Here is a 144179-nt window from a genome sequence, read left to right on the forward strand (position 1 = left end):
TGGACTTAATTGATATTTATAGGACATTCCATCCAAAAACAACAGAATACACATTTTTCTCAAGTGCTCATGGAACATTCTCCAGGATAGATCATATCTTGGGTCACAAATCTAGCCTTGGTAAATTTAAGAAAATTGAAATCGTATCAAGTATCTTTTCTGACCACAACGCTATGAGACTAGATATCAATTACAGGAAATGATCTGTAAAAAATACAAACACATGGAGGCTAAACAATACACTACTTAATAACCAAGAGACCACTGAAGAAATCAAAGAGAAAATCGAAAAATACCTAGAAACAAATGACAATGGAGACACGACGACCCAAAACCTATGGGATGCAGCAAAAGCAGTTCTAAAAGGGAAGTTTATAGCAATTCAATCCTACCTTAAGAAACAGGAAATACTTCAAATAAACAACCTAACCTTGCACCTAAAGCAATTAGAGAAAGAAGAACCAAAAAAAACTCCCAAAGTTAGCAGAAGGAAAGAAATCATAAAGATCAGATCAGAAATAAATGAAAAAGAAATGAAGGAAACAATAGCAAAGATCAATAAAACTAAAAGCTGGTTCTTTGAGAAGATAAACAAAATTGATAAACCATTAGCCAGACTCATCAAGAAAAAAAGGGAGAAGTCGCAAATCAACAGAATTCAAAATGAAAAAGGAGAAGTAACAACTGACACTGCAGAAATACAAAGGATCCTGAGAGATTACTACAAGCAACTCTATGCCAATAAACTGCACAACCTGGAAGAAATGGACAAATTCTTAGAAATGCACAACCTGTTGAGACTGAACAAGGAAGAAATAGAAAATATGAACAGGCCAATCACAAGCATTGAAATTGAAACTGTGATTAAAAATCTTCCAAAAAACAAAAGCCCAGGACCAGATGGCTTCACAGACAAATTCTATTAAACATTTAGAAAAGAGCTAACACCTATCCGTCTCAAACTTTTCCAAAATATAGCAGAGGGAGGAACACTCCAAACTCACTCTATGAGGCCATCATCACCCTGATACCAAAACCAGACAAAGATGTCACAAAGAAAGAAAACTACAGGCCAATATCACTGATGAACACAGATGCAAAAATCCTCAACAAAATACTAGCAAACAGAATCCAACAGCACGTTAAAAGGATCATACACCATGATCAAGTGGGGTTTATTCCAGGAATGCAAGGATTCTTCAATATACACAAATCAATCAATGTGATACACCATATTAACATATTGAAGGAGAAAAACCATATGATCATGTCAATAGATGCAGAGAATGCTTTCGACAAAATTCAACACCCATTTATGATAAAAGCCCTGCAGACAGTATGCATAGAGGGAACTTTCCTCAACATAATAAAGGCCATATATGACAAACCCACAGCCAACATCATCCTCAATGGTGAAAAACTGAAACCCTTTCCACTAAGATCAGGAACAAGACAAGGTTTCCCACTCTCAGCACTCTTATTCAACATAGTTTTGGAAGTTTTAGCCACAGCAATCAGAGAAGAAAAAGAAATAAAAGGAATCCAAATCGGAACAGAAGAAGTAAAGCTGTCACTGTTTGCAGATGACATGATACTATACATAGAGAATCCTAAAGATGCTACCAGAAAACTACTAGAGCTAATCAATGAATTTGGTAAAATTGCGGGATACAAAATTAATGCACAGATATCTCTGGCATTTTTATACACTAGTGATGAGAAATCTGAAAGTGAAATTAAGAAAATACTCCCATTTACCATTGCAACAAAAAGAATAAAATATCTAGGAATAAACCTACCTAAGGAGACAAAAGACCTGTATGCAGAAATTTATAAGACACTGATGAAAGAAATTAAAGATGACACAAATAGATGGAGAGATATACCATGTTCTTGGATTGGAAGAATCAACATTGTGAAAATGACTCTACTACCCAAATCAATCTACAGATTCAATGCAATCCCTATCAAACTACCACTGGCATTTTTCACAGAACTAGAACCAAAAAATTCACAATATGTATGGAAACACAAAAGACCCCGAATAGCCAAAGCAATCTTGAGAAAGAAAAACGGAGCTGGAGGAATCAGGCTGCCTGACTTCAGACTATACTACAAAGCTACAGTAATCAAGACAGTATGGTACTGGCACAAAAACAGAAATACAGATCAATGGAACAGGATAGAAAGCCCAGAGATAAACCCACACAAATATGGTCACCTTATCTTTGATAAAGGAGGCAAGAGTATACAGTGGAGAAAAGACAGCCTCTTCAATAAGTGGTGCTGGGAAAACTGGACAGCTACATGTAAAAGTATGAAATTAGAACACTCCCTAACACCATACAGAAAAATAAACTCAAAATGGATTAAAGACCTAAATGTAAGGCCAGAAACTATAAAACTCTTAGAGGAAAATATAGGCAGAACCCTCTATGACATAAATCACAGCAAGATCCTTTTTGACCCACCTCTTAGAGTAATGGAAATAAAACCAAAAATAAACAAATGGGACCTAATGAAACTTCAAAGCTTCTGCACAGCAAAGGAAACCATAAACAAGACCAAAAGACAACCCTCAGAATGGGAGAAAATATTTGCAAATGAAGCAACTGACAAAGGATTAATCTCCAAAATTTACAAGCAGCTCATGCAGCTCAATAACAAAAAAAACCAAAGAACTCAATCCAAAAATGGGCAGAAGACCTAAATAGACATTTCTCCAAAGAAGATATAGAGATTGCCAACAAACACATGAAAGAATGCTCAACATCATTAATCATTAGAGAAATGCAAATCAAAACTACAATGAGGTATCACCTCACATCAGTCAGAATGGCCATTATCAAAATATCTACAAACAATAAATGTTGGAGAGGGTGTGGAGAAAAGGGAACCCTCTTGCAGTGTTGGTGGGAATGTAAATTGATTCAGCCACTATGGAGAACAGTATGGAGGTTCCTTGAAAAACTAAAAATAGAACTACCATAAGACCCAGCAATCCCACTACTGGGCATATACCCTGAGAAAACCATAATTCAAAAAGAGTCATGTACCACAATGTTCATTGCAGCACTATTTACAATAGCCAGGACATGGAAGCAACCTAAGTGTCCATCAACAGATAAATGGATAAAGAAGATGTGGCACATATATACAATGGAATATTACTCAGCCAGAAAAAGAAACGAAATTGAGTTATTTGTAGTGAGGTGGATGGACCTAGAGACTGTCATACAGAGTGAAGTAAGTCAGAGAAACAAATACCGTATGCTAACAGATATATATGGAATCCAAGAAAAAAAAAAAAAAAGGTCATGAAGAACCTAGGGGTAAGAAGGGAATAAAGACACAGACCTACTAGAGCATGGACTTGAGGATATGGGGAGGGGGAAGGGTAAGCTGTGACAAAGTGAGAGAGTGGCATGGACATATATACAGTACCAAATGTAAAATAGATAGCTAGTGGGAAGCAGCCGCATAGCATAGGGAGATCAGCTCGGTGCTTTGTGACCACCTAGAGGGGTGGGATAGGGAGGGTGGGAGGGAGGCTGACGCAAGAGGGAAGAGATATGGGAACATATGTATATGTATAACTGATTCACTTTGTTATAAAGCAGAAACTAACACACCATTGTAAAGGAATTATACTTCAATAAAGATATTAAAAAAAAAAGAACACAGATTTAGGAAGGGTATGAAGAAATAGACACTCTCATACATTTCTGGTATGAATGTAAATTAGCATACTCTGTGTAACAGACAATTTGGAGATGTCTATTAAAATTACAAACATACTTGTCCTTTGACCCTACAATTCTGCTTATTGTAATTTATCCTCATATAAACCTTTATTCTACATCCTTGTAACAGATGTTGTCAGTGCTTTGCCCATATCCCTCAGATCTGCGCCCTCAGTCAATGACTCTCAGATGTTGGTGTGTATTTACCTCCTCTCTCTCACTCTCGAGACTGAGTACTTGGAAGGGACGTCTTTTGCTCCTTTCTTGGATTTCCCCATTTTTAACTTCCTGTGAGGTTAAGCTCCAGTTAGCCACTGAGGTACCTGGCTTAACCGTGCACCACTGGTTGCCTCCTTTTCCCTGGATCACTTTCCCTTCCTTTACTAGTCTTCCTAGCACCTCTAAACAAACTACTTATAATCAATGTTGCTTTCTGGAGGAACCCAAATAAGAGAATCCTCAACCTCTTCTCTGGTTAGATTCCCAGTGGAGGTGCTCCTGGCATGTGGGCAGGGTAAGTCTATGTTGTGCAGGCCTGCCCCTACCTTTGAGGACTTTTAGTACCCCTCTTCCCCGGACACTAAACTTCGATAGCACTCCAGCTACTTAATGAAAAACTTAATCCATGAATTTCTACATTTCCACATGTCCCTGTCTCTTCCCTGGAAACAAAGCTTCTCCACAGCCTTCACAAGCAGTACCAATGTCTTCCCTCATGTTCCTGTTACCACTGGGCCTGGTGGTGGGCTAGGCATCCTCCTTACTGTTTTTTACTGCTTCCAGATCATTTTCTCTTACTCTTCCCCTCCAACTCCGGCTTTGAATCCCATTCCTTCCCACCATAATATGTACTGTTATCCCTCATCACAGGGGTACCCCCTGAAGACTCCTCCTTACTCCTTGAAGATTTTAGCCCCTAGTTCATTGTCATTTTATCCGACACTACTCCTACAATAATTCTTGGTGACTGTAATATTTACCATGGCCTCTCAGTTCCTTGACCTTCTCTCTTGTCTTTTCCAGTGACTGTATCTGTCCTTCAAAAGAGAACCTCCAGAACTTCCCACTACGACATCTATCTACTTCTCTGCATCTATACCACATACAGCCTTCCTTTCTGTTACTACAAATGACCTGTCCCTTCCCCTATCTGGACCAACATGTTCTTTAGTATCCTAACCGCGTACTTTTTTGCCTACTCAAGGACATGACTCCAGGAAATCACATCTCTCCATCTGCATCACCAATTTTTCCCTTTCCACTGGGTTACTACTTTCAGCATTCAAGTACACTGTAATTCTGCCCATCTTAAAATATTAATACACTCACCTGGTTTTTGTCCTACTTTACTGGCTGCTTCTTCATAGCCTTCCTTGCTGGTTCTGCCTTATTCTCCTGACTTCTAACGATGGAAGGGCCCCAAGGTTAAGTTCATGGTCTCTTCTCTATCCATACTGCCTACATTAGAGATTTTATCCAGTTTCATGGCTTTAAATTCCATATACACATGAACAACTCCAGGATTTACTTCTCCAGCCCTCTCCTCTGAATTCCAAACTCATATACACAACTCTACTTGATATCTCTATCTAGATACCTGATAAATGGTTTTAAATGGAAATGTTCAAGTCAAACTTCTTATCTCTTCCTACCCAAACATGCTCCTTCAACAGTCTTCTCCAACTTGGGGAATGGCATACCCATCCTTCCAGTTGCTCAGGCCATACTCCTGGTATCACTCAATTTTTCTTTTTCTCTCATGATCTACATCTACTTTATTAGAATAGAATTCAACCACCACTTACATCTCCATTGCCAATGCACTAGTCCAAACTATCACTTTTTAAAAATTGTAATAGCTTTCTGAGTTTCCTATGCTCATTTTTGCCACCCTCCCCAGGCCAATTTCAGCACAAAAATCAGTGTGACCTTTAAAGACTTGTTAGATCATGTGAGTACTTTGCTCAAACTCCTGCATTTCATTTGGAGTAAAGGTGAAAGTCCTTACAATGGCCCACAACTGCAGAGTGGGGCAGATTCAGCATATATTTTGGGGTTAGAACTATTAAGACCTGCCAATGGGTTAGATGTGGTAAGATTAGGGAAAGAGAGCAATCAAACATGGCAAATGACTCCTTAGTTTGGGGCCTGAGCATCTGGGTAAATGATTGTGTGTTAACTCTCATAAGAAAGACAAGGGAAGAGTAGTAGAATGGGTCTGATATGTGCATATGGGATGGGGTTACAATGAATAGATAAGAATTGTCATGTACATTTTGGGTTTTAGCGACCTATTAGACATCTAAGTGAAGATTATGCATATGCAGCTGGTTATACAAATTTGATAAAAGAAAACTAGGTGTGATTTCATGGAACAATACAAAGTAAAATGCTATTTTGAAAAGGATGCAGTGGTAAACTATTTTTGATGTTGCTAAGAGTGAATATAACTAGGACAGATGTTGACAATGAATTAGACAAATGCAGGTCATTGATGACCTTGGGAAGATTGTGTCAGTGGAGTTGTGGGATGGATTAAGGAGAGAATGAGAGGAGTTAAATGGAGGAGAGTTTATATAACTAATTTGAGAGTGGGAAGGTAAGTTGGTTCCCTTCTGATTATAATCATTCTTGAAACATATTTATTGTGATATAATTAACCATAAACTTTAAATTGAATTATTCATCTTATTTTTGAGTTGTAAAACTTCTTTATATATTCTGTATACAAGTTCCTTATCTGATATATAATTTGCAAATGTTTTCTCCCATTATTTTGGTTGTCTTTTCACTTTCTTGATAGTGTCCTTTAATACATGAGTTTTTAACTTTGAAGTCAAATGTATCTAGATTTTCTTTGGTTGTTTTGTGCTTTTGGTGTCATATCTAAAAACTTGTTGCCTAATCCGAGGTAATGAAGATTTACAATCATGTTTTCTTTCAACTGTTTTATAGCTCTTACGTTTTGTCTTTGATCTATTTTGAGCTAATTTTTGTATATGTTATGTGACTATTATTTTGATACTATTATGCACACAATTCTTTTATTAATTTCATTCTTAATTTCCTTCTGCCTGAGGAATGGCTTGTAACTTGTCTTATAGGATCTGCTGCTAATGAATTCTTTCAGGTTTTGTATGTCTGAAAATATCTTTACCTCACCATTGTTTTTGAAAGATGTTTTAGAGGGACATACAATTCTAGGCTGACAAGTTTTTTCCTTTCTTTACTTTAAAGATGTTGCTCCACTGTTGTTTTCACTTGGATTGTTTCCAATAAAAAAAAATCTCATGTCACTCTTACTTTTATTGCTCTGTATGTAACATGTCTTTTATCCTGGATACTTTTAGGTTCTTCTTCCTTATTGCCATTTTTTTGACAATTTTGTGATAAGAGACCTAGGTGTAATTTTCTTCATGTTTCTTGTGATGGGGTTTCATTGAGCCTCTTGGATTTATGGGCTTATAGTTTTTATCATTTGGAAAATTTGGGGACATATTTTCCCAAATATTTTTTTTCCCTACCTTCTTTTCTTCTGTGGAGACTCTAACTACTCATACCTTAGGTTGCTTAAAGTTGCCCCACAACTCACTGATGCTCTTTAATTTTTTTGGATTCTTTCTCTCTGTGTTTCATTTTGTATGGTTTCCATTGCTATGCCTTCAAATTCACGAATCTTTATCTCCTGCTATATGTAATTTGCTGTTAATCCCATCCAGTGTATTTCTCATCTTGGACATTGTACTTTTCATCTCTAGATATATGATTGGGATCTGCTTTTAAAATCTCTGCTTAACTTTCTGAGTATGTATAGTATAGTTACACTAATTGTTTTAATGTTCTTTTCTGCTAATGATATCAACTGTGTCAATTTGTGTCAACTTTGACTTATTGGTTATTCTCCTCATTATGGTTGCATTTTCCTATCTCTTCGCATGCCTGGTAGTCTTTGGTTGCATGCATACTTTGTGGATTTTATTTTGTTGGGTGCTGGATGCTTTTGAATTCTCATACATTTTCTTGTGCTTTGCTCAGGAATGATGGTAAGTCACTTGGAAACAGTTTGATCCCTTCAGTTTTTGCTTTTATGGTTTGACAGCTTGGGAGCAGTTCTCAGTCTAAGGCTAATTATTCTCCACTAATGAAGCAGGACCTTCTTGAATAATCTACCCAGTACCTTATGAATTATGAGTTTTTCCAGCCTGGCTGGTGAGAACTGGCAATGGCATGGGTTCTCTCTATTGCTTCCAGATGATTCTTTCCTGGGCTTCATGTAGTTTCCTCATTGGTACATGTTGATCAGGACTCTGCTGAATATTTGACAGGGGTCCCTCTGCAGACTGCCGATGTTCTCTCTGTGCAGCTCTGTCCTCTTTATCACTCATCCTATCAACTCTGTCTTGATCTCCCTGGACTCTCACTTCTGTCTCTTCAATTCATGGTCCTAACTGGGCTTCACCTCGGTTCCTGTTCCATATGTCATGGCCTGAAAAGTCTCTTAAGTGAATACACCTGGGCAGTAGTTGGTCTCATCTCTCATGTTTCCTTTCTTTCAAGAATAACTGTCATTCACTGCCTAATAGCCAGTATCTTGAAAACCACTGTTTCATGTATTCTGTTTTTGTTTTGTTTTCTTTTTGTTTTGAGTTTTGTTTTGGTTGTTACAAGTGGGAAGGTAAATCTAATCCCTGTAATTTAATTCCACCTTGGCCATATAGCTTTTCTTAATCAGAGATAGCAGGGAGGAATCTGAAATGGCCCACCATTAACATCTTTCGTTCCTTGTTTATGATGAGAATGGGAAATTTGGCTCAGATCATTTCTATACATATTTACAGTTTTTCATTTCTCAGATCTCAAAAAACAGATGAGGCAAACACTGATACTTCAAATGGATTCCTTCTCCAGAAACAAGAGACTTCCACTGGGGAATACTGATTTATAGTGTGGGATGCTAGCCAAAGCTTTGTTCTGGCAGAGTTTGCAGATCCAAACATGTCCACAGGGGTCTGATAGATGAGAAGTTGCAGGCCAGAAGTAATATGTGATAAACTGGGAAAATGGCAGTGAATGTAGAGGTAGGCCTGGTCCAAAGTCATCTAAATTCAATAGTAGGATAGCAAATAAGAAGACCCTAACCTTCTGAACCAACTTAGTAGCACTGTCTACATCCTAAACTCCTACCACCTACCTCAATCATAAGATTGTTTTTTTAAAAGTACTTTATGAAAAAAACCTTTAAGAGCAATATATAATACTGATAGCAAACACAAGTCTGTGTGCCCGAGGCACAGTGAGGCCAAACAATACCAAAACGTAGCAGTATGGAGAGGAGAAAGGTTTATTGCAGGGTCATACAAGGAGACAGGTGGCTCATGCCTTAAAAACCCCAAACTCCCCAAAAGCTTTTAGCAAAGCCCTTTTATAGAAAAGGTGAGGGAGGGACGTAGGTAGTTGTTACAAACTTCTTGGTGTCAGATCCTTTGTTCTTGAGGTTAGGTCATGGTCAGGTCACAATGTTACTGTAAACCTCCACCAAAACAAATGTTAATCTTTGTTCTGACAAGAAAGGGCAAGGTCCCAAGGCTCAACTTTAGCCCAGGCCCGGCTGAAGAGTTAGATCTCAGCTGGCGGCGCCCTGAGGGCCAGGTCCGCAGACCCTGCTCAGCCGTCATGGCTGAGCAAGCGACGCGCCCAGGACCCAACCAGCCCTTAGGCTTTTCATTTAAACTGGAGAGAATCATTTATATAGGATCAAATACATGTTGTAGCAAACACCAATCAGGTGAATTCCCAGCTCACAACAACTGCCCTTCTCTGACAACAGCCCCAATCACACAGGTGGACCTGAAGCAATGCTGCGCAATGTCCTTGCAACTTAACCCTGGCCTCTGGCCACCTCCTAGCGGTAGACAACAGATCTAAGGGGGACCAATTTTTAAAACTTGGAGAGACTGAAGTTTGGTTGAAACTGTTACCTTAATGGCAGTGTCCTTATACTCCAGTTGCTTAGGTCTCCATGGACCGCGACCCACACAGACTGCCGCCGCCATTAGGTCGAGGAAGTAGGGACTGGGGAGAGGTTCACTGCTGCCTCAAGGCCTGGGCGCCGCCAGTGGGCCGCCGTGGCGAGGGCTCTGGAGCTCTGCGGAACACAGCTCTCAGCTTGTCCCCAGGCCCCCCGGCTCACCCGCCAGCACGAGGCCACAGGGCCTGGAGGGCCTCCAGGGAGAAAGCCACGATCCGCCTCTCACCGCACTCGCTGCCGAAAGCAACACCACGAGGCTCACTGTTCCTGAGCCGGACCACTAACCACCGAGCTCCAGGTCTCGCGATAACAATCAGGCGCTAACGGCCGCGTGCTAACAGCTGCGTGCCCGCTCCACTCCTATTACAGTATTAATCATTTTACTGATATTATTGTTGATGCTGATAAGTCCTTCAAAGAGGGTCCATAGTCCCCCAAAGAAGATTAACCAGGAGAATGCAAAAAAAAATCATAGATGAGGAAATGAATTTAATTCTCCTGATGCAGTATCCTTTTTTACCTATCTTGGAAATATTGTGTGTCCACAAAGCTTAGCAGTATATTCATGTTAAGGATAATATAGCTTTTCTGTCTTCCCAGCAAAAGTAGCCCTATTGCTACAACCTGTTTCTCCTGTTTTACAATCTACTTTGGTCAATATTTTCTTAAGCTAGTAAGAAAGCTAACTGACACAGCTGAGATGGGAAACTGGTTTTAGAAACCTGTTGACAATATAAGCTAGAAGAGACAGTTTTAGAGACCTGATACCAATATTTTTAAAATAATAAATTCTGGACTTTTTTTTTTTTTTTTGCCACACTGTACAGCTTGTGGGAGGCTCGTGGGATCTTAGTTTCCCAACCAGGGATTGAACCCGAGGCCACGGCAGTGAAAGTACCAGGTCCTAACCGCTGGACCACCAGGGAACTCCCAATAATTTCTGGATTTTAAATAGCTACAGTTGGGTTTCCAGTGTCCTAGAAATCCAATAACAAAGAGAGTTTCTCATTAGGAATCAAGAATATGAAAAGGGGCTTCCCTGGTGGCGCAGTGGTTGAGAGTCTGCCTGCCGATGCAGGGGACGCGGGTTCGTGCCCTGGTCTGGGAAGATCCCACATGCCGCGGAGCGGCTGGGCCCGTGAGCCATGGCCGCTGGGCCTGCGCGTCCAGAGCCTGTGCTCCGCAACGGGAGAAGCCACAACAGTGAGAGGCCCGTGTACAAAAAAAAAAAAAAAAAAAGAATATGAAAAGTTGTACTGATTATGACCTAGCAGTGATTCTCATAAAATTCTAACTCCTGCTGCTACTCAAGGTAGCCTGTATAAGTACAGATCCAGAATATCTGAGTCATATTATGACTGAAATATACGTTCCTACTAATATTCGAGTTCCCTTGCCTTAAAGGACATCAAAAGATATCAACATATGATAGTCAGATATAAAGTATTAGTGTGGTTTTTTAATACCTAGTAAAAATAACAAAAGGTATTAATTGTATGAAGAAACCCACTTAATTAGGCAGTCCAATCACATATTCAGCAGGAAGATGAGTCTCTCCAACATAAATACTTTAGTAAGACACATGACTGCTATGATAGTGATCACTGACCTTCACTGCAGGACTTATGCATCTCTAAAACAGGGTATGTTTCATGACCGAACTGCATTTTAACTTTTATTTTATTTATTTATTTTTGGCTGTGTTGGGTCTTCGTTGCTGGGCATGGGTTTTTCTCTAGCTGCGGGGAGCAGGCTTCTCATTGCAGTGGCTTCTCTTGTTGCAGAGCACGGGCTCCAGGCACGTGGGCTTCAGTAGTTGTGGCACACGGGCTCTAGAGGGCAGGCTCAGTAGTTGTGGTGCATGGGCTTAGTTGCTCCTCGGCATGTGGCATCTTCCCAGGGCTCGAACCTATGTCCCCTGCACTGGCAGGTGGATTCCTAACCACGGCACCTCCAAGGAAGTCCGTGAACTGCATTTTTAAAAGTTCTTTTCCAAAATCTTCTTTGAAAGTCAAACTCTTTTTTTTTTTTTAACAGCTTAAATTAAAAGGAGGTGACACGTTTCCCAAGTAGGTTTGGTTAGATCAGTGGTTCTCAACCTGGGTTTTTTGTTTGTTTGTTTGGTTTTTGGTTTTTGGTTTTTTTGCTCCACCCTTTCTCCTAGGGAAATCTGGCAATGTTTAGAAATGTTTTGATTGTCAAAAATGAGGAGGAAGGTGTTACTGGCATCTAGCAGCTAGAGGCAGGGATTCCACTAAACATTTTACAATGTACAGAGCAAGTTCCTACAACAAAGAATTATCCAGTCCCAAACGTCAATAGAACCATGACTGAGAAACCCCATGTTAGATGAAGGCTGTGTGATGCTATTAAACTTCACTATAAATTCGAATTGAGAAACACCTTTGTGCTAACTTTTAAAATTACGTTTGTTTCACAGACTTCCTTCATGGTCCAGTGGCTAAGACTCCGCGCTCCCAATGCAAGGGGCATGTGTTTGATCCCAGGCCAGGGAACTAGATCCCACACACCACAACTAAGAGTCCACATGATAAAACTAAAGATTCCGCATGGATCAACTAAAGGTCCCACATGCCACAGTGAAGATCTCGCACAGGGCAACGAAGATCCCTCGTGCCTCAAAGACCCAACACAGCCAAATAAATAAATATTGAAAAATAAAATAAAATTACACCTGTTTCAAGAAAAGATAGTCTTATTATTCACTGTTTTTAAATAATAACTTCTTACATTTTATCATTTACAAAATCCTTTCATTAATCTCATTTGCTCTTCATAGCTCTGATGAAGAAGTCATCTTTTCCCCTGTTTTACTACTGAGGGCACTGTTGTGCAGGAAGAGGCTGAGGGATTCAAGCAAGATCACAAGACTCAAATTCTGGGTGGGTAATCTAGTGCCTTTTTTGCTATCCTATAGCCGTGACACTCTTGTTAAGAACACTATATAAAAAAGGATTTAAAAAATTTAAAAGCAGGGCTTCCCTGGTGGCGCAGTGGTTGAGAGTCCGCCTGCCGATGCAGGGGACACAGGTTCGTGCCCCGGTCCGGGAAGATCCCACATGCCGCGGAGCGGCTGGGCCCGTGAGCCATGGCCGCTGAGCCTGCGCGTCCGGAGCCTGTGCTCCGCAACGGGAGGGGCCACAACAGTGAGAGGCCTGCGTACCGCAAAAATAATAATAATAATAATAATAATTTAAAGGCAAATTGTTGTGCATCTATGTGCACAGAAGACAGAAGACAGATGTCATATGCTTTAAGGATGGAGAATGGGAGAAGGACTGGGCCTCGGTTGGGTATTATCAGAGGTGGGAAGCAAGTATGGAAGGTAAGGAGCTAAAAGAACGATGACATTAGCCAAGCCACATGGAGGAGAACAGATAGATCCCTAAGTTTAAAAAGGCGACTTCTTGGGACTTCCCTGGAGGTAAGACTCTGTGCTTCCACTGCAGGGGGCACGGGTTTGATCCCTGGCCAGGGAACAAAGATCTCACAAGGCACACAGCATTGCAGAAAAGAAAAGAAAATGACTACTTCTCTGTAAAAATCATTCCTTCCCCTAGAAATAGGATAAGACCCTTATGAAAACATAAAATGGACAAATGTGCTGAGTCCAACCAGAAAAAAGGAAACCACACTCATTACTTCCAACAGAGGATTTGATACATCCATTGTACAGATGACGGAAAAACTGAGAAGAATTCAGGGATTAACAACCACAGGAAGCCATTACACTTTTAAACAGGCCTGAGGGAGGAGGCGGTATTGCCAGGGCTGATTTGGTGGTAGGCTTGTGCAGCAGGAGTTGGAGCCTGGGAGAAAACACAGTTGCTGCCGGGGAGGGTGCCTAAGGCAGAAAAAGAGGGGGAATACACTGGCTTCTCCATCCCTCCCTCCCTCCCTCCAGGATCCCAACAGTGCCTCCTATGGGCCGAAGCCGGCAGGAAGACAGCTGACACAGGAGCCTGGGAAACAGCCTGCAGGAGCTGGCTGAGATGTGGAGCAGAGAAGGGAAAGGGCAAGGGATGGCTGGGATGGCAAAGCGGTTCAGAACCATAGCATGTCCTGCAGGCTTTATGCCAAAATAAGGACACCGCGACTAATTAGCGCAAGGCATCAGGTGAATATTCCAGGAGCTAAATCATGTTTTCCTTCAAGTCAAGGAAAACATATCTTGAATCTATCCTGGACCAAACAAGTAAAATAAAAATCAAACTCAGAAAAGGAACGTGACAAATGAAGCACAATAGTCTGTATAAATATCCAGACTTTTTATGGTTAAGTGATTACAACTGAGAAAAATAAAAAACAGAACAAAAGAAAGAAAACAGCTCTAACAGGTGTTCAGAAAGGAAGCTGGGTTTTTGTCACACCTGTTTTGCACACAGTAGGCTCCACATTCAAAATAGAAGCAAATTCTTGCTGAGCTCTTGACATGAAAATAAAAACATTCATCACTTTTCCTCTCAAAACTGTAGACTATATTAGAACACAATTTTTAAAAGGCTAGCCTAATTTTCTTTCTGGGGAAAAAAACATTAAGAAAAGACGACTAAAGAGGCAATAATATATTGCTGCAGGCTCTCTCTCTTAACTGGTTCACTCTATGCACTGAATATGCATAATTCAATTTTAAGAAGTATATTGAAATTATAGAATCACTAGTATAAAATCCAGAAATCCTAGAAAGTAAAAGCCAAACTACTAATGGCTATTTCAGCTTATTAACAGTTAATACTTAGAAGAGATGTAATCTGGGGTAATTGCTGGGGACATTTTGGTTTCTTTTTCTTTTTTTTTTCTTTTTTTTAATATTTATTTATTTGCTTATTTGGTTGCACCGGGTCTTAGTCGTGGCAGGCGGGCTCCTTAGTTGTGGCATGCATGTGGGGTCTAGTTCCCCGACCAGGGATCGAACCCATGCCCCCTGCATTGGGAGCACAGAGTCCTATCCACTGCGCCACTAGGGAAGTCCCTTGGTTTCTTATATATAAGCTCAATCTGCAAGAATGAGTAACCAGGAAAACTTCCAGAAAAGTGTAGCAGTGATGCCATATGTAACAGAGGCGTGCATAGTGCTTCCTTCAGGGAAGGAGACACTCAAAACAGAGAGAAATGTGAGCAGGTACTTAAGTAGAAAGTGTGGTTTCTGATAGCTATTCTGCTTCTGACACAAGTGGGCTTTGTTGGTCAGTCCTAGCAGACAGGGTAAGACTGAAGCATCCAAAATGCAGTACGGGTGGGCGGGAACTGTCTCATACAGCAGGGGGTGGCGGGTGGAGCGCCAGAGAGCTGGATGGAGCTGTAGACTTACAGAGGTCCAGTCTGAGAACATCGTCGTATCTACAGGGTCAAGTGAACAAACGCCATATTTGAAAGCTGCAGCCTCAGAGGGCGAAGGGGCTTCAAGACAATACCCAGGGCCCTCAGTGGTGGAAGGAGCGCTGTGAAAGGGAATCTAGGGGCTGGTGATGCTGTGAAATCCAGACTGGCCAGCCAGCATTGGGAATAAGGGGAATGTCACATGTGAGCAGCATGGGTAAAAGGTGAGTGACCAAGGCAGGGATCAAACAGAGACGCCCAGTTATTAAAAACTGGAGAAGAGAAAGATTTCAGTGATGATGAGGTTGGGGGGAGAAGCCTTGAGACGGAGTCAAGTGTGGAAGGGCTTACCTCCCTCCCTCCCTCCCAGAGCCATTTTTTTAAATCCTTTTAAGGCTCAGGTTCTCACTACAGGCAAGTGCCCAGGGCCCATAAGCTTTTCCAGGTTTTATCAAATGGTTTGAGAGCTGGAAAAGAAACGGTTTTTGGCTCTAAAATACAAAGAAAACTGCAAAATGAAATTATTAAATATTTCAAAAGGAAAATTAGAATCTCTTTCATTTTGCATAACAAAACATTGTATTTTTCATGTGAGACATGGCTGCATTTTTTTCCGTGTTTGACAAGATGTGGGATGAGGCCTCTAAGAGGCCTATATAATCCAGGGGTTATATAGCCCTTGAGTTGGCCCTTCTCCAGCCTGGCATAGTTCAGGCAGAGAAGGTCAAGGGTGCTAAAACTTCAGGAAGGTCGGACAGGCAGGGAGGGGAAGGCAAAAAACCAAACCACCTAGGCTAGAAATGCAGGGGGGCGGGGAGGAAGGCTCTGGGGGAGGGTGTTTGGCACCCCTGCAGAGGTTGGGCTTGACCGGCTGCTGGGAGGTGAAGGCGCAGTGTCCCCGGAGATGGCGCGGTCTGGTTTCTAATTTTGGAAACGGCCATACCAGGATTTCCAATTTGGCAGCCAGGCTGGCAGCGAAGGGCTCTGAATAGCAGAGAGAACCATCTGGAGGCAGGTGGCCATTCAGTGTTGTGTAGGGGTATGATGCAGATTTGGCAACAGCTAGACAGCAGGGCTTAGTTTCTAAAGCAGGGAGACGGCAGAAGGGGAGGGAAGAGAGTGGAAGAACTCAGTCCTTCTGAGGCTGCAGAGCAGGGGAAAAGCAGCAAGTCAAGGAACACTGAGGCACTGAGGTTCCAAGGCTCTCGGGTTCACCTAGCGTCTGACTGGCCGCAGGACAGTCTCAGGAACACCGCTGCGGCTCACCCAATGGGCCCTATAGGGCTTCTAGATTGCTGGTCTGGGAGCAGGGCCCAATTCTACATGCTTCCCCTTGGAGGAGGAGTGCCTAGTCTGAGGGAAACAGAAGCCCTTCCGAGATTCCGCTGGAGGCAGGGCCCCTTAATATGTCCAGAGAAAACGCCATGCAGCTGCCATTTCTTGAGTCAGGGTCAGAAGCAGGTGGAGTGAAGTGACCCCAATTTTCGGGGAGAAGAAGGCCAGAGAGGCAGGGATGCATGGGCGTTACAGGGACAGATGTTTAAATAAACTCCTCTAGCCAGAAATTGCCCTGATAGGCATTAGGGTGTGTCTCTCTGGGAGGGGACTGAAGACCCTGACCCGGAGACATTGTGATGACTGAGCAGAGGTAAAAGAGGAGGAGACAGAGCTGCTGCACCTCTAGAGCCATTTGGGGCTGCTGCAGAGGCTGGTGACCCTGGCTGGAGAGCACAGTGGAGAGCTCCAGCCTTCCCCTGGGACTGTCTCCAGGGTCCGGAATCAACCGCAACTTCTTGGGTTACCTGAGAAGCAGAGAAGGGGCAAGGCCGGTGCACTAGCAGAGGAGAGAGAACTTAGCTGGCCAAGCTGAAGAAGGGAGAGGTCATCAGGGACTGCTAGATCATGGCAGCAGCGACCGCCTGGATCCTGGCACAGTAAAAATATTTCCAGCAACCGTAAGTGACCTTGGATGAGAGTTCTCGGGGCATATCTGGAGCGATGCTGTAAGGGATTTGGGTAATCTTGTAGAAGAGAACATTTTTGATGTTTTTCTCCTATTACACTGTGAACAGAGGACTTGCAAGTTGGGTGACCAAGATTTTTCCAAGACGATATATTGTGTAGGTAGAGGTATCATTATTTCTCATTAACTGGGCATTATTGATCCAGAATCTAGGATTGCTGATGGTTTAAGGGCCTCAAAGTGTTTCAGACTTGGTTAAATTTAGTATTTAATTAAATGTCTAGAAAATGTAACAGTATGCCAACTAGTGAACTGCTGCAACTCAACCCTTACTCTTCACGTGGTGATAGAAGAACAACAAAAGTCCTCCCTCCTATAGCAGAGCCGACGGATTATGCAAAGGACCAAAGCATTAAATATATGAATGTGTTTGAAACAAGGGAGCAACTTGAAATATTTGACATAATGTGGCCGAGGACATGAAAATAAGGGTTAAGACTTAAAAGACTTAAAAGACATAAGATCCTGTTCTCAGAGTTCTGGGAAGGTCCTATTCTCAGTTTTCTGAGAATGGTTTTTGAGTGATAAGTACATCAAGTTTACTGGCCCTTTTTTTTTGCTATAGGCATCACTACACAAGAGTTGTAGGTATAATGCTAGTGTTCTGAAGTTTTTAGATCCTTAAAAAGTGAATATTATATAATGCAAAAGTACTACAAAAGTAGGAAATTCATACGCAAGATGAAAAGCCAGAGATAGAAGAAATGGAGACAAGGGAACAGAAAATGAAATTACATGTAACTTACAGGTTATTCAACAAGGGTTTTAGTGTTTTCTTCCAAATAAAAGGCCTAATATTTATAACAATGAAAAATTAACAAATGAGTTGTTCTCTTCTTTCCACCTAAATTCCAAAAACTAAATGTTAAGTGTCTGATCACAAGTGTTAGCTTGTGGGAAGTAACACCTGAGTTTGGTTCCCTTGAAGAAAATTTAAGACAGGAAGGGATAATGGTTAGAAAAATATGGGGAAGCCAGCTCACTATGAGAGAAGAGCTTGGTGGGCCACATTAACAAGGGTAGGGGTATGAGCAAAATGTTCAGGGAAGCTCAGAGAGCACACCACTTAGGATTCATGAAGAGTACAATGTTTGCTAACAAGCACATTATTACCTTTTTTTGCTCTCTAAACAGAAGATAATAATGGATTTGTTCATTGTTTGCCACTGTATGTTTTAGGTTTTGACAGTTAGAATTGGAAAATGATCATACAAAACAGGGTAGTGGCATGCAAGGCAGTGGCAAGTCCGTTGTGCCATGAAATGGAAGGAACTGTGATGCTTAATTGAGAAAAGAGAAATAAGATGCTGCGGTCACTAAAATATCAAAGTGGAGTGCTTGGATAGCTCCTCAGACAGAGCCTCATAGGGCTGAGTCAAGAAGATTCAAAATCTGGTCCTCATCTGTATGCATTAAGGTCAGAGAATAAATGGCTCTTCTGATCTTTACTAGCTGCTGACCTATTATCTACAATAAGTAGAACTTCCAAGTCAGCCACATCCATTGAGGAATCTGAATGGTTTCCTATAGAAAACTGACAATGAGCACCAAAATGAATATCATGAAGTTTCTTGGCATCTAAGGAGTTGCATGGTCATAATGGCTAATGCCTTAGCAATGCAAATATGAGTGGAAGCACACTATGCTCTACATCATTGATAAAGCTGTTACTTATTTCTCTATTTATAAAAGTCACTTATGGCTGCAATAAACTAAAACCTATTTTTTCTTTTTCTTTCTTTTTTTTTTTTTGGCCACATGGCACGTGGGATCTTAGTTCCCTGACCAGGGATCAAACCCGCGCCCCCTGCAGTGTCCTAATCACTGGACTGCCAGGGAATTCCCAACTAAAACCTATTTTAATAATCTAGTTTTCCAACAGGTATCCAGCAAGTAGGAAATCAAATCAAGAAAGGGAGTTCTTTAGGGGATTGACAATATAGCACCAAGCTTTAATCCAGGTTTATTGACCATAGAGCCATCTTTTACTTTGCCAAACGATCACATTTTTGTTAGCATTATTTACAAGCCATATTTACTCTTACTATTTACTATTATTTTATCAGTGGATAAAGTCACCAAATACTTCAAGGAAAAGAATGATATATCCTAATACTGCAAAGAGATCAAGCCTAGGGGAAAGACTCTGATAATACCTTGACGAGCAGTCTGACATCCTTGTGGTGGAAGTTTATTGAACCACTCCCCAACTAGAACTCAGTCAAGTATCAAGAGTCACCAAGTACCACTCATTGCTTAACTCCCAATTGGAAATCTACTTGAAGGATTTATTGCAGTTTGATTCCTTGAGCCTATTACATTCATTAGTGCCTAATAATGGTTGATTAGCAAAAGAAAGGGCCTGAGTGCTAAGGGGTTGACATAGCTAAAAGGCCTGGGCAAAAATTACATGTAATTTTCACTCTCTGTCACATATCATAAAGTTAACACAGACCCACAATGAGTACAGCAACTAATATTAACTGGTTTTTGTTCATGTTTGGAGAACGAGAAATTCTGCACTAATAATTTCCTCTCCCCACAGGCCCCAACACATCAATGCTCACTTCCACTTCTGTTTTTTTAATTCTTGGCCTAAGGCAACTTTGATTATGCGGATCCTATCTCCTTCCTGAAAATCCGGCTGGAGCTGCTTATATTCCACCCACGTTTTTCTGTGTTAAAACACGTGAATAAGATTGCCAATGTAGTATCGTGGTCACCTTTCTCTGAACTCCGTGAGGCAGTCCCCTCATCTCTTAAGACATCTGCTTAGACATAGCCCTATTTACCACCAACGTCCAGTCTCGGGAGCCTGCTCTTCTGTGCTTCACAAGCATCCTCAGCAGCCCCTCGGCAGACCCCTCCCCTCCTAAGCCTGAGATTTCAGGTTCATCTCCAACCGAAAACCGCTCCACCGTGGCACTTCATTTTGTCTACCACACTGCTGTCTTTATCTTTATCCCTCTTTGGAGACTGTATACTGCTGTTTTGTTTGGGCAGTTCATATGGCTCTTGGCTCGCAACAGGAGCTCGGTACAAGTTGTACCTTGGCTTTCTAGCCTGGTACAGCCCTAAAGAAACCGTGCACAGAAACGGCAGTCGCCTCTCACCCGACGTAATCAGTCAGCCCAGTTAGGAGGAGCTATTCAGCGGGCTTTTTAGTTAAGGAAAGTTTGACGCTGGGCCGAGGAGGCGGGGGGGGCAGTCCCCCCCAAGACAAGGTTCGGCCCGGGATGCGGAGCCCGCCGGGCTGCTAGCTCAGGGCCCGGCGCAAACGGCCGCGGCTACATTCAACCCCCAGCCGCTGATCCGGCCCGGCCCGGAAGTGCCCGGCGCCGGAGGGAGGGAGGGAGGGAGGAAGGGCCTTGCGAGCAGACGCCGCCGCGCGCACGCGCCCTCGCGGGCTGGGGGCTGGAGTCGCAACTCGGAAGCCGGAGCCCAGACGGGCCCGGGGCGGGGGGGCGGAGAACCTGCGCGGGGGCGGGAGCGGCGGAGACGGCCGCCCCTGGCGGCGGGTTTGTTTATCCCGGGGAAGAAGTTTAGGAGCCGGAGATAGGGAAGGAGGGCGGGCCGGGGAGGAGGGATGCGGTTCGGCGGAGGCGGCCGCCACAGGGACTCGCCGCCATCACCTCAGCCGCCTCAGCCGGAGAGGAGCCGCCGCCGGGGCTGCCCGCCGCAGCCCCGCACGTCCGGGTAGGTGCCCCTCCCGCTCCGGGGTCCCGGCCGCAGCCTTGGCCGCTGGCTGCCCCCTCTTTCCCGGGACTCACCTGCACTGAAACCCAGCGACCTCCTCCTCCGCCATTTCGGCGCCCCCATCGCTCTCGGTCCGGGACCCCCGCTCCTGAGGCGTGCCTTCCGCCCCCGCCCTTCAGCCCCACCTCCGCCCCCCGGACCTCCCTAACCTCGCGCGTCTCTACTTCCCCTGGGAATTACCCCTCCCCCATTGATCTCCCAGCTTCCGTCTACCAGGATCCCCCCGACTTTCCTCCACAAGCCTTGCGCCTTTTTTCTTTTCCATTCTCCCCCTTTTGTACCTGTAGACCTTCTCGCCCGCACCTTGATACCTTGTCCCTTCTTCCCACCTTGAGTACTGCCCAAAGCGAGAAACTGCACGCCACCCCCGCGTTCACGTCCATCCCTGCATATCCCAAACGTATACGCCCGAAACTGTCCCCATTAGCCCATTTTAGGGTGAATTCTCAGCTCTCCAGACAGGCCACTCGGTGCCTCCACCCCAGTGGTCATGCCCTCAACCTGCCTACCTCCAGGCACACATTGCCCTCTCATCCGTTCTCTCTCCCCAGGTACATCAAGCTCACTCTGCAGTTCAGGGTCCAAGTCCTGACTTACCCCTTTCTGCTCCCTTCTGCTGTCCTTTCCCCTTACAGTTCTTCTTGAATTGATGCATTTGTGTACTGAATCACAGAAAGGGGAGGAGATGGGTGGGATTTTCTCTCTCAAAGCAGTAGATCCAGTAGAAATAGGATTCACCTTCTGCTTAGCCCAACTTTTGGCATCTTTCTCGGTGAACAGTGCCATTCGGCCATACTTTTGAGGCTTCTGATGATTTGTCTGTATTTGAATACTCCTGGGCCTAGATTGTTTTATTATAGTACTCATCTTCCCAGTTTTTCCATATAGCTGAACCTCCTGTTTCTTAGACTGGAAACTTAAGTAATAAAAGGTTCATACCTTGGAAAATTACATCTCTCCTGCCATAATGGGAAAGGTGGAATATTTCAAATTATCATTCTATTATTCTTGAGAGAAATGGTGCCTAGTGGTTAAGAGCTCAGACTCTGTAGCTGAACTGCCAGGATCTAAATCCCTGCCTTTCTGTCTACCAGGTCTGGCCTTGGGCAAGTTATTTAATCTCCCTGTGCCTCAGTATTCTTACAGCTGTAGAATGGGGTTAGTGATGTACTTCATAAGATGGTGGTGATAATTGCATAACTTAATGCAGGTAAAATACAACAGTGCCTGGTAAGAGTTCAATAAATGTTCTTTATCATCATCTCTTAGCTTGACTTGGTTTGGCTATTGGTAGGATAATTTTGAGAGAGGAAGGGGGGAATGGAAAACTGTCTTTTTGCTCTTTCTTATTTAACACCTTTTTTGAGGTAGCTATGATTCATATTTTGTTACTCTATAAATTAGTTTCTTCTGGTGTGAAAAGTACAGTTTTAGCTCCCTATTTTCAAGTAAGTTACCAGGCTACATGCAGTCCCATTTTCAGGTACCTGTTTGGAAATTTTAAATTTTTATCTTTGTTTTGGGAATAACTGAAGTTGAATTATGTAGCAGACTTATCATAGGGAAAAATGAAGATTTTACCGATGAGAATTTTAGTACTACAATTAAATACTCAAACCTGGTTGGATACTTCACACCTACCTGTCCTTTATGTTGAATTGCTACTCAGGATAGAGCTTTGGCTTCATTCCAAAGACTGGTGGCTTTTCTCTTACTAACATGTTATGTTTTATTCACATGACCATGCCTTGATGTGTCCAAAAGTTTACTCTTTAAAACCTTGACAATTTCTGTCATATTTGCTTACCTCCTGTGCATTATTATTTTCTTGATATATTTTTTAAACAACTCACAAAAAAAATCCAAATAGGTACTGTTAACTCAATGTTGTTATAAGTAGTAAAAGTTTGAAATCACAATTTGCTGTCCCAATTACACATAAAAATGTGTGCATATGGAACTATAAAAATAAAGTTGTTTGCCTGTGTATAGCTTAAAATCTTTTTTTTGTGTCACCAATGGAATGTTCATTAAACTTTGGGTAACACTGCTTTTGCTTATGCTATTCCCTGGCCTAGAATAACCTTTGCTCTTTCCCCTGCATATCCAAATTCTACTTATCTTTCACCTCTTACTATTTTCATAGTTCTTGCCAACATTGGTTTCTATTCCTTGGCTTTCCTACTGTCTGTATTCTGCATTTGACTTTGAATAATGCAGACTGCCTCAGTTCAAGAAAAATGACTCCCATAGAATCATACTTTTAAAGTTTGTAGAAACTTTGAAGGGGTGTCATAAAATTGATAATTAGTATCTGCTCTGTGCTGAGCACTATTCCTTTGGTTTTGTAAATATTCATTCTTTCAAAAATATTTAATGAGCACCTACTTCATGCCAGGCATTGGGGATACACAAGAGCAGCCCTTCCCAACTGGGGTTCCAGTAAATATCAAGCCCTAATGTTCTAAAGTATCCAAGATATGCAATAACTACTCTCCTGTGCACCTAAAATGGTCGTATGCCCCATCCTTGAGAGAGAGAACTGAGGAAATAGTTACTTAACTCAGTTTCTGTAGGGTTTAAGTCTTTGAGAAAAGCTCCACCAGAGAATAATAGCACAGAATCTGCTTTTTTTGTAATTTATATCAGTGTAGCACTGGCAGACAATAAACAAGTAAGAAGATAAAATTGTCTTATAAGAGCACTGATAATGTTAAAAACAATGATAATCGCTAATACTTATAAGGCACTATGCCAGCCACTCTTTCAAATGATTTATATATATTAACTTGTTTAAACCTCTCAACAATCCATTGAAGAAGGCTTTATTATATCTCCATTTCACAAATGAGGAACCTGAGAATCAGATTACTTAACTTCCACAAAATCACACAGCTAAGTAAGCAATGGAGCCAGACAATATGGTTGTAGAGACTGTTACCCTTTTTTGCCTCTCAGACCTTCCAACCTTCCAATTTTTTGTTGGTTACTTTAGACAAGATTCTTCACCTTTCTGAAAAATCTTTTTTTTTTAATCTCAACAGTGAGATTTCCCTGTCTTTTAGGTTGTTTAGGGGAGTAAAGAAGATTTAACTTTGTGAAGCACCTGGTATACAGATGTATCCCAAGTCTTATATATGACTAGATATCGCAGGCATTTGCATTTCGGTGGTCCTGGTCACCATTTTGTTTCCTGACTTAGATTTATTCACTTAGCAAAAGTTTATTGAACATCTGATCTGTGCCAGGCACTTGATAGGCTGTGGTGACACACGTTATGGAAAGAGTGTACCTGTATTCATTATGGCAAAACTCTGTTGGGGAATAGAGAAACTAAGCAAATTATTACAAAAATAATAATTACAGTTACGATAACTGCCACAAAGGAAAATTATTGTAAACAACAAAAGCTCACTAATGTATCAGAGAATGTTTGTCTGAAGAAATGACTTTCAGGCCGAAGTCTGAAGGATGAACTGGAGTTACCCAAGCGATGCTGGCGATTTCAGCTTTCTAAGACTGAAAAGTCCTGTGGAGACTGGACCTTAGCACATGAGGCCGGGTGATATGAAATGAGACAGGAGTAGATCACAGTGGTCAGTTATTGCTAAGCTCTTTGTACTTAATCCTAAGAGCAGTGGGAAGCCACTGGAGAACGTGAAACAGCTGAGTAAGTTACTTAAATTTTTGTTTTAAAAGCATCACTTGGCTGCTCTGTGGAGGACAGATTGGAGAGGCAAGTGTAAAAGCAGGGAGACGAGTTAGGCCAGGGCTCCTCAAACTTATCTGTGGCGAAGGACATGTTTTGCTTTGTTTTACTTTCCAGTTTGTGCTGGTACTTTAGTAATACACAGTAAAATGGATGTTGTGGCAGTGTCTGTCAAATTGCTATAAAAATTTCTAAATGCTGCCTCTCAGTTTCTGTATTTACCTTGTCTCATGCCAATAACAGTAGTTCATGGGTCAGTATTGGTCCACAGGTCACACTTTGAGTAGAATTGAATTCACCTATTGTAGTCATTTAGGCAAGAGATGATAGAATCTCAGTCCAGACTGGTGGTGATAGAGATAAAGCAGCTGGATTTGACAAATATTTGGGAAGTAAAGTTTAGGATTTGGTGATGGATTTGATTTGAGGGTCTAGGGAGAGGAGAAGGCCGATTTCCAGGGTTAGTGGTTCTTGTGCTTAACCTAGGGGAATATTGGGGGAGGAGCAGTTTTTTGTTAGTTTATGGAAATGGGGGGAGTATTGATCATAATTCAGTTGGGAATAATCAGTACATAGCTGATAATGGATGTTTTAGTATGGAAGGTGGGGGATGAGATTGCCTAAGGAGAGAGTATAGAGAGAGAAGATAAAGGGACGTGGTCCCCTCTGATTCTTCAACATTTAACACTGAGGAAAAGAAATGGAGCAAAGGAGACTGAGAAGATATAGCCAGAGGTTGTAGGAAAATTTCCTTAGCATCACTGAAGTCAAGGCAATAGACTGAAAAAGGAGGGCGTGGCTAATCTGCTATGTTGATTGAAGCTGAGAAATCAATTAAGTTGGGAACTAAAGAGTACACATTGCATTTAGTGACACGGAGAAAATTTTATGTCTCAGTCATCAGTCCATCCATAAACTATTTGATGATTTTTGTTTTAATCTGCCAAAGCAACAATTCTAAATTTAGGGTAGAATTTTATCTGTAACATGAACCATGTCTTCCTTCCTGAGCTCAGACCCATGTTTCTATTTATCACCATCTGGGTGTTCTGTAAGCATCTCAGACTCTACAACTGGTTCATTCAGAACATACTCAAATAGAATATGTTTTTTAAGTACTGTTTATCAGGCAGTAACTATTAGACTTTTAGGAATGCAATTAGACCTCAGAGTCTAGGGGCAATGGACAATTAAATATCGTTCAGTGTGATTACAGCTGTCATAGCAGTTTATTCAGGTTGCCTTGTAAGCACAGAAAAGGAGCCTTAAGGAAGGCTTTCTAAGGAAAGTGGAGTGTTGGGCAGAGTGTTTCCAAAGGACAAGTGGAGAGATGGAAGGGGCAATGCAATGGTAGAGGACTTTAATTTGAAAGCATGCAAGTTTGCTGTTTTGATTAATGTCATCACTACCCATTTAGTCACCAAACATGGAGATATCTTCAGACTGTCTTCAAGATTTAAAGATTTTCTTTGTTATTGTCCAAGGTGGTGTTTTGTTTTTGCTGGTTAGCTTTATATTTTATTTATTATATCTATACTTACGGAATCATTAAGTAATAGTAGAATGTAAATATTTTGGTTATGCTTTAATGATATTTTTTTCTGAATGGGAGAAATTTTATACATACAACTTTTTCTCAGATTTAGAGAATTAAAATGAAAGCCTTGGTAAGGATTGCTAAGAGTTTACTGCTAAACATCAGTTATATGGTCAATGATGGTGCTTTTGGGCTCAATGGTATAATAACACTCCCCTGATACCTTAAATGCTATTTTAGATAGTTGTCTAAATGTCCCTAGACTTAAGTCTTACATCATAGTAGAACACAGTTCATCTTCAGGAATTACTTTATGAAGAATACTGTAGTTGGCAAAACCTTAATTGACAAGAAAATAGTGTATTAGAAGGGTAAATGATGTTAAAATGGATTTTAAAAACAAATAAAGTTTCTAGAAGACATCTGCTTTAAAATAACAGGAAGATAGGGTCAATCAAAATTTTTGCTTCTGAAATACCTTCTTGAGTTTTTGTAGAAACATCGTTGTACTATTCTGATCTGCTAAGGCAGTCTTCCTTATATTTTATATTAAGAAAGTTGTAACTTAAAATTTTTGTTTTTATTAGTTCCTGCTGGCTTTTGCTCTTGTCTTCTCCCCGGTTTTTTTTTAAATCTTAATAAATTCTTGTACGACAACTATATATTTTTCATATATTATGGTTCTTATAGGTATACTTTCACAGGCCTTTTGTTTATATGCATAAGTAGAATTCTTCTGATATTCTTCAGACTTGCCTACATGTTCTAAAGGACAGAATAATTATTAGCATTAAATTCTGAATTATATAACTCTGTGAAACAGAACTTTACATACATAAAAAATAGCAGTTTTTAAAAAATTTGACCTACAAATATAAAATTGCATTACCTCAGACTTTGGTTGGGGTACGTTGTTTATACACTTGAAGGGAAAGTAATATAGTAATAAAAATAATTAGGAGTAACAAATACAAAAGAAAGAGGTTTCACTCTGATATTAGGTAATGCAAGGTCTCAAAGGTTGTAGTGTAACTGAAAAGTAGTATGAGGCTTTTAAAATATTATTTAAGATATGTTAAAAGAAGATACTGGGCCTCCCTGGTGGCGCAGTGGTTGAGAGTCCGCCTGCCGATGCAGGGGATACGGGTTCGTGCCCCGGTCTGGGAGGATCCCATATGCCGCGGAGCGGCTGGGCCCGTGAGCCATGGCCGCTGGGCCTGCGCATCCGGAGCCTGTGCTCCGCAACGGGAGAGGCCACAACAGTGAGAGGCCCGCATACCGCAAAAAAAAAAAAAGAAGATACTGTTGTTTCCTGTTTGGGTATATTTTCTGAAGCAAATTTCAGTTTTTCCTTGTGAAAATGCATTTTAGTCCCCTCCCTTCTGCCCCATCAAAATTAAGTGATTTTTAAGGTAAAGCATGCTCAAGGTGGTTTTTTGGTTGTTGTAATTTGGATGCAATTTTTGGTGTTTTAGTGGGAAATTACCCTGAAAGGTAGTTTTCATCCAGTAAGACAAAGGCAAACCAAAAAAAAATTTTTTTTGAATATTAATTAAGTCATCCTGAAATTACCAAGGCAAGTATTGACACAGGAATATTTAAGTGAATTGAACTTTATTTAATTAAATTTTTTTGGTGGCCACTCTTAGGATCAGTTTAAACCTTTGTTAACCAGTTATTTAACATGGTGGTTAAGTTCAATATGTCCAGTTTTGTTAGAAAGGCTCAAGTAGGGCATGGGCACACACCAAGCATATTTAGTTATTTTCATTCAAAGTGTATTTTTTAAAAAGTGAAGATACTTTTTCATGTCAGCATTTTATCAGTGGCATTTGAGAACTGGCTTCAGTCAAGCGGTACTTGGGAGGTATCTTGAGTTATGCTTTACTGTTGATAATTTCTGTTTTCTCAGGTGTCTCATTTTCACTGTTGTTTTGTCTGCCTGCCTTCTTCGCAGCCAAAGTCCTTTATTTGTTCATCAAATTGTATAATGAAACCAGTTATTTTTCCCTAGTAGAATATAACCAGGTTTAGTTGAACATGGGCCTGAGAAGCTGACAACTTACTACAGTGTAAATGGAATATCCTCATAGATCATTTTGGTTTAAAGGGAAAAAATGCCCTTTTTTAAAGCATTTGTACCAGAGTTGTCAAGTACTTTAGATATTTTATCTCATTTACTTATCACTAACCCATGAGGGTCATACCATAAGTTTTTGAATCGTACTTGCCTGCAATTACCAGATGCACCACTGCTTTATGTACTCCACAGAGAGACAGCACTGTCAGTTAAAATTGTAAAATGCCATCAATTTTAGGTATGAAAAAAATGGGTTTCTTAGAATTTATTAACTGTGCCATTAGTGCTGCTTCATTTTATGGTTATCACCCAAGGTCTTCAAAATAACTAACCTCCCAACATCAAGTGCAGTCAGGATAAATTTAGTTTTGCTTAACTTCAGAGATCTCTGGGCAGTATAGCATAGAGGTTAATAGAGTGCATCCAGTCTGCTTTTTAGTAGCTTTGTGACTTTAGGTAAATTACTTAGCATCTCTGCCTCAGTGTTCTCATCTGTAAAATGGAAAGGATAACTACCTCCCTTGTAAGAGTTGTTACAAGAACCAAATGAGTTATATTTACATTTAGAATAGTGCTTTCCACATAAGTTGCTTTGTGTAAATGTCGGTTAATTAAAACGGTGATGCTGTTTCTGATCTAAGATATATAAGTAGACAATGTGCTTAAAAGGAAGGGAAAAAGGGAACCATTAGAACTGTATCTAATGGTTCATTGGTGTTTTGTGCACACGATGGAGATTAAAGTATCTTACTAATTTCTTTTAAGTCTAATATAAGATTGTAGTCTTGATGATTTTGATATCTAAATTCATAAAAATAATACCACTGTATAAATGTTCAACTGAAATCCGCTTTCCTTTCATTTCTGTTACGACATATTTAGTCAGAATATTGACGTGCTATGATAGATGTCTTAAAAATAACCTGTTATATACTTATGATTCCTGTCAAACTCATAGGAAATTCATTCAGAAATATTTTTAAAGGATTTCAATATTAAAGAACCATGTTTAAATTTTAGTTAAGACATCTGACTTCTTCATTTTGAAGTATGTGGAGGAAAAGTAATACTGAGGCAGTTTTTATTTATTTTAATAGTTTTAATATGTACCTGATTCTGTTGCTTCATTTGAGATTTAAAATCTTGTCATTTACCCTGATATAAAAATAAGGCCTTCCTTTGAACTTCTTGATATTTCCCTTTTTCACACTTTTGCCTTGTTTCTATTTTATTCTTTTTGTATAGAGCTCATTTCATTCATTTACTCCATAAATTGACCAACTGTTAAATGCTGGGTTGTGTGTTTACAATGATGAATTGGAAATAGCCTTTGGCCTATAAGACTCACTATTTGGGATTTTTTAATACTGTTTAGTCATTAAGTGCGTAGGCACAGTGCTGAAGACTTCATATATCTGCTCTTTTTGTTTCAATCCTCATAACTACCTTTCTAGGGTAGTTCATTACTTTAAAAATATTTCCACTAAATAAATGGCAGAGAAGAGTGAACTCTTGGTAGATGGAAGGGTGGTGAAGATCTGAGTGTGGTCAAGGTAATGTGGAGAGGGAGAGCTTTGGTGTTAAAATTTTTTTCATATTAGTGTTTTCTCTCCTAAAAAGGATATGACTCTTGAATTCTGTTACCCTAATATAGGGTACCCTAATACAGCCTTCTTTGTTTTAATATAAAAATGTATTAGATTAGCATGAGGAAAGATTTTTTAAAGTGTTCTCTCCCAATTTTGGGGTGGAGGGAACATGGTGCTGGGAATAGGATTGTATTATAAACATTTAGGCATCAAGGTTGCTTATTTATTGAATATTTATTTGCTTTTTTATTTTACATAAACTTTTATGGAGTATAACATACATTCAGAGACAAGCATGTAACATCATACAGCATCAGCACCCTTGTGTATGGCTTCTTACATCAGTTTTTATGTGATCCATCCATGTAGTGTGTAGGGTAGCTCCTTCATTCTCATTCTATTGTATTCCATCCCACTGTATGACTATGTATATGTACTGTAATTTATCCATTTTATTGTTGATGAACATATAGGTTGTTTCCAGTTTTGAGTCACAATAAATAGTGCCCCTTATAGAATATTCATTCATCAATACATATCTTTTGCTGCACATCTGCACATATTGCTGTAGTAGAATTTTTTGGACCTTGTGTGCTTTTGTTCAGTTTTAGTATACGTTACCCAGTGTTTTCCAAAGTGTCTTTTCAGTGGTGAATGAGAGTTTTATTTGTCCCACATACTCTGCAACGTTTGCTTGATATTGTTTCATTTATTTAGCTATTCTGGTGGGTGTAAAGTGGTATGGCTAGTTTTTCAAAATATACACGATTCCTTTCTTCACTCATACCCACGTACCCCTCCCATGTGCACACCAAGGGCAAGTTGAATAGAGACATGTATATTTTCATAAAACCCATCAAATGATTCTGGTTGCCTTGTCAGTTGATAAGATGCAGAATATAAAACAAATGTAAGTATAATTTAAAGAAAATGAGACTGTCATGAAAATTACAACTTCAGTGTATAGTTTACTGACTTTCTTACAAATGGTGCATTTCTGCCTAACTATTGCTAAACATGGGACAGGTTTTAAGATTTTGCAAGCTGGTGAAAAGTTTTGTAGGCCCTTTTATTGAGTGAGTTTGCAACATTTCCCCAAAGCTCTAATTACACAATACTGGAATGCACTTGCTCTTACTTGATTATCTACCCAGATTGTAGGTTATGTTCACTCATTATTTTGTGAGGTTTTGCTACCCCTTAAATAAGGGAAGTGCTGTCTACCCAGCAGAGTTGACTCAATTTTCAGAACTTGAAAGTTGAGCAAATTTTACCAAATGCCCACAGCATGCTACATATTGTTTTTAGACTTAATTTCTTGTTATTTATGGAGTTTTTCTTGTGTCACAGAAGACAGTGTTGCTACTAATTTTTTTTAAAATTATAGAATTGTGTAGTGAATACCAAGGATGTGAAAAATACTTTTGCCTGTGTATCTTTTTCAGGGTTAGGATTGTGGTTAGTCTCTTCTCATTCCCCAGTCAATGTAGATCATGTTAGAATCATATGTAGGGATGCACCATTCCTGTACCTTTTGTGAATCATAATTAGTTGTTGATTTCTTCTGTTCAGTCACACATCAGACTCATAACTGCAGATAAGCTCATAGTTCCCTTTTAACATTGTCTTATGCCTTTTTAGAGCTAATATTTTAATATCTGACTTTATTTCTTACTGCTGCAAAGTACTGTTCGTGGGTAGCACAGCTGTTTGATAAATACTTGTGCTCTACATATTCATAAGTAGTTACTGATTATTGCTAGTCATAAGAATCTTGGAATTATTAGCTTATCAGAAGAGCTGAGATGGCATTCATATACTTAAAGTGTTCTCTTGAGGTATAAGAACAACTCAGTTTATTTTTTTGCAAAGCATTCCTTGAAAGGCAGGGCTGGTAGGTGGATGGCAATAGCCTCCTTTTATTTAGTCTAGCTTGACCATGTGTTACATTATTTCAGAAAAGACTGGATTAAAATCCAGGGTCTCCTATCACATTGCTCTTCATGGATCATTTTGCTTCATTTCTTTCTCTTTCAACTTCTCTCTCTTTCTTTCCTTTTTTTTCCTCTTTTCTTCCCCTGTAAACTAAGCAACTATATGAAATGTTTTTCTTTAAGGAAGTGTGATTCCTTAAGGAGGATTAAGCCATTTTAATGGTTATAGACATGCAGAGTGTAATGATAGAGACATATAGATCCCTACAACCCTGTATCCTAAGGCATGCTGTTTTGCCCATTTCTTTCCCCTAGATTTTATAATTTAGAGTTCCCCAAAGTGGTAGTTCCTCTTATCTTTTTCAAGGATGGTGGTTTTTCCTGCTTTTGTCTAGGATAGTACTAGTTTATGTCTTTTGTCCCAGCATCTTGTCCAGTTTAACATTTGTAATGACTTTAATTTTTAATGAAATACTATTATTAATAGTTGCATTAAGATAAGCCTTAGTGGGTTTGGTAGAATTTTTATTTCCAGCTGTTGCCATGGTCTAGTCTAGTGATAGGTTAGAGACATGTGTAATAATGAGTTCTGCCTTTAACAGGTGGTAAAATCTGAAAGGAATCTTAAGTACACCTCTCTTTCCCTAACCCATCTCAGTTACAGTGTAACCAGTGACAGTATCAAGGTGGGGATCTCCATGATTAGAAGTGGGCTGGGACATAAATGATTAGGGGTAACTAACTCCTCTTGGTCTCAGGTGATGGTAAGAGATTTGATGCCTCCGCCTTCATTGACTGCTTTGGGTACCAGCCTGTTCCATGTTCATGCAGCTTGCAAGATTCATGAAGTCACAAGGATAGCAATAAGTGGTGTCAGTGAGAAATTGTAGGTTATGTAAGCTGAAATAGTAGTTGAGCAGTTCTGCCATAGAATGAGTAAGCAGCACTGTTTAGTAAAGCTTTGTGTGATGATAGAAATGTTCTGTGATTCCCACTTTCCATTATGGTAGCCATTCGCCACTGTGTATGTTGAGCACTGAAAATGAGTCTAGTACAACTAAGGAGCTGAATTTCTAGTTTAATTATTTCATCATTTGGTAAGACTTTTATTTTGCAACAAATCCTCTTAAAATCAATTAGTTAAAAACAGAAGTACAGGGCTTCCCTAGTGGCGCAGTGGTTGAGAGTCCGCCTGCCGATGCAGGGGACATGGGTTCATGCCCCGGTCCGGGAAGATCCCACATGCCACGGAGCGGCTGGGCCCGTGAGCCATGGCCGCTGAGCCTGCGCGTCCGGAGCCTGTGCTCCGCAACGGGAGAGACCACAACAGTGAGAGGCCCGCGTACTGCAAAAAAAAAAAACAACAACAACAACAAAAAACAAAAACAAAAACAAAAAAAAAAAAACAGAAGTACATATTTAATGAAAGCGTACACTTCAGAAGCTGTTATTCTGCTTTTTTTTAAGATTTTCTACACCATTGCTCAGCAACCCAAATAACAGCGTACAGTTGGTGGTTAGACTGATACAGAATGGAGGGTTTACAGAATTGTTGTGATAAAAGAACAGAGGAGTGAAATGTTAAGCATGCTTACTAGAGAGTTTTTGAAGTGATGTACTGTGGGTTTTGAGTTTGATAAGGAAGGAAGGGAAGCCATAAGTGGGTAATGACTTAAGAAGAATGGTATGGACTCAGTGAAGTGTTGGTAATAAGAGCTGTTGGTGGATTAAATTGATGACAGAATAGGAATAAGTTCTGTTATTAAAATGATATATTCAAGTTTATTTCCATGGTTGGTCAAGTTCCAAGTCAGAATCTCTGAAAAAGATTGCTAAAATTTTAAGTGGGTGAGATCATTCAGGAAGGTAAAAGAACTTTGATGCTGGTAGGAAAGAAGTCCACTGGAGTGCAGTCATCCAGGATGGTGGCAGGAATAGTGAAGAAGACAATGGATACAGTGGTTGAAGTCCTCCATAAAGGAGTGTAACTCAGAGAGGTGAGTAGGTGATTGCAAGAGAGAAGAATGTAAGAGAATTTTGTAAGAATGGACTCATGCAGTTGCCATACAGTTTTGTTAGGTTGGAAAAGTAGTCTGGAAGCAACAGTGGTGAGTCAGCAGAACTCTTTAACTACTTCCAACTCCTTTTACTATGGGGTTTGCCAAAAAGTTCATTTGGTTTTTTCCATAGATGACTCTAGTGGTGCTTAGTTGTCTTTAACTTCATTCGAAACAATTTTGTTAGATTGTATTGTGACAGCTGTCATATCAGCATGCATTAAAAAAAACTTATCAAATTGGTGAATTTTTGTGTATCCATTTTAATATTGAAGATGGAAGAAAAACAACATATTCAGCATAGTATGCTTTATTATTTCAAGAAAGGTAAAAACACAACTGAAAGGCAAAAAAAGATTTGTGCAGTGTATGGAAAAGGTGCCATGACTGATCAAACGTGTCAAAAGTGGTTTGTGAAGTTTCATGCTGAAGATTTCTTGCGGACGATGCTCCGTGGTTGGGTAGACCAGTTGAAGTTGATAACAATCAAATTGAGACATTAATTGAGAACAGTCAACATTATACCACGGGAGATAGCTGACATACTCAAAATAACCAAATCAAGCATTGAAACTTATTGGCACCAACTTGGATATGTGAATTGCTTTAACGTTTGGGTTCCACATAAGTGAAAAAAAACCTTCTTGACCATATTTCCGCATTCAGTTCTTTATTTAAACATAACAAAAATGTTCTGTTTTTAAAACAAATTGTGACAGGCAATGAAAAGTGGATACTGTACAATAATGTGGAACGGTCATGGGGCAAGTGAAATGAACCATCACCAACCACACCAAAGGCCGGTCTTTATCCAAAGAAGATGATGTTGTGTATATGGTGGGATTGGAAGGGAGTCCTCTATTATGAGCTCCTTCCAGAAAACTAAGTGATTAATTCCAACAAGTTCTGTTATTAAAATAATACATTCAAGTTTATTTTCATAGTTGGTCAAGCTATCCTAGGTAGTAAGTTCCACTGAACCCCAATTAGACCAACTGAAAGCATCACTCAACGAAAAGTTTCCGGAATTGGTCAACAGAAAACACATAATCTTCCGTCAGGGTAATGCAAGACCGCACGTTTCTTTGATGACCAGGCAAAAACTGTTTCAGCTTCACTGGGAAGTTCTAATCATCCTCCGTACTCACCAGACATTACACCTTCGGATTTCCATTTATTTTGGTCTTTACAAAATTCTCTTAATGGAAAAAATTTCAATTCCCTGAAGACTGCAAAAGGCACCTGGAACAGTTCTTTGCTCAAAAAGATAAAAAGTTTTGGGAAGATGGAATTATGAAGTTGCCTGAAAAATGGCAGAAAGTAGTGGAACAAAATGGTGAATACGTTAAGTTCAGTAAAGTTCTTAGTGAAAATGAAAAATGTGTCTTTTATTTTCACTTAAAAACCAAAGGAACTTTTTGGCCAACCCAACAGATCCTTCACAGGCGTAAGAAAAGGATATGATTTTAGCAGTTCTATTTGATCTGCTTTAGTTAGGTATTTGCCTCTCTGACCTTATCTTTGCTTCTCCAGTGCCTGACCGATTTAGGTTCTTAATAAATGTTTGCTCAGTAAATGCTAGATGAATGTGAAATTGTTCCATTGCTTAGACACTTTTAAAAAGTGATTTGAAAACTAATAACAGGAATTGTTACTTTGTTTTGTTTTTGGCAACACCGGGTCGTTTGCGGGATTTTAGTTCCCTGACCAGGGATCTGAACCCAGGCCCTCGGCAGTGAAAGCATGGAGTCTTAATCACTAGACCCCCAGGGAATTCTCACTTTTTTGACTATAATTAAATGAGAAGGAAGAGAAATATGAAGGCAAAAGACTGTATTATGATTTGTTAAAAAAAAACTATGGAGGCAAAAGCTTTAATCAAATGTTTACTCATGTTTTTTAAAATAAAAGAGATGAGGGGAAGAGTAGGAGAAGGGAGAGGGAGAGAATATAGGTTAGGTTTTATTTTGGAGGAATGTTTTAGGACTCAAATAAATCTGAAAAATGCCTAGGGTTAATGTTAAGTGGAATAGGCAGAACAGGCAACTAACTGTGAAGAAACTAAGTACTTTATAGACCTGATCTCCTTTAACACTCACTATATTCTTTCTGTATGAGAAATTATTCCCTTTCTGAAGATGAGAAAGCTAAGGGCCAAAAAGGGAAAGTAACTTGTTCAAGGGTTATAAAACCTAAAAAAACTTTTTTTTAACTTAAATTGTTTCATATACACATCTTTTCTTATGTGTACATTTCAGTGAGTTTTGAGTTTTGACAGATACGTTCACCTGTGTAACAACAGCCCAGTCAAGAGACAGATCATTTCCATTACTCCAGGAAGTTCTCTAGAAGGTTACACAATTCCTGAGAGACACTTTGGATGTTAGTCTATCTTTTTACAACTACACCTCCACATTACTTGCATTAAAAGGGAGATGGGGGCCTCCCTGGTGGCGCAGTGGTTGAGAGTCCGCCTGCCGATGCAGGGGATGCGGGTTCGTGCCCCGGTCTGGGGGGATCCCATGTGCCGCGGAGCGGCTGGGCCCGTGAGCCATGGCCGCTGGGCCTGCGCGTCCGGAGCCTGTGCTCCGCAACGGGAGAGGCCACAACAGTGAGAGGCCCGCATACCGCAAAAAGAAAAAAAAAAAAAAAAAAAAAAAGGGAGATGGAAGTTGTTAGAGATAAGCAGTATGAGAGCAGCAGCGTGAGAGCAGTGTTCATAGCTCATGTAAATAGCTCATGGAGAGCCAAGTGATAAAGGTTGAAAAAGTAAAAACAAAACCTCAAAAACATACGTAGGCAAATTTAACTCTGTTCTTCATAGTTCATGAGATTATTACTGTTTTGTAAATTAGTTCTACTTTTTAGTTTCATATTAATACTCATACACATTAAACTAATTTATTGAGTGCTTTCTGTGTACCAGACACTATCCTAGGTGTCTTCTATACATTCCCATTCAGTACACCAGTCATTTGAGATAATTACCATTTATTATTCCCATTTTACAAGCAAAATTGAGGCCCAGAGAGCTTACACAGCTTCAGGATCTGCACCTAACTCTAAATTCAGAAACCAAATTCTCAACCCTGATGGTGTTCCATGGATAATTCTGTAATACTAAATTATATCTGGTACTTTGTTTTTTAGGAGGCAATAAGTTATGTACTGTCTAGTAAATATGTAATACCTTTCCAGTAGTTGACTTCAAATCTAGTCAATATGTATTTGCTTAGTATCTGCCATCGTATACACTAGGCAGTGGTTACATAAAGGTGAAAATATAATCTCAAGGAGTTCAGCATATTTGATGAATTGAAAAAAACCATAGTATTTTCAGTTAAAAATCCTGGATTCAGGGACTTCCCTGGTGGTCCCATGGTTAAGACTCCGTGCTTCCAATGTAGGGGGCGCAGGTTCAATCCCTGGTCAGGGCACTAAGATCCCACACGCTGTGGGGCATGGCCAAAAAGTGAAAAAAAAAAAAAAAATCCTGGATTCAATTTCCGAATTTTTTTTTGTCTTTTTGTTTTTTTTTTAAACTATGACCTTAGATCATATTGCTTCTGTTTCAGTTTCCCTGTCTGTAAAATAGAACTACTTCACAGGGTTGTTTAGAGGATCAAATGAGATAATATGTATAGGAGTAAAATTCTAAAGTGCGAAGTAAAATCTTACAGATTATTGTACTAATAATTACAATAAATTTGATTAATTCTATATGAGAGGCATTGGTTATGAAAGTGCTTGGGTAGCTAAGGAGTAATTCATTTTACTGAAGAAAATGGTATGGGAGTAAACAAACGGTTGGTTAGTAAACATTTTACAGAAGAAGTGGCAATCAAGTTCAACAGATTAAAACACTGTTGGTGGAGCTTCCCTGGTGGCGCAGTGGTTGAGAGTCCGCCTGCCGATGCAGGGGACACGGGTTTGTGCCCCGGTCCGGGAAGATCCCACATGCCGCGGAGCAGCTGGGCCCGTGAGCCATGGCCACTGAGCCTGCGCGTCCGGAGCCTGTGCTCTGCAGCGGGAGAAGCCACAACAGTGAGAGGCCCACGTACTGCAAAAAACAAACAAACAAACAAACAAAACCACTGTTGGTGCTTAAAGAAGGAATGAGGTTATCTATTGTTTGTTGATTGAGATAACTTACTCCTCTTGTGTTTGATAAAGAGTGTGTTGCTATAATTTATAAATTAGATCTTGAATAAAGATTCTACCTGAAGGGACCCCTGTGATCTAGTTCAAATAATGCCATCCTTCCTTGTCTCCACGGGGCTTAGCTCAGCCTAGAACCTCCCAAGATACTCAAACAGGTCAGTGAATAAGAGAGAGAGAGACTATAAAGGAACAAATGAATGAGTAAAAAAAACCCAAAGGAATGGGGGGTGGGGTGGGGTCTTGCAGCTTGGCCATAGTGAGTAGTCTCCTGACTGCTAGTCTTGCCCTGTTTTGGTTCACCACAGTTTATATATCACTATAATTTAAAATCTTACCTCATGAAGTTTAATGACCATAGTCATAAACTGCCATGCTAAGTATTTAAATAAGGCTGATTTTTTAAAATCCCAATACTGTCTTTATAAGATTTCTGGAAATAACCTCCTTTTACTTATATTTTTTCCTTCACCCTCCTCTGGAAATAGCCTCCTTTTAAAATGAAATATTTGCTTCATACATTTTAAGGGGATATGACTATTAATATAGATGCAGATAGGCTTATAATTTTCTTATTGTGCCTTGTATATGTTATTACACAAGTAATATGAAAACAATTGAACTTGTAGCAACTAGCATGACATATAAATTTAGTTGTTTTTAAATGATGATTTTTTTTTAAATGGTTGCCAAAGAGCCAGACTGTCCTTAATATGTAATGCTACAGGAGACGCAATCAGGTTCTGAAGTGATCTGTAGTCGATTTTTTTTTTCCCCAAGAAGTTCATGGCACAGTGAGGAAATCATGTAGTGATATCGAGTACATCTTAGTCTACAGTGTATGAGTCTTACTGTATAAGCTTGTGTTAGAACTGGATAGGATTTAGTGATTCTTGCCCTGAATGCTTTGTTTAGCCAACAGCTCAGTGATGTGCAAAAGGGCATGTGTTCTGAAACCAAAAACGGCCAGGGATAGAATCCAGGTCTCTCAACATATGGACCCCAGGGCTTTTTTCCATTTTTACCTTTGTTAAGGAAAATGACATTGCATCCATGTCAAGAAATGGATAACTTTTAGTTTTAATCTTTTTAAAAAAAAATACATTAAAGCGACAGAAATGGAGTGATTTTGGGGGGTTACAGTGTGTGTACACAGGAGTTGACTTTTAGTTTTTTGTTCTTTTTTTTTAAGGTAGAACCTTGGCATTGAATGACAAGGCAACAGTAAGCAGAGGCTTTAAATCCCTGCTTGTGTACAAACCTTCACCAACATGTATTAATGGCTTTTAGGATTTATCAAGTAGAGAAAGAGTTCGTCTTAAAATGTCTGTATTTTGCCTGTACTAATAAAGTTTCCATATATATGTTATTAGAACTACCTCCTTACTATCGGTGTTAGAGGATGTTGTAGATTTCAAAACAGACTCCATAACACTGGAATAAGACCCTGAAACAAAGAAGTTGAAAACTAGCCCAAGAAGTCTACCTCTCAGGATAATACTCAGGTAAAATGGAAGACTTAGTCATAAGTAGAGGACAGATGGATAGCTGCAGCAGGGATGATGAGATTTTTGTATTATTGGTAATAATAGCTTTCTGGTCTAATCCTCACACTAGAAATGTGATTCTCAGTGTGAGATCCCTAGACGAGCAGCATCAGCACCATCTGAGGCTTGTTAGAAATGCAAATTCTGGGGCCTGACCCAGACCCACTGAATCATTAATCCTAGGGTTGGGGCTCAGTGTTCTGGTTTCACAAGGCTTCCAGGTGATTCTAATGCACAGTTAAATTTGAGAATCACTGCCCTAGAAAAATATAAACCTGTGAGTCTACCATTTGTAATCACTTAGAGGCTGGCACTACTTGGTTGGACCATATCAAATTACCCATAGTCTCCTGCTTTTGATTTACCAAAATTTCAAATTACCAAGTTTTAAGGAAAAGTCACCTTTTATTTTGGGCAGAGAGTTCAAACTGTAAAACTGCTATTTCACTTAGGCCTCTCAATAACCAAAGTAGGAAAAAATTAAGGGCCCCAGTAAGAGACTATAACGTAAATGGAAGTATTTGCGCAACGTGTGTGTGTGTGTGTGTGTGTGTGTGTGCGCGCGCGCGCGCGCAGGCGCTCAACGCACACGCCCTGGGTAATTTCATCATAAGCCGTGACTCCTGTGTGCCATCCACTCCCCCCCAGCTCTATTAGCTTTCCTCTTCTATAGGAGTATATATAGTCAGGAAGCAGGAATGGTCTTCCCACCCGCAGCCATTTTTTTTCTTGAGGGTTCAGAATATTTCCGTTGCTATATCCTTCATCAGCCCCTGTTCCTGACCCCTAAGATTTTTACTAGGACCTAGATATGCTGCCACTGAGTTGAATCACTCTCCTGAGAGCCAACAGCTGTTTCTTTTTCAAAGAGGAGCCTTTCTCTCCGTGTTTATATGCATTTTAGTGAACTTTAGTAAACTTGGGATAAACTGGTTTTAAGTGATTAGAACTACAAGATGGCTTTTCTCCATTATTTTCCTCAGACCATTTAATTAGTCCCCTCCCTCTTTTTAAAAAATAAACACTGAGCATTGTGCTAGGCTTTGCATTGCAGAAATGAATAAAACAGAAAAACCTTCAAGAAGATCATAGTTTAGGTAAAAACACAGCTGTTCTGTGCACGTAAAACTCAGTAGTAAAAGGCAGTAAATGAACGGAGGGTGATGGAGGTGGTAGGTGTATTTAATGGGAGCTGACTATGGCAATCAGTAACCAATTTCAGTTTTCTAAATGGGCATAGTGTGTTATGTACTGCTTTCCCTCCTGCTTATAATGCTTCTTAAAAATAGAAGTCGTAATTATATTGCGATTCATATTACATAAGAGTGAAAAGAATAGGAAGTCACCTTCCCACCCCCAGTTCCACTTCCCGCTGTAAATTGTGCCTGCTTTTAGTTCTAGACAGTATTGCCTACCTCTGTGAATGATAGTCTTGTTTCTCTCCTCACTCCGTCGATCTCCCAATTATTATTCGTTGTTAAAGGCTACATCATCAATGTGTTTGCATTTTAATTTCTTTTTTGCTTTATTTGCAGACCAATTCTAAAAATTTTAAACCTGGAAATATTTATAATGTGATTATATAAATACTTACTATAGAACAAAGTAGGGTGGCCTCACAGATAATGAAATGTAATCCTATGTACATAAAAACTTTACCAGTGGAAAATTTTCTAAGTGTCAAATCGTAGTGAATTCTCCTAGTTCTTTTTTAGTTTCCTTCTCTACTGAGACCTGTTCAATTCTGTTGTTTTTTCAAGCCCATGGTTTCTTTCTTTAGGGTTCGTTTTCATTTGGTTAGAACTGTGGTCTTCAAAACAAAGCATCCACATAAACGGGTTACACAAGATAATTTGGGAGGTGTCAGAATATATTAAAAATTAAATTATTTAATTTTTATCTGATTATTTTAAATTTTAATTTTGATATGCTTTATAATATGCATAAATATATTAGTATAATAATATGTTAATTTATAAATAGACATGCATGCTGAGAGCAAATGGTTTTTTACTCATAAAGGTATGTCATACAAAAAAGTTTGGAGTTCATTGGGTTCATTGAGTAATTTTCAATATAGAATGACAAACTTTTCAAGTATTTGCTATTGAAAATGTCCTTTCTTCAGCTTGCATTCCTGAAGAATTTTGAGTATGAAATTCTAAATTCAAAATTTTTCTTAAAAACCTTAAAAGCATTTCTCCTTATATCTTTTTTTTTTTCTCCTTATATCTTAACAGCATTTAGATTTCAGTGTGACTGGTTCCTTTGTAGATAACATGAGAAGTTTTAGGATTTTCTCTTTTTCGGTGGAACTTTGAAATTTTGCCAGGATGTGTCTAGGTATAGATCTTTTTTCAGTAAGCATTCTTGGTAGTTGGTGAGGCCTGACTGGGAACTTGTGTCTTCCTTCAGATGGTGGAAATAGTCTTCTGGTTTTTTCTCTTGATATATCTCTGTTATTTCTGTCTTAATCCCCTTCAGGAGCATTTAATGGCTCTCCTGTTGGAATACTGGATCTCTTCTGTCTGACCTCTGTGTTCCTAACTTCTCTTATTTACTATATTCTTTGTGTATTTAGTTTGTGTCTTCAAAAGTAGTCTTTATCTTTTATTCTCTGTTAATTATAAACATTTTATTGTTTATCTTACCCATTGGAATTATCATTTAAATATATATATATTTTATAATATTATTTTTGGCTGCGTCAGGTCTTAGTTGCGGCACACGGGCTCTTCGTTGCAGTGTGCAGGCTTTTCTCTAGTTGTGGAGTGCAGGCTTCTCTCTAGTTGTGGCATGCGGGCTCCACAGTGTGTGGGCTCAGTAGTTGTGACGCTTGGGCTCTCTAGTTGTGACACGTGGGCTTAGTTGCCCCCCAGCATGTGGGATCTTAGTTCCCTGACCAGGGATTGAACCAGCATCCCCTGCGTTGGAAGGTGGATTCTTAACCACTGGACCACCAGGGAAGTCCCCCATTTATATTTTTAATTAACAAGAATTCTTGTTTTCTGACCACTTGTTCAAAGCAGCTTATTCCTGTTTTATTTAAGTGTACCATTCTGTCCCCTAAATTGTCTCCATTTCTACCAGGGTTATTTTGTTTTATTTTACAGTTTTGGACCTTTTCCCAATTGTCTGTTGTGATTTTCTCCTTTAAGTTTCTCTGCTAACTTGTTCCTATCTAATTGATTTCTCTGCTAATTTGTTCCCATTTATCTGCCTTAAATTTCTTAAAATATCTGATCCACCAATATCATCCTTTTGTATTTTCCAGCCCAGTTATGACTTCATTCTTTTGCAAAAATTTGTTTTCATCTCATTGGTATGTTGAGAAATAAAACAGACAGATAAATGTGCTCACTTGACTGCCTTGAACTATGTACTGCTTTCAAAGTTCCATCTTGGGTACTATATCTGATCCAGACATCTAGAAATTAGAAAGTTGATGGAAGGCCATGTAATCTGTCACATGAGTTTGGAAGAGAGTATGAAACCCCTTTGTTTGTTTGTTTTGGTTTTTGTTGTTTTTTTCTGTTACTAACATGCTAGAAAGGTCGTCTTTAAGAATTATAAGCTTAGGCTGAATCCAGGCAGGCAGGCAGACATTGCCAAATTTTAGCATTATAATCCTGGGTAGATTATGTAGCCTTTTTGCACTCTAGTTTACTCCCCTATAACATTGGCAGAAGCTTGATTACTCTCCTCGTAGAGTTATTTTGGTAATCAAATTAGACAAATACTTAGGCCTGGCATATAGAAAGCCTTTACAAAATATTTATTCTTGATATTGTTAGATTGCTTCTATTCAGGAAAAAGTTACATATTTTAGATAACTCTTTCCTTATAGAACAGATAAGTTTCTCTAAGGTTGGCTATGAAGTTGATTATTATAAAATAAATTTTCACAATGATTGTTCGTATAATACTGAAGATGCATTTGCAGAGAAAACTTCCTCAATTCCATGAGTTGAAAACCTTGGATGAAGAAGTCTGTTGGTGACTTGCTGGACTCAGTAGCAAACACACTTGCAGTAACTGCTAGAGATTTTTGTTCCCTCTTAGTAAGTACCTACTGGAATAGTAATAGGGTTCTTTGCATGATTGGACTCATAAGAAGCTAATAAATAACACTCATCTCATTGTATCATTTTTCTGTGTGTGTACTTCTGTAAAGTTATAATAAATATGTATATTTTATGGTCTTCTTGAATGTGATGATAATTCCACTTCCTCTTCTACCCCCAAACTCTTAAATTGTCCAAAAACGCAGCTTCTTATTGTCTCTTACATGAATCACCTTTATCATTGACTTGTCTATTTTCTAAACTACAAACCTTGATATCCATAATTCCTCAAAACCTTGTCACTTATACCTCTGCTCTTCTGACTTCATTCTCATTGTTGTATAATATTTCACTATATGAATGTACCATAGTTTAACCATCCTATTACTTAGGAATAATTGGGTAGTTTTCAGTTTTTGACAATCACAAGAGCTTTACTGCTTTGTTTTTATATTTATATGTAGAACCCATCAATGAGCAATCTTGTACACATATTTTGAAGAACATATGAATGTATGCTTCTGGCTGTATACCCAGGAGTGGAATTGATGGGTTTCAAGGTATTCAATTGTTTGGCCTTAATAGATATTGCAAACAATTTTCCAAAGTGGCTAGACTAATTTATACTTTCACCATCAGTGTAATTTTAGAGATTCATTTCTCCCTCTCTGGCAACATGTATTATCTTTTTAAATTTTAATTTTAGCCATCCTGTTGTGTGAGTAGTGCTTATCACACTGTTGTCTTAATATATTTGTCTGATGACTAATGAAGTTGAACACCTTTTCATATGTTGATTGACCTTTTGGATATCTTTTTTTTTTTTTTTTTTTTTTTTTTACTTTTTATGAAGTATTTAAGTCTTTGGCCAATTTTTCTGTTCAATTCCCTGCACTTTTTATAATAATTTGTAGGAATTCTCTGTATACTCTGGATATAAGCCCTGTATCAGATCCCTGTATTGCAAATATCTTTTTCTACCCTGTGTCCTGCTTAAGAAATATTTGCCTACCCCAGAGTTGTAAAGATATTCTCCCATTCCCCGCCCCCTCCAAGTTTTATTGCTTTACTTTCATATTTATATCTGAACTAAATCTGGAATTGATCATTGTATATGACATGAAGTAGGAGTCAAGATTTTATTTTTCTATATGACCGTCCATTTGACCCAGGACCATAAAGACCATCGTTTCTGTACTGCATTTCATTATTTGTCATAAATATGCTAAATATGTGTACATCTGTTTCTGGATTCTGTTTTCTTCCATTGATCAGTTTCTCTAATTCTTTTCACCAGTACCACTCTGTCTTAATTTCAATAGCTATATTTTAAGTCTTGAAATTTTATACTTATTTTTTATACTTAAGTCTTGATGTCATACACTTGACGTACTTATAGTCCTTGAGCTTTGTTGTTCTTCAAGAATGCTTTTGCATATTCATATAAATTTTAGAATTCATCTGTCAGTTTCCATAAGAAGCAAAATTGGGATTTTGATAGTGATTGCACTGAATTTATATGTCAATCTGGGGAGAATTCTTTACAAGATTTATTTTACATTTCATGAACCATGGCATATTTCTTTTTACTTTTCTCTCAGTACCATTTTGTAGTTTTCAGTATAGAGTTTGTGAGCATCTTTCATTAGATTTACTTCTAGGAAAAGTGGATTTTTAAATTATATTATAAATGGTATCTTTTAAATTTTCTGTTTTTTAATTGTTGCTAACATATAGAAATACAATAGATTTTTATATGTTACACAGCAACTTGTACAAAATTCCTTGTTAATTCTGTTAGTTTGTACACAATCAAGTGTGTTATCTGGGAATGATGATGATTTTCTTTTTTCTTTTCCAATTCTTATGCCTTTATTTTTTTCCTGCTTTAAGGTACTGCCTGGGACTTCAAGTGCAGTGTTGAGTGAAAGTGCTGATAGTGGTCTTTCTTGTCTCATCTCACCTGGAACTCTTACTATAGGGGCGTGGGTATGTGTTTTAAGACACTTTTTGTAAAATTAAAGAAGTTCTTTTTTTTTTGGAAGTTATCTTTTATTCGCAGTTTTGTAAAGAGTTTTTATCCCAAATGGGTATTAAATTTTATCAAATGCTTTTTCTGCATCTGTCAGGGTGATCTGTTTTCCTCCTTTTTTGGTTAATAGAAAAAACTAATAGATTCTGATGTTAATCACCCTTGCATTACTCAAATAAAACTTCATTAGTCATGAAATATACTTTTTATGCAATCCTAGGTTTGACTTGCTATTAGTTTGCTTTGGATTTTTATATGTATGTTCACGAGACAGACTTTCCTATATTTTTCCTTCTTGTAATGTGCTGGACAGGTTTTGGTATAAAAGTTATACTGGTTTCATCAGACAAGCTGCGAAGTTTGTTTTTGTTTTCCATTTTGTTGGAAGAGCTTGTGCAGTGAAGCCATTCCTATAAGTTTTCCTTGTGAGAGGGTTTTTAATAATTAAAGTTTAATAAAAATAGGACTTTATAATTTTCTCTTTCATATTGTATGTCAGTTTTGGAAGGTGATTTTTTCAGGTAATTTTCTCATTTTACTTAAATTATCAATTAAGTTGGTGTGACGTTTTCATGATAGCCTCATTGTCCTTCAGAGCATCATTTTACGTGTTGTAAATTTGTGTCCTCTCTCGTTTCCCTTGATTAGTTTAAAGTTATCGATTTTATTATTTTTTCAAAAATAATACAAAGCATTTGGCTTTGCATTTTTTTCTGTTGTCTGTTGTACATTTTTTTTCCTAGTCATTGCTTTCTGCTCATACTTTTATTATTTCTTATACTTTCTTTGGGTTTGACATACTCTTTTCTAGCTTCCTTAGATAGAAGCTTGTCATTGATTTTCAGCCTTCCTTATCTGATATATGCATGAAAGGTATAAATTTCCTAAGCACTGATATAACTACATCTTACAAGTTTGGAAATTTCTTATCTTTAATATTCAATTCAAAATGTTTTCTAATTCTCATTGTGATTTCTTTTTTCACCCATAGATTTAGAAAGCTATTATTTAATTTTTGGAGATTAGGTATTTTCTAGTTATCTTTTTCCTTATTGATTTTTAACTTAATCCCACTGTGATTAAGGTTTGTACTTTGAATGATTTCAGTGACCAGTATTTGTTTGTAAGGCTTTCTTTATCTTGCAGTAATATGGTTAGTTTTGGCAAATGATTCCTGTGCCATTGAAAATAATTTGCATTCTTTTGTTGTTGGGTGCCATATCTCTCCCCTCAACTCCTGCCTCTCTCCCTCCCTCTGGCCCCTCATATATATATATATGAATATGTGTATGTATATTTACCTATATATGTCATTAAGATTGTTCTTTCACTTACTGAGAGAAGTGAATTAAAGTCTCCCACTGTGATTTTTGGGATCATCCTATTGCATACAGACACGTTTAGTATTATGTTTTTATGATTGACCTTTTTTCTCATTTTATTATTTTCCTTTTTATGTCTCTGAATGCTTCTTGCTTTAAAATTTCTTTTAAATTTTAAATTTAGCTAATGTAGCTGTACCTGCTTTGTTTTGGATAGGATTTGTCAGTTATATATTTATTCTCATTATTTTTAACCTAAACCTTTCTTTACCCTTATGCAGGTACAACTTTTATTGCATTTTGCTTTATTGTGCTTCACAGATAATGTGTCTTTACAAATTGAAGGTTTGTGGCAACGCTGTGTTGTCAGACGATGGTCAGCATTTTTAGCAAGAAGATATTTTTTAATTAATATATGTACTTTTTTTTAGACATAATGCTACTGCACACTTAGTAAACTATAGTATAGTGTAAACATAACTTGTATATGCACTGGCTTAGTAGTTGTAGCGCATGGGCTTAGTTGCTCTGCAGCATGTGGGATCTTCCCAGATCAGGGCTCGAACCCATGTCCCCTGCGTTGGCAGATGGATTCTTTGCCACTGCGCAACCAGGGAAGTCCCCATATGCTTAATTTAAAGAGATTTAAGAAGCTTATGATACATGTATTGTTATTATTTTATTATCTTTATTCTTCCTGTTAAGTCTTAACAAAACTGTTGAGCATTATATATTATTATATATTAAGTTTCATACTAACTTATTTCATTATGTAATTATAGTTGATATATATAAAATTGCCTTGACCTCAGACAGTATTTTCAGTTATAACTTCATGAAGCAGTTCTATAACTTTTAGGATAAATATGGTAGTATTTCACAGTTGCAGCGTGATTTACATTTTGTTAGTTGAAGAATTAATACACAAAAATGTTATGATTAACATCACATTTGGTTAAGAAAGCTCCTAGAAGACTTGCGCTGATTACAGATGACAGTACAAAAGAGGTACCTCGTAAATACGCTAGTCACATTTTTTTTTTTTTTTAGATGTTGGGGGTAGGAGTTTATTAATTAATTTATTTATTTTTGCTGTGTTGGGTCTTCGTTTCTGTGTGAGGGCTTTCTCTAACTGTGGCAAGCGGGGGCCACTCTTCATCGCGGTGCGCGGGCCTCTCACTATCACGGCCTCTCTTGTTGCGGAGCACAGGCTCCAGACGCGCAGGCTCAGTAGTTGTGGCTCACGGGCCTAGTTGCTCCGTGGCATGTGGGATCGTCCCAGACCAGGGCTCGAACCCGTGTCTCCTGCATTAGCAGGCAGATTCTCAACCACTGTGCCACCAGGGAAGCCCCGCTAGTCACATTTTATAACTGGATAGAATTTCAATAATATTCTTCAGCCAGTATGGCTTTAAAAAAAAAAAAACCTGAACTTTGCTGGATAATTCATATATTCCATTAGTCTGGAAGCTTGATAGCTAACAGACTAGGAATACTACACAGCTGTTGAAAATGTCTCTCTTCAGAGTTATTAAAAATAATCTCTTTAGTACTTTATTTGCTAATAGTAGCTAATTTAGTCTCAACAGTTACAGAAGAGACTTTATAATTCCATTATTTTTAATGACAAAAGAAATATGTGTGTATATGTAGATATGGACATGTATGTGCATATATTTTTTAAATGAGGTAAAATTCATATAACATAAAACTCACCATTTTAACAGTTGTGTTTTTTTAATATTTATTTATTTGGTTGCACCAGGTCTTAGTTGTGGCTTGCAGTGTCCTTACTTGCGGCAAGTGGGTGTGGCTCGCCAGCTCCTTAGTTGCAGCACACAGGCTCTTTAGTTGCAGCATGTGAACTCTTAGTTGCAGCCTGCATGTGGGATCTAGTTCCCTGACCAGAGATCGAACCTGGGTCCCCTGCATTGGGAGCGTGGAGTCTTACCCGCTGTGCCCCCAGGGAAGTCCCAAAATATTTATTTATTTATTTATTTATGTGTGTATTTATGTATGTATGTATGTATGGCTGTGCCGGGTCTTATTTGTGGCACGCAGGATCTTCATTACAGCATGTGGGCTCTTAGTCGCAGCATGCAGACTTCTTAGTTGTGGCATGCATGTGGGATCTAGTTCCCCGACCAGGGATTGAACTCGGGTCCCCTGCTTTGGGAGTGTGGATTCTTACCCAGTGGACCACCAGGGAAGTCCCTTAACAGTTTTAAAGTATACAGTTCATTGGTGTTTATAGTACATTCACAGTATTGTGTAACCAGCACCACTATCTAGTTCCAGAACATTTTTATTACTCCAAAAGGAAACCCCATACCCACTGAGCAGTCACTCTCCATGTCTCACCCTCCCTCTAGCCCCTGGCAACCACTAATCTGCTTTCTGTCCATATGTCATATCATATTCTGGATATTTCATGTAAACGAAATCATACGGTGTGTGGCCTTTTGTGTTTGGCTTTTTTCATTTAGCATGATATTTTGAGGTTCATCCATGTTATAGCACATACTTCATTACTTTTTCTGGCTATATGATATTCCATTGCATGGATATACATTTTGTTTATCAGTTCATCAGTTGATGATTTGGATTATTAGCCAATAAACTTTTGGCTATTTTGAATAGTGCTGCTGTGAACATCGATGTACAAGTTTTTGTTCGAACACCTGTCTTCAGTTATTTTGGATGTATAATTAGGAATGGAATTACTTTTTGAGGAACTGCCAAATATACCACAGCAGCTGAAATGAACCATTTTGTTTCCACCAGCAATATGCAAGGTTTCTAATTCCTCCACATTCTCACCAATGCTGGTAATTTTCCATTTTTTAATTGTAGTGTAACCATCCTAGTGACTATTTTTTCCTTCTCTTTGGCTTTCATCATTTTTACTGTGATGTGTCTATGGATCTCTTTGTGTGTATCCTACATGGAGTTAGTTGAGCTCCCTAAATGTGTATATATTGTTGTTTTTCAATAAATTTGGGAAGTTTTCAGCATTTCTTAGAATATTTTTCTTCTGCTCCATTTTGTCTTTTTTTCCCCATTATATGTATGTCAGTGTACTTAATAGGGTCCCACACTTCTCTTAGGCTCTGTTTATTTTTCTTTATTCTTTCATCTATGGATTGCATAATCTCTATTGATCTCTCAGCAGGTTCAGTAATTCTTCTACCAGTTCATATCTGCTGTATATGAACATGGCCCCTTATGTCATTCTTCCATTTCAGTTATTGTACTTTTCAAGTCCAGAGTTTTCCTTTAAAAAACTCATAATTTTTACCTCTACATTGATATGCTCTATTTTTTGTGACATTGTCAACATACTTATTTAATCACGGTTTCCTTTAGTTCTTCACATGTGTATACAACATCTCCTACATAGACAGTTTTTATTACCTACTTTTTCCCCATTATATGGGTCATGCTTTCTTGTTTCTTTGCATGTTTTTTGCAAAGAAAATCTGCATAATTTTATGTTGGAAACTGGACATTTTATATAATGTTAGAAATTCTTGGAGCTGGTTTCTCCCTTCCAGTGCATATTATTGTTACTTGCTTGTTTATTTGTTCAGTGACTTGCGGGGTTATTTTAGTGGAGTTTGTTTTCCTCTCCTTCCATCCACCCCACTCCCCCACCACACCCCCCGACACGTACACACACACACGCACACATGTGCATGCACACACACAGCCTCTGATGTTACTTCTCTAGGGTTATAGCCCTACGTTTTCCAACGGTTAACGCTGGGATGACAATGGTATTGGCAGGGTTCTTAACTGTCTCTTTCCCTGACAACTTAGAACTGTTACGGTCCACTAATCTAAGGCTAATTGTGCTATAATTTTAGCAATGGCCTGAGACATTAATTGCTGCACGTACTAATCAAATTTAAGTTCCTTTGGAGGAAAGGTTTCCTAAAATCAGTGCTTGAGATATCTTCTGACCCCAGGAAGGCTCCTCCTAGTTGTTTCCATTGCTCTCTGGCAAACAAACCGACCTACGTCCCAGGATTCCTCTAATCTCCTCTCAATTGCCTTTCACCAGGACCTCTACTGTTTTTCAGAGCACCCTTGCTCATTCCTTTGCAAATGAATTGCTATTTCTCTAGGAAAAGATTTGAAGCTATCAGTTTTATGGCCTCCGTGCCCCACAGGCAGTATCTCCAGGTCAGGTCTCTGGAGTCTGGAGTGAGTACAGTGATGTATTTCTCTCCCAGTGATATCTCTGCTCTAGGAGCTAAGCACTTGGTGGAATGGGGGTAGAGGAGGGAAATGGCACCCTCAGGTCTTCCTGGCTTGGTCCTCCCAGTATGGGACTCCCACCTTACAGGCTGCAACAGTAGCAGTCAGTGCTACAGCAGCACCACACCCAAGGTAGATCCTACATCCCACCCCCGCCCCCCCTCCCCCACCATCTCTTGGCCACATTCACTTGGGACTTTAGCTTCAGCAATAGAATGGGAAGTGTTGACATCCTGCTCTTCCCAGTAAGATGGATACCTGAGCCGCAAGGGGGAAGAGGGAGCGCAATCAGAGAAGATACTTTTTCAGTATTTTAAAATTTGTCAGAGACTTGTTTTGTGGCGTAGCATACAGTCTAAGTGGAGAATATTCCATGTGCATTTGAAAAGAATGTGTATTTGTATTCTGTTGTCGACATGTGAATGTCTGTTAGGTTTAGTTGTTTTATGATGTTGTTCAAGTCCTCAGTTTCTTTATTGATCATCTTCCTGGGTGTTCTATATATTATTGAAAGTCACGTATTGATATTTCCAGCTATTACTGAGGAATTGTCTGTTTCCAATTTCATTAGTTCTTGCTTGATATAGTTTGGAGCTCTGTTTGCATATATGTTTATAGTTGTTATATGTCTTCTTCATGTTTCACCTTTTTATCAATATGTTCTATGCTACTTTGTCTCCTGTGATAACTTTTGACTAAAGTCCATTTGTCTTATTACTATAGCTACCCAGCTCTCTTTTGGTTCTTCACATGGAATATCTTTTTTCATCTTTTTACTTTCAACTTATTTTTGATTTCCATAAATACACGGAGCCAAAAACATACTTTTCTAGTTTTGTAGAAATTGGCTTTTTCTTTTGAGCACTTCTTCAACGCTTCACCATTTACAGCTCTGCCTTAGTCTTCACTTTCTGCTTGCGTGATACCTAAAGGTCAGCCAGAGTTGATAGCTTAGGGTCGTCTCACATTTTTTCCAAGGATGTGTTTGGACTCAGTTATGCACATGACCTTCTAACTTCCCCTGTATGTGTGAGAGCTTTTAAAAGCCCTTTTCTCCCAAGTATCTTTCTCAGTTTCTTTCTCCCCAGACTTTCCTATCTGGCTGATGATGGCCCCAACACTTAGCCCTGTTCCAGACAGGTACAGTAATACATTTGCTTTTAAATGGTTTTGAAAAATGCTGCCACCCAGAATGCTGCTTCTACCCTGCAGAAGCTCCAAGGCAGGTGAGACAAAGGCAAGCCCTTAAGCTGATCCTTCAGGAAGGTTACCAGCCTGTACAAAGCACACCCCGCTTTGCCATTTTCAGTGAGGTCTATATGCATATACTTTACTACATCTGTAAATTTCTATCTATATAGTTTAGGGATTCACAGATACACAAGAATGTGAAGAAATTCTTTGCTATGCTAGAACTTTAAGATGCAGATAACTTCTGGTAGGAAGAAGAGGTTTGGTGGTAGGAAGATGGTTGTTTGACATACGGTTCTTTATATATATTCTGGATATTTGACATTCTTTATGGTGAATTTATGTAGCTGAGTGTGTGTCTGTTACGTATGCCTAATAGAACAGGGGTCCTCAACCCCGGAGCTGTGGACCAGTACCAGTCCATGGCCTGTTAGAAACTGGGCCACACAGCAGGAGGTGAGCAGCAGGCAAGCAAGCGAAGCTTCATCTGCCGCTCCCCATCACTCGCATTAACGCCTGAGCCATATCACCACCCCCCACCCCCGTCCGTGGGAAAATTGTCTTCCATGAAAGCAGTCCCTGGTGCCAAAAAGCTTGGGGACCGCTATAATAGAACGTTAAGTCTGGCACTCAAACATTTTTTTAAGTAGAAAATTACATATGTGTTTATTTTAATGTCTTGCTTTTTAAAATAAAGCTATAAAACATCACACTTAAAATTTTTAAAAGAAACATATTTAGAATATGGATGAAACCTTCATTTGTTAATTTGTGTAGATTGTCTACAGTTATTCTCTAGATTTTATATTAGTTATGCTCTTTCTGCAAGAACAAGAATAGGAAGTCCTGAAGGTCTTGAATGTAGTTGATGGTCTACTATCTTTTTTTTTTTTAAACGTTTGAAGAGAAGAAAAAGAAAATAGAATACTGGCAATAGCACTGAAATGGACATTAGGAGATCTTTGTCTTTGTCCTTCTTCTGATATTTATCCAGCAATGTAAACATGGGCAGTTTATTTTTCTAGTCTAGTCCATTTCTCTCATCTTGGTCCTCAACTGTAAAATAAGAGTTGGACCACACAGGTTAAGGGCTGTTTCAGCTCTGTTATATCAGGAGCAGCAGCATTATTCTATGGAAAGAGTATAGACTTTGGAGCCAGGCAAATTTGTGTTCAGCCACTTTCTGGTTAATAAAGTCTAAAGTAAGCTTTCTAACTTGTCTAGTCATTTTCTCATGGTTAAGGTGGGGTTATTAATATCCATCTCATAGAGTTGTGGAGGAATAAACAAGGTACATAATGTCTTGTAAGTATGCACAAATGCAGTCTGCTCACCAGCATTCTTCATACCCCCATCACATAACTACATCATTTGAAGTAGTTGGAAAAAAGAAAAATCTTCGTAACCTTTTACTTGGTTCTTTTATGTGTGTGTGTGTGTATATATATATATATATATATATATATATATATATATATATATATATGGATTATGTTGTGAGTTACACTTGAGCAAGGTAAAAACTCTTGTAGAGGCATTAAAGAACTTTTGTTTTTTACTCTAGATTCTTTAAACTTATGTTTTATTTATTTTATTAGTATTAAATTAGCATCTTCTTATAGAAAGTTAAGTATTAAGGATTATGATTAAAGTTTTCTTTGACTTACCATCTTCTTTGACCTAATGTCTCTCAATGTCTACTACTTGGAAAGTCTCTCTCTCTCTCTCTCTCTCTCTCTGTCTCTCTCTCTCACACACACACACACACACACATTTTCTGTGGGCTAATTAAGCATGCAAATAACTGATTTTCTACTTCTTTTAAAAATAATGACTTGTATCTCTGTTAATTAAAACATAATAACATACTTAGAAAATATAAACAAGTAAAAATAAGCAAAAATCTCACCACCCAGAGGTAGCCTCTGTTAATACTTAGATATATATCTTAGAAGCATTATCAGTGCCAAAGTTCAATTCAGTGTGTCTATGAGCCAGTCTGTTTTTCTTTATGCACCCATACTTGTAATAACTCTACAAGCATACTTCGTTTTATTGTGCTTCACTTTTTTGCGCTTCACAGATACTGCACTTTGTACAAATTGAGGGTTTATGGCAACCCTGCATCAAACAAGTCTATTAGTGCCATTTTTTCAACAGCATTTACTAATGTCATGTCTCTGTGTCACATTTTGGTAATTCTTAAAATATTTCCAACTTTTTCATTTGTTATGGTGATCTGATCAGTGATATTTGATGTTACTATTGCAAAAAAGATTATGATTCTCTGTAAGCTCAGGTGATGGTTACATTTTTAAGCAATAAAGTATCTTTTAATTAAGGTCTGTACATTTTTTAGGCGTGATGCTATTGAACATTTAGTAGACTACAGCATGGTGTCAACATAACTTTTATATGCATTGGGAAACCAAAAATTTCATGTGACTCACTTTGTGATAGTCGCTTTACTGTGGTGGTCTGGAACCGAACCCTCAGTATCTTGAGCTATGCCTGTATGTGCATTTAAAGTGAGGTCCTTTAAGGCATACTCTGTTTAATGTTTTACTTTAAACATATTTTGAATACTTTACCTGTCATTAAGAAAATTAAGTACATTCTTAATGGTTGCATAGTTCTGTGCATATAAATATATCACAAAAACATACTACACTTATACTTATTTATCTTTTCCCACAGTTGTGATATTTGTCCCAAGATGAATTTCTAGGATGAATCTGAGAAAAAAATTTCTTTTGATACTAATTGTAAGATTGTCCTACAGAAAAGATTTGCCAGTAAAGTAATATCTGCTTCTCTGCAGTTTTCCTGGCTATAGGAATTGACAACAGTTTAAAATAATCTTTGAAAATAAATACTATAGGTGAAAAATGGTATGGATTCTTTCTTTTTTTTTTTGCGGTACGCGGGCCTCTCACTGTTGTGGCCTCTCCCGTTGCGGAGCACAGGCTCTGGATGTGCAGGCTCAGTAACCATGGCTCACGGGCCCAGCCGCTCCGTGGCATGTGGGATCTTCCCGGACCGGGGCACAAACCCGTGTCCCCTGCATCAGCAGGTGGACTCTCAACCACTGTGCCACCAAGGAAGCCCTCTTTTTGTTTTTATGTATCTTTCAGGTAGCTTTCTTCAGTCTTTGTTTTCTTATTTCATACTATTGTTTCATTGGTTGTAGACACAGAGCAGATATTTTCTTCTGCATTTTGAATGAAGTCCTTCCTTTTTTTTCCCTTAGTAGTTTCTTTTTATAGGACTCTTGTGCTTTTCTTCACTCATTAATTATTCTTAAATGAAAACAGTGTTCTCCAGACTTGATTCCTTGTACTGGAATGTAATCTCAACACCGCCACCCATACCCCTGCAAAGTGCAATACTTAGGTAGCTCTTCTGGATTTTGCCTCTTTTCTTTTATAGACTTTTCCAAGTTGCAAAGCACCATCTAGTCACTAATGTCCTGGCCAGGTTATGATGATTAATTATGTGTCCAAACAGATGTAGTTCAAGAATAGCCAATTGGGAGGAAACTTTATGAGACGGTACATATTATCTGGTAGGGAACACTCTGATAGGGACAAAGTCTTATCTGAGAACCTGTGTGTCTGAGATAGAGGTAGATTTCTGTGGAATATAATTCTTCAGCATTGCCTGTTAAGTCTCATTCTGTGTTTTTAGTTGGTCAGAACTTGGGGGTCTGAGAGACGAGTAATATTCGTAGTTTCCAGGGCTGTTCTAACTTCGTAGCCCTTTGGATTTTCATAAATATGTCAATGGAAAGGTGAAGGAAGGTGAATCAGATATTAATTATTATAAGTTTCCACGTTATTTTGTGATACTATATTTTCGATCTTACTATTAAGCTATATGTTATTTTTTGATTTGTGACAGTTTTGGAAAGTATACCTTTGTATAATAAAATCTGTAAGTATTAACTTCATTCAGATTTCTAGTGTTATATGGCATAAAGTTTTATGGTTTTATTTCTTAAAAAAATAATTTTCATTAATTTAAATGAAATCCTCACGTTTCCTCATAATGTAATTTGAGAAAGTAATTGTCTTATGACTGTTTAAATACTTCTTTCCTCTTGATTCAGTTAAACTTTTTGATTAGTAAATGAAACTTCTTTTCTTTGTAGTAAAGCACTCAACTGTGTGGGATATTGCATAAATCTTAGAAGACTGCAATAAAGTGGCAATGTCTCGGGAACCCACCCCACCTCTCTCTGGAGATATGTCTGCTGGTCCTATAGCAGAAAGCTGGTGTTACACACAGGTACATGCTGTTAAAAATGCCTTCCTTGGGCTTCCCTGGTGGCGCAGCAGTTGAGAGTCTGCCTGCCGATGCAGGGGACACGGGTTCATGCCCCGGTCTGGGAAGATCCCACATGCCGTGGAGCAGCTGGGCCCGTGAGCCGTGGCCATTGAGCCTGCGCGTCCGGAGCCTGTGCTCCGCAACGGGAGAGGCCACAACAGTGAGAGGCCCACATACCGCAAAAAAAAAAAAAAAAATGCCTTCCTTTATGTCACTTACAAGTTGTGTAGTATTTTGAGAATATCGTGAAGCACTTTGGCATTGTTACTAGAAGTGTTAGAAGAGTGGGTCAAAGAATGTTTAACATGTGACAGGTCAAGAGTGTAAAAGCTATCATTGTAAAAGTGCTTTTCTGAATGTTTTAGGTTAAAGTTGTAAAATTTTCCTACATGTGGACCATTAATAACTTCAGTTTTTGTCGAGAGGAAATGGGTGAAGTGTTAAAAAGTTCAACATTCTCATCTAACCCCAGTGACAAAATGAAATGGTAAGATGTTTGTTTGTTTTGGGTATTTGTTTTTGATATGATCATCAGCTACTTTAAAATTTTGTTGTTACTGTTTCTGAATGGATATTTGTCTAATTTTATATTAGATTTATAATAAGTTCCTAATAGTATAGAGAATTGTAAAGAACTGTGAGGATATTGACAGGAGTGCTGTTCTATTATTAAGATTTAACAAATGATTTCAGTATTGCCTCTCTCTTGAATGTTTAAAGTATTATTTTCCTCCTTGTGAGCCTGTTGTTTTATTTTAGGTGCCTGAGGGTAAATCCAAAGGGATTAGATGATGAAAGTAAAGACTACTTGTCCTTATATTTGCTTTTAGTCAGCTGTCCAAAAAGTGAAGTTCGAGCAAAATTCAAATTTTCCCTTCTGAACGCTAAAAGGGAAGAAACAAAAGCAATGGGTAAGTGATTTTCAAACTGACTTGAAGAAGTCTCTGTGTAACTATGTACTGTGACTTCTGCACTTTTACTTAGAAAAACTTAGGATTTTTTTCCCTAAAATCTAAAATCTGCTTAACCCAAAACATTTCATTTTGGCTGTTAATTTTAAAGGCCAGTGTAGAGTTACAGTTGTTTTACTAAGTCTTAGACTTCCTAAGACATGTAAAATTAGTTTTAAATCATATTAAAATTTAAATTTTTTATGCCCTAAAATGACATTCACTTTTCACTTGTAGAAACAGCTACTGTCAGGGCAAGATGCCTTGTTCAATGCCTGGCATATATAATAGGTGTTCAGGAAACATTTCTTTTTCTTCTTTGCCATTTTTGCCAGATAATAAATTCTGAAGAACAATGTGAAAGGAGTTTGAATGTCCTGATATTTTGTCACTAGAATTTTTTTGAGCAGTGGGCTGAACACTGACTGAAAGGAAATCAATTTTTCTTAGTCTCAGGACCTGTTAAATTCAGTTCAAGCTTCTGAATTATAGCCAGCTGAAACTGTGTAGCCTGGCACTTCATAACAGAAGATCATTGTAGGAAATGTACAGTGTGCATAGTAGGAAAATATATCATGAACTGCTGCATTAAATTTGAAGTGATTTCTGGAAGTGAATAACAAAAATCAAGTACTAACCTCACTACAAAAAACCCTCCAAATACACACTTTAATAATATATTTTGTTGCTAAGGTAATACATAGTTTCACATGTGTTTTCACATTGTCTGACATTTAAGACAGGCGAGTGCTCTAGTTCAGGCTGCTATAACAAAGTAACATAGACTGGGTGGCCTATAAACAACGGACATTTATTTCTCACAAATCTGGAGGTTGGGAATCCAAGATCAGGGTGCCAGCATAGTCAGATTCTAATCTGACTGTTGTACTTATAGACTGCCAGTGTTTCACTGTGTCTTCACATGATGGAAAGGGCTAGGAAGCACTAATCCTTACATTCATGAGGGTATCTACCCTCATGACCTCATCTAATCCCACTCACTGGCCTCTTAATACCATCACTTTGGGGATAGGGTTTCAACATGAAACTTTTGAGGGGATACAAAGGTTCAGTCCTTAACATGGAGTATCTCAGTTAGATTTAATACTGGTTTTCTACCTCCAGCTTGTATAACAGATAATGAATACTTTCTGTAAAGGACCTTGTTTATTTCATAGTATACAATTGTTAATCAGTATGCTAGGCATTTGAAACATTTACTTCAGACATTTATTAAATCTTTTACTAATCATACTAAGACTGTCTTCTGGACTTTTATGAAAATTGTTTTTAGAGGTAATGGGACTATGTCTGAAGACTTAGAAATGATAGGGGACTTTATTTAGCTTTTTAACCAGTTAATGGATTTTTCTCTAGTTCAGTGCAACTTAAATCAGTGGGATGGTTATCCCAGGAAAGCTTACAGGATGCCCTGGTGATATAGAGCATCCATTTTTAAAGGGAGAAACAAGAAATGAGAGGTATGTTTCTAAGTTGGTTCTGATATTAGATGATGAATAGTATGCCTGTGCCAATGTATTTTAATCCTACTTCATTGTTAAAGGGCTTAGATTGTTTGAAAGATCTCTTCCTTCTCCTTGAGATTTGATCTGGCTTTTCTTCTACTTAGGTATCTAGGAATCTGAAAGTGAGCTCATTGATAATGGCCAGAATCTTTGGTAGGCTGTGAAATGATCTGGTTCTACCTAATGTAACTTTTTTGACATTTTACCTATGAACACACATATCTGTAATTTTTATGATGGATGTATTGGCCCAGTCCTATTTTTGCACATTCATTTAACTGTGCTATCATTAACAGAATGTTTCTTGGCTACTTGTTTATTTAAACTTTTATTCTGTTTTCCACCAGAAAGCCAAAGAGCATATCGATTTGTACAAGGGAAAGACTGGGGTTTTAAAAAATTCATTCGAAGGGATTTTTTGCTTGATGAAGCTAATGGTCTTTTACCAGATGACAAGCTTACATTATTTTGTGAGGTGGGTACATTTTTTATTCAAGGAACTCAGTGTTTGGCTATATTTAGTGATAAAACAAAAATATACACTAAGTAACTGGTATAATTGGTAATATTTTATATGTAAATATTTAACCACGTAAAAGCTGACTGGATTTTCTTAGAAATCAATGTAGTAGCCCAGTCTGAAAAAATTCTGTCATATCTTTAAGCTATAAATTGTACATACAGTTATACTACCACATACTAAATACTTCTTCCTCATAGGAAGACTATGGATGTGTATAGCTTCATATCAAGATTTCTGAATATCTTCTTCATTCTGAATAATTCTAAATAGATGGTCAGTATTTTCTGTCATATTCAGCTTGATGATATTAAACATTATTACTAGTTTATCAGTTTGAATCCGTACTTGAACGGTAGTGAAAGTGCCTGAAAAAAGGCTGGGAAGCTTTTTGTTCATTCAAGCAGTTGGGTTCATTTATTCAAATAGATGTTAGCATTATAACCAAAAGCATCTCAAAAATTTTAAGATATACCTATGTCTGTTGACAGACTTATAAGATATAATCATATGCATGAAATGTCATCTTTTGAAAGTTACCAGCATTGCCCCTTCTAATAATTTACACTTATGATTTGTCTTAATTTGAGGCTTAAACTTGGTTCTGTCACTGTTATTACGTAGCTTTATCTATATGAATTGTTGAGATGATCAGGTAACCTCAGCATTAAATATATTTCAGTAGGTTATTATAGACAGATGAGTGTCATGGAAGCACAATAACTTCCTTAACTGCTACTAAGGTAGCTTTACTCTTTTTATAGAAAATATGTAAAATTTCTTGGCAAGATTTACAAACTAATTATATATTATGCTGTGTCAGAAGAATAATTGAAATATGGCCCCAGAGACTACATAGTGCAAATATAGTGCATCTTATTTTCACTTAGACAAGTTAAATGAACTGTATGATGAATTTGTTATGAATACAATTATTTGGTTGATAAAGCGCATACCACAAGTGTCTTGAGCAGAGCTTATCATTAAATAATTTGATAAAAATATATACTAAAGCATTTGTTGCCAATAGATAAGATGCTCTAAGTAGTATTCTAAATAATTGTAGGTTATGTTATTTACGCATTCTTAACGTAGAATCTTTTCAGAATTTTAGCAGTTATCTTAAATTTCAGCATGTTAGTTTTTTTTAATCACATAATCTTAGAATTTAAAGGATCTTAAAGGCTGTGTAATCCAGTTAAGAAAAAAAGCTACTGCAGCTAAAAGTCTTTTTGTGAATAAACATTTTAAGAAAATATTTCTTTTTTTAGAATTGAAATATTGTTTACTAAGTATATTTCCCTAAGTATATTTTATTGGAACCTAGACAACCAGAAAGTTCAGAATGAAGGCTGAAATTAAGATCTTTTTCTGATACATGTTTTTGAAGTATACTTTTTACTCACATGCTAAATTATACAAGCTAGTGACCTCCTAAAAATTGAACCCACCATGACATATATTTTAAGTTGACATCAAATTCAGTTTTGGATACTGTAATACATACCTTTACTGATGTAGACCTTTATACCCTGGGCACTGTATTTAACATAGGTGGGCAAAAAGTGCTTTGAACAAACATTCCTTGTGCCCTTTCCCTCTTTCTTCCGTACCTCTCACTGATGCCCTTCCTTCTACAGCATCTCCAGCACTGCTTGCAGAAGAGGAGGAAGCATTGCACTGGCCTGCCTAAAGAACTGCCTCCTCCCCTCCCCTGCAAGTGGTGCTGTAGACAGGTAAGGCAGCCTGGTGCTACCCTTTGGTGCAAGACATAAATAATCTTGCAAGTTCCATACTACGAGTCAAATAGCCAGAGGTAGAAATTTCTGGCAATGTAAACAGTTCTGCCCCTTCTCTCCCAAAGTGATGCAGAAAACAGGAATTGAGGAATAAGTAGGAAAAATAGAAAATTGGTTAAATTGCTTTATCTTTTGGAATCCAGCAGATTTTAAATAATCTCATGGTCCAAAGACCCATGCTATTCTATGGTATACAGAAGACTATATACACAGGTAGAATATACGTAATGAATTGTTCATAAAATTAAATTAATTCATTTAGAAGGACTTTTTTCCCCTCCTGTTTTTCTGTTGCTAAGTTAATCTTTCTATTTTAAAATACTTTTGATAGTGGATGGAAGTTGGGTTTTATTCTCTAAAAATGACAAAATGGAAAATTGACAACCCGATTTCTGTCATCTGCATTCTAAAAAAGGATACCTGTCTATGAAAGCCAGAAAGTCTAAGACCTAGTATTCTAGAAGATGATATGAAATTGGACTACTAGAAGTTTCTCACTTTGGAGCCAGTGTAAGGGATGGTTAGGTAGTTGATCAGAGTGGCAAAATTTGTAGTACTATGCACCTTTGGATATTCCTAGCTAGCCTTCAGAATTAGTTTAGAGAATTGAGAGTTTTAAAAATAGGAACCAGTAGTCCCAGATTTCCAGGGAAGTCACAGCTGATTAGAGCCTGCACATGTTCATCTTTAGTCTAAATTATATTCTCAGAGTTGATCCAAAAGCAAATTTTAAAAAGAGCTGTCAAATGAGTTTGAGGTTTTACGTTGTCAGTTTTGAGTATTGGGCATTTGCTGTTTTATTTTGAAAGAACAACAGTTTAACCTCAGGAAAGAATCTCAGCCTTTCTTCTGAATTTTTTACTCTAGGTTCCATTCAGTAAGAGTGTTCATTACCTATATTTGAATATGTACTAGAAAAAATGAAAATTTTACCAATTCCTTAATTATAGGTATCAAAGAAAATAATCATCAGAATTCATTGCATATCAGTTTTAATTAGATCATTAATTTCTGCTCTATAAATAGTCCCTTGGATACTCTTCAGAATATGAAATGTTAATTATGTCTTACTTAAAATTTGTGGTTGCTGTGATAATAGTATGTAGATATGTATGCCAATAATATAAATTCTTCTGAATTGTGATTATATATACAGAGTACAAATATATCATCATCAGTATCTATGCCCAATAATAATGGCTTTTTTTTATCCCTTTTTCCTTCTGTCACCTGATTTTTGTAAAATTTTTCCATTAAATATATTGTTTTGAGTTAAGATAATTAGACAATAAGTAGAATTTAAGAAATCCTTTCCTAAATTTAAATAATATGGTCACATTTTCATGACTCCACTGCATACTTTATGCAAGTAATTGAACTGTTCAGTTTAATCCAGTTTCTGCTCTCTAGAAATTTCAAGAGCAGTGCTGATATGAACAAGTGAACACTGTCTTTGTGATCCTAACTAAACCCTGAATATTAATACCAACACTTTTGATTTATGTATCGTTAAGTTATAATGTATGGTGTAACAGAGCAATAAGGTAAGGATTAGTGAAGCTTTTTTTTTTGTAAAATTTTAGAAACAATTTGAATAATTAAAAACTTAATAGAAGAATCTTTATTCATGAACTTATTTATGTGCACAATGTCTTGGCTCCTATATTTAGAAGAACATCTCAGAAGATTGTTGTGATAAATCCCTTCAGAACCATAATTGCATTAACGTACTACTAATTTTTTTAAAAATCCAAAGAAATACTGTCTAGTACAAAGAATGGTATAAAAAGGGATGTAGGTCTAGTCTTCCTCTGATACTGACTAGCAGTGGATTTAGGACACTTTAGTTACCTTCTCTGGATCTCACTTTTTCAAATTTTTTTTTAGAAATGAGGTGATTGGATTAGATGATTTCTATGATATGTGATTCCAAAAGGTTAATAAGAGCGGACACACAAAATGGTTAATAAAAATATCCTCAGAAAATAGTTTTCTTTAGAAGGTGTCTATTCATTCATATGAGATAGATGTTATTACATCTGGGTGATGTTCTCCATACATTTTATATTGGACCATTATACTTTCTAATCATGTTAGTAGTTTGATCCAATTTATCCATTTCCAATTTACAATTTCTACATAGTTTACTGTATTTGTCCTTACTTATACCTACTTTTAATTAACAAAAGCCTTATGAAATATGTTCTTAAATGAACACAGTCATCTATTGCTGCATAACAAACAACCATAAAACTTAGTAGCTTGAAACAGTAGATAACTAATATAGCACTTTTTGTGAAAGATGGTTCATTTACTCTTGACACATTTGATTTACTAGTTGAGATAGTATTTTATTCAATTTATTAAATGTAATATGAAATTCCTAGTAATAGTATATTCCTTTTCTTAAAAAATTAGTGTGCCAAACTTAGTAGTGTTTTAAGACTTTATTCAGTATGTAGTCATCTGAGAGATAATTTAATCCATATATATTGGACTCCATATAAGAGCAATATTGCAGTCATACCAAGTTTTATTTATTGATTATTTCACAGGTAAATAAAAGGTCTGCAATCGAGTTAAATTATATTTATATTGTTCTTACTGTTGATTTTTTTAAATAAAAGATTTCCATGAACATTAATAACTACACTGGTTTTGTGAGAATTCTTATACTTTAAAATTTAAATCAATATTACTAGATATTTAAATCAATTTGTTTAGAGTTGAAACATATAGGGACAACACTTAAAATACTTCCCAAATTGCATATTGTAGTCTGTAGTTTTAAAAAACATTTTAAAATACTCTAAAAAGTCATAAATGTGATGCTGTGTTTATTGAATGTATAACAAACTTTAAATGTTGTTAGGTCTGTAGTGTGAGGAAATAAAAATTAAAGAAATTTCTTTCTCCTCACAAAAATACCTTCTCCTTGTTTGAATTTGGAATCATATTATGACCTTTTTCTTGTTGAGAAATACTTTTTGTGATTAATAGCCAAGCATTCCAAGGAATCATTAAGCCATTTATTTACATAAAATGTCACTTTAAAATGATCTAGTTCATTTCAATCTTTTTTCTATATTATTTCTCTCCTTTAAATTGCATCCTTAAATTCAGTTCCCAAGTATTACCATTTTTGATCAGGAGTACATTGAATTTTCTACATGATAAGTTTAAGTTTAGAGTTAGTAACTTATTATTGATATTAATTTATAAAAGTGTTTTTTCTTGCTGTCCCTTTTTTATTAGGTGAGTGTGGTCCAAGATTCAGTAAATATATCAGGACATACTAATACAAATACTTTAAAGGTGCCTGAATGTCGACTAGCAGATGATTTAGGTAATCTCTGGGAAAACACAAGATTTACAGATTGCAGTTTTTTCGTGAGAGGACAAGAATTTAAAGCTCATAAATCTGTACTTGCAGGTACTTTCTACTTTTGGGTAATATAGTACCTTTCTTTCATAAATTTGTGCATTAAATAATGATGCTTAATCTTGTTACAGCTCGATCCCCAGTTTTTAATGCAATGTTTGAACATGAAATGGAAGAAAGCAAAAAGGTAAACATGGTTTAAAGGGCTAATATTTGTACAAATGTAGAATAGTGGAATGTATATTTTAAAAGTAAAGGTGCATTTTCGTATTGATTTTAGAAAGAAATAGAAGGATGGGGGTTAATATGTTCTACCATAGAAAAATAGATGTAGCTTAATGTGGGTGAATATTCCACATAACAGCTATTTCAGCACCCTTCTGGGAGCAAAATAAGTGGGTAGTTGTTATCCAAAAGAATAGCTGTCCAAAAGGACTGTACTGGTCCATAACTATTTCAGAGTTCTCCAGTTAAGATGTATATTCCTTCTTTCTAGACTTTGAGTTGACTTTGGAACTTGTTTTCTAGAACAAAGACAATTCCTACATTCTTTTTACCACTATAATAAGAGGATATTTATTGGATTTAATAAAGGACGTAAATTATGTCATTATTAGTATGCACGAATTGTAATCAAGATATTACTTATTTGGTTTTCTCAGATATTTCTCTTTCACCTGTCATCTTGAAATGTAGTCAGATTAAAGACCAGAGGTTGATTTTTGCAGGTTGCATTACATGTGAGCCTTTTTGCTCCAACTAGGCAACTCCTGAGTTTATTTATATGGCTCAGCTTTATTCTCCCTGCAGAACTAGAAGCTGCAACAAAGTAGCTTCTTTTTTTCTTTTGATTATTGGTCTGGGCAGGTAGTATGATCAGTCTTCAGATCAATGATGTCAAATATTATTGTCATCAAAGGGTCAGAAAAGTTTGGTATTGTTTAGTGTTAAGTATTTAGCTTCATTGATCTCAGGAGAGAAACCAAGTACAAAGATACAGGAGTAAAAAAGCAACTAGTCCTCTTTGGACCTGAGTATGTCTCAAGTAAAGAGGTGAGGTGCCCGTAGATAATATTACGTGCCGTTTTTGTAGGAGAGTTCTGAGGTAGTGGGCTCTGGTATGTTCTCTAATACCTGACCTTACCTTTGCTTAAAGCTGGGACTAGAACCAGTGGTTATTGGGTCTTAGACATTGTATTACCACCTAATTCTTTTCAACAACAAAAAAAGTTAATAACCATCTTCTTCTAAGATAGAGGTCAGAAACTGAATTCAGATGTATTTAGTTTGGCCTTACAGATTTTTTTGGTTTTGTTTGAACTCTTTTTAACTGAGAAATTGGGGTTTATATTCCTACATGGTAGTGCTTGACTTGGTGTACTTCTCTTAGACCTGCCTGCTTCACTTTGCCTGCTTACTTAGCTTACTGAAGATTTACTTACCTCAATTTTAAACTATACTTTGGGGCTTTTAAGTTGCTGTCAGTTTTGCTTTGGTTCATTTGTGTATGTGTGTGTTCTTGAAATATAACTTTTTTTTGTTGTTTTCAATACCAGAATCGAGTGGAAATAAATGATGTAGACCCTGAGGTTTTTAAAGAAATGATGAGATTCATTTACACAGGGAAAGCGCCAAATCTTGACAAAATGGCTGACAACTTGTTGGCAGCTGCAGACAAAGTAAGTAATTCGGTCTTAAAGGGCTGAAAAATGTCCTCAAGGTTGATGTATCTAGAAAACTATCATCAAATGAGAACCCCCAATAACTTGAAATAATGAACTAATTTATACTGTTTGTGGGTGGCTCTTGAGAGTATTGTGAAATAACACACAGTGGGATAATATAGAAATGAAATTTTTTTAAATCAATAAGACATAAAAGTATCTTGAGCCAATTTACAGAAATGGCAGATTAACTGTAGACTCAATAGTTTTGAGTGTATCATTACCCTGTTTTATGAGAACACACACACAATAGCATATATAATCTATGGCAGTTTTAAGATATTCTTAGTGTTAAGAAACAGTGCCTGACCTTTGTCTAAAAAAAGGAAAAAAATATTGGGTATTTTTTCTAATTTAATCTTGTATTCATAGATTTCTTTTTTAATATGAGTATAGAGAAAAAACAATGTTAATTTTATAATGTTCTTTTATAATGGTGATTTCCTGAAGGTAGGGAAACTACAAAAATTTCAGGAAATCTCAAAGCCAGTAGTTCTCAATCCTCAAAGCACTAAAGCACCTTGGGAGCTTTCTCCAAAAGTATTAATGTCCATGCCACTTCTGTCTGTCTGTGTGTGTATGTAAGTGTGTGTGTGTGTGTATGTATGTATATGTATATATAGTGATAATTATACTCATCTTGAAAAATGTTACCATTGGGAGAAACTGGGCCAAGTGTGTATTACTATCTCAATAAAAATTTAAATATAAAAATGCCATTATAATAGAGTCAAAAATATGAAATACGTAGACATAAATCTGACAAAATATGTTCAAGACCTGTATGCTGAAAATTGTAATATACTGCTAATAGAAATTAAGGTAGACCTCAGTCAATGGAGAGAAAAATCTTGTTCATGGACTAGAAATCTTAACATTGTTAAAATGTCAATTCTCCTTTGATTAGTAGAACCAACATGTCACTATCAAAATCCTAGCATGCTTTTGCAGGGGAAAAATTGACATGCTGATTTAAAAATTTATATGCAAGTGCAAGGACCTAGAATAGTCAGATAACTTTGAAAAAGAAGATCAAAGTGGAGGAGTCATAACGGTTCAGTATTTAGGACAGCATTGTATTGGTGACAGGATAGACAAATAACTCACTGAAGCAGAATATAGAGTACAGAAATAGACTCACATGTATGACTACTTAATTTTTGATAAAAGTGCAAAGATAGCTCAGTGGAGAAAGGATAGTCTTTTCAATAAATGGTGCTATAGGAGTTGGATAGCCTATGTCCAAACAGATGAACTGTGGTTGAACTCATTTGAAAAAACTTTGTATGCTAACTTCACGTCATATACAAAAAGTAACGCAAAATAGATTATAAACCTAAAAATCTTAAACTTCTAAAAGAAAACATAGGAGAAAGTCTTCATGATCTTACATTAGGCAAAGACTTCTTAGCTATGACACCAAAAACATAATACATAAAAGGAAAAATGATAAATTGGACTTCAGTGAAATTTAAAACTTCTTTTCTTCAAAAGACATAGGAAAATAAAGACTAGCCGCAGACTGGGAGAACATATTTGCAAAGCATATATCTGATGAACAACTTTGGGGTTTGTTTCTGTTTTTTGTTTTGTTTTGTTTTTGTTTTTTAACAAATTGTATTATTTATTTATTCATTTATTTATTTATTTATTTTTGGCTGTGTTGGGTTTTCGTTTCTATGTGAGGGCTTTCTGTAGTTGCGGTGAGTGGGGGCCACTCTTCATCGCGGTGCGCGGGCCTCTCACTGTCGCGGCCTCTCTTGTTGCGGAGCATAAGCTCCAGACGCGCAGGCTCAGTAGTGTGGCTCACGGGCCTAGTTGCTCCACAGCATGTGGGACCTTCCCAGACCAGGGCTCGAACCCGTGTCCCCTTCATTGGCAGGCAGATTCTCAACGACTGTGCCACCAGGGAAGCCCCTGTTTTTTGTTTTGATGTTGAACAACTTTTGTCCAGAATATAAATGATTAAGGACTTTTTTATTCAGACTGTATAAAGACCTCTCAAAACTCAATTATAAGTAAACAAAGTTATTTCTAAAAATAAAAATATTTGAACAGACACTTCCTAAAATAGTGTCAGTCAAGTATATCAAAAGATGCTCAACCACATTAGCATAGTATAAATTAAAACCACTGTGAGATACTTCTGTAACTATATTATAATAACTAAAATTACAAAGACCATACAAAGTATGGTCAAGGATATGGAAAAATTAGGACTCTCATATACTGCTAATGGGAATGTAAAATGATACAACCACTTTGAAAGACCATTTGGCAATTTTTTTAAAGTTTTACACTTAACCATACTCTTCAGCAAGTTTACTTATAGGTTTCTACTCAAGAGAAAAGAAAGCATATGAAAGCATATGCCCATACAGTGACTTGTATATGAATGTTTATAGCAGCTTTATTTGTAATGGCTAAAAACTGGAAAGACCCAAATGTTTGTCGATAGATCAGTGGAATACTATTGAGCAATAAAAAGTATAGAACTATTGATACATAGACAACAGCATGCATGAATCTCAAAATAATTATAATGCGTGGAAGCCAGACAAAAACAAATGCAACTTGTATGATTCCATTTATAGAAGACTTCAGAAAATGCAGACTGTAGCAGTAGAAAACACATCAGAGGTATTGCCTGGGGTGGGGTGAGGAAGAAGGGTTACAGATAGATAGAAGGAAACTTTGGGGAATAATGAATATGTCCACTCTCTTGATTTAATGATGGTTATATGGCTGTATAAACTTATCAAAGTATATACTTTAAATATCTGCTATTTATTGTATGTCAATTTTACCTCAATAAATTGCCAAGGATGTTCTGATAACATATACTAAGTTTTTAATGGTTATGAATATGATTTGTTTAGCTTTATAATTTATTTTTCAGAATTAAGTAGTGACAACATGCAGTGTACTGACTGGTGTTTAAAATAGTAGAAAAGAGAAATATACTCATTAAGAGTATTGAGTAATAAGGGGTTTTTAAAGAATAAAACCCTATTTTTTTTTTTTTTTTTTTTTTTTGCGGTACGCGGGCCTCTCACTGTTGTGGCCTCTCCCATTGCGGAGCACAGGCTCCGGACACGCAGGCTCAGTGGCCATGGCTCACGGGCCTAGCCGCTCCGTGGTATGTGGGATCTTCCCGGACCGGGGCATGAACCCATGTCCCCTGCATCAGCAGGCGGACTCTCAACCACTGCGCCACCAGGGAAGCCCTAAAACCCTATTTTTAAAATATCCTTGTACTTATGCAAATAGAAATTTCTTAAGAAAAATTAGTCTTTCTCTTGAATGCATTAATTCATACTTTCTTTATATTTAAAGTAATTTAAAGACTTTTAAAGTACCCTCAGTTCAATGTGTAATGGGCTTAAACTTCATTTTCTAAGTACAAATATCGTGTATTTAAAAACTTGCTAGTTTGAGTAAATGTTTAATGTTATGTTTTCCTTTTGGATAGTATGCACTGGAACGGCTGAAGGTCATGTGTGAAGAAGCTTTGTGTAGTAACCTCTCAGTAGAAAATGTTGCTGATACCCTTGTCCTTGCAGATTTGCACAGTGCGGAACAGTTGAAAGCACAAGCCATAGACTTTATTAATAGGTAAGCTATGCTTGTATTTCAGTGGACATGACACCTTCAACAGTTCTTCACTGGCCTTTTTCTTAAGTGTGTTTAAATCTTCAATGCAGGTGCAGTGTACTTCGACAGCTTGGGTGTAAAGATGGGAAAAACTGGAACAGCAAGTAAGATGACATCAGTTTCTGACTTAAAGTTGATCTGCATACATGAAATTAAGTGTTTGCATAGCCTTTTGTTCATCTACAATAAGTATGAATCCAGATATTAGTTATATGAAGCAAACTGCCAGTTTAAAAAATAATAATTTGACTACTTAGTGGGTTCTTGAGGCTATGCTCTGTTGTAGATCAGCTCTAATGTGAATTGGGATGGATGCTCTAATGTCTTAAGCACGTATGTTCATGTAGTATATAGCTGAGTCCAGGTATTTCAGTGGCTGGAGATCCTGCCCTTGCCCCTTCAGAAAGCATTTCTAAAAATGTGGGAAATATTTATTTTATCCTATGAGGAAATGTACCCTCCATATTTGCCTAGAAACTTGACATTTGAATGCTAACCCACTGCTTCTTAAGGTAGCCAGATAACTTGCATCACATGCTATATTAGGCTAACTGCCTACCATTCCAGAAATAGTAGCAATTTGATCTTTCCTTTCCCTGGTAGATTATAATGAGCAGGGTAGTTGTGACATCTTTCTAAGCCTGGATCTTCGGAATATGATGTAACTATTAGAATTTATTATTCCCTTCTTTTTTCTTCTTCACTCATTTTATTTATTTATTTATGGCTGAGTTGGGTCTTTGTTGCTGCTGCTGTGCACGGGCTTTCTCTAGTTGCGGCGAGCGGGGGCTACTCTTCGTTGCAGTGCACGGGCTTCTCATTGCAGTGGCCTCTCTTGTTGAGGAGCACGGGCTCTAGGTGCGCGGGCTTCAGTAGTTGTGGCTCGTGGTCCCTAGAGCGCAGGCTCAGTAGTTGTGGCACACGGGCTTAGTTGCTCCGCGGCATGTGGGATCTTCCCGGACAAGGGCTCGAACCCGTGTCTCCTGCATTGGCAGGCGGATTCTTAACCACTGTGCCACCAGGGAAGCCCTTCACTCATTTGTAGAGTGACATTTTTACTCTTTGCAATTATTCAGTATCAGGAGTCAGGAGGTTGAAGAATTTGCATCTGCTTTTGATTAGTTTTTGCCTGTAAACCCTTAAACTCCATTTTTGCAATTTATCAAAAGTTGATACAAGAAAGTAAAAAAAGACAGCATTAGAGACAAGAAAATGAATGTTTGATTTATGGCCCCTTGCTTTCATCTGTTTTGATAGATTTGAAGTTGGTTAACTGAATTCTTAACAGTTTGTGAATTCTGTTTTATGAAAGTAAAAATTAGTGGCTATTTTTAAGATATTGATTATTCTATATATTGGTCAGTGTGTGATAATACATTATCATGGTATGTGATCCTAGAAAAAATCAAAAGACTGTTTTGTGATTCTTTGTACTTTGCCACTTTCAAGCTCTAGTTTTATTCTGTTAAGAAAATATTTTGCCTTGTATAGCTTTTTCAATGTCAAAAAATATAAGCTTATTTTATATCTCGTGTAGAAGCTGTATTGTACATAGAGACCTTCAATAGCTATTTGTTGAATTAAATAAATGAAAATGTCAGGTAAATTAAGAAGTATCTGTGTGATTCTAAACAAGTTGAAATTATAAACATGACGACACACTGGTAATTGGATGTTAGGCAAATTTTTTTTTTAATTGTTATTAGCTGCTATTTAGTGAAGCAAACATTTGTGTAGCATCTATCGTGTCTCAAGCACCATGCTGGGGTCCTGCATATAAAAACAATTATGTGGAAAAATCCTGTCCTTGAGAAATTGATCTAATGACAGGAACACATCCATGAATATATCATTTTATTATAATATGGTAAGTAATGTGATAAAGAAGGTTATGTGCAGGACACTTGACTAAGGCTGGAGGTTTAGGGATGAAGATGACTGAGGCTTGTCTTAAAACAGGAATAGGAATTAGCAGACTAAGAAGGAAGTAACAAGCATTGCAGACAGCATAGCTTGAATCAAAGTATAGACGCATGAAGCAATAGTTGATCAATCGTTTGATAGATATTTATGTTTATTATCCAGTAAATTCTCAGGGCACTGTGCTTACTTAGTACAAAGAAGATAATGGCGAACATGACAGATATTTTCCCTGCCTTCATGGAGTTCATGTTTTAGCAGGAGATGTATAAGAATTAAACAAGTAGTTGAAGTTAAGTGTAATAATAGGTAATGTAGAGCATACCCATCTGAGCATATAGCAAAGGGACCAAACCTAATCTAGGGGTCAGAGAAAGCCCTTTTGAAGAATTGTTGTATAAATAAAGACCTCATGAAGAAGAGCAAAGAGGTGGGAAAGTATATCCCGAAAAAGACATTCCAGTGTGCAAAGTTTTGGTGATAAGAAAGAACAGTATGGAGGGTGGGGCATGAGAAGCTGGAGGAAGAAGGCAAAGATCAGATCATGGAAGGCCTTTTAGACATTATTCGAACAGGAATGGGCATACAGTAAAAGGTTTTAACCTAGAGTAGGATGTGATCAGGTGTGTGTTTTTAGCAATGTCTCCACATGCATGGTTGTGGGGAGGTTGAGTTTGTGGTGGTAGTTGAGGAGCAAGGTTATATATAGGTAGGCCAGTTGGAAAGTTATTGGAGTGTTTCAGGCAAAAGATGAGAGCAAAATTAGACTTGACTGGCGACAGTGCAGCCCGAGGGAAATAAAGGGATATAATATTTTGAATGGACAATCTATAATACTCGGATATTATTTGGATGGAGGGTAGGTACAAAGGAGAGAAGACAGGAGACAAGGAAGGATAACTAGATTTTTTGCTTGGGTAATTGTATTTACTCAGAGCATGTTGTACATCAGGTACAATAAACAGTTCAGTATTATTATTCAAAGTGCCAGAGCATGGAAGTGGGAGGTAGAAAACTAGGGGGAAGAACTAGGAGACTTTATTTCTCTTTCTAAAGAACTTGTGTACTGGCAATGGAGAAGAGTAGAAGACGATGTGTTCATGTTAGTGTTTATGTTACTAAGGCAGCATGGAAGCTGGTTTGAGAGGAGCAAGGTAGGAGAATAGAAGACAAATTAGGAGACTCCCGTAATAATTCAAATGTGAGGTGATGTGGGCCTTAACTAGGGATTCAGGATACCTTTGGGAATTAAAATAGGGCTTTAATGACTGATTGGAAAGGATGGCGTCTAGGGTGACTTCCAGGTTTCTGACTTGAATCACTGGGTGATGGTGGAAGCATTAGCTGATTGGAAATGAGAGAGGAAGAATTTGGGCCTTGGGAGAAACGTGTTGAGTTCCCTTCCGACAGTCCCAAATTTACGGGTCTCCAGGCACATCCAAGTAAAGAGAACAAGTGGTTGGGACCCACCTTTGTGGGGAGGCCTAGGACTTAGCAAATCATCATTTATCATCACTGAATATGATAGTTAAAATTGTGAATAGTGGATGAGATAAGATAAAGAATGTTAAGGGAGAAGAGTCGAGGGCACAACTTGGAACTCTAGAGAAAACCTGCATGTAAGAGCCAGGGAAAAGAGCTCTTGAAAGAGCGGGCATAGAAATGGTAACAGTGGGAGTAGAACTGTGCAGACAAGTGTCACACACTTCCAAGAGTAGAATTTCCAGAAAAATTGAATAGTTTCATTTATAAAAGAAAATACCAGTAAGGTAAAGATGATATTTTAATGAATTCAAATGGTTTGAATACATAGAGAGGCAAACAAAATGTTCCAGAACATTTTGAAATCTGTAAATTAAAAAAAAAAAATTGACAGTGCATCAGTGCATTTTGAAAAGTACTCTTTAGTAAACATCTCTTAATTTTATTTTTCAGCCAAGCAGCAGACATAATGGAAACATCTGGGTGGAAGTCCATGATTCAGTCTCACCCACATTTGGTAGCAGAAGCCTTCCGAGCACTAGCATCTGCACAGTGTCCACAGTTTGGTATTCCACGAAAACGGCTAAAACAGTCTTGAAATCTTCCATGAACTGTAGAAAAATGGAATTGACTTTTACTCCTCCAGGTCCAGAAGGATTCTAATACACAAACCATAAGCAAGAGTTGTTTCTGTTGTCTTGTCCACAGAACAGAAGCTGAGAAAGCATATTGCTTGAATTTCAGGTGGATAGTTTATGGTTTATTCTTCAGCTTTAAATTAGACTGATTATACTCTAATTCACTTCAAGGCCTTAAATTATCTTCAGTGACTCTCTTGTTCATATATATACTTTAATTTTTTTATTGTGCCTTGTCATTGTGACCAAGGCTATGCAGGATTGCACTAGCTCCATAATGCAGTAATATTGATAACTGAAGATAATAAGTTTCAAAAGGATCTTCCATTAGTTTGAGAAAGGCAAATGGATATTATAGGGTTTGTCCTATGCTATCAAAGTTTAAAACTAGGTTTTCCTTAAAAAAGCACTTGTATTGGAGATTACTGGTAATGTCTCCAGTCTAAGTTCTATAAATACAGGAGAACCTGCTTACCTTCAAGGTAAGTTATGGCAATACACTGCTTCAATTCTAATTTATTTTTCATTTCAGGGGGCAAATATGCAATGAGTTGGCCCAAATTTTTAGTGAAATTTGTAGTGTTTGTATGTTATCTGTCCAACAAACTAAGAGAAGCATAACAAACCTTTGCTTGTGTTTCTTTGTGAGTTTATCCAAGTTTATAATGATTGAGAACTGATTGAGGTTAAGATTTCGATAAGAAGAAAGCATGTTTTGTGCTGAATTAATTTTTTTTTAATTTATAGTGACCTACATTTGTATGAAGAATTCTGTACATGTTAAAAGTAAGGATGACCAAATGTAAATTTAATGAGTGGGCCAATTAAGAAGATATATATGCACTTTTAATGTGTAACTTTTTTATACTGAATGGTACTTTTTTTTTTTTTGCTTTTGAGAGAGTTGATAAGGTATAATTAATTGTCTTAGCTTTTGAAAGAATTTTTAAGACAGATGGAGGCAACTGGGATGTTTGTGATAATAGATAAGGAAGATATTCTCGATTATGGTTAATTTGACTTCCACATATTCATTATTGAATTCACGCCTGTTTATCACGCTTTGGAGAAGGCACCTGACAGTAAATGAATCCTGGACAGCCTACTCTCCTTCTAAAAGCAATGAACTGCTATTATTTGCAGACTAAAGGAGAGAACCCTTAGAAATATGTCAGGCTACACTCTGAAACCTTTTTTCCTCCCTAGCTTTCTCCTTTCTGTCTCAGTTACTGTACCAACATTGTGGATGATAGTGAAATTCTGCATAATGTGAACAGGATAAACTATTTATAAACTGCTTTTCACGGGCCAGTTCTTTATTATAAATGAATTTTAGCTTTAAACACATACACATCTTCAGTTTTTGATAGCTCTGTTTACAACAGAAGTCTGTTCTGGTGCATTGTCCTGGTGAAGCAGGAGCAATCAGTGTCAAGTCACTGCATCTGATTTCCTGTGACAGTGGCAGTATGCTTCTTAGGCAAGATTTACATTTGACCACAGGGGAAAATTTTTTTTCACTGGAAAAAAAAATGCATATACCTATATATTTACACATATAACTTTATTCTCCAGATTAAAATTTGTATAATTCGTTTATTTCATTTTTGAATTTAGGACAAAAGGAAAAAGATGAAGCATGAAGTTTTAAAATATATTTTATTTTTGTTATCTGTCTGTTAGGTATTTACCGAAGCAATCCTAATATACCAAGGGTGATTCATATTTACATTGAACAAACACTGTCAAATAATCATTTGTTATCCACATCAAACTGGGGTTCAAAACGATCATATTTTCAGATATCTTCATTTCTTCCTGTGTAGCTTGAGTCTTTGTTGTGTTAACCTAAATTTGAAATTGGAAGACTGCCTTCGGATAGAAGAAAGATTCTTACATATGAATGGATTCCATCCTATGTAAGAGTATTATAGGGAGCAGAAATTCACTTCCTTAACTTCACCATAAGATTGAGCCCTTTAAATTTAAAATGTGCAATTTAAAAAAGAAACCACACACACATACATATACACTTAAAGAATTTGAGATTTTGCCAGGGTCTTAGAAGAAAACAAAAATTTATCCCTCAGGCCCTAGAATTTTGTTGTCTTATATTAAAAAAATACTGGTGTATTCATTTATGTCAGATGCACACAGGTGCATTCTGAATTAATTCACTGCTTGGATCTACATTTCTAACCATAGTGACTTCAGTGATAACGCCTATTATAATGAACATTTCAGCTTACCCTTACTTACATACTTACTTTAGTGTTTGTTGCAAATCTGAAGGGTTTTATTATAAAAAATTTTTTTTTTAGTTTGGTAGCACATTTTGTACCAAAAACGTCCAACACTGTGCTGTAAGAATATCCACATTTGAAGAAATGTCCACTTTTCAGATAATATATTCCTACCATTATACTAACAGAATCATATGGTAGTTGATTTATTTTTTTTATTTATTATGTATATTTTTGGTATTGTGGGTTCTTGAGACAATGATACAAAATTGTTAATGTATTCTAACATGAGTGCTCTAATAGCTTTTTTTTTTTTTTTCATTTTTAAACTACAGACATTGTTTTCGGTAGGCACAGATTTTGTCCTGAGCAGTGTTGCCTTTTGAACTAAAGCCTGCTCCTGTTTCCCTTTGGTCACCTAAACAGAGCTTTTTCTTAGAAAAGTAGTAACTGGTCTTAAATGTTCCATATTATAAAAGTAACCATTGGAGAACTGTTGTTTAGATTGAGATACAGAAACACTGTATTTGTGCCTTTTTCATTTTTTAATATTAATGTGTATCGGTATTTGGAGCACAAATATGAAGGTGCCATAACATTATGGCCTGCCATTGTTACCTCCTTGAATACTCATGTGTCATTGTCTTGAAATAGTAATTGGAGATTCTTGCATGTATTCCGTGGTCATTTGGGCATGTGTGTGAGTGCGTGCGCGCGTGTGTGTGTACATGTACTTGTATTTGCTTGGACTTGTGTGTGGTATGTTCAAAAGAGTGAATTTCTGAAAATAGGACTCAGTTAAATGTTGAAAGTTTAGGTTAGTTGAAATGTATTCCATTTAAATGTGCTTTATTTGAGGGGACAATTGAGAGGAAATTATAATTCTCAAAAATGTGACCAATTTACTGCATGATGAAATGTGAAAACAGTGCCTTTTAAGGACATCAATTTTAAAATTAAGTTTTAAAATATTAACAAAAATCTCTTAAAAAGTTGTCATGAACATTATTGGTTTATTTTTAAACGAGACCTAAGTTAGAGCTTAAATTGCCAAAAGTATAGTTATTAATTTATTTACCCATTTGTTTTGTGCATAAATTTAAAACCTAAGCAGAATTGTTTATAAAATTGTGGATCATAGATGCTACCCAGTGTTACTAAAATAGAACACTAGGGACTTTGGTAAGTTGTTTTGTTAAAATCCAGCTCAAGCTTTTCTCAAAGCCAAGTCTACTTGAAGAGGTGAATTGTTCTGAGTTGGATGTTCATGCTCTTTGATGGATAAAATGAAAATATTCAATGTATTCTTGCAAAACAACGTGGGTGGTTGGGTTTTAGTGTTTTTCAGATTATAAAGTCAGCACTTTCAACACACGTAAGAGTATTTTGCAAACCTCTTTTATACAGATTATGAGCTCTGGTTTATTTAAGTGTTAAATGGAATGATGTAAATTTTAGGTCCAGTTGAACAAATATTGAGTGCCTACCATGCGAGACTTCTTCACTAGGAATGAAATCACCACACTGTGTCTTCTGTTTGCAGTATGTGGACTTTACGTTTGAAAAAGAATTCTTATATTTAAATCTTTTTCTGTTGTTAAGGGTTTATCCTTGTATACTGTAACCCAGTTAATTTTTGCATTCAGTTTTTTAGAATGAAGATATAACTTAAGTGAGTCCCATTTTTGAAAATAAAATTCTGCTAAAATTATTTAAAAATCAGTTCTGGGGCAAATTGATTTTCAAGATTCAAATGTATAAAGACATTTTGAACTTTTCAGCCTCATTTTTAATCAGCTGATGTCAATGATGAGATACATACTTTTTGTATCTTGTTGCTGAAAATATTTTTTGCATTTCAGCACATTGAGTTAAAATAAAGTTGTTACTACTTATTCAGAATTAATTGGTTTATTTTGTGTTTATTTGAAAAATATGAATAATTCTTTTTCAGATTACTGTGATGCTTTACAAAAAAGAGCCATGTATTTGATATGGTAACTTTTAGAATTATGCTTAGTAATTGTCTTTTCTACATAGGAAAGCTAGTGTTTTTTTGGAACCTACTAAAGACTTATTCCTTGACTCTGAGATGTTACATATATATGTACTTTAACATATGCATACCATCAATATTGCATGACTTATGCTAATGTTATGTAATTTAAATCACCTTTTCCTGGTCCTCCTACCCCTTCTTAATTTCAGCTAATTATTTGCTGCTCTCAAAAAGAGCAAATTTGGGGCATTGTATTCCTACACCAGCTTAGTAACAGCAACATAATTAGTGCTTAAAAATTACGGCCAAAGTCACAGAAATGCACAGTGAAAAACCTTCCATATACTCAACACACACATACACATGTCCACACACACTGAATTACCCTTAAAAGAATAAAAGAAGGGTTGAAACACTTAAAAAATATTACCTATACAACTATAGTAAGATAGGACAAGTGGTCATATTCTAAACTTTAAATAACCTTTAAATAACCTTTTCCCTTACTCTGCAGAAGCCAGCACCCTTCATACTTTATTTTAGAAAATTGGAATGTTGTGTTTCCTCCATTCTATCACCTCAGAATCATTTGTTTCTAAGAGAAGGCCAAGACTGGCATTTGCTTTTTGATCACTGTTTTTAAATAGAAGACATTGATAGAGATGTTTACATTGTTGCTACCTTCTTATTTTTTGTACCAGGGAGGTTTGCATGCAGATGTCTGCAGTGATTAGTGGCAAAAAAATTTGTCATTCCTGTTAGGAGTGCTTCCTTTCCACCTCTCCCTCATCTCTTGCCCTCCACCCTAAATTCCTTTGTAAAGGATTCAAGTGTAGTCCTGCTTCAGTCTGTGACATCAGAGCCAAACAATTCCTATGGTATCTAATCCTACCCCCTTGTCCAAATTCAAACCAGGCCTTTTGTCCAAATTCAAACCAGGATAAGTGCAAAGAAAAATTGTGAGATTTAGGAATGACAGTTGCAGCACGCACACACACAAAGGCAACCAGTGTCCTGAGGACTCTGATATAACTGCCACAGCAGAAGGTTCTTAGAATGTATACTTTATAAATGCCCCCAAAATGTGCAGGTCATTATGAAAATTGGGCAAAAATGAGGAAAAGTGAAAGTGGCATGCAGTTGAAAAAGAGTAGTGAAATTAGATGCATTAAACTTGATAAACCTTCCTGAGGAGGTGATGCTCATCTTAAATTGAGTGGGAGTTAGGCAGTTCAGTGGTGGTATCATCCAACCGATTGCGTGTTGGCAAGGTTCACATGGAACATTTATGGGAGTAAAAACGGGTGTGGCTATATCCCATTGTATAAAGGGAAGAGAAATCTCATGTTGTAAACCAGTTAGCGAAGATCACGATTGTTTAAAGATCTTTTTAGAAGAGTTGAACTTAACCTATGAGTGTTGAGTATGTCATCAACAATCCAGATGGGTTGGAGGGGGCTAAAGGAGAGAGGGTAAGGAGACCCTCTTAAGAGATGAGCAATACTAGTGCTTTGTGCTAGGCTAGGAGACCTGGGATGGAGAAATGTGAGGGGAAATTCTGAGAGGGCTTGGAAATTCATATGGTAGAAGGAAGATGGAGGAGTCATGAGTGACTCCCAGGTTTGGTATTTGAGCAACTGGGTGGAGGGTGGTACTGATACATTCACTGATACAGTAATCACAAGAGTAGCAGCAGTTTGTGGAGAAAAACAAAAAAAGGTTATTTTGATTTGGAGCCTGTTGATATTAAGGTTCTTATGGGGCATTCTGGTTGGATATGTGAATCTTAAACATGAGAGTGATCTCAGTTATCAAGTCAGGAATCCTTAGTATTCTACAGATGGTAACCAGTGTATGCAGGCTGAGGTGAGAAGGCAGCACAGGGCAGAGACCGGGACGAACAGTGAAAGAGCAGCTTGCAAAAGAAGATGAGTGATCACAAGGTCAGAACCAGAAGACTGTCCATCCTAGCAGTTGGAGAAGAGAATGCTTCAAGAAAAGGGGTGGTTGACAGTGTCAAGTGCTACTGAGCAGTCAAATAGGCAGCTAAAATATAAATTCAATTTGTGAGGGAGCAAATGAAAGGAGTCTTGGAGTGGGGAAAGCAGTAGGATTAGAGTAAGGAAATATATGCTCTGAGTATAGACCGTGGGGTGTCCAGCGAAGATGGCAAGGCAGAAACCCAGAAACCGTAGCTGTAAGATGGGGTTTAGGTTCAGTTTCTTACTTTGATTTGTTTTCCTTTATGGTGGGAGAAATGTCAGTATATTAGGATGTCATAAGAAGGAGTCAGAAAAATAGAATACAAAAGAGATTACTGATGTCCTAGTCTGAAGAGAAGAGGAGTGGAATCAGATGCCAGACAGAGGGACTGCCCCTAACGCATGTGAAGGGGACATGCATAGGATGCAGAGTCAGATTTAATACTTTTTTTTTTTTTGCCTGAAAGTTGGTATACTCGTTTTATGTCTTTTATTCCTTGTGAAGTCATCTATTCAGAGTAAAGGGGGTGGATGATGGGTTTAGATCAGGGGTCAGCAAGCGTACTTTGTAAAGGACTAGGTAGTAACCATTTTACCCACTCGGCTATGCCATTGTAATGTGAAAGCATCCATAGACAATATGTAAGCTCACGAGGTGGCTGTTTTCATTAGAACTATTCACAAAAGCTGACAGTGGGCTGGATTTAACTTTGGTGCCATAGTTTGCTGATTTCAGAGATTTGAGAAGAGCAGTTTTGGAATAGCAGATGTGAAGAAAAAACATCATGGCCCAGTTGCAATTGGAGGCCATGACTTTACAGAGGATGAGGTAAGGAGACTCAGTGTTTGCATAATTGGTGCAAATAATAATAATAATAATTGGAATAGAAGCAGTGATTAAAGATAGTAATCATTTTTCTTAAAAAAAATTAAGAGTTTTAGAAATAAGAAAATTCATAGTGCTCCAGGTGGAATTCATGAACAGAAGTCCAAACCTAGACATACTGGGTGACTTGTAAATTGGAAAGATAAGTAGTGTGAGAATCCAAGTAATAAAAATTTTTAAGTCATGTTTCTCTGGCAATACTTTTAAGTGAAAAAAAATTTGACCCAAAAACTCTTAGCTGTTTAGCGATTCATTTCTAAAGTTAACACAAATTTTATAGAGGCAGTATATTAACATAGTACCCAAAGCATAGGGAACATTGATCAAAAGTAATCCAAGCATAGGAAGTTGAGGCTTAAAAGGACTGGCAATAAGTATTAAACTGTTTAGAGGGAAGACTGACTAATTGTAACGTTGTAAACTTGAATGCAACCCCTCTCCCCAACCTTCCACACTCCCACCTGCCTGCCCCTCCTCCCACCTCAGGATTACACTCAGAGAGAGCTGTCGTCCTCCCGGAAGAAAGTCCTCCTTCCCTTCCCTCACTGATGAACCCTGGCTGGTTCACAACTGTAAAATGTAAAATGTGAAAGTGATCATCTATTGTAAGTAAAAAGGAAATTAGACAAGAGGAAGGGGGGAACTGGCATTGGAAAATAAAAGTGCAAAATTCTTCCTCTTCCATAAAATGAGAATTTAAAATCTTTTCTCACTGATTTTAAACTTTGAATTATAAGCATTTTTTTTAAATAATTAAGAGGCTCTAACTATCCACTGGTAGAGTTTAAAATAGACTATATATCCTCCAAAGCAGAAAATACTGTGTGTGTGGCAAAGTCAGGGGAAAGAATCATTCTAGGATACAAAAAGGGAGAAGGCAAAGATAACATTACAGAGATATAGCAGAACTAGTATGACAAGCAGAATAGGTTAAACGTGTACTATCAGAAAAACCTTTTCAGTAATGATCTCTTTTGTGGGTATGTAATAGACATGCCCTGTTCTGATGGAATTTAATAAAATCAGTAACAATAAAATATAAGCCTGTGAAAGGGGAATAGAGGGTATTGTGTAGCACATCTCAAGAGTAAATTACTGCTAGCCAGGCATAGAGGAGAGTGTTTATATAAGGGAATAAGTATGGAGGCTCAGGGGTCAGAGGAGTTGGTGATTTTACTGAAATTCAGTAGAGCTGAAAAGTAGTGCTTTTTGTTGATGTGTAGTGCCTCTGTGTGTGCAGGTCTTTTTTTATTTTTTTTGATGGGGGTAAGAATGAGTCCAAGTGAGAGAACTCTGAATATGTGAGTACATAAGACTAAGTCAGGAAAGGCCTTTTAAGCTCTTAATTGCCCAAATTCACAATCAAGGAAAAAATGGAAACAATTATAAAATAATTACCTCCAGAAAAGGCTTGGAACTAGGTTGACTTTCTTCAAACATTCTAGTAACTGATAATTCCCACGATATGTGCATTGAAGAAAATACCGAAAAATGAATTTAAGCAATACTTTTAATCAAACTAGTGTGAAACCAGATAACCTTAGAAAATTGCAAAAAAAAAATGAAATATATGTAAGACATTAATACATTGTCCTAGAGGTAGCAGTAGCCTAGTAAATGCTGGTTCCTAATCCCTTTCCCCATTTTCCTAAGAGAATACCCAAAAAGGGAGGCTTACAGACCCATCTCTATTATAAATATGAGTGATAGTCCTAATAGCTAGAATTTAGTAATAAAAAGAAAAACCAAGTCATCTAAGGTTGACCTAGGACTCTGAAGATGGTTCGGTATTAGGGTATCAGTTTTGTACCACATCAAAAGATAAAGTAAAAGCCATGATCATCTAGTGGAATTCAGCAAAATTGCACATTTATTTTTTTCACAGGATATCCTTACCAACCTAGTATGGGAGATAATTCTTCAGCACCATTGAGACTACCACCCTCACACCATTAGCCAAAAACATCATAATGATGACCCATTAGAGTCAACCAAAACACAGGTAGTTTGATAATATGTTTATTATTTAAAATTATTCTAGAAATTTTAGTCAGTGAAATATATATGAAATAAATAAGCAATATAAGTATGGGAAAGGAAGCCTATATTTGAAAGTTATATACAGTTGTTTTCCTAGAAGACCCAAATTCATAGTAAACTGGCTAGGAAAATCTAGAGATAATCTGCAAGATAATATATCCTGGCAGAAACCATTTATGAGAAATAAGATCCCAATTACAGTAGCAGCAAATAAAATGGAAAAGGCCTAGGAACGACCTTAGGTTGAGATGTAAAAGCACTACAATGGGGAAAATGAACCTATCCTATTATACTGAGAAAGGGAAAGAAAGAAATTGTGAAGTAGGAAAAAAGAAAAAAAAACCTGTTGGTTTTTTTATCTTGTTTAGATAAACCATACTATTATATACCAATATTTAATAAAAATACACTTGAGGGAAATATAAGAATATAATAAGAGCATTTGTCTTTGGATTATATACTGGGAATCATTTGTTCCAATGAACTGCATTTTCCAAAATTTCCATAAAACAAATATATGTTTATATTACTAATGAGAAAAAAGATTAAACATTTAAAAGTGTACATTCTGGGAAAGTCAATAAATTGATTTTTTTTTTTAAAGCTATCCAGAATGGTAAATTTGGTAACACTGAGAACAGAAGTTAGTGGTACAGCTTCTGCTTGGGGAAGATAATCATGGTCATGGAAGCTGATTTGCTAGTTTCTACTTAACTCTTAGGCAGACCATCATTAGATAATCATATGGAAATAAAGTGGCATGCAATTGCTAGAATAATGTAAATTCTTATTTTCAAAACATAACATTTTCCATGAAATGAGGATTGGGTTTTTTTTTCCCATAAGATAAATGATAATTAAATGCTGTTTGGTTTTTGTTTATTTTAATGAGAACTGGTAACACTCAAACTTAGGAGAATCTAGCCCATTGGAGTCTTGATCTGATGCATTCATCTTGGGCCTTTCAGGTTTGGGGCTGAATGGAGGAGTATTTCCTCAATTATACAGTTGAGCCCTTATTCTATACAAGATGCAATGATGGTAAAGCAAAACAAAACAAATTCAAAGACAGACCCCTTACTCTCATGCACCTTCTCACAGATTAGTAGAGGAACAGTCATGGATCAATAATGATCCGTCCTTATAAACAGTTGTTTTAATGGAAAATTTATCAGTAAATATTCAGAGTGTGTTCTAAAATTGTATAGTTTTAGGACTTAATTTAAATACTGTGAATATGGCATGGTCCCTCCACCAACTAAGCTGACTGGCATCATATTTTGAAGCATACAAAAAAAGTGTACACTGTATATCAGTAAATGGTAGCAATTTTCTAAATTAAAATATGCAAAGCCTATATAAATATATGTGGGCAAGTTGTTTTACAAGATAAACAAGAAGGAAACAGGGAGCTCAGTCCTCGTGTTTCTACCACACATTTATATTACCACTTCACCATGCTCAGCATCATAGAAGGACCATTTAAGAGCAGGCCTTTAAAAACAATCTATAAATCTGTAAGTTTAAAATTAGTTTAAAATAAAAGTTGTTTAAATATCCATAAAAAATTAATGATCGGTTTTGCTTCATGAATATAAAAAACAAACTTTTGACTTAATTTTCTCTGTTGTTAGTCCATTTCCTACTTCATTGATGTCCCCACTTTATTACTTCTTCATCGTTTCTTGGTTTCTTAAGATGGAAGCTCAGATTGTTAATTTTTACATATTTCTTCTTTTCTAATCATGTAAAGCTATTGATTTTTCTCTAAGCACTGCCTTAATTACATCTTACAATTTTTTGTATGTTGTATGTTCGTTATCACCAGTTCAAAATATTTTCTAATATTCCTTGTGATTTATTCTTTGGTCCATGGGCTTACTTCCTATATTTGGGAGGATTTTTCTAGGTATTATATTTTTACTGATTTCTCATTTAAATCTATGGTGGTCAGAGAATAGACCCCATATATTTTCAATAAGTTGAAATTTATTGATACTTGTTTCATGGCACAGAATATGATCTATTTTGAAGGTTCTGTATGCACTTGAAAAGAATGTATTTTCTGCAATTGTTGAGTACTGTATGCTATATATGACAGTAAGTTCAGGCTGATTTATAGTGCTGTTCACATCTATATGTTCACTAATTTTTGTCTACTTTTTTTTTAGTAATTACTGAACAATGAGTATTAAAATCTTCAACTTTATCAGTGAATTGGTCTGCTCCCTTATCTGTTAATTTTTTGTATATTTTGAAACTTTGTTTTTAAGGGCACATATATTTAGAGTTACATGTTCTTGATAAGTTGATCCTTTTATCTTCATAAAAGATCTTTACCTCTAGTGATACGCTTCCTTTTGAGGTCACTTTGATGATTAATATCGTCACATCAGCTTTCTTACACTGTTTTCAAGATATATCTTTTCCCATTTTTTTACTTTCAGACTGCCTCTGTCTTTATATTTAAAGTGTGTTTCTTATAAATAGGTTATAGTTGGATCTTGCTTTTGTTCCAGTGTGAAAATCTCTGCAATTTACTTGCAGTGTTTAGTCCATTTCCAATTAATGTGATAATTGATGTGTTTGGATTTAACTCTCCCATCTTGATATCTGGTATTTATCTTGTCCATTTGTTTCTCTCTTCCTCCTTTCCTGCTTTCTGGTGAAGAAATCACATGTTTTTGTTTAATATTTTATTTTACCTTCTATATTGAAATTCTTGCAGTTCCTTCAATCTGTTTTCGAGTGATTGCTCTGGAGATGACAATATGCATCTTTATCACAGTCTGCCTTCAACTAGTATTATAATACTTCACATACAGCAGTACAGTTCAGTTCCACTTTTTGTGCTTTTCTCTGCTTATATTTTATGGTCTACACATGCTACCAATCTGGAATCCATTGTTATTTTTTATTTTAAAAAGGCAGTAATAGTTTTTTAAATACATTTAAAATATTACATATCTGTGTATATGGATATTATTTACAAAAAGTTATTATCATTTACCCAGGTATTTATCCTTTTTTAGTACTATTTTTCCCCTTCCTTCATATCTCTATTTTCATCATTTCTATTTATTCTGAAGAGCTTCTATTAGCATTTCTTCTAGTATAGTTATGATGAAGACTAATTCTTTCAACTTTTGTCTGCCTGAAACTGGTATCTATTTCTCCTTTGTTTCTAAATTATGATTTCACTGGATATAGAATGCTAAGTCAGCTGTTTTCTTTCAACACTTGAAAGATGTTATTGCAATATGTTCTGGCCTCTCTTGTTTTTGGTGATTTGTATTGTTAAATATAATATATCTTTTTTCCCTCTGGTTGCTTTTAAAATTCATTCTTTGTCTTCGGTTTCCAGCAGTTTGCTGTAAAATGTCTAGGTATGTTTTTCTCTGAATTGCTCCTCTTTGGGGTTTCTTGAGCTTTTTGATATATAGGTTGGTGGAGTTCATCAATTTTGAAAAATTCTCAGTCATTATTTCTTTAGATATTTTTCCTTTCCCATTCTCTCTCTGCTCTTTCTGTGACTCCAATTGTGTATGTTAGATCATTTTATATTGCCTCACATATTTCAGATGCTCTGTTTTGGTTTTCTTTTTTTCTTTTTTATTCATTCTGTATCCTACTTGTTTTTGAGTTTGGGTACTATCTATTGACCCATTTTCAAGTGCACAGATTCTTTCTTAAATGGAATCCACTCTGATATTAATCTCACCTAATGATGTAATTTTCACTTAGAGACTTTCCATTTGATTCTTTCAATGTTTTAGTGTCTCTTCTGAAGTTTCTTATTCTTTTCATGTATGTTGTTTAGCTTTCCATTTCCTTTAGCATTTTTAGTATAGTTTCAAGTCCCTCTCTGTTAATTCCAACTTCCGGGCTATAGCTGGATCTGCTTTTATTGACTATTTCTTTTCTTGACGATGAATCACATTTTCTTCTTAATTTTGCTGGTAATGTTTGATTTTATGCCACACATGAAAAAAAAACAATAAAAACTAAAGTAAATAATATGTACTTCCCAAAAAGTGCATGCTATTTTTTGAGTCACACCACTAAAGTGAGGCTGAATCAGTATCTGTAGTGATTCTGTTCTGGGTTTTGTCACGACTTTGTATTAATTCATTTTACCACTGGCTTCAAATACTTTGAAACAAAATGAAGATTTTTCCTTCTGAGCACTGGCAATATTCCAAATGTATTTTGTGTTTTATAGCCAAGCTGCCAGCTGAGAAATGTCATTTGCTCTTCAATCTGGTTCCAGGCTTTCAGTTCCCTGGGAGATCTCTTTCTGCCTTGGAGAGGTATCTCCAACTTCACCCCCATACCTTGGAAGCTGAGAGCCTACAATACCTAGTATGGGGAAAGGGGAGAAGGGCTCTCTACGTTTTAGCTTGGCCCTCAGTATTTCACTGGTAAAAGTCCTGAGTACCTTAAATTGATTTCCCTCATTCCCTTTGCCCATCCAATTCAGTGGATGGTTGCCTTATATTTGGGAGAGGCTCCTCTGGCATAGGAGTGTCTTTCCTGCCCTACTCTGCCCTCAGTTGTGGTGTACTGTGCCTCGTACTCTGTAAAGCACTCTGTAAAGTCCCATAGGAAAGATTTGGCAGGTTGGTGCCTGACTTCCTCTGTGACTGTGGCTTTTCAGAATTTCAGAATTATAATTTGTCATGCCAGTCCACAGACAGCCATTAAGTGGTTTAAAATTTTTTTGATTAGTTTCACCTTACATCTGGGGTAGGTTTTGCTTTACCCTGCTGTTTCACCAGAGATGAGGATAGCCATGGATTTCTTCCACCTTATAAAGAACTAGTCACTTTCTGGAGTTCTCTTAAGGTTTTTGTTTTTTTGTTTTGTTTTGTTTCTTTGTTTGTTTTTTGCATCCTCAGTTCTCTGATGGGTTTAGAAAAATTAAGCCTTGTCTGGTTTATTTTTGTTGTTAGGGTGAAAGTGATAACCTCTTGCAACCATCTAAATACTAACTGGGAGTAGAAATCCTGGTATTTTTAAAATTTTATTTTCCATTGTTTGTTTCTAAGGTATAAATATGCAATTTTTATATTATCTTGTATGGCCTTCTACATTCACTTATTAACTCTACTAGGGGTTTTTGTATGTTATTGTTTTGTTTTTTATATATTCCTTCTGATTTTCTACATAAATTTTTATCCTCTGAAACAAAAGAAAGTTTTACTTCTTCTTATTCTTTATACTTTCTCTTTTGTTTTGAGGAGGGGGCTTATTTCATTATCTAGGACCTCCAGTGCAATGTTGAATAGAAGTGATGAGAATGAGCATCATTCCCAGGTTGCTGAAGTAAGGAGGAAAAGTTTACTACTTTTCCATTAAATATGGTGTTACCTGCAGTTTATCACAGATGCCTTTAACAGACTGAGAAAGCTTCCTTCTATCCCAGCTTTGCAAGTTTTCTCATGAATAGGTGTTAAGTTTAGTCAAATACACTTTTTTTAATCTATGGAGATGATTACATATTTTTCTCTTTTATTGTTTTAACGTGGTGAATTACATTGAGTAATTAAAAAATTTTAAAACAATCTTGAATTTCTGGAATAAGCCCAAATTGGCTGTGAGGTACTCTTTTTCTATATTACTGATTAAATTTGCTAATATATGTTTAAGGAATTTTTGTGTATATGTTTGTGAAGGATTTTGGTCTGTGTGTGTGTGTGTGTGTGTGTGTGTATGCTTTTGTTTTTTCTTGTAGTAGCTGTATTAGGTTTTGGTATTACAATTATTCCTGCTAACTTATTCTAAAATGGGTTGTGTAATGTTTCTTTGTCCTCTATTTTCTGAAAGAGATTGTATAATACGGCATTATTGCCTTCTTAAATGTTCGAAATAATTCACCAGTGAAGTTATCTAGACCAGAAATGTTCTCTATAGGGATTTTTTTTTTTGCAATTTATTTAATAATGTAAAGCTGTTTAGATTTTGTACTTCTTCTCATGTACATTTTGGTAAGTCGTGTTTTTCACTTATGACCATTTTTTATATGTTGTCAAACTTAATTGGCATGAATTATTTGCTCATACTATTTCCCTTTTTTATCCTTTTGATGTTTGTGGATCTGTAGTGATACCTATTTTTCATTCCTAATATTGGTATTTTTTTTCCTTTATTTTCTTTTTTTTTTTTGCAGTAAATGGTCCTCTCACTGTTGTGGCCTCTCCTGTTATGGAGCATAGGCTCCGGATGTGCAGGCTCAGGCTCAGCGGCCATGGCTCACGGGCCTAGCCGCTCCGTAGCATGTGGGATCTTCCCGGACCGGGGCACGAACTGTGTCCCCTGCATCGGCAGGCAGACTCTCAACCACCGCACCACCAGGGAAGCCCCGAATTTTCTTTTTTTATTGTTGGTTATTTCTATTTTATTGATTTCCAACTTGTCTAATTATTTCCTTCTTTTTATTTTATTTTTATTTTTATTTTTTTTGCGGTACGTGGGCCTCTCGCTGTTGTCGCCTCTCCCGTTGCAGAGCACAGGCTCCGGACGCGCAGGCTCAGCAGCCATGGCCCAGCTGCTCCGCAGCATGTGGGATCTTCCCAGACCGGGACACGAACCCATGTCCCCTGCATCAGCAGGCAGACTCTCAACCATTGCGCCGCTAGGGAAGCCCTTCCTTCTTTTTAGTTGCTCTAAGTTACATTTCCTCATCTTTTTCTAGTTTTTTATTTTTTTATTTTATGTATTTTTTATTAAAGTATAGTTGATTTACAATATTATATTAGTTTCAGGTGTACAACATAGTGATTCAATGTCTTTATAGATTATACTCCATTTAAAGTTATTACAAAATAATGGCTATATTTGCCTATGCTGTAAAATACATCCTTGTCAATTATTTATTTTATACATAGTAGTTTGTGTCTCTTAATTCCATGCCCCTATTTTGACCCTCCCTTTTTCTAGTTTTTTAAGGTAGAATCTTAGATCATGGATTTTACACCTTTATTCTTTCCTATCATAAGCATTTAAAGCCATAACTTTTCCTCTAAAAAAATCTTGAAACTGATCTTAAAAATTGCTTTTTCTTATGTTTCTTTATTGTTCCATTTGACCATTTTCTGATTTCCCTGTGATTTTTTTTCTTTGACCAATGAGTTATTTAGAAGTGTTTTATCTTGATTTCCAAATAGTTAGGAATTTTTCTTGATATCTTATTTTTTAATTTTAATTTAATTCTGCTGTGGCCAGACAATATGCTCTGGCCTTTGATATTTATTGATACTTGTGTTATCACCCAGCATGTAATCTGTCATGGTAAAAGTTTCACTTGCATGGGAAAGAATATGTATTCTTCAGTTGTGTAGCAGTCTATATAAATGTCTGTTAGATCAAACTGGTTGAAAATGCTATTCAAATCTTCTATAACTTTACTAGTTTTTTGTATTCTATTTTTATCAATAGGTAAAGATCCTGAGAGAGGGGTGTTCATCTCAATCTCGCCAACTATAATTGTATATCTGTTTATTTCTCCTTTCAGTCCCCTTGATGTTTACTTACTGTATTTGAAGTTTCTTTTTAGTAGATACACACACACTTAGGATTTTTATGTTTTTCTAATGATAATCTTTTTATCATAATAAAAGTCCTCTTTATCTCTGATGATACTTTGTCTTGAACTCTACTTTAGTAATTTTAATATAGCTACACCAGTTTTTTAAAGCTTATATTAACATGGTACATATATTTCCCCCCATCACTGTCATCCTATTTGTGTTTTTATATCTAAAGTGAGTCTTTTGTAGCCAATATATAGTTTTATCTTATTTTTAATTTAGTCTAATAAGTTCTGCCTTTTAATTGGAGTTTGTCAATTTTAAAAAATTACATAAATTACATTATGTAATTACTGATAATGTTGGAACTTACATCTACTATCTTCGTATTTCTTTTCCATATTTTTCTTCCTTTTTTTTGTTGTTGTTGTTCCTCTGTTGCTCCTTTCCTGCTCTTCTTGTGTGTTTTTTAATGTTTTTAATCCTATTTCATTTCCTCTGTTTACTTTTTAAGCTATACTTTTTTGCATTTTTAGTAGTTTTAGACTTATAATGTATATCCTTAACTTATCACAGTCTACTTATACTTAATGTTGCATCATTTCATGTAAGTTATAAAAAAGCACAACTATTTAATTTCATTTATTGCCTCCTCCATCTCTTGTACCTCTCTTGTCATGTGCTTTATTTCTACATGCAGTCATCATGTTATAGTTATCGCTCTAAACAGCCAATATCTTATAAAGAAATTAAAAGAAAGAAAATATTTTCTATTTACCCACATATTTAGTATTTCAGTGTTCTTTACTTATTCCTGTAGATCTGAATTTTCATCTGTTGTTTTTGCACTTATTTAGAGAATTCTGGAGAGAGTTTGTGAATTAAGTTAAGTTAGTGATTGATAACTAGAAAACTAAGCACATATACAGACAAAAACATTTGTTAACTCCAGGGAACTAAAATAGTCCTACAGAGAGGAAATGCAGTCAGATCATACTATTGGGCTCAACTGGGAACAGTGTTTTTATACTAGCACAATAATGTAAACACTGAGTATTGCCGTAACCACAAACTGGGAGTCTATGCTCTTAATCTATCTTAGTGGGAAATCGATAGATAATGTCAAAGTAAAAATAAAAAATTAAATAAATAAGAAATAATAGGGGAATTCCCTGGCAGTCCAGTGGTCAGGGCTCTGCGCTTCCACTGCAGGGGGCATGGGTTCGATCCCTGGTTGGGGAACTAAGATCCCACTTGCTGTGACATAGCCAAAAAAGAAAAGAAAAAGAAAGAAACAATAAATAGCCATAACAGCAAGTTTGGAGTTTGGAAAGAGGGAAGAGTTGAGAGTTGGCTGAGTTTTCCTCTGGGAAAAGCAGGAGTGGCAGTAAAGTAGGGGCTGCTCTCTCTCATAACAGGTTTAGTTTTACTGTTGTCTTTTTGTATTATGTACCTGTACTACTCTGATAACAAAAACAATCGTTAAGCTAATGGGAATATCCCAGCAAGAGGGAAAATATGAGTATATAAGAAACAGGCTAATGGACTATGTAAGATTTCTGAATACACACATTGGGATGATGTTCAGTAACATAAGTGGCCTTAAATAGAAGAAAAGACAATTGTTCTGGTCTGTTAACAAGAGGGGACGAAATAGGATTAAAGCAGATGATGGTAAATCTGTGTGTTTGGCTAGCTGAAGGGCATCCTGGTTCTTTTTGCTATAAAAAGATGGCAAGAGAGTAAAATGGAAGTATGAAGTGTCACCTGGGGGCTTCCCTGGTGGCGCAGTGGTTGAGAGTCCACCTGCCGATGCAGGGGACACGGGTTCGTGCCCCAGTCCGGGAAGATCCCACATGTCGCGGAGCGGCTGGGCCCGTGAGCCATGGCCGCTGAGCCTGCGCGTCTGGAGCCTGTGCTCCACAATGGGAGAGGCCACAACAGTGAGAGGCCCGCGTACCGCAAAAAAAAAAAAAAAAAAAAAGCTTCTTTGAAGTGTCAGCTGCTTTTCCCTGAGGCCTAGCAGTGATGAAGATGAGGGGATTTTGTTAGTCATTTAAAATTTTTCCATTAATTTTGGGGGTGTATTTTTGTTGTCACGTTCATCCTTGTAGCCTGATACTTTACTTCTTAGTTTATTTTATATGTATTTCCTTTCATAGTTTTTCATCCGCTTGGTCTCAGGTTTACTCCCCTGAAAGACATTTGTAGTCCTTTGAAGACATGTTCTTTTTCTGTTCTTTAAATATGCAAAATAAGCTTTATTTATGAATATTTGAGGGCTGTTAGCATCTGAAGAAAATTATAAATGTCCATGTCATCCCTGTAATTTCTTAACTACTATGCTTTGGAAATTATATTGTCAAGAGGCTAAGGAAGCTGAAAATCGAATATAGCCCAAAGTCTCCTGTGTGTAACTTTCTGTCTTAAAGAGCCAGGTAGATGTGCTTTGGACCTAGGGGAAGGATTTAGTAAACCTGATAATAGTGACTGGAGAAAGCTGCATAGACATTGAAGGGACACTCAATCTAAGCCGAATGGTTAGAACTTGGGTCCACCAACCAGCTGTGGTTTCCTGCCCTCAGTACACACAGATTGAATTAAGCCACTGGGAGTCAGTATCACTGCAATGGAATCCTCCACAGCTTACCAGCTGTATGTTCTTGGGCAAATGACTTAAACGCTGAGCTTAATGCTCCGTTTTTTAAAATGTTAATGGCTTTGTTACCTTATAGGAATGTTGTGAGGATTGAATGACAAGAGTGGATGTGAATGCAACTCTCACACTGACATACATACAGGCACATACTTGGCTACAGGAGAAAGTAGCTCTCATCACCACTGCAGGATCAATCAGTAGCTAAACAGAACACTAACTCTTCGAAATTTGAGGAAACTTACTTTTTAGAGGATCAAGAGTTTTCACGTTTCAATGAGGCAGTTGGCAATTAGTTTAAGATTCTGATGTGGGAAGTGGGAAAACAAAATGGAGAAAGATGAGAGTAATCTGGAAAGTTAGGAAAAGTGAAAGATTGGGGTTGGAGACCAAAAGAAGAGTATGAGAGCAATTGCAGAACAAAGATGCTGAGATCTTAACTGGGGTTGATGGCCATGAGCATGAACGTAGGGGAAGACCCAATATTTCCAAACTGTGCTTATGTGGCCAGTGTGTGAATGTGAGTTTCCCATGAAATGAATAAAGCTTCTGCTTCAAAGCCCCTCACTTGTACACATGGGCTCCGTCCAAGGCTCTGGGACAGATTCTGGTAATGTGATTGCATATTCTTGCGTTTTCATAAAATTTGCAAAATAAGATGTTTGGACTGCAATTGATTAAGACTGTTGCCTGTTTTCACTTCAACTTTCTCTCTGACACGCTTCCTCTTGTATTGGGTGGTGTGGTATTGTATTGGAGTGGCCCTAGGCATTTTGAGGCTACGACCAGGGAAAGATTGAGTTGGGAACACATTTAGTTTGAGTTTTGTGGGATCTATGGATGTGGATCACAAGCATCCATGTACAGTTAATTATTGCTAGCTGTTCTGGTGAAGGAATGACTTCCAGGAATAATCCTTCTGCCTACCATGCCAACTTCCTGAAACAGTGTAAAAAAAGGTTCACGGCCAGATGTTATATCATGATATAAACGTGTCCTACTGCACCTGGCATTATGTATATGGGTAATAAAGGAGAAACAATATTTGAAATGTATGGAGCCACGTGGCCTGTGGGAAAGTCTTCCAACCCTCAGATGTACAAATCTGCAAGAGGTGAATTCAGTTCTCATTAATATCTAGGAAAGATGGAAGTTGTGTCCTGTGAGAATATAGTACCTTATAATGCACCATCTATAATTATCAAAGCACATTTTTTCTTTCTTGATGGAATTTGTGTAAAATTTATCAAAATTTCTATGTGTGTAGGGCACAAAACCGGTAGCAGTATTACAGACGCAGTACGACTGAGTGTGAAGTCATGTTTTATGCATCCCAACGTACAGCATCTCATTACCAACAGCAAGTTGTGAAACTGAACTTTTTTAAAAAAACTATCAGTATTGGGCTTCCCTGGTGGCGCAGTGGTTGAGAGTCCACCTGCCGATGCAGGGGACACGGGTTTGTGCCCCGGTCCGGGAAGATCCCACATGCCACGGAGTGGCTGGGCCCGTGAGCCGTGGCCACTGAGCCTGCGCATCCGGAGCCTGTGCTCTGTGATGGGAGAGGCCACAACAGTGAGAGGCCCGCGTATCTCAAAAAAAAAAAAAACAAACTATCAGTATTATAACACAGATTTCATCCGCCATGTTTCATGCTGATTTATGTTTCTGTTACTTCTTTAGAGATAATATATTACAAAATTGTCAATATGAAGAAGTGTTCAAAGGTTATGCAAATTTTAGGGAAAAAGAGAAGTATAGTGTATGTCAGACCATTAATTAATAGAAATATTGTTATATTGATTTTGTGATTCTGTATTTATCAGCTTTTAAAAGTGTGTAATTTATTGTGATTTCTTTTCTCATTCAAAATATTCACTTTTCTAACAAATTTTGCAATAATTTAGTTTTTTTTTTCTTAAAGAGCACCCCCCCAAAGTGGTATAAACTTCAGCCTCACAAAACCTGACACCACCCTGGACAAGTTAGATAGTACAGGATAGAACAGTTTTTCTAGAAAAGGACATTAGTTCACTCGACACCACTGAGAGTTTCCAGTTAACCACTAAACTCAAATGAGTGATTCCACAGACTGGGCTATTCTCAGAAATTGACTTTTCTTTTAGTACCTTGCTATGGACTCTTAATTCTCCATAATGGGTCAGCTGCATCCTAGAGCAGATGTTGGCCAAAACCTTCGGGTACCCTTGTGCTTAACGACTTTGTTTTTCGAATTAGCATGAGACCTCTCAAGCTTTCTTGTTTCCTCCCAGCAAAATGGGCCATCCAGGACACAGGACCTTGAGATACCAAAAGAAATGTGATGTTCTCTTTGTTAGTACTGTAAGTAAAGAATTTATCCTAATTTCTCTCTTCCTTTTTTTTTTTTTTTCAATGGAGTGCTAACCTAGGAAATCCTCTTTATGTTTTAGACCCAAAATTGGGCTTGAATTGTTTCTGAGATAAAACCAGGTGCTCTTTGTTGCAGTGATTACAAGTGAAATATTGATATGGAGGATATTCACAATGTAAGTCAAATGTAAACTGCTATTAAGAATTTGTTCAACTCATTCTGTGTTACTAACCTTCAAATGTCTCTGTAAACTTCTATAGACCTTGTCATTAATTACACATTGAAAATTGAAAGTAGGAAGCAAACTGTTACCACTGTGATCTTTTTTTCTCATAGAATTGTAAAGAGCAAGACAGCCCAACAGACTGATTTACAGTAGGATCAGTTCTCACTTAAGGGACAGTTGTCATCCTACCTTGCATAGTTTCCTGTAATCTTCTCCTTTGTTCACAGTTTTGCAGTTATAATCTCTGGTGTCCTAGGAGCAAATCCCTTGGCATTTCCCTAGGAGAAAAATGACTTCCAGTACCCTATATAGTATAGAAAAAGGAGATGGAGAGGATCAGATCAATTTAAGGAAGACCTGCTTATTTTATTTTCTTTTATTTATTTATTTTGGCTGTGTTGGGTCTTATTTGTGGCATGCAGGATCTTTCTTGTGGCGCGTGGGCTCTTCGCTGCGGTGCACGGGCTTCTCTCTAGTTGTGGCTCACAGGCTCCATAGCGCAGGGGCTCAGTAGTTGTGGCACACAGGCTTAGTTGCCCCACGGCATGTGGGATCTTAGTTCCCCAACCAGGGATTGAACCAGTGTCCGCTGCATTGCAAGACCGATTCTTAACCACTGGACCACCAGGGAAGTTCCAAGATCTGCTTATTTTAAACTTGACTTTTATCTTTATCGAGACTGAACCAATGGATCTTTTAAATAAGAAGACTACACTTTTCTTAACTCTTAAAAAGCATGTTGAACCAACTTCCTGAGCTAGAAGCCATAGGAACGAAAAGCCAGCAGAGCAAACAGATGAAGCTGAGTGTTTTGTTAATCCGTAAATTCAGTGTTCCTCCCGTGGTCGTATTCCTTCCTCCTGGATCAGACATCTGCTTATTTGTGTTTTCCAGCCGGGCAGCATTTCATCCCTTCCCTTTCTCTCCAAAACGTTTCTTTTTTTTTTTCTTTTTTTTTTTTTTTTGTGATACGCGGGCCTCTCATTGTTGTGGCCTCTCCCGTTGCGGAGCACAGGCTCCAGACGTGCAGGCTCAGCAGCCGTGGCTCACAGGCCTAGCCGCTCCGCAGCATGTGGGATCTTCCCGGACCGGGGCACGAACCCGTGTCCCCTGCATCGGCAGATGGACTCTCAACCACTGCACCAGAAGGGAAGCCCTCCAAAATGTTTCTTGATTTTCAGGTTTTTGGAAAGACCTTTAAGTGATAGCTATATTTATTCCTTTTGTAGCTCTTGGTGTAACAAAATGTATCTCTCTCATGTACATTTAAGTTTAGTGATTTCCTATCTTCTTGGTCAATGTGTGTACCTCTTAGGGTTTTGAGTTTGTTTTGTGAAAAGGAGGCTGAGAATTTCTTCCCCAAATTGTCTCAAGTGAGGCGACCTTCTGCTTAGAGTCTTCAGACCTATATTTTTTTAGCTGACTCTCTCCTACTCCTTTTCTCTCCATTCCTCCATCCTTTCTTCTCCCTGGCCCCTTCCCCTTGATTTCATTGTCATTCAGGGAAGACTGGGAAAGCGAGAAATTACTCACTGGCTCTCATCCTCTCTGCTGGGACCTGAAGGGACTTAGTCCACCTGGACAAGGTAACTATGGACGACATCAGGCAGAAGACAGCTTCTGCGTAGAGACCGCTTGGATCTTATACTGAATTGTAACCAGTGGTGAAATCAGAACAATACTCCAATACACAGTGAGTGATGGTCAGCTTAGAGAGGGAAATATTTCTCAGAATTGTGAAAAGAAGATTTATCTCTCTGCTTCTAGGAGAGCTAGCACCCCCATCCTGCATAAGAAGTCATTTTGAGAAAATACTCATGGTACAGAAAACCTTGAAAAACCCTGGATTAGATCACATGTCTCTCCAGCCCCCGAACCTGAGGTCCAACCTGCATTTTTATTTGGGTTTAATTCACATTCCGTACTTTTTTTTTTCCTGGCCATGCTACGCGTCTTGTGGGATCTTAGTTCCCTGACCAGGGATTGAACCAGGGCCCATGGCAGTGCCCAGTCCTAACCACTGGACCACGAGGGAATTCCCCACCCAGGTTTCTCCTTAATAGCTTATCTGGTACATCTTCCTGTTTTTCCTGCAACCACTGTAACATCTTCAGAGCTCCAAATGACAGCAAAAATGTTGTGTTTATTGACTCTTTGATTACAGTATACTCAGTGATCTCCAGTACCTCTTAGGTGACTATGTGAACTCAAGGCTTAACTTATTAGGGTATATCCCACCACTATTTAGGTCTTCCATTTTCCCTAGACAGGAAGCATCACCAGTTTTACCAGCTACAATTATTTTTATACTGTACCTTTTAAAAAAAAATACCTCATTTTTCAAAATCATACACAAAAATTAAGAAGAAAAGAAGCAAGAGAAAACATGACAACCATTAAATGTCAAAACATTTTTGAGATTCCAGTTGGTCAAGGCACAAAGAAAAAGCTGGTGAATTAACATTATCCCATAGAAGACAACATACTCGTTCCTCAGATGACATCTTTCTGAATTTTGACTTCTTCATGCAATTGATAAGATTACAACTTTCCAATAATATTAGCACCTCCCATGTTCTTCTGTACTCTCACATATATTCAAAATCTGTAACATGGCAACAGTAATAGTAACTATTAGAAATTGCCATTTTTGTAGGTCAAAATAGTTAAATATTACCAATTTCTTATGAGATAACCCCATACCTTGTGGGGTTAAGATTAGTAATAGAGGGAAAAATTGCTCTCACTTCTACCTCCATCCAAACTGAATGCTCCTTTTAATGATTTTTGTGTCTCATTGCAGAATATCTTTATATCAATATAAGCAAATAAAAATATGTAGTTTTTTCTATTCTTGCAAAAAAAAAGTATACCATATTCACTATGGGTCTTGCTTTTTTAAAAAATATATTTTAAGTGTCAGTAGCTTCAAATCCCCCTCACCCCTCCTTTTTTAAAACAAGTATGTAAGTATCTTACTGTAAGAATGTAACATGACTTGTTTCATCAGCCCCGATTGATGGATTTTTCAGGTTGATGATATTTTTAAGATCACTATTGATATGATCAGGCAAGTCTTTTGCTATTATAAACAATGTTACAATGGATAACACTGCCATGTGTCCTATGTGTGCAGATATATGGTTAAGATACATTCTCAGAAATGAAGTTCCTGAGTCAAATGGTAAATGTATTTGCACGTGTGATAGTTCACTGCCAGGTTACCTCCACAGGGGCAATTTGTGCTCCTGCCAATGAATGAAAGTGCTATTTGCCTACAGTTTCACCAACATGATACATTGTTAAATGGTTGGAATTTTTGCCATGAGGAAAGTCATATTTTAGTATGGTCTTATTTTGTATTTCTATATATACATGAATAAATCTTAGAATGTTTTTCATTTAAGGAACATTTTTTCCTATAGAGAGCCCATTTAGCTTATTTATCTCTTTTTCCCTTTAATGTTGTCGATCTTAATCTCATCATTTGTATAGAAGCTCTTTATATATTAGGAAAATTAGCACTATACTTCTAATATAAATTGTAAATAAATACTTTTTCCAGTTAATCACTTATATTTTGACTTCGCTTGTATTTTTTTTTTGAATTTTTGAATTTTATTTTATTGATTTTTTTAAACAGCAGGTTCTTATTAGTTATCCATTTTATACATATTAGTGTATATATGTCAATCCCATTCTCCCAATTGCTTGTATTTTTGTGTTTCACTGAGTAGAAGTTTTTATTTTTATGGCGATGAATTACCCATTTATCCATCTTTTCTTTAATAGATTCTAGATTTTGAATCAGGTAGAAAGGACACTGCAAGTTTTCAAAGGATTTTCCTGAAGTTTTCCTCTAGTAACCTTATATGTTTTTTTAACATTGAATTATTTGATTCATATGGACTTTATCATAAAATATAAGATTTAAATGAACTTTTTTTTAGGCAATTATCTAGTTTTTCCAGCATCACCTATTGAAAAACCCATCTTGTCTTCACACATTATTTTCTTGTTTATTTTTCCATATAAACTTTAGAATCACCTTTTGAAGTTTTCTTTAAAGTATACTGTTGGCACTTTTGAGATTGTATTACATTTCTATATTAATGTAGTTGAGAACCGACATCTTGTTATTTTTTCCCCCTAGAAATTATATCTTTTTTGGTTGCAATTAGAAATGGGATTTTTTTCTTCTTCTACATTTTGTAACTGGTTTCTGGTATATATGAAATCCAGTGATTTGTGTACATCAATTTCCTACTCTGCTGCCTTATTGAATTTTCTTACTGCATGCATGAAGTAGTTTTCAAAGTCAATTTTATTTTGCAAGTATATAATCGTATCATCTGCAAATAATGCTAGTTTTATCTTCTCCTCATTTTACACAAGCAATATATGACTATATTATCACTGAATAAAAATTTAAACAATACAGAAATATTTTGAATCACAAACAAGAATCCTTCCTAACTTGCCCCACCAACTATCTTTCCCAAATATAACCATTGTTCATCTAAAGCTCTTTCTGTATATTTCCATAGGTCTGTATGTAAAGTTATACATATTTTTTTTCTATTTTCATATTTGGAATAGACTTTATGTACTATTATTTTGTATAGTTGTCTTCAAGAAAATATTTTTGAAACAATTGCAAAATTAGAAGTTGTCAGTACAGAACAAAGAATTTATTCTCCTGAATCATTTTGAGGAAGTTACTGACCTGATAATCCATAACCCTCAATATTTTTGTGTGAATTTCCTACATCAGGGATGTTATCCAGATAGAACCATTGAAATCAGGTAATCAACATCAGTACATTAAACCCGTCTAAACTGATACTGCATTCTCATTTTGCCAGTTGTTGCAATCATGTTCTTTATGACAAAAGGATCCTGTACAGCTTTGCATGTTGCATTTAATTGTAATAATGGCTCTTGAGTCTCCTTCAGTCTTTCCTTGAGTTCCATGACCTTTGCAGTTTTGAAGATTCCTGGCCAGTTATTTTGTATAATGTCCCTCAATTTGAGTTGGTTTGGATTTTTTTTTCTCATAATTAAATTCAGGTTACTTGCAGGAATACACTGGGAGAAATATCATAGAAGTAAGTCTGTGTTCTTCTCATTGTAGCATATCTGGTGGCACATGACTCCCATTTGTCCCATTATATTCACCTCGATTATTAAGTTTCTGTCAGCCGGGCTTTCCCACTAGAATGTAACTTTTTAATCTTTTTGAAATTAATAAGCCTTTTGTGAGGAGTTACTTTGAAACCATGTAAGTATCCCAAGCTTCATGAAACTTTTTTACCTATTTGGTTATGTATTTATTTATATCTGTATGAACATGATTTTCTATTTTATTCAATGGGTTACAGTCCTTTACTATCATTATTTCTTTTAATGGTCAAATTGTCCCTGATTTGGCCAATGAGGGCTTCATCAAGCTGAGTTCTGTGTCCTTTTGTCATGTCTCGACATTCTTTAAGCACTTCCTTGCTTCCTGAAACAGCAAGATGTTTCAGACATATACTTCTGCCTCAGCCCTAGAATCAGGTATTTTTTTCAAGTAACCCCAGTTGCTTTTAGTGGAGAATGGTATGTAGAAGCCAGGATATGAGCACTTGGCATGATTATTGCTACTGGAGTATCCCTGTTCTCAGATCCTTTTAAGGGCTAGAGCAAGGGAATATATGTATATGTACATGTTCATGTATGTGTACATGTATATGTGTACATATATCATATGCATATATATTTATGTCCTTTTTCCTATGTTTATTATATGTCCATCTGTGTATTTTGAAAACCACAAGGTCACATTGATACTTCTAAATCCAGTAGTAAATGACAGGATTCATTTTAATGTTCTGCCTTTCATAGTTGTAGACCCTTTTCCAGCTAATGATAAACCTATCTCCCATTATCTTTAATATACTTAGTTATGTGATCGGTTTTCTTGAGTGTACTCGATCTCATATCTCCACCCCCCAAGTTCACGTGGGCATCTCCTCACCCGGTTTGGACCCTGACATCCCACTCTGGGCCACTACAGCTCCCCCTTTCTCTGGTGTGGGTACCTACCTTGTTCCCTTCCACTTAATGACTTCAGAATTGAACTGTCCAGGAAGTGGTAGAGGAACAGGAAGTACAGATACCCTAGACAAAAAATTTAATTGTAAAATAACCCAAACATCAACTTTGAAATCAAAATCAATTGTATTTCAATTTGCTTTTTATTTTATGTAATGCATGTATTGAAAATCTTTCATTGTGAATGTACATATATCTACTTCATCCTTTTTCAATTGCCTTGATGAATTCTATAATATGGCTCTACTGCAGCTTGTCAGTAAAGGAATGGTAAAATATACATTTGATTTCTTGAACTTTTCTATGCTATAAACAATGGATATCATGTACATATTGCCTCTTCGTGTATTTTCCATGTAGAAAATGGAAAGTGGAATTTCTGGATTAATGGGTATTATTGGCACTTTATTTTAGTCAGTAGTTTTGCTGCAGGACTCCTAGTCCCCAGAGGTCCTAGCCTAACAAAGAAAAACTTGAACTGGGCTCTTTTATTTTATCTATTTGCCTCCTAAATGTCTAATACTAAAGGCAGACTGTGATGAGTAAAATGCTTAACGTCCCTACTCTTGAGGTTATAGTTCAGCCGAGAGGAAGCTCTAGCTACATACACAGCCAAATCCAATAAAACTTTATAAGATTATTTTAATGTTTAAAACTCTGTGACTTCATGGAGGAAATGAGATATATGAAAGTAGTTTGAAGATAAAAAAAACACAGACAAGTGAGATGATGCAGTATCTGTCTTTCTGTGTCTGGCTAATTTCACTTAGCATAATGTCCCCCAGTTTTATCTATGTTGTCCCAAATGGCAGGATTTCCTTCTTTGTGGTGGTTAAATAATATCCCATTGTGTGTGTGTGTGTGTGTATCACATTTTCTTTATCCATTCATCCGTTGATGGACACTTGGGCTGATTCCATATCTTGCCTATTGTGAATAATGCTTCAATGAAGATAGAAGTACAGATATCTCTTCAAGATCTGATTTCATTTCCTTTGGATATATACCCAGAAGTGGGATTGGTGTATCATAGGTTAGTTCTATTTTTAATATTTTGTGGAACCTCCATACTGTTTTCCATAGTGGCTGCACCAATTTACATTCCTACCAACAGTGACAAGGGTTCTCTTTTCTCCACACCCTTGAGAGTCTAAAAAACTTGAACTCATAGAAGCAGAGAATAGAATGGTTGTTGACAGGGGCTTGGGGTGGGGGAAATTAGGAGGTGTTGGTGAAAGGGTACAAACTTTTCACTAAAAGATGAATAAGTTCTGGGGATCTAATGTATAAAATGTTGATTACAGTTGATAATACTGTCTTGAACACTTGAAATTTGCTAAGAGGGTAAATCTTAAGTATTCCTGCCACACAGAAAATGATTCATATCTGAATGTAGGCATTGCTTTAAGCATTTTGTTGAATATTCCAGTTGCTCATGCCTCAGCAAAGTTTCTCAAGATTAAAATTCATACAAACTACCTAAGAACAATAACCACTCAAGGAATTTAGTCTAACTTGTCAATGCTGTCAGTAAAATACAAACTATGTGAAAAGCTTGATAACAACAACATAATTAGTACATTTTCTGAAATTAAGGCAATAAAAAGAAATTCTATGGAATAAATATATGATAATTTATGAATTATGTATATTTTTATTTTATTGCTCATCCTAACATCACCAACCCTTCTACTGAACACCCAGGCAGATCACCTTTGATATTTTGCTGATTTTCAATTAAATCAAACCATAGCTTTCCAATTTCTTTGTAAAGTTTGTAGTAATGAAGGTGTGTTTGTCAAAAGAGGAGACTATAACTTATTTGACAATTTGTAGCATGAAATATGACTTTAAATAATTGGACACATGCCATGTGGGTCACTTTGCCGTCTTATCCTGAGCCCAGCAAATGTTAAGGGTGGGCTGGTCTATTGTGATTATATTACTGACCCCTATATATGCATTGGGTGAGTAATCATGAGTGTTATAGGTCTTAGCACAGGGGAAGAAAGGGGCTGATGAGAGTAAAGAGGAAGGGAGGGGAACCCAGACTACTGCACTGCTTGTTTTTCTGTACAAGCATCATGGTGTTACAAGTCCCTCTGGGCCTGACTCATGATAGTCTTTCTATCAGAAATATCTTCTTGGGACTTCCCTGGTGGCGCAGTGGGTAAGACTCCGCACTCCCAGTGCAGGGGCCCTGGGTTCAATCCCTGGTCAGGGAACTAGATCCCACATGCATGCTGCACCTAAGAGTTCACATGCCACAACTAAGGAGCCCACCAGCCACAACTAAGACCCTGAGCAACCAAATAAATAAATAAATATTTTTTTAAAAAGAAAGAAATATCTTCTCCTCTGTGTTCACTTAGATGCTTCCTATTTGTTCTTCATGTGCCAGTGTTGTGGTTAAATTGTGTCTTCCAAAAAGAAATGTTGAGGTCTGGAATGTGTGAATGTGACTTTACTTGGAAATAAGGTCATTGTGGATGTACTCAAAGGAAGATGAGGTCTATTGAGTTAGATTGGGCCCTAATCTGGTGACTGGTGTCCTTATTAGAAGGCCATGAGTGACACGTGAGGAGGGCCATGTGACGGTGGAGGCATAGATTGGAGTGATGCGGACAGAAGCCAGGGGATACCAGCAATCACCAGAAGCTGGAAGAGGCAAGAAAGGATTCTTCCCTACAAGCTTCAGAGGGAGCATGGCCCTGAGAACATCTTGATTTCAGACGTCTAGCCCCCCAAAATGTAAGACAACAGATTTCTGTTGTTTTAAGCCACCCAGCTCGCAGTACTCTGTCATGGCCGCCCTAGGAAACTGATATGAGCATTGTGGTATTTCAAGCCCGTGGGCCTGACTCATGAGACTCTTTCTACCAGAAACACGCTCTCCTCTATATCCACGTGAACACTTCCTATCCATCCTGTACATTCCACTCACTGCTTCCATATGGACTTTGTTGACTGTCTAGAGGAAGGCTGGCTTCATGTGGGCCAAGGGAGAGCTGAAGTATAATGCAGCCCGCTAGAGGATGCTGCTGCTGCTTCTACCTCGCATTGGCTTGTTGTTTCCTCCTGTAATTAGGAAGAACCATGTGCAGTCTCGCAGGAGCAGCAAGTCCTCCTGATCTGTTCCTGGGATCAAACAGTCTAACAAATCAGACTGGCATAGCCCGGGTTCATTCCTTCCAACTGTCTCCTTTTGGAAGGTGGCAACCTTGGCCAGCATCTGCTCACGGTCTAGGAAGGACAGATATCTTGATACTTGTTCATCTGGAGGACAGAACAGGCTTTTGGCGCCGCCGTGATTGGTTCTACCAGATGCAATGGCTTGGCTTCTCTGGGCCCTGGAGTCTGAAGTCTCCAGGGCCACCTACCTGGCATTGATGTCAAGAGCAGCACTTTCAAAAGGACCCTGGTGTCAGCAGCTGCTTGTGTGCGTAACACTAGGTGTAATCATCCACATAGGCCCTCGAATTAAGAGCTGATTAGGCCAATTGTATCCAGATCATTTTTCCCCTATGAACAATGGCAACTATGGAGCACATTTAAAAAAAAAATCTAGTCTAAAATGGGAGAAAAATATACTGTTTTTTCTTTTTCTTGGAAATGAGAAAATAGATTTGGACTCAGCTCCTGAATTATATTTTCTGTCTCCCTGGGTTTCAGTAGCAAGCCTAACGTAGAAAAGAAGCATTTTAATCTGGAGGGAAGGAGTTTGTCCTCTCAACAAATCGACATTCTCTTCTCTTCCGTGTAACACTTGAGCTTGAATATGCAAATGATCCTCTAGTAGGAATTATCATTAGTCATTCTTTCACAAAGAAATAATTGAAGAACATTGTGATAGATGACAGCATTAAGATTCATCAATGTTCAATTCTTCCGATCTGTCATCCTGTCAGAAAGCAGCCGTCTAATTTTGTGGCCCTGCTGGTGAAACACTGGACTCTTTCTCCTGGTGCACAGTTGAATCACCTCCTATAATTTGCTTTGAAATGAACAAGACCTGGCACGGTACATCTTCTATTTAATGGGCAATATTACGAACAAGATAAAAAGAAATGTCTATAAAGCTGTTGTCTTTACAAATTGGATTTGGCAAGATACTACCTCAGGCAACTAATGAGCTTACTGGATACATTATTAGGACTGATCACCAAACTCGAGAATGGCATCGTTTTTTTCTTTAGAGGCCTTAGTAAATATATGGGAGGGTTTGTCATTCTAACAGTAACAGTTACAGAGAATCTAGGATGGATTTCAGCAAGAGATCATGTGACTTAATTTTAGAGGCAAATAAAAGATCATTATTCAGTCTCATTGTTAACTTTGATCTTTGGGGTAAAGTTGGGACAGAGTTGGGGAATCTGTACATTTGAAAACTTTTACTATTATCTCTAATATTAATGATAGTTCCTATTTACTGAGTGGTTACTATATGTCAGCCATTGTATTTAGTGTTTTCCATTTAATCCTCATAGTGATACAAGGACGTAAGTAGTATGGTTATTCCCATTTCAAGTGAGTAACATGAGGGTATTAAACATTAACTTGCCCAAGATCAGCAACTAGAAAGGGCAGTCAGAATTAAACCTCTGCCCATCTGACTCTAGAGCCTGCACTTTGAGTCACTGGGTTAAATAACTTAGAGCCAGAGAAGAACACTCTGCATGGAGAACTTCTATTTAGGAAGCTGACTGAGTCTCCTGATTTCCTTGGAGCCGTAATCTTGATCTGCGGAGAGATGCAGCCCCAAGGAAAACACACAGAGTGCACTTGGCTCTCACGATTGACATAACCTCTCCTCTCTGGTTTTTGTTCTCTCTAGATAAATAGAAGTTTTGTACCTATGGAAGCCATGCACCTTCTCAAAAGGGAAGTCTTAGGTGTGTGATACTGTGATCTATAATAAGAAATATGTATTTGGCCTTCACCCCCTCTGGCACAGAGCTCCTAAAACTCTTGGAATTCCCATGTGAAAAGAGCCATAAAGGTGTCTTCATATTCATAACAAACCCCTTCTAACCACACCTGAATTTATGTTAATGAAGTGCCTTTTGGAAAGGACCTAAGGAGGGGTGTTGGTTGCCAGAGGGGCCAACCCAACCACATGTGATTAGAGGGTTCAGTCCCACCCCAGACCTCTGGGAGGGGGAGAGGCACTGGAGGTTGAATCAATTGCCAATGTCCAGTGATTTAATTAATCTTGCCCATGTAATGAAGCCTCTATAAAAAACCAAAAGGATGGGGTTCAGAGAAGCTCTGGGTTGGTGAACACATGGAGATTTGGGGAGAGTGGCGGGCCTGGAGAGGGCATGGAAGCTCTGTGCCCCTTCCCCACATGCTCTGCAATTATGCCTCTCTTCCATCTGGCTGCTCCTTTTATAACAAACCTGTAATCTTGTAAGTAAAATGTGTCTCTGAGTTCTGGGAGCTGCTCTAACAAATTAATCAAACCCAAGGAGAAGGTCATTGGAACCTCCAATCTATAGCTAGACAGTCAGAAGCACAGGTGACAACCTGGACTTGGTGATTGATGTCCTAGGGTTGGGGGACAGTCTCGTGGGACTGAGCCCTTAAGCTGTGAGATATGATGCTATCTCCAAGTAGACAGTGTCAGAATTGAATTGAACTGTAGGACACCCAGCTGGTGTCAGAGAATTGCTTGGTGTGGGGAGAAAACCCACACACTGGAAGTAGTACCAGAATTGTGGGTGCATTAATGTGGCTGTAATTCAAAGCTTTCTGTGCCAGATAACTTTTAATAATCCCTCCCCCACGCAGCCCCATTGCCCCCAATATTCTCAACTCTCTTCTTCTTGCCATTTGCTGACTTCCAAATACTCAATTGTCCAGTCTCCGTGGAGCTAGATGAGACCATATGACCCACGCCTAAGTCCATGAGAAATAAGTGCCAGTCTGTACAGGGTGCACTGTTCTGGGAAGTCTGTGCTCTCCTGATAAAGGGGGTAGAGGAGACTGTTGATCCCTGAACCAACCCCAGTGATCGCCTACTCTAGGCTTGTTCTATGAGAAAAATAAACCCAATACTTAAAGTTACTGTGAATTGCGTTGTTTGCTTCTTTTACCCCCAAAACACTCCTAACAGCTACAGTTCCTGATATTTAAACATATCAAATTTTTTTCTTGCTCAGTTTAATTAGTTCAACAATCACATACACTAAATAGCATGATATTATCTCTATTTTAAAGATAAGAAGAACATTACCTAGGGTGACAAATCTGCCCAGTGCACGAGCTGGGGCTGGGACCCAGGTCCTCCAGCCCTGCTTGGGGGCTCTTTGAAATACTCAGTGAAGAAGCTCTGAATGCCATGAGGTCTTTCCTGACCTTTGCATTAGAACAATTGTGGGTCTTAGACATCATTGCAGGTTGATTTAAAGTGGAGAAAGGGAAAAACTCATTAGACAGTCCTCTGAAAGATGAAGGGAGTCATTTATGAAATAGAGTTAGATTACAGAATGTAATGGATGTGAGAGTATTCTTCAAACACAAAGAGAAGCAGTGGAATGGAGGGAAATGAATATAAACTTCTGTTATGGTAATGAATAATATAAGGAATTAGCACAGAACGGGACAAGAGATTTACCTAAATATTTTAAGGTGTTTCCTTTATTCAAAACTAAGTAAAGAGAGCTTTTATTAATGAACAGAGAATAGGTGGAGAGAGAGGAAAGGAATGAGAAAGAGAGAAAGAGAAAGAAAGAGGTTGAGAATATGAGCTAAAAAAGCTGGAGCAAATTCCAATTGGAGGAACAATGAAGCAACGTGCAAAACATAGATATTCACCTTCTCCTCCTCCTGTCAAGAAACCTAAATTGAGCCTTCAGAAAAGATCCTGTTTCAAGTCCTTCCACTTTCATATGGGAAAAGTTGAATGGTTTCCACACTGATGGATGTAGTCTGTCACCCTTGTGATATAGACGAAGCCTTCCCTTGGCACAGATGTCAAATCCACATAGTAGGATATTCTGATTGACTCTGGCCCAAGGCATTGAAGGTCCTATTTAAAGAGCAAATTTTTGAAAGGCATAGCCATTGCCACTCAGAGACATACCGAGTCAGAATGTACCATAGATGTATATGTCAACAGATGGATAGTGAGGGACTTCCTTTGTAGTTCAGTGGTTAAGACTCTGCACTCCCAATGTAGGGGGCCTAGGTCCAACCCCTGGTCAGGAAACTAGATCCCGCATGCCACAACTAAGACCCGGCGCAGCCAAATAAATAAAAATAAATAAATATTTACAGAAAAGATGGATAGAGAATGTAGGGTTTAGGAGCGAACCCAGTGACACAGTTTTGGAACCCAAGTACATGATTATCAACCTAGTTGGAATGCAATAGAAGGAGGGGTTAAAGATATTCAGATGAGGTGAACTACCTGGGCCAGAAGACAGAGGAACAGTCAAAGAAAAGTTTGTCCAGCTTTATCCGAAATGAACGTGCCCCCAAATTCCATAATGGATGTGATCCCTGGGAGGACTGTCTGGTCCTTGCCCTTGAACAACATTCTTCGGTTTCTGATGCATAACAACTTCAAAAGTTCAGTGTTTTACAGCAATGCTTACAGTTCTTCAGGTCAGCTAAGCAAGGCAGTGCTTAGCTGGGTCAGGCTGGACCCAGGCTTCAGGTTGTGTTCAGGTCAGCTCTACATGGCTTCACGCTGGGGCTTAGGCTGGAGGGCCAGGGGCTCCCTGAAACAGCTCACGGAAGATCAAAAGAGCACAAGAGGACAAGCCAAACATGAAAGCATATTTAAAGTCTCTGTTTACGTCTCGTCCACCAATATTATACTGATCATAGACAGTTAATGACCAAGGCTACTGTGAGAGTCACTTCGAAGTTACATGGCAAAGGATGTGGGTGTAAAATCCTATTCCAGGGGAGTGAAGAATTAGGAACAATAATCCAGCCTGCCATGGAGCTGCTCCAGCCCCATCTATCCAGCTGCCTACTAGAGACAAATGCCTCTGGATACTGCTAAGGCACTTTAAATTCAATGTGAGCAAAACCAAATGCATGATCCATTTCCTCACCCCATACGTGCACACACAACCCATTCCTCCTCAGTGTTTCCTGTCCTGGTGAATGGCACACCATCCATCCACCCACCTGTGTAAGCCAAACCCCAGAAGTCATCCTTGGTGTCCCTCTCTCCGTCACCTCTCTCTAACTCATCATTCACCTGGTCCTGTCGATTGCTCTCCTAAATATCTCTTGGGTCCATCCACTTTTCTCCATTTCTAATCCTATGCTTTGCCAGATCTACCATCTCCTTTTGCCTGAGCTGTTGCAGTACCTCCTAAGCAGCCTCTTCAAATCCACTCTCACCAGCTTCTCTCATACCCTTTGCACTATAGACAGAGTGGTCCTTTAAAAATGCATATCATCTTCTTTTGCCTAAAGCCCTTCTGTTGCTTCCCATTGTCAAATGAAGTCCTCAGCATGGTCTGTAGGGCTTCTGTGATCCAGTCTGTTCCTAACTCTGCGGCCCCATCCTATGACACTCCCTCTCTCTGCCCCCTATACTCAGGTATCACTACCCTTATTTCAATTTCTAGATGGCTCTCAGCTCCTCTGCCTCAGGGCCTTTGCCCAGGCTGCTCTCTCTCCTAGGAACGCTCTTACCCACATCCTTTGCCTATTACCTCCGATTCAGCCCTCAAATCTCAGCTCAAATGTCATTTCCTCCAAAAAGCTTCCTCTGTCCATGACGACAATGACAGAGTCCTCATTATATATTCTCTTGTCACAATATACCTTTTTGGGGGGCCGTCATCACAGTGTTTACTATTATGGAAGTAATAATAGTAAACAGGAAGTAAACCCATACCGGAGGAAACTTAATGAAGAATGGTTCCAGAGATGCAAAACACGGGGGAGACGACTGTTGGAAGCCCCTGCCATCCTTGGGTCTGGAGGGGTGATGAAGAAGAATATTATCAGAGCTGAAGAGCTGGGGAGGCCTGGGAGGCACTGGAAACTTGGGGGAGAAGCCACATGGTTTGAATTAGAGCCATAGCCAGGGCTGTCCAGAGGAAATGTGGTGAGGGAGGAGAAGCTCGTGGTTTTTCTCCTCCTCCCACCCTCCAGTCTTGCCAGTGCCTTCTGTCGGCTGAACTGACCAGAAAGCCAGAGGGTGGAAGAAATGCAGCAGATCAGGGGAAGAGCAGAAAATAGCTTCGAGAACAAACAAGCACAGACCCACAATTGGCAAGTTATAGGTTTGTTTCTGTAGTGATCCGTACACTGCTTGGTGCCCACACTAGACTGAACCTCCTTGAGCAAGGGCGGGGTTCATTTTTCCCATCATTGATTCCTCAGTGCTTTTCATAGGGACTAAGACTGGTCCCTAATATTAGTTGAATGAATGAATGGAAGACATTCAAGATAGCCTGAGAATAGAGAATAAAATGATCTGTTAACATTTTGGCAGGCACTAACTCGAGAATGGGCATATTTTCTCTCCTCCGTCTCTTCCCTTATCCCAATCCACTTCTTTTCCAGAAGTTTCTGATTAGGGCTTACCATCCTAATTTGGAGGTATGTTGTTGGAAGAATTGACAAAAGAAAAGAAGACTGTGATGCTAATTGTCCACATTGTCAAACACACACACACAGAGTTTCTATTCTTGTCCCTCAGCTACAGGATCAGGACCCTAAGGAGGGTCTTTTGTAGTTTGCAAAGTCTGTTCCTATCACAGCAGCATCTGCCAGATGCCAGGCTCCTCTTTCCCAAGGTGAATATCAAATCATGGTATCTGGTCCCTCTGAATCTGAGCAAAATGTAAAATAAAATAAAAATCTCTGTGCTTACATTTATAACCATCTCACAAAATGATTGAAATGGGTTATTGGCACCCATGTTTTTGGCCTTATTTCCAGAACTTGTCATGAAAGTATTTTAAACAGTTTCAGGGGAACATTTGTACTTTGGGTGAGTTGTCTTGTGGAAATTACAACTTCAAGGAGAAATAATAACCATAACCATGGATGGGGGTGGTGGTGGCAGAATCTGGGTGAGATACTCTGCCAGGTGTCCTTCCCAACTAATTCTAACTGTTGTGTAAAATTGAGTAAGAACCTCACTGGACCACCTAAGTTGACGCTGGTAGGAGAGTAAGGCAGGCAAAAGGCCCATGAACACCCCCTGCTTTGTGTGTTCTTTCCTTGATACCCATAGTGACCAGTGTGGGAGAGACAGTGGGCCTCTGCAAACATTCCCACGTTGCTCTCCTACGTTTCCCAGCATCCTCACTGGTAGACAAGGTTATATGATTGGTTCTGACTAATGGGCAGTGGTTGGGAATGATGTGTGTCATCTCCAGGCCAAGGCATGGAAAAGCTGCCTGGTGCTTGAGTAGGACTCCTGTTGAGATGCACGGCTTGGATTGCTGAGTCATACACGAAGGAGTGTTTGCTCTAAAGAGTTATATGGACCCACAGCAGATGTTTTGTGAGTAAGAAGGAAACCTCTGCTATGTTAAGGTACTGAGATTTTGAGATTATTTGTTACTGCAGCATAAGCTAGCCTATTCTGACCAATAATGTGTGGATACAGCAAAACCAGAAAGACTTCTAAAAATCTTATTTGGTTATATTGCTTTGCTTTCTCTTTTTTCTCTTTCCTTTGAGAGTGTGAGGAATACACTGGGGTGAAAAATAACAAAGTTTACAAATGGAGCTTATTTGAAATTGGGTTGTGACAGTCTTTATTCCAAATATATATATCTAGATCTAATAATAAAAGAACAAACTTCTGGTTAAAATGGACAGGCCAAATTCTTCTTTAGAAGCTGTTGAACTTTTATGACAGAACACCTCCTAGGGAACATTCCTGGGCAGAACCTGTAGGCATCATGTGATGTGGGGAGGGGGGTGATGAAAGAAGGCTTCTTATGCCTCAAATGATCATCTCATCAATCCTCAAGAAGACATTGTTTGTTGGACTTAGACGTATCTCTTATTAACAGTCATGCTTAAAACGGGCACTTGGGAAGACACTGAGGAAGCAAAGATAAAAGCTCCCCTCAATGCGTGAAGGAGTTCACAGGCCATATACTCTTGTAGTTATAGCAAGACTTTAAAACCAGTGGCCAGCCGTGAAAAAATTAAGCCAGATCTAGAGTCACAGAACCTACAAGACTGACTATTTTATCACCCTGTTATATTTCTCTTGTATCCCTCGTCATCATCTGAAATTATTTATTTTTTTTAGCCTACCTGGTTATTAACAGCTTCCTCCATCAGAATATAGTGTCACAAGAGCTAGGGAGCTGTCTGTGTTCATCACTGTATCTCCAGAGCCTAAAAGAGAGCCTGGCACAGAGTAGATGCTCAATAGTATATTTGCTAAATGAATGAATGAATGACAAGACAGAAGGGCCATTGTCCACAAACGTGGGCACAGAATCTGGAAAAGTCAAGGCTGGATGAAGAATGTCACCTGCCATATCAGTAAACAAAGGATGTTGGGGACAGGAAGCCATCAGCCAGCCACTGCAGCCACCCCCAGTGGTGCACCCTGTGGGGATTCAGGATGGAGAAAAGCAGGGTACTGGCCCTAGATAGTTAAGATGCATCTCAAAGGAATGACTTCAGTGAACCCAGACTCTTGCATCTTCCCATACACAGAAAAGCCCTAAATTCATTAACCTGAGATGTCTAGTTTTCTTTAATTAACAGTAATGTTTTGATGTTCTGACCTCGTGGTTTTTGTTGCAAAAACTCCTGTATACACTGGCTTCTCCCCCACCGCTTGACAGCAGTCCCTCAGAGCTGTCTGAGAGGCTGCCTCCTAGGCTTAGCTCCTCAGCAAGTCTGTCGAATAAAACATAATTCTCCCTTTTAAGTTGTGCATTTATTTTTCAGTCGACTAAGATGCTAAGAATTCCTAAGTGTGCCATTTTGATGGACTGCTTTTGTCTCTATTCTTATGAAAAGTGACAGAGAAAATAAACACAAATGGATATTTTTGCAAAGTAAAATAATCCCTGAAATACTTCAATATTATGTTCTGAGCTGACACCTCTTAAGTACCTTTTAAGATCCTCGAAGCTGTGCCTTCCACTGGGGCTTTAGGGCACTAGTTTGGCCCCAGAGGCTGCTGTCGCCTGACTTCACACAGGTGCAGCCTGACAGCACTGCCTGGGTTGGGCGTCCTCCTGGCAGAGCTAAGGATGCTTGGACCACTCAGGCAGGCACGACTGCTAGGGTGGTGGAGTTAACGCCAACCTGAACTGCAAACTTTGACCAAGGAGAAATGGAAGCGAAGAAGCAATAGTCTTCTTCCTCTCTCTCACACATAGTGGACCACCTTGAGTGTCCGTCCTCCAAAAGGCCTCTCAGAAAATTGTCCCTTGAGATGGAGCCTGTGGTGGCCGGCTTGGTGGCTTGGTGACTTCTCCCCCCCCCCAACTCTGCTGCCCTTGCCACCATTCCTGCTCCCTGGGGAGTGTATTCTCTGATAAATATTAGTCCGTACGTTTTGCCTCCAGCTCTATCACCTGGGAACCCAGGATAAAACATTGTCTAAACGTTTCCTCCCAGAAATGATGATAAACACCAAAAGAAAAATATGACTTGAAAGTTAAATATTTATTGTGTGCACATTTGTTTGAGGTTGATGCCAAATAGTATAAAGAAAGGCCAACTGCTTTGGGGATCCTTTGGAAGTTCAGTTTAAATGAAGTCCAGATTCCTGCCAGTGGAAGCATTCTCATGGATTATAGTAAATAAACCATATGAAGAAGGAAGTAATGCCTTTCACTGGAAAGCTCTTTATAATTTCACAGTTCTTTCAGATTATTATCTTTATATCTTTAAATAATACTACTTTTAGTAAGGGGAAATGGGAAGTAGGAGTTTTAATTGACACGTTCAAAGTCAAACAATAATAAGGCCCCGGAACCAAGTGTAAATAGTCTAAGTTTTCTCACCTTTAACCAAGGTTTCTTCCGTTATACTTGCCTGCTTGCTTCTCCAGACCTAAGTCTGTTAAAAAGCACACAGAGAGGGATTTCCCTTGTAGTCCAGTGGTTAAGACTCCTCGCTTCCACTGCAGAGGGTGTGCAGGGGGTGTGGGCTCGATCCCTGGTCGGATAAGATTCCCGCATATCACATGCAGTACGGCCAAAAAACTGGAAAAAAAAGAATAAAAAAGCACGTGGAGAGATGCACGCAAGTGCTTGTAAGTAAAGAGCAAGCACATTGGCCAAAATGGGTAGAAAACCTCAAATACAACTCACACTTTAAATATAATCTTGCTTCCTGGAAGATCAGTTAAGTGTTCCATTCAAGCTGTTTCTGTACTGGATGCTTTGTCTGATGACACATTATTAATAGCTTGGCTTGAAACTTATGATTTAACAAAAGAGTCCAAATACCTTGTGCCAAATTATTGAATGCAAAGTCTGAGAACCAAGAAAAAAAAAAAAGCACTGATTTAGAATAAAAAGAGAAAGAAGAACTAGTAAAGACATCTCGAGTCATGTGACGATCAGGAGTCATGAGTCTATAATTTTATTTTGCCATTTGAAGTGTTTTCAGAAAGATGGCATTTTCGGGTATATTCCTTGTAGGGGTGTTCGGTTGACCTTCACTCTGAAAGGAAGGGGATGATTTACAGATCACTGGGGTTAGAAAAGATGGGCTGTGCTGGACTCCCCACCCCCTCCTCCACCAGGGAGACTTAGTATCTGAGCTCAGAGTCCTTTTTGCATCCATAGAGAGAGTAAGTTGTAGACTTGTTTGCTGACTGCTTTCCTGGTGTGAAATAGAAGGACCCCCGAGATCATCTTCGGACAAGATTGGGGTAGAGGTTCTCCCCACCAAAGGAGGCAGGGCTGGGGCTGGCCTATGCTAATGTGACCTTTGCATGAGTTCGAAGAAGGCACAACCCCTCCCAGGGGCCTCTGTGGCTGCTGCCCTCTTGGGACGGCTATTCTGCTGGTCACAGCTTCCTCTGATGGAGACGGCTGCTGAAATCCCCACTGGTCTTTGGAGATTACCGGCAGTGCTCTTGGTAACCCTCCCAGCACACCTGAGACACCCCGGGTGGGACTTCTAAGTAGACTTGGCTGTGAACTGGGGGACAGCAGCAGTGCCACACAGACTGAAACTTACAACTGCAACTGGAAAGACCAGTCTTTGCTTTCACAGATTCCAGACAACTTTTCTTGGAATTTAGGCTACAGATCCTCGTTTCTGCTTTCAAAGTATTCACAATCCAAGGGAGAGGAAGAGGATTGCCCTTACCTTGTTCATGCCCTGAGATTAGCCTCTTGGAAGAATGCTTGACCGTCAGATGAAGCGGATCACGTGCTTACTCTTGGGATGGAATCTGGCCAACAATTCCTTTCCAGTCTGGTTCATTCAGCCATGCAGCCCAACATGTGGAGACCCACAGTCCCATCCCAGGAGCAAGGTGCCAAGTGCAGTCCTCATCATCACCAGTTTCCTCCAGCACTGAGGGCAGAGAGCAAGTCTGTGCTCATCTCATGAAATAGCCTGGCCTCTGTGCTCATCTTGAAACCAAGCAGGACCTTGTGGGGCTCCTAGGCATGAAAGCCATTCTGTGTCCCCTTTTTCTTGTTTGTAGGAAATAGGCTCCAGCCTCCATGACCTTCCCTGAGTTCCAAAGGGCAGGACCAAACATTTGCTAATCAGGGAATGAGGGGATGCAGAGACAAGGGAGGATCAGCGAAGAAACAATAGTGTAGCCTTGGGGCAGCGTCCTGGTTCCTCCTCAAGGGATACACATAACAATATCTTTGAGCTCTTCTGCAAAACTAAACCCCCAACAAATGGAAGATGTTAACTACTTGATGAAGCATTCTTCATTCCAGAGAGAAAGTCACAGTTTGGTAACCTCGAGAACCACAGGAGTTCATCAAGAGACCACCTGAGGCCAGATTAAAGGAGTGCGGCCCTGCACACACCCTGACCCTTATCAGCAACCTCTCCCTTGAACCATTGCTATAAAACTCCTCACTAAATCCCCCCAGATGGGAACATACAGTTTTTGAGGGTATAAGCCCGCTGTGTCCCTCTTTCCCTAGCAAAGCAATAAAGCTATTCTTTTCTACTTCACCCACAACTCTGTCTCTGAGATTTGACTCGGCACCCATGCACAGAGGCTGAGTTTTGGCATCAGTCTCTTATGAATCATTGTTTAGGTGAGAATTCATATGCATCTCTCAAGAACAAGCCACAGTTTTCAAGCACAGGACAATCTATTCCTGTTTTAGGGTGAAGAATTTAACAATTTAGGGATACTCTTTGCTAAAATGTCCACTTTACATTGCTATGCAGTTTACTTAATATTTCGTCTTAAGCATCTATATTTGCTACATACAAGGCTCCCTTAAGGGAAATATTTGGGTACTTACCTTGCATTTACATGACAGAAAATGGTCCTTTCCAGAACAAAGAGAAGATAGGCCACAAGGACAGAAGATGGTCTCTGGACCAACAGAGCAGAAAAATTGCAAAGAACCAAAACATGGCAGATTTCCAACATTAAAAAAAAGACTCCTCAGTCCTTTCAGGTTTAACTCATATTCACCCTAATGAGGGCAAGGGGAACGCCTTCATCAAAGGTGGCTCAAAGCAATCTCTCTCTTCCCTTCCCATCCAACCCTCAGAACAGCTCTGTTTGCTGATTATTTTTGGTGTCCACCCTGGTCAATATTTCATACTTTAATGCATCCAAATATTTACTTACTTATAGCAGGGCCGATATTCCAGATGTTTTTCTAATTCTGACACTAAGTACAGAGTATATGTCAACTCTTTATACCTCCCTACTTATTTCTGTTCCTCTTAGCTGCAGTAAAGATCCATGCAATTATGAAGCATAAAAAGGTTTACGCTCTGTAACACCTACTCTGCAAAATGTCCAATCTGGCTGCCTGTTACTGAATGAATTTTGACGGGAAGAGGGTAACTTCCAAATTGAGCCTCATCTGAGAAATCTTCCCCCTCTACAGAAACAAGGTACTGAGTGACTCTCTGCTTTGTACAATTGAACATGTTCTTCTGGCTGCAGCAGTTTAGAACTGGCTATTTAACTTTTTTAAGCTAATCTATGCCTGGGATACTATCTCTTCTGCTTCATGATATCAATGAAAATCCTATACAACCAAATTTCCTTATATTTCTATTCCTCACTTTTTCCCTGAATTCCAAGCTAGTTTTTCCAAAATTTATCTAGATGCCTCACATAGGAATCTCAAACCTGCATGTCCCACATCGCGGTCACCATCTTCCCTCACAAACAAGCTTCTTCTGACACACTTATGTTAGTTAAAGATGAGTTAAACATTCACTCATCTGTCAAGTGTCCTAACTCATCTGAGACCCGGCTCCCTCACTGCTCGTATCTCTTCCATAGTCAGGCCCAGGTATTCTTGTTCTCTCTCTCTCGAAGCCCTTGCCTCTTCTCCAGCCCACAGACCTCCATCATGCTTTCCTAGGACAGTTTCAGCTGAGTGATGATTTACCACTAAGGGCAAGCACATGGCGTTCTGCCTGGGTGCAGATCTGGTCTGCCATATTCTGTCTGGACTTAGTGAAAGTATTTTACTTCCCTAAGTCTCAGTTTAATAATCTATAAACTAGGGATGATATTGGGTTGGCCAAAAAGTTCGTTCGGCTTCAAGTAAAGACTTTTTTCATTTTCACCAAGAAGTTTATTGAACAATGTATTCACTAACCGAATGAACTTTTTGACCTATCCAATGTTAGAAGGATTGAATGAGATAATACATGGAAAGGCATTTATAACACCGCATGGCACATAATAAGTACATATTAACCTAAAAACTTCTTGAAGCCAAACCTTGTCCATCTTATGGACCCCACTCTGTTCTGGCACCAGCACAGCAGAAGGTATGGTGGATAACAAGTGTTCAGTATTGTGGAATGAATAAGAATTCATTGTTATTATGATAATGCTTCAATCTTTTTTTATTATAAAAATGTATGAATATTTATTTTAGGTTTTACTGGGTGCAATTATTTTTAGGACTTTTAAACAAAGTTAGCAGGGCTTCAACACTATCAGTTCTTTTTTTAAATTAACTTTTATTGGAGTATAATTGATTTACACTACTGTGTTAGTTTCTGCTGTACAACAAAGTGAATCAGTTATACATATATCCACTCTTTTTTAGATTCTTTTCCCGTATAAGTCATTACAGAGTAACATCTCTTCAATCCTTTTCTGCAAGCCTTCCAGAGTGTGGCAAGTTGTAATCTTGCTCAAAAATGTTTCTGCCCATTCCTCTTGGGGGCAGGGGTATTCTTCCCTGCTCTGGTGTCAGGCTTGGCTTTGTGAGCTGCTTTGGTCAATGAAATGACGCTGGGGATGTCCTGTGACATATCCAAGCAGAGGCTGGAAGGACCTGCATGCAGTTTTCCTTTTTTCTTTTTATTTTCTTTCCTTTTTTCTTTTCTGTGTGGGTGTGAGGTGAGAACAATTAAAATTTATTCTCTTAGCAACCTTCGAGGATATAACACAGTATTGTTAACTAAAGTCACCATTCTTTATTTTACGTCCCCAGAACCTATTCATCTTATAACTGAAAGTTTGTGCCCTTTAATCAACATCTCCCCCTTTTTTCCACTCCCCAGATCCTGGCAACAATCATTCTACTCTGTTCCTATGAGTTCGGCTTTTTTAGATTCCACATATGAATGTCAGATCATGCATCCTTTGCCTTTCTCTGTCTGACTTATTTCATTTGGCATCATGACTTGTTGTCACAAATCACATGGGGTTTTCTAACTTCTCTTTCCCTTTGCTGTGAGACTTGCCGTGCTCCAGATAGAGGGTGCTCCATTAGGGGGTCCTAGCTGGAGTCTAACTGTATCAGACATGTAGGAAGTATGCACAAGAAATAAGCCTCCCCTGTTGTAAACCACTACGATTCTGGGATTGCATGTAATCCTAGCTTATCCTGGCTGACCATTCAGAAACACACACATGAATCTATTGCTTTCCATTAGCTACAAACTAAGGGCATAATGTCCTTAGTATGACATCCAGGGTCCTTCAAAATATGTCCACAGGTCACCTCCTCAATCTGATTCTACCAGCCTGTCCTGAGACACTCTGTGTTTAATCCATACATAATTTTTAAACATCAATCTGAAAATCTGAAGACCTGTTTCCACCTCCCTCTGAGGTCCTATCTCTTCTTAGCAACTGACTTAGGAAAAATCAAAATAACTTTTGACTCTAGTGAGTTTAAGGCAGGATTTATAGCCGATTGTTAAATCATTTACAGAATCACTGGAGGACAGAGGGAACTAATTCTATAGGCAGAGCTTCCAAGAAAAACTCCCGAGGCCCTACCCCAGAACCGGGCTGACAAAGGAGCAGCTGCTTCAACCACAATCACTAAACTGCCTTTCCTATCCAAAGGTTACTTATCCAGCTGCCTGCTGCAAAACCATGCCACTTCTGTAACAGTTGGCACAAGCAAAACCCGGGCACTTCACTGCATCCAATCCCGTACTCAAGTCTCTCATAAATGCGTGTGATTGGCAAAACTCAAATTACACCCAGACGACCAGTTGCGAGATCATCTGAGGAATGTCATTAACTTCTGGGCCCTACAATATAGGAAGGCATCCGAGAAAGAGGCTGGAATAGATGCTGATCAGATCATCCCACACTCTGCAACACATAGTTTATTAATTTCTATAGTGCTTGGCCTTTGGTATGGACTGAATGTTTGTGTCCCACTGTCCGCACCCCTCTCCCTGCCCCATTTCATATGTTGACATCCTAACCACTAAAGTGATGGTATTTAGAGGTGGGGCCTTTGGGAGGTAATTTAATTTAAATGAGGCCATGAGCATGAAGCCCCTGTGATGGGATTAGTGCCCTTTTAAGAAGAGGAAGAGAACAGAACACACAATCTCTCTCCTTTAACGTGAGAATATAACAAGAAAGTGGTCTTCTCTAAGTCAGGAGGAGAGACTTTGCTGACAACTGAATCTGCCGGCATCTTGATCTTGGAATTTCCAGCCTCCAGAACTGTGAGGAATGACTGTCTGTTGCTTAAGACACCATCTAGTCTATGTACTTTGTTATAATAGCAAGTGCTTTCTAAGACAACCTATAATAATGAATCTTCACGCATCTTATCTTGCAGAGACCCCTTGAGGTTTGTAGAACTAGGATCATTATTCCCATCTCTGAGACTCAGGTAAGTCACATGGTCGAACCAAGGCCACAACTCAGTTGTCCTAGATGCTAGTCCAGTGCCCCTCCCAATCCACTCAGGAATCTCAGTTTTCACTAAGTCTTAGCATCTGAGAATTTAAAAATCTAGAGTGACAGCTGCAGCTGCTACTGTTTCTCTGCATAAGGCAGTATTATCGGTGATACAGGAGAACTGCTGGAGGGAAAGACCGCCTCTTACTGGGGGTGAGTCACTTCCAGGGGAAATAATTAATCCTTTAGTCCTCTGATTCCTATTAGGATAGCATCTCTCTCATTTGTTATCTTTAAATGAAGTGAAGTGGTGCTTCTTCCTCTGCTTGCTGGGAAGTTGGGGGGAAGCAAAAATATTTTCTACGTTTTGATTTTCATTGGAAATTTTCAGTGGAAGAGATAAGTCTTTGTGGTCCACTCATACCCCTAGTAGACCCCATTTGCTGTTTTACAAATCTGACCGGAAAAGACAATGATTGATTTGCCTGGGAAATCCTGAAAAGCTATTAATGCGTTTATGCCTACATGCACTTAGAGTGCCAGCGTGAGAACATTCCTCTAGAGGTAGACGGCACTTCTAGAAAATGATTCACTCCAAAGCCAAAGAAGAAATGAATTTTAAAATTCAGGAGTCGGAAATGCTAATTTCATGTTCTCTATGTCTAGAAATTATTGAATCTTAGAATGTTTGAGCCAGAGGAAATCTCAGAAATGATCTGATTTTAACCAAATTTAAAGTGAGAAAACTTTTTATTCAAATAAGATGTTATGGGAAACTCCCAACCAGATAAAAACAGAACTGTTCTGAATGAAATGGGGCAAGATCGCCATAGCTGATACACGTGGCCGCCTTCTCACAATGCCTCCATGCCCACCACGTCTCCAAGGAAACAGAAGCTTCAGAGAACACAGTTCAAGGGCCATAACGATTGTCCAGCTGAAGGCCAGGTAGATAGTGCCAGCATTGGAATTGGAATCCAGGTTTTCTGATTTCCATATTCTTTCCTTGAAGAATTCCTGGGACAGCGTTTTCTTTGGTGACATCTGCAGATTTCCCTTTACCTCATTCCCAAGCCTCCACACCTGCTTCTCACAGAAGCTTAAGGGGCAGCCCCTTTTGCTAATAGCTGGCATGACTCTGCTCCTGAGACTCTTACTTTCCAGGACCAGCTACTGTGCCAGGCATCAGGGAGGCATCGGTCACAAGACACTGTCCATGACCTTAACGGGGAACACAGTGCTGTGGGTTGTTTAAAGGGGAAGCCCAGAGATAGCCAGAGGAATGAAAAGATAAAGACATGGATTTTGAGCAAATTCTAATTAATCTTAGAAACTCCTGGGACCTGACTTTTGTCGTCTTCTTTTAGGGTCTGGACATTTAAAGGGACAGAACTGGGATAAATCATCCTTTCTCTATTCTATCCATTTCTATCTCCTTCACTCAAGCACTTCTCCAAATCCTTCAAAGCAATAGCTCTCAAACTAGTTCCAAGGGTGAATTCTAACAGCCGCAGGCATTTGCATAAAAATTAAGATACTTGATAGAATTTTCTCAAACTAAAGTTTATCTCCCAAAGTACTTTTTAAATTTTGGTGTCTACTACGGCTGGTCTGTCACTGAGAGCTAACGGATGGCAAAATTAATAAACATATAGCAAAGGAATATTTATACAAAACCTAGAAGCAACTGATTCTGCTCAGCTTAGCAGCTTGTTTCTTTGTAGACTTGTGGGCTAACAGCTTTATGCTACATACATCCATATAGCAGAGGTTGTCGTATGTGTGGTGAATATAATGGTTAATAATTCATATAACAATAAGAATATCAATTTTTATGCTTATATATGCTCCGGACAGCTCTGCTTCATTGCCAAGAAGCTGATCATAGCGGTAGTGTCTGAAAAGAGGTGGGAGGAGACGTTTATTGTCTACCCTTGTTTATGCATATAAACGTTTACCGTGTGTATCTTTTCAGTTTCAGAGAAATTAAAATTGAAAAACATGTGCTTAAACAATATGATGCTGGGGTCTCACTCACAGATCCTGACTTAATTGGTCTGGAGCATAACCTGGGCATTGGGTTTTTTAAGAGCTCCCCACATAATTAGAATGTGCAACCAAGACTGAGAAACACATCTCTAAACTATTATCAGAAGCTCTTTTACTGTCTTATACTGATCACTGTAAACTATTTAAGGCAGGCATTCCTAGCTTTTTTTTTTTTTTTTTTTTTTTTTTTTTTTTTCGGTACGCGGACCTCTCACTGCTGTGGCCTCTCCCGTTGCGGAGCACAGGCTCCGGACGCGCAGGCTCAGCGGCCATGGCTCACGGGCCCAGCCGCTCCGCGGCATGTGGGATCTTCCCAGATCGGGGCACGAACCCGTGTCCCCTGCATCGGCAGGCGGACTCTCAAACACTGCGCCACCAGGGAAGCCCATTCCTAGCTTCTTTGAGCAGGGAAGTGCTCCTTGAGTGTCAGGAAGTTTCACAGTCCCTCACACCACAGTTGACCTATTTTTGGTATGTGCTGGGAGAAAATATCAAATATCTAAAGTTACTATGAATTAATCTCAGTAAAATTGATATACACTTGAAAAGTAGTAGTAGGTATATAAATACAGGTGAGATGCAATACCAATGCTCTTTACAGGTAGTTCTACATTCTTATATCTTCTTCTGTAAGATTTGCATATCTACAGGTATAAGGGTCCCTTGCAAAACCCCTAGCTCCTCTCCAGAAGTCCACAGTCAATGAAGTAGGAATCACTGAATTTAGGAATTGCTTTTCCTGGACAGGACTGTAGAGAGACATTTTGACCTGTTGGGCTGTAGACAGCAAACAGCAAGTGTTTTCATAGTGTTGACTTGAGAAGTGCTTGTTTGTTGTTACTGATTTGTTTAAATTTCCACCTATGTCCTAATATTCTCTAGGACACAAACTCTACCATTTTACAGGCTTTGCCTACATATGCATCAGGCTTTTCTCTCTCGGTGATTTGACTGGGGCCGTTTGCTTTGTTGGGAACAATAGCAGAGCCTGACCTCGCTCTCGTTCTGACCCCTGCTTCCTCTGTCATGGTGATGCCCCTGCTCAACCCAGCTTACAGTGAAAACCCCTCTTCGCATACTTTGTTAACGTTGTGAGGTAACTAGCCCTTCCACTATTTGAAGCCAGCCTGACATTCCTCTTTGAAGGGAAAGATTAGGAGGTCTCCTGTTCCCTTGTTGGGTGTCAATGGAATAGCACTGTGAGGATTTTTCAGGGGAGCTGGCTGCTTTAGGCTGCCCAGGGAAACTTTGGACCTCTTTCGTAAGAAGACACTATGACATGAGACTTTCATCAGAAGCTCATTCAAGGAAGGAAAAGTGCTAATCCTGAAAGCTCCATGCTATGTTAACCCAAATTATGTGGTCATGGATTATAGTTACTCTTTTCACCTCCGATCAACGATCAAGTTTCATTCAACCAAAATTAAAACATGCTAATCTAAGGAGAACTATTCTATATATTGGATTTTTCTTAGATATATTGCCACACCATGGTACTTGGCATGATTTTTATTAAGGCTTACATATTTTCCCGTCAGTTCTGAAAACTATGGATTTTTTTCCTCCCTTGGGAATATCTGACTGTAAAGTTAAAAATCATTAAAGAAATAGAAAAGCATTTCACCCCTCGAATGTGCAATAAATATATAGTTCAAGTTCTACCCATTTTGCAAGCAAGCAGGACTCCAGCCATCAATCAACCTGTAGTAACTTTTATTTAATTGTATTTTAAAGGCATATGAGATGACAGTAGTAGCTGGAAAAAGCCTGTCTCACCTAAATTGTCATATCATAGTTAACTAATAGTGCCAAAGGGTTCTCCGGAATCTGCTTCCAAATCCTCAGGAAGCCTGGCTTGTTCTTTTTGTAGATATTCCTCTGGCTGTTTCTCATTCATCCTTGTGAATTCCTGAATTATAATAAAGTTTTTCCCTCTTTCTTTCTTTCTTTCTTTTTTTTTTTTTTTTTTTTGGCCGTGCCGCATGGCTTGTGGGATCTTAGTTCACAGACCAGGGCTTGAACCCAGGCCCTTGGCAGTGAGAGCATGGAGTCCTAACCACTAGGCCCCCAGGGAATTCCCACACTCTTTTTTTATATAATCATAAAAGTAGTCCATGCTTATTATAGAGCATTTTGGAAGAAAATATATATTTAAAAACTCTTTAAGCTCACCATTATATCCTGTCTTTCAGAGATAATCACTCAACGTTTGGTTGCATTTTCTTTTCTCTTTTCTCTATGTAAATGGTGTGTATGTCTGTATGTTTATACATAGATACACACACATTTATAAACAAAATAGGAGCATGCAGTATGTGTACACATTTTTGTGTTCTGTTTCATTCTCTTCAAATCTATTATTAACATCTGGGTCCCCATTTCCCATGTCTTCTCTTCTCTCTTCTCACAGTCATTGCCCCAATTCCAGATCTCAGCTCCTCTCTTCCAGTTTATTCCAGTAGCCTCCCTCCTGGGAGTTTTCTCAGTCCTCACCTTCCTCCCCCTCCCCCCAGTCTATCCTTAGTGCTGCAGTCAGATGCATTTCTCTACAGTATGGTACCAATCACATCACTCCCCTATTTTAAAGCCTCTGACTTGTTGCCTCTCTGCCCACAGAGTAAATCCAAGTTCCCATTAGTTTCCCACATGACTGTCACCTCCTTACTCAGCCCTATCTTTCAGTCACATACAGTTGTCCTCTTCCCTCTGTGTCTTCTATGCTGTTGCAGCATTTTTCAAAGCATGGCCCACAGACCACCTACTTTAGAGTCACAGAGGAACTTTTAAACAATGCAGAATCTTGGGTTACACTCTAAGCACCTTGAATCAGAAACTCTAAATATGGATTCCAGGATGCTGTATTTTTAACAAGCTTTCCAAGTAAAATCTGAATACCTTACAACATGAAATCTTATTTTCTAAAACCATCTAATAGAAAAAATGAAAATGGATTTTTTAAAGGCATTTCCCATCAGTATAGACCTCACTTGCATTGCTCTGAAGTCAGTTTTACTATGATTCTAGTCATTCCACAGATGAGGTAACATATGGATGAAGCAAAGACATTAAGAGATTTGTCTGATATATATAACCAGTAAGGTCTGGAGATAACACTCAAGTATGCTCCTTTCAAATCCAAACTCCACGAACTGTCCACTGTACAATACCAGCTTCCCGCTTTGCTCTGTAAAGACAGTGACTTTGTTTTACATGCCTTTGGTAGATGTGCTCATCCTTCAAGGTTGTAGTGGATGCTGTAGGTGCCCTTACCATGTGCCCCCAGCACTCACCTTTTCAGTGCAGGTGGTTGATCAGCACTCTACTGCAAGCACCTACAATTCTCTGCTTAACATCTTTCTCTTGGCCTGAGCAAGAGGCAGAGAAGTGCCAGGGAGTTAGAGATCTCAGGAGCCAATGACAGTGGGGCCTAGAGGTAAATACTGGAGCTTCCTTACCTGGGGTGGGGAGAGGGGACTCATGTGTTCTACAGAGAGGCCCAGAGATGTTCACAGTGATGCAGTGCTCCGTAAAGCAGATTTCTCTCTGCTTTTCAAGTTTTAATATATCATACATACTATTGGCATACCAATTAGTTCATTTAGTTCATAAACTTTCTGTTTATAGCAGGACTAAACATAAATTAATTGTGTTATTCTTGAATATGAGCCCCAGGAAACCTCAGAGAGGAGACTGACTCAAAATTGGGGAGCAGGGACTTCCCTGGCAGTCCAGTGGTTGGGACACCATCCTTCCACTGCAGGGGGCATGGGTTCGATATCTGGTCGGGGAACTAGGATCCCGTATGCCGCAGGGCGTGGCCAAAAACAGAAAAAGAAATTGGGGATCAATGTTGTTTCCCACTTAGATCATAAGAAAAGTACATCTCCTCCCTATATCCAAATGCTACTGCTGCCTTCTTACCTCAGAAGTAGCTTGCTGTTCAGTCTGTCTTCAAATTATTTTAAAATCCATTTCATTCACTAGTTCTCACAACCCTGAGAGAAGTCTAAAGCAGTGGCCCTCAAGTGTCGTTTGTGAATGTTTGATGATCCATATAAGATAAGTACAAAAATTGAGAATAAGAGTACAGCCATTTTTTTTTTTTTTTTTTTAATTTTTGGCTGCGTTGGGTCTTCGTTGCTGCACCCGGGCTTTCTCTAGTTATGGCACACAGAGGATGCTCTTCGTTGTGGTGTGCAGGCTTCTCATTGCAGTGGCTTCTCTTGTTGCGGAGCACGGGGCTCTAGGCACGCTGGCTTCAGTAATTGTGGTGTGTGGGCTCAGTAGTTGTGGTTCACGGGCTCTAGAGCGCAGGCTCAGTAGTTGTGGCGCACGGGCTCAGTTGCTCCGTGGCATGTGGGAACTTCCCGGACCAGGGATTGAACCCATGTCCCCTGCATTGGCAGGCGGATTCTTAACCACTGCACCACCAGGGAAGCCCAGGAGTACAGCAATTTGAAAGACTAATTTTTTTTGTCCTTTTCATATATTTTTCCATTATGGTTTATTATGGGATATTGAATATAGTTCCTTGTGCTATACAGTAGGACCTTGTTGTTTATCTATTTTATATATAGTAGTTTGTATCTGCTAATCCCAAACTCCTAATTTATCCCTCCCCCACCCCTTTTCCCCTTTGGTGACCATAAATTTGTTTTCTATGTCTGTGAGTCTGTTTCTCTTCTGTAAATAAGTTTATTTGTATCATATTTTAGATTCCACATATAAAGGGACTTCCCTGGCAGTCCAGTGGTTAAGACTTCATGCTCTCAATGCAGGGAGCACTGGTTCAATCCCTGGTCAGGGAACTAAGATCTCATATGCTGCATGGCATGGCCAAAAAAAAAAAAAAGAAAAAGAAAAGAAAAAAAACTGGTGTGGCTTCTAAGTAGTATCATCTATAGATTTCACATGTAAGTGATATCATATGGTATTTGAAAAGAGTAATTTTACATCTATTGAATCTAATAATAAAATATTGAGGCTTTATTTTGCATATCTTTTAATTTTATTTTACCTATTCTTTTTTTCAAGTTATAAATTATTTTAATGAGGAATCTATGGCTTTCCATTTTACAAATTGTTAAATTGTTAAATTGAATATTGGCATAGAAAAAATACTTATTGATCCAAAATGAAAAGATAACCTTCTTTTTAAAAAAAATATATAAACCTTCTGAACTCCATGTAGGAAGGATATATTTACTGACACAGTAACAGAGTAAGAAGTAATTTCAGTATACTACAAAAGGTCAGGAGTGCTGGGTCTGGCCTTAGACTATTGGGATTTCATTTCTGCTTCTCTCACTTGCTAACTGTGATTTTTGGAAATTACCTACTCTGTGCCTTTTTATTTATTGTTCACTAACAATAATATAGTAATAATAATCATCAAACCTGATTTATAGGGTTTCTATGAGCATATGAAAATTGCTTGGAAGAAACCCTTGTGTGCAGTAGGTACTCAATAAAGGTATTATCTGTTAATAATTTTTTTAACAAGTAGTCACATCAAAAGGGCAATAAAATACCCAGATTCTCTTCCATTAAAATGTTCCAATTATTTATGAGTATTAATTAGAAAATGACCTTTTCATAGGCAGGGGCTGTATCACATCAATCTTTGCAGCTCTGGTATCTACTCTAGTGCCTGGCATGTAAAGATGCCTGGAGCACTCCTCCCCAAGACCTAGGCCCTCCAGGCTCTTCCTCCCATCAGATCTTGGGCTTTAGATCCTTGACTCAGAGATCTCCCTTCAGGGACCACCCAGTTAAAAGCAGCCCATCATTCCTTATCTCTCTCCGACCTGTTACCTGGTTTCTTTTCCCCATGTCTCCTGTCACTATCCCAAATTACCATTTTCTTTATTGGTTTACTTATTTACTAGTTTTTTTTCTTCGCACTGGAATATAAGGTTTATGGACTCAGGAAACTTGTTTGTGTTTTATTTGCTCTTTCATCTCATCAGTGCCCAGAATAGTGTTACTGTTTTTGTATTTTTGTTGTTTTGTGGGGGTTTTTTTCTTGTATTTTAAAGGATTATCAATTCACAACCAATGGAAAATTACAAAAACAAAACAAAATGTAAGACACAAAACTGGTCCTTTACCACCGATAGTTGAAGAGATGCAGGTTTGATGGGGCATATTTACCATTTCCACACATATATAAACTGAGTCATAGGGCTGGCTGGGCAATGACTTGCTTAAAGGCTAACATGTGATTAAATCATGGGACCCGCTAGAAACCCAGGTCCCAGGATCCTCGTTTTGACTTCTTTGCTCTTCTCCTGCTGCAGAATCTCTTGCCTCTAGCAGGATAATACATTGAGCTTCTTCGACTGAACAGGTGTGTGAGTTGATAAACTTCCTGCTTGCACGTACCCAGCTCTGAATGTTTTCCCACACCAGTGCAACAGCCGATACCCTGAGAGTTGTGCTAGGCAGTGGGGATCTGTCCCTGACTCTTGAGCAAGGCTAGGATTTTCATTAGCCCTGGATTTGCCTTGCTATGTAAACATGCTTATTTGGTTTTAATATATTAGGCTCTGCTGTTCAGAACTAGATTAAACTGTCAGTCATCTCCCTCATATTTCATATTGTTTCCTCTGGATAGGGGCACGTGTAGTGTTACACATGTCTTGCCAATAAAACAGCCCTCTGGATTGAAATCTGTTCAGGACATATAGCAAGATGTCAAATTAATTGTACCAAAATAATGAGTTAGCACCAAATGCTAATTAAATATTGATGAAAGTCATACTTTCAATTATCTTCATTATGGCCCCATGTTTTATGTAGGCATTAAATGCTTGCAGGATGGGTATGTCTGGTAATTAGTTGTGCACTGTAAAAAAAAAAAAAAGTCTGAGTTATTCCCCTCAATATTAAAAGCACTTAGAAACCACTTGGAAAATGGAAATGCTGAAAAGAGACGGTACTTTTCTTTTTTGAATTCCTTTTTTTTTTTTTTTTTTGACTGGGCAGATTAGAAGTCAGAAGGCCCTTGAAGATCCTGCTGAGCTCTGCTGAGTCGTGGCTTTTTCCACTCAAGCTGACTTTTGGCAGCCTCTTCTTCTAAACACCTGTGCTACCTTGTACACTTTTCCTGCCTGCAGGCGAAATGGCTCCCTCTGGCAAATTTGACCATTGTTACCATTTACTGAGCTGTGATTAAGATGCTTCTTGCATTGGAATCACCTGGTTACTACTTAATGTTCGCATTCACCAGCCCCGACCCATAGGTGTCCCAATAAAGAAGGAGGAGGCCAGAGATGTGGGCCATAAAGTTTGACAACCAATATATAATTCAGTATTTTTCAATCCTGACTTCATAGCAGAATAGACCCGGGGTCATTTAAAACATAGTAACTTAATTGGTCTTAAGTAGAGCCACAGTACATATGTATATGTGTGGACACATGTGCGCACACAGACACACACACATCTGATATGATTCTGAAGTGAAGTTAGGATGGGGAACCAGTATCATGGTCTTTAAACAGTATGTACACTTTGCTGTTCTTTCTGCTTGGAGGGTTCTTTCCCCTTCTCTGCTTGAAAATATTCCTCTTCATTCTTTGTTAGTGATGCACTTTGTTTTGAAATGTGAACATACTTGGACACTGGTCATCTGCCTGTTTGTTTTCAGATCCATTCTTTTCAATACACAACACACTCAGGGGTAGAATCAGGTCATGGACAGCCTGTCATGGAGCCATGGAGGCCGTGTGGACTTGGAGTTGGGAAGCCCAACTCCATGTGGTGAATCCTGACTCTACCATTTATCGGCTGTGTGACTTTATGTAAGATACTTAACTTCTCTGAACCTCAGTTTCATCATCTGTAAAATAAGGGTAATAAAATCCATCCACTTCCTAGTTGTCATGAACACCATCTCCAGCAAAGGTATCATGAAAGGAGGCTGCTCTTGAACCACTTATCACCTGTGAAAGGGCCTGGAAGAGCATCATAGTAAATGCTCCGTAAATGTCATTTGAAAAAACTTAATTGAATTCTACAGCTGTTCTATATTCATTCACTGAATTGAAGTAGAACTAGAAGAGAGCATTAGTTCTGTTGAAGACTTCTGCCTCCTGACATAGGCTGAAACATTCTGCGCTCTAGGACATACCTCTTGTCACTCTCCAACTCAAAATCCTCCAGTGTCTTCCATCTCACTTTGACAGAGTACAAGCCAACTCCTCCCCTCATGTGGTCTAGCTCTGGCCACACCTTTAGTATCAATTCCTACCATGCTCACTGGGTTCCAGCCACATAGGTCTTTGCGCCACTCCTAGAACAAGCCAATCGAATGCACCTCAGGGTCTTTATGATTTTTGGTCCCTCTGCCTGCACCCACTTCCCCATCACCATCTTTATGGCCATCCTTCTCACTCCACTCAGGGCTGTGCTTAAATGTCACTGCCCCAGAGAGACTTCCTTGGCCATTCTACATGAAACAGAGCCCCATCTCGCCTCTTCACCCTACTCTATTCATCTCCCTGCTGTTTAGCTAGAACACAGTCTGTGTGTTTTATCATCTGTCTACGCTTTTAGAAAGTAAACTCCACGAGAGCAGGGACTTTGTGGGTTCACCCATGGATCTAGAAGAGTGCTTGGCACATGTTGAATGAATTAATGAAGGAAGGCTGGGTGTGAGAAAAGAAAGCTGAGCATTTCGTCTGCTGGGTCCTGAGCCAGGTTTCATAATCACTCTTTAGGATAGTAATGTCCTCATCATTGCACACATGGGCTCAGACTTTGTCACTGCAAATTCACAGTGTCCAAAATCACAATTATGATCTTCCTCCTCTGCCTGCCTTTCTTCCAGTGAATCCTATCTCAGTGAACGGCAGCAGCATCTTTCCAGCTGCTCAAATTAGAACCCTAGGAGTCTTGCAGGGTGCACCCCACTCCTTCGTTGCCTAGATCCAATCCATCACAACGTCTTATCGATTTTGCCTTCTAAATATCTCTCAAGTCCATCTGCTTCTCTCCATCTTTATTGTTAACAATCTTGTCCAAGGAATCATTATTTTTTACTTGGAACTTGCAATAGCTTACTACCTAGTTGACTCCCTTTTCCTATGCCTATTCCTCTGACAATCCATTCTCAGAAACCTGAGTAATCATTAACAAAATGCAGAACTGATTATGCCCTGGCCTCCCTCCCTTGCTTAAATATTGCAATGATATCCCATTGTTCTTAGCATAACACCGAGGTCCCAACCTTGACTCTCAGGGTTGGGTAGCATCTTGCCCTTGCCTCACTTCATCAGTTTCCACTCTGCTTGCTGGGTACTGGACACTCAGGCTTGTGCAACGTTGATCATACTCCAGGTGACTTCCCAGCTCCACTGGCACACTCCCATCGTCCTTCTGCCTTATTGCCCAGCTGTGATTAGTTAATTTCTCATCTTCTAAATTTCAGTCCAGTTACAGTTTGAAAATGTATCCTGATCCCACAGACTATAGATTGATGTGAAACATCATACAACAAGTGGCTTCTCTGTCAGGTAGTTTGTCACAGTTGTAACCAAGGAATTGTGAAATTATGCCTGTCTTTCCTACTAGATTATAAACTCCTTGAAGTAGCATTCTGTACACCTATCTTTTTTTAAATTTATTGAACTTGTAGGAAAGCATGTATGTATTATTTTTTTTATGCTTATAGAAAAGATTATCCATTAAGTTAAATTAAAAAAAATATTTGAGGCCATCAATTAATGAAAATGAAGAAATAACATGTACCAATTCCTTTCACATGCTGTCATATTTAGTTCTTAAAGATGAAATGAAACTGGTTTTTTGCCCGTTTTGTAGCCAGAGAAACTGAGCCTCAGAGAGGCTAAGTATCTTGCCCAAGATTCTTTATATACATCTATCTTATGGCTGTTTTTCCATCATTTAGTATAGAGTGGCACAGAGAAAGCACTCAGTAAGTACTGTTGAATTAATGAATGTGACCCCACCTTGAATGGTAAACCTGATGGGATTAGATCCTGGCTTTGAACCTGAGGCTGTCTGACTCCTAACCATAACAACATTCTTTCCAAAAGTGTCCTGGTCCAAAGCCTACCAAGGAGCAAGAGAGGAGAGGAGGATTGGAAGTTCCAGCAGCCTGGAAAGTTCTGCATGAAAGCAGGGGCTGGGAGGCACCCACTTGTGGGGGACCAGTCTTGGTCCAGGTCCATAGAGGTGCTGTGTTCTTAGCCCTTACCATCAGCCTCCAAGACTGGTTTAGATTCTCCTTGTTGGAATTTGCCTTTGTTTTTTCACTTCTCTCAGCTTTTGAAGCCGTAACAGCATATCACCCTTCAGGAGGCGCGCTGCCTCATTCGGAGCTGTTAAGATAAGGAAAACAAAAGCTTAACTGATGGGAGAGTGACAAGATGGGTGCTGCTGTGTTTCTGAAAATGAGGTGTGTGAGAGGAAACTGGATTTGTGGTGACAGCAGCAGCAGAAACAGGGCCATGCTGCTAAAGAGCAGCGAAAATTCATTCATTCATTCAAGTACTGATAGAGCTCCTACTACGTACTAGGCACTGATCTAGCATAAAATATACAAAAATGAGAAAAAGAAAGAAACTGCTGGCCCTGTCCTAATGGAACCTATATTTTTGTGTGAGAAGACAATAAACAAATAATAATTAAATATATACCCGCATTAGTTGATGATATATACTTTGAAGGAAAATAGTGTAAGGCAAGGGGATGATAGACAGTGATGGAGAGGGGCTCGATTATTTTAGAGGAGTAATCAGAGAAGGAAGGCCTTTTGGAGTAGATGACATTTAAGTAAGGTCTAATGAGCAGGCCATATGAATACAGAAAGGTTTCAAAGAAAGGAAGTAAGTGACATAGGAAGAAGTTCAGTACATGATTTAGTTAGGAGAGGATTATGCTTTAATAAATACCATTCACTCCCACCATGGAAACTCAGCGGTTTAATATAAAATAAGCTTAGTTCTTGCTCATAGCAGAGGCTAGTATGGTTTTAGGGGATGTGCTTTCATGAATTGCTTCAGGAATCCAGGATCCTTCCCTTTGGTGGCTTTACTACCCTCTAGGGGCCCGAGTCCTCTGCCAGATTGTCTGCATCCCATTGGCAGATGAGGGAAATAGATTATGTGGGAGGTTTTTACAAGCTAGGTCTGGAAATGGTATGTGTCACTTATCTCTTCTTATTCCACTGGTCAGAACTTAGTTATATGCCACTGCTAATGGCATGGGAGGCTGAGAAAGGTAACTTATCTCTGTATCCAGGAGGAAGAGATCCAGGTTTGGGAAGCAGCTAGCTAATCTCTTCCCACCATATATGAAGAATATACAAAAGCCAGAATGACTGTTGCTGAAGGATTAAAGGTGAGCAAGTGCTAGGGTAGGTAAGACCTTTGGGTCATAGTAAGGACTATGTATTATTTTCCTGAGTATATTGGGATGCTACTGGAGGATTTAAAACAAGGGAGTGATATGCTTGGATTTCAATATTAAAAAAGAACTTGAAAGCTCTCTAGAGACTACAAAGTAAGGGACAAGAAAGGCTATGGGAGTGATAATCATAGCTGAGAGTAGGTTATGGCTGTGGTAAAGTGCTGAAAGTTGGTCTGACTGAATATATTTTTGATGGAGAAGCAAACAGGAGTTGTTAAATTGGATGTGGAGAGTATAAGAAATAGAGGAATCAATGAAGTTTGCTAAATATTTTTGTCTGAGAATCTAGGTAATAGATCGTGCATTCACTGAGATGAGGAAGCCTGGAGAAGGAGAAGCAGACATAAATGAAGAATTCTCTTCTAGACATTACATCTGTAATGCCTACTGAACAGCCAGCGAAGATATCAGGTGGGCAATTGGAGATGGGAAGCTCATGGTGGGAGGAAAGGAGAGATTGGGGCTGGAGATATAAAGTTTGGAGTTGTCAGGGTGTTGGTATATGAAACCAAGAGACTTCTTGATATCACCAAGTGTCAGCAGAGAAAAGAATTTTGAGGACCATGTCCAAGAGCACTCCAATATTTAAAGCTCAAATCATAGACTCATGGACTCAGGAATTAAAAGGCTCTAAGAAGTTATTCGATTAAACCCTCATCTTTTCAGTGAAGAAACTAAGGCTCAAATGATTAAGTTGCTCATGTCAGATCATATAATTTGTGCTGGCAGAATTAGACTACCATCTAGATTCGGCAGCTGCTTGCCCACTGCTTCTTCATCTATCTTATAATCAAAATAATAATCCCTGTGCTGAAGGAGAAAAAAAGGAATTAATAAGATGAAAGAAAAAAAGGGAGGGAAACAAAGTGTGCAGGATAATGTTTTCCCTTCCATATCCACTCTTCACCCTTCTAGTAGGTGCAGAATACATTCTATGGAAAGGATAGAGTATTTGATAACACTTGTATTATTTCAACTAGGAAAGGACTGGGAGAATCCTCAGAAGTCACCAATACCATAGTAATGTGGCAAGAAACACATCTCAGATTGAGTGGGGAAATTAGGATGAGCTGTTGGAAGAAAGAGAAGGGAAAACTCCATCCGTTTTCCTTATATCATGAAGCAGAAGTTAATCTGGTTTTGCCCCTGTCTCAGAGCTCCAGATTTGGGTTGCAGTTGGGGGTGAGGGAAGGTACGATAGGCCAGACCCATGATGGAAATGATGGACATGGTGGAAAAGGGTAGAAGAGCCTCAAGGGGCAGATCCCATTTAACCAAAATGCGAAGAGTTCAAATTCAGGGACTGAAAAATAAAGGTAGATGGTGGGAAAAGAGATGGGACTTACCAAAAAATATCCAGAATGATAAATAAGGTTCATATAGTGAAGAGAAAGATGAATCTCGCCAAAGAAGAGAGGGAGAACAACTCATCTATCTGCTGTTTCTGTTTACCACAGAGGCTGAACCAGGCAATGTCAGATGGAGATTTTCTAATTCCATCACCCCTTCTAGATTTATGAATTGGCAATCTATTGTAGGGTGGAACTTTCCCTTCTCCTCCATTTTTTGATTCATTTGTATCAGCATGTACTCATGGCTTTCCATTTTCCTCAAGGGGTTACAATATGTTACAATTATTATTTTTATACTCCAATTGTCCTTATTCGTGTGCCCTTCTGATGTCTCCTTCATCACTCTTCAGCGTTTCCTTCATTTCTAGCATAAAAGGTGTTAGTTTCGTTATGTATTTTTCTTGCCCCAGTCCTGGAGAGAACCATTTCTTCAAGAAGCCCAGGTTCCTTTTAATGGAAAATGGCATTAAGAAAGCAAGAGCAGCCTTTAGGGTGTTGTTGCTTCTAGAGTCTCTGAATGTATCAATCAATGTATGGATGCACACATATATACCTATACCTGTTTAATCCATCTATCATCTATCTACCTACCTGCCTACCTCCCTGTCTTTCTATTACAGGCCAGTTCAGTCCAGTCCAGCGCTATAAAGTGATTAGTACTCCCATTTCCCTAATCGTAACTCCCTTATCTGACCGTGGAAAACCTGGCTCTCGTTGTTCTCACTGTATTTACTTATTTGCTCAATCTCCTGACTACACCAGCTGAAAATCTGACCCTGGACACATTGGTTCCTCCCATCACACCTCCAGCTCCACCAAGCACGCTAGCCAACAGCTTGGAACCAATAAAGGGAAAGCACTTCTCTGCCTCTTTCCACCACTTGGCCCCAAGGCCACTCAGCTTGAGCTCAGGGGTACAGGGTTTCCATCAGCTTCTGGCTTTCACTCATGCCCTGATGTGTCCCCAATACTTTCATCAAATAACAAACAATCACACCAACAAAAACAGTTCTGTGTCTTTCTGGTCCTTCCATTTTGTCACAGAGACTCTAATAAAGTTTATTGGCCAAATGGGGGGCAATTGTTTTCTGCTCCTAGTTTCTTAGCACCCACTCAGGTCTTCCTCATCTACTTCCCAGCCTTCTAACATTCAAATTTCCCCCTCTTTTCTTTTTTTTTTTTTTGCTGTACGCGGGCCTCTCACTGTTGTGGCCTCTCCCGTTGCGGAGCACAGGCTCCGGACGCACAGGCTCAGCGGCCATGGCTCACAGGCCCAGCCGCTCCGCGGCACATGGGATCCTCCCAGACCGGGGCACGAACCCGTATCCCCTGCATCGGCAGGCGGACTCTCAACCACTGCGCCACCAGGGAGGCCCCTCCCCCTCTTTTCTGAGTAACAAAACATGCACCAGTCCTACTGATGGATGTGAACAGGTCCTGGGGGAAAGAGGGTGGAGTGACATCTGGTCTAGAGCTCTGTCAACCCCAGGTGCCCATCTCCCTGATCTGATGATCATTTGCTGCTTTTAGCACCCCAAAGACAGGCTAGCAGCAACACCTAAAGAAGGGGCTGGCCACCTCCCATATCCAGCCAAGCCCTGTGGTACTTTGGAGAGAAACACTCTGCTCCAGAGCTGGGCCAGCCCTAAGTGACTCACACTACTTGGACCAGGCTGAATGGAACGACAGAGCTATGGGAATTGATGGCTCATGCTTAGATCGCACCACGAGGATAGTTGGCTTCCAGGTTTCTTCAATTTGAAACACAGTCTGAGTACGTCCTGTATTCCAGATGGTGCTAAATGCTGAGGTTACAGGGTTGAATATTAATATTAAAAATCACTAGTTATTAATAGTCCTTTTGATTGACATGTACACCCTGCTATATTTTAAAGTAGAGAACCAACAAGGACCTACTGTATAGCACAGGAAACGCTGCTCAATATTCTTTAATAACCTAAATGGGAAAATATTTGAAAAGGGACAGATATGTGTATATGTATAACTGAATCACTTTGCTGTACTCCTGAAGCTAATGCAACATTATTAATCAACTATGTTCCAATATAAAATAAAAATTAAAAATAAATAAATATATAGTCCTTTTCCTCAAATAATTCACTGCCTAGTTTAAGGGACAGACAAGTGAACAAATCATTGCAATGTATTACATTTGGTGGGATGCCAGAAGTATGATAGAAACATAGAACAAAGAGGAGCTGGCAGAGATTGGTGAGGAAATGTTTTCAAGACAAGCTCATAAGCATTGGAAGGGGAGTAACATTAGCCAGGCTGAGTATACAAAAGAAACAAAGACATGTATGTAGGTGACAGAACTTGACACTTGGTGGGTGGGGATGGGGGCGGGGCTTGGGTTAATTAGCCAGAATGTTAGGAAATCAGCACAATCACACCCTGAGGTTCTGCTGCACAGTCCAAATTGGTACAATCTTCCTGGAGGACAATTTATATTTCAACAGCCTTGGTCTTTGACCCATTGATTGCATCTTTATGAATTTATCCTAAGGAAATAATCAGAGAGGTAGGAAAATACTTATGCACAAAACCATGTTTATCTCAGTATTATTTATAATAGCTATTTATAATAGCTAAATAAAGTGCCTATGGTGAAAAGAAAGATGAACCTCACAAAGGAAGACAAGGGAGAATAATCACTGAAACAATATTTCAAAACACTGGAAATGACTTCTTTGGCTAATAAGTTAGGGTGGCATATTCATGGGTTCATGAGATGGAACATTACACCATAGTGACTTTGAGGACTTTAAATGCAATGTTTTAGCCCACAGTTAAATGAGGCAGGGAGATGTTACCGTTTATTATTACAGATACGGTAGGACTTGGTTTTCCAAGCATTCAGTTCTTTGCTCCTTCTGCAAAAGTAGCCTGACCTTCCATTTATAAAGTTACCCCTTCCCTTGGTGGAGCAGCTGTGGAGTTTGGGGAGAATAGACCCTACCTCCCCCAACTGTCAGCTCCAGGGTGAGCTCTCATGGGGTCAAGTTCATCAGCTCACCCGATCTGTCGCTAGAGAGAACCACCTCCCCTCGGTGGGGCTTGGGAATGAAACTACGGGCTTCTGCTTAAAGATTCAGAGGGAAGTCTTCTCTTGATTACCTTCTGGCTGCTGTGGTATATGGGATCAAAGTCTGCAACTGAAATGGTCGTTTTTGCTGCTACAAACAACGAAGCAAGCCTGAGAATGAAGCCAACACCTGTGAATGGCAGAGGGGACAGAACAGCAGAGAAAGGGAGTTGGATTCCTGAAAAAAGCCCTACTTTTGGAATTTTCTATTGCAGGAATAAAGAAATGTCTTTGATGGTTTAAGCCAGTCTGATCTGGAGTTTTGGTTACTTACACATGAAAACACCTTACCTGATATAATTAAGTGAAAATAGCAGTAGACGAAACTGAAACACACAGAATTAATTTGCTATTTTTGTACATAATGTATTCCTCAACATGTTTTTTAAAGTCAAGTAATAGGGGGAGATGACAATTAAATGGATGGAGGAAGGTTTAATGTGAGTTGATGGAGGGAAGTGCAGAGAAGGGAGCATGTGGGCAGATGTTGGAGCCTGTGAAAGAACTCTGGTGGGAAGGAGAGGTAGAGACAAGGAACTAAGTATAGCCAGCGTGGATGAGGGGAGGAGTGGGTACCATGCAAGCCTGGGAAAGTTGGGAGGGTCAGATCAGGCCAATGTTATCTTTTTTTTTAACTTTTTATTTTATATTGAGGCATAGTTGATTAACAATATTGTGTTAGTTTCAGGTGTACAGTGAAGTGATTCAGTTATACATATACTTATCTATTCTTCTTCAAATTCTTTTCCCATTTAGGTAGTTACATAACATTGAGCAGAGTTCCCTGTGCTCTACAGTAGGTCCTTGTTGGTTACCCATTTTAATTATAGCAGTGTGTTATCTTTTAAGTCAAGAGGAGTGTCTTAATTCTCAGAGCAAATGGCAAGTCAGTAAAGGTTTTAAAGGGAGTTTGGGGGAGCAAAGACTGGGTGGGTCTGGAGAGAGGATCAGATTTACATTTTGAAGTAGATAGATGATTCTCTCTGTAGAGTGGAGAATAAATTCAAGGAGGGTGGCCAAGAGGGAATGAGGTCATTACTTAGGGCCCAGGTCCGTGCACACAGGAGCAGGTGATGGTTGTACCATGGCATGGTGAGTGGATGATTTGGGAGTAAAATCAATGAAACTTTCCCATACAAGGAACATGGGGAGGTGGAGAGACTCCTCAGTCTGATGTCTACAGTATTTAGAACTTACTATAATACAGGTGTACCTTGTTTTATTGTGCTTCACAAATATTGCATATTTTACAAACATTCAATTTGTGGCAACTGCTTTGAGCAAGTCTATGGGCCATTTTTTTCAAGAGCATTTGCTCACTTTCTGTCTCTGTGTCATATTTTGGTAATTTTCTCAGTATTTCAAACTTTTTCATTATTTTATTTACTACAGTGATCTCTTATCAGTGATCTTTGATGTTACTGTTGCAGAAAGATTACAACTCACTGAGGGCTCTGATGATGGTTAGCATTTTTTAACAGTAAAGTATTTTTTAATTGAGGCATGTATTGATATTTTTTTAGACATAATGCTATTGCACAATTAATGGACTACAGTACAGTGTAAACATAACTTTTATGTGCACTGGGAAACAAAAATATTTGTGTGACTTGCTTTATTGCGATGCTTGATTGATTGCCATGGTCTGAGACTGAACCTGCAGTATCTCTGAGGTCTGCTTGTAATTAGAGAGAAAAGGTACAAAACGTGAAACTGTATGGCAGGATATGTTAACAAAATTAACATGCAGACCAGAGACTACACTGAAGCTGGGGTGGAGTAGAGGCTGAAAGGGTGCCATAGGCTGAAACGATCAGAGAGACTAAGGGAAGAGTAAGGCCCTGAAGAAATGGGAGAATTTGGACAGGTCACGTAGTTATGTGGTTAAAATGTTGTAGTGGACTTTATGCTATCTCAAAGGGAGCAGAAACTTTTTTTTAATCTGAGAGAGACTGAAAAAGCTATAGGATCAGTCTGAGATTGTGTCCAGGGGAGAGAAAAGAAAACATAGTTTGTAGAGCAGGCTGGAAGGCAGTGAAAGCAAGAATCAGGTTGGTTTCTGCTCAGATTCTACTCTGTTGAGTGTATTCAAGCATTGGTAGTTTTTGGCAGAGCTGGTGATTTGTGGTAATCTATACCCCAGGATTAGTAACAAATCTGTTGGGATTTCATCTAGAGCAGGGGTTGACAAACCACAGCCCAAGAACCAAATCTGGTTCACAGCTGCTTTTGTAAATTGAATTTCACTGGCTCCCAGTCACGCCCTTTTGTCTAGTATTGTATCCAGGGCAGCTTTAGCAATACAGAGGGAGAGTTGAGTAGTTGTGACAGAGACCCTTTGGCCTGCAAGCTAAAAATATTTACTACTTGACTTTTAAGAAAAAATGTGCTGATCTCCAATCTAGAGAAACTGAGGAATGAGAAGTTCACTTCCTAATGCAATGTAATTTTAGAGAGAGATATACTGATTTAAATGAAAAAAAAATCCAAAAGTTTTTATTGAACAGAATGTGAGAAGTCAAATAATAGGTATAGAAAAAAAGTTTATCCACATTTCTACTACAACATTATTCTACCATTCATTCCATCTTTCATTCATCTAATAATTACTTATCGAGTACATACTATGTGCCAGGCACACAGCTAGCTGGGAAAATCTCCCATCACCTTGAAGCTTTATTCTTGGGAGTGGGGAAAGCGTGATGAAAAGAAAAGAAAAATGAAAGTAAAGATATATAGAATGTTGATGGTGATGCATGCTATGGAGAAAAACAGAGCAGGAAAGGAGGAGAGTAAGGGATGGGTAGTTGAAATAGGGTGGTTAGGGAAAGCCTCATTTGATGAGCGGATATTTGAGCTGAGACCTGATGGAGGTGGAAGAAGATTGCCATGTGGCTCTTGGGCAGAGCCCCCCGCAGAGTCGGCCAGAGGGCCAGTGTCTTAAGTCATGAACATGCCTGCTGAGTTAGTAGGACCGGAGGAGGCAAGTGTGTCTGCAATGTGGTGAAGCCGAAGGAAACAAGGTGAGAGAAGAAATAGCAAAGTCAGATGATGAGGGCTGATTGGAGGGACTTTGGCTTTTCTCTGAATGAGAAGGTGGGTCTTGCAAAATTGTGGGCAAAAGGGTAGTATGACCTGACTTACATTTTGAAGGGTTACTCTGCCTGCTGCTTGAGAATATACTATGTCAGGAGCCTGAAGAGATGGAGGCGAGCCAGTTAGGATGCAATAATCCATTCCAGCGGTGATGCAGTTTAGAAGAGGGCAGGCAACTGAAGTGGCAGTTCCAACGGGACCTGCAATTGGGTTGGATATGAGGTACGAGAAAAAGCACAGCCAATTATGACTCCAAGGTTTTGGGGATGAGTAACGGGAAAGATGATGGAAGCCTGTGGGGGGGAGCCAACTTTGATTGAAGATTAAGAGATTGAGTTTGGATTAGTTAGGGTTGAGATGCCTGTGGCATCCACATGGAGATGTCAAATAGACAGAGGGGTGTATGGGTCTGGAGTTCAGGGGAGAGGCCCCTTTTGTTTTAGTCCTGAATATAGCCGTTCCAGAAATTTGGGGAGCCCACAGGCCTGAGAAGGACAAGATGCTGTTGAATATGATGGATTCAAAGGCTTTCAGACTTAAGGACAATATAACACTTGGCTTTAGGCATGTAGAGGTAGAGGTTTTCTTTCTTTTGAAGGAACTGAATATTGAAAATCACTTAAAACTGATTTTACCTATCTAATAAAATATGTCTCAACAAATATGTTTCCAATATCCTATTGCTTGATTTTTCCTAAGAAGGCCTTGTAACTGAAAAGTTAAAGCAAAACAAAAACAAACAATCCAACTGATGAGGTTCAGGGGAGGCCACCCCAAAATATACCACTTTGACATATTGATTATTTTGAATTAAAGTTACTTAAGAAACATCAGGTGCAAGAATAAATGAGAGATAAATCTCTCATGTGAAATGTACCCTCCCTGTACCAGGGGTTAGAGAGACATCCTTATCACCAGAGACAGGGAATTCAGGTCCGAGAAGGCTGTATAAACAAACTTCGTGGGGTTTCCCTGGTGGCGCAGCGGTTGAGAGTCTGCCTGCCGATGCAGGGGACACGGGTTCGTGCCCCTGTCCGGGAAGATCCCACATGCTGCGGAGCGGCTGGGCCCGTGAGCCATGGTCGCTGAGTCTGCGCGTCCGGAGCCTGTGCTCCGCAACGGGAGAGGCCACAGCAGTGAGAGGCCCGCGTACCGCAAAAAAAAAAAAAAAAAACCTTCGTTACTTCCTCAGTAATTTACTACCCTATGCTCAAACTTCTTTGTCTTATCAATTCTTCATGAATTTATCATTCTTTGTCTAAAAACGTATAAAACCTGCCTGCTTTGGTCACCTCTTTGAGTCTCATATCTTTGGGGTCCCCATACATACAAAATTCAATTAAATTTGCTTTTCTCCTGTTACTTTCTCTTTTATTATGGGGGGGCGGTATCAGCCAAAAACCTAGAAGGGTAAGGGGAAGACTATTTTTCCTCTCCTCACAACCAAGCAAAACCAAAGTATAGTTTATAAGAATTAGTCATAAACGGTTTTGCAAAACTTAAAGCACGTTATAAGTTTCTCTTCAAAATGCAGACTAAAACCTTGTGGAGAACCTAAGTTTAGTAGTTCTTTTTTAAGTGAAA

General features: G+C 38.5%; 1 protein-coding gene across 3 annotated transcripts; it reads left to right on the forward strand.

Annotated features, from left to right (window-relative positions):
* The first annotated feature begins 20624 nt into the window (after nt 1–20624).
* Nucleotides 20625–78436, forward strand: SPOPL (speckle type BTB/POZ protein like). Of its 3 annotated transcripts, XM_082631286.1 has the most exons (12): nt 20625–20830; nt 56521–56657; nt 57062–57183; nt 57456–57607; nt 59520–59647; nt 61333–61428; nt 64747–64924; nt 65005–65060; nt 66430–66552; nt 70070–70212; nt 70302–70355; nt 74107–78436. In XM_082631286.1, exons 2-12 carry the CDS (start codon nt 56580–56582, stop codon nt 74249–74251), a joined length of 1275 nt encoding a protein of 424 aa, XP_082487412.1. In that variant the 5' UTR covers nt 20625–20830; nt 56521–56579; the 3' UTR covers nt 74252–78436. The 3 variants fall into 3 exon arrangements, with proteins under 3 accessions (XP_082487412.1, XP_082487413.1, XP_082487411.1); XM_082631287.1 differs by lacking the exon at nt 56521–56657; XM_082631285.1 differs by lacking the exons at nt 20625–20830; nt 61333–61428 and having other exon boundaries at nt 56544–56657.
* Nucleotides 78437–144179: the final 65743 nt, after the last annotated feature.

This window comes from Mesoplodon mirus, assembly GCF_964341445.2.
Source record: "Mesoplodon mirus genome assembly, chromosome: 8".
NCBI lineage: Eukaryota > Metazoa > Chordata > Mammalia > Artiodactyla > Ziphiidae > Mesoplodon > Mesoplodon mirus.

Coding starts and splice junctions, on each gene's coding strand:
- SPOPL (XM_082631286.1), top strand. CDS start 56,580: ATGTCTCGGGAACCCACCCCACCTCTCTCTGGAGATATGTCTGCTGGT. Junction 57,184..57,455: donor CCCAGTGACAAAATGAAATG/GTAAGATGTTTG, acceptor GTTTTATTTTAG/GTGCCTGAGGGTAAATCCAA. Junction 65,061..66,429: donor AAATGGAAGAAAGCAAAAAG/GTAAACATGGTT, acceptor TTTCAATACCAG/AATCGAGTGGAAATAAATGA.